The sequence below is a fragment of the Melanostigma gelatinosum genome (assembly GCF_949748355.1).
Source record: "Melanostigma gelatinosum genome assembly, chromosome: 4".
Lineage (NCBI taxonomy): Eukaryota > Metazoa > Chordata > Actinopteri > Perciformes > Zoarcidae > Melanostigma > Melanostigma gelatinosum.
In genome coordinates, this window is record NC_136637.1 from 26,812,451 (window position 1) to 26,956,629 (window position 144,179).

At 43.2% G+C, this 144,179-nt stretch overlaps 7 protein-coding genes across 10 annotated transcripts; 2 read left to right on the forward strand and 5 right to left on the reverse strand.

Annotated features, from left to right (window-relative positions):
* Nucleotides 1-10,815: 10,815 nt before the first annotated feature.
* LOC306776143 (granzyme B(G,H)) lies at nucleotides 10,816-12,371 on the reverse strand. The gene is made up of 5 exons (XM_079266745.1): nucleotides 12,301-12,371; nucleotides 11,778-11,937; nucleotides 11,528-11,660; nucleotides 11,108-11,329; nucleotides 10,816-11,000 (listed from the first exon to the last, which is right to left on the reverse strand). Exons 1-5 carry the CDS (start codon nucleotides 12,356-12,358, stop codon nucleotides 10,821-10,823), a joined length of 753 nt encoding a protein of 250 aa, XP_079122871.1. The 5' UTR covers nucleotides 12,359-12,371; the 3' UTR covers nucleotides 10,816-10,820.
* A 21,297-nt stretch (nucleotides 12,372-33,668) lies between these two features.
* LOC306776561 (Rieske domain-containing protein) lies at nucleotides 33,669-35,349 on the forward strand (the record flags this gene model as incomplete). Its single annotated transcript, XM_079267273.1, has 3 exons — nucleotides 33,669-33,895; nucleotides 34,654-34,769; nucleotides 35,251-35,349. The coding sequence occupies exons 1-3, from the start codon at nucleotides 33,706-33,708 to the stop codon at nucleotides 35,347-35,349; spliced, it is 405 nt and encodes a 134-aa protein (XP_079123399.1). The 5' UTR covers nucleotides 33,669-33,705.
* A 2,208-nt stretch (nucleotides 35,350-37,557) lies between these two features.
* Nucleotides 37,558-60,574, reverse strand: cilp2 (cartilage intermediate layer protein 2). Its single transcript, XM_079267219.1, has 10 exons — nucleotides 60,489-60,574; nucleotides 49,611-49,688; nucleotides 48,681-48,950; nucleotides 48,252-48,434; nucleotides 47,572-47,727; nucleotides 47,160-47,480; nucleotides 46,534-46,642; nucleotides 45,946-46,103; nucleotides 41,971-44,397; nucleotides 37,558-41,879 (listed from the first exon to the last, which is right to left on the reverse strand). The coding sequence occupies exons 1-9, from the start codon at nucleotides 60,550-60,552 to the stop codon at nucleotides 41,981-41,983; spliced, it is 3,756 nt and encodes a 1,251-aa protein (XP_079123345.1). The 5' UTR covers nucleotides 60,553-60,574; the 3' UTR covers nucleotides 37,558-41,879; nucleotides 41,971-41,980.
* Nucleotides 60,575-64,148: 3,574 nt separating this feature from the next.
* Nucleotides 64,149-100,790, reverse strand: yjefn3 (YjeF N-terminal domain containing 3). The gene is made up of 6 exons (XM_079267070.1): nucleotides 100,541-100,790; nucleotides 76,579-76,687; nucleotides 69,961-70,071; nucleotides 65,738-65,851; nucleotides 65,094-65,244; nucleotides 64,149-64,814 (listed from the first exon to the last, which is right to left on the reverse strand). The coding sequence occupies exons 1-6, from the start codon at nucleotides 100,606-100,608 to the stop codon at nucleotides 64,618-64,620; spliced, it is 750 nt and encodes a 249-aa protein (XP_079123196.1). The 5' UTR covers nucleotides 100,609-100,790; the 3' UTR covers nucleotides 64,149-64,617.
* A 2,232-nt stretch (nucleotides 100,791-103,022) lies between these two features.
* gatad2ab (GATA zinc finger domain containing 2Ab) lies at nucleotides 103,023-124,623 on the reverse strand. Of its 3 annotated transcripts, XM_079267960.1 has the most exons (11): nucleotides 124,490-124,623; nucleotides 112,141-112,449; nucleotides 108,848-108,971; nucleotides 108,635-108,766; nucleotides 108,356-108,424; nucleotides 108,030-108,146; nucleotides 107,720-107,920; nucleotides 106,747-106,996; nucleotides 106,238-106,626; nucleotides 105,902-106,127; nucleotides 103,023-105,653 (listed from the first exon to the last, which is right to left on the reverse strand). In XM_079267960.1, the coding sequence occupies exons 2-11, from the start codon at nucleotides 112,434-112,436 to the stop codon at nucleotides 105,520-105,522; spliced, it is 1,938 nt and encodes a 645-aa protein (XP_079124086.1). In that variant the 5' UTR covers nucleotides 112,437-112,449; nucleotides 124,490-124,623; the 3' UTR covers nucleotides 103,023-105,519. The 3 variants fall into 3 exon arrangements, with proteins under 3 accessions (XP_079124086.1, XP_079124087.1, XP_079124088.1); XM_079267961.1 differs by lacking the exon at nucleotides 108,356-108,424; XM_079267962.1 differs by lacking the exons at nucleotides 112,141-112,449; nucleotides 124,490-124,623 and adding an exon at nucleotides 110,252-110,371.
* A 2,262-nt stretch (nucleotides 124,624-126,885) lies between these two features.
* mau2 (MAU2 sister chromatid cohesion factor) lies at nucleotides 126,886-136,430 on the reverse strand (the record flags this gene model as incomplete). 2 transcript variants are annotated; one of them, XM_079267181.1, is made up of 18 exons in its annotated part: nucleotides 126,886-128,172; nucleotides 128,702-128,829; nucleotides 128,997-129,087; nucleotides 130,310-130,421; nucleotides 130,518-130,595; nucleotides 130,725-130,774; nucleotides 131,255-131,338; nucleotides 131,484-131,549; nucleotides 132,193-132,270; nucleotides 132,410-132,513; nucleotides 132,659-132,749; nucleotides 133,582-133,728; nucleotides 133,824-133,979; nucleotides 134,096-134,123; nucleotides 135,190-135,284; nucleotides 135,544-135,639; nucleotides 135,792-135,875; nucleotides 136,197-136,430. In XM_079267181.1, 18 exons carry the CDS (start codon nucleotides 136,428-136,430, stop codon nucleotides 128,098-128,100), a joined length of 1,797 nt encoding a protein of 598 aa, XP_079123307.1. In that variant the 3' UTR covers nucleotides 126,886-128,097. The 2 variants fall into 2 exon arrangements, with proteins under 2 accessions (XP_079123307.1, XP_079123306.1); XM_079267180.1 differs by having other exon boundaries at nucleotides 131,246-131,338.
* An 836-nt stretch (nucleotides 136,431-137,266) lies between these two features.
* On the forward strand, nucleotides 137,267-142,918 carry LOC306776979 (mitochondrial coenzyme A transporter SLC25A42-like). The gene is made up of 8 exons (XM_079267894.1): nucleotides 137,267-137,410; nucleotides 137,781-137,893; nucleotides 139,720-139,831; nucleotides 140,042-140,067; nucleotides 140,715-140,881; nucleotides 141,137-141,253; nucleotides 141,400-141,551; nucleotides 141,881-142,918. Exons 2-8 carry the CDS (start codon nucleotides 137,822-137,824, stop codon nucleotides 142,204-142,206), a joined length of 972 nt encoding a protein of 323 aa, XP_079124020.1. The 5' UTR covers nucleotides 137,267-137,410; nucleotides 137,781-137,821; the 3' UTR covers nucleotides 142,207-142,918.
* Nucleotides 142,919-144,179: the final 1,261 nt, after the last annotated feature.

Genomic DNA, 144,179 nt, shown 5'->3' on the forward strand with positions numbered 1-144,179 from the left:
TATAGATGATAGATGGATGGATAGATGGATGATAGATGGATATAGATGATAGATGGATGGATAGATGGATGATAGATGGATATAGATGATAGATGGATGGATAGATGGATGGATATAGATGGATGGATGGATAGATGGATATAGATGGATGATAGATGGATGGATATAGATGGATAGATGGATAGCTGGATGGATAAAAACAGAGACAGTCTGGTAGAGTTATTAGGAAGAGACAGGCTCGTGGGCTGGGGTGCATGGGCAGGCGGGGGTGGAAGAAGGCAGCAGAGTTGTCTGCCTGCTTGCTTGCTTTGTCTGGAACAGAATGTCCTCTTGTTATACACCCCTCCCGTGATGAATGACAAGTAAGCAACTTGCGAGCAGCCAATACCTTATGAATACGGTGAGATCTGTGTCCGTACCTTCCGATAAGAAGCGCGCGAGCCTCTCGGAGGCAAACGGAACAATGAGGAAACTCGTGTGCGCCTGAACATTTACCGTGGGTGGGTGTTCATGTGCGTTTCTGAATGCGTTTGTGCTTCAGAGCTGAATGATCTGCCACTTTGTCCACAAATGACTCTCGACTAAGAAACTGGTGAAGAAATGGAAATTTAAAAAAAGATGCCACACGCACGTGTGCCGTCTGATCGAATGATCTCGTTTCCGGATCAAAAGAAGGTTACAGGACGCAAATCAAACTTCTAGCTGCCCTCATCTAGCTCGATGCCGGGACTACATGAATCTGACGCCCACCTGAGGTGAAAAATACAGTCGGCATGCATCTGCAACACAAACAAATTAGCCATACGCACAGCCGTTTACACACACAAGTGTACACAGACACACACGATAGATGAAGTGTGCGCTAAACACACAACGCATGCTTAAAAACTAAATTTGTGCCGGGCCTCTTTCAGCAAAGAGAGTAAATATTGGCTGAATAAAAAATACAGATGGAACGCATCAAATAAGTTTTGCTGCACTTATTTAGTTTGATGCTGAGTTCCATGAGAAATGTTCAGCATCATTTCTTCCTTGATACAGAGTACCGATCTGATACCAGTGCTTCAAAAACTAAAACCATATATTATGATGTTGTTTGACAGCTGTATACTACTCACCCTGTACGTGATATGATGGTTGTTGTACGACCTGGCTGCTCAGGTCAAACCTTTTGTAAAACATGATACAAACAGAGAATAAATGCCATACAACTTTCTTATAATATGTAGTTTGGCAGATTTTCCAGTGTAAAAAAATGGACAAATTGCTGACATTTTGGTTAGCTTTGGCTAACACTACATTCTCCGCTAGCATCTGCCACTCTCACCGGAGATGAGAAAGAAGCTAGACGGCTCACTCGTCAGTTACTTCAACAGTGTTTTTTCTGTGGAGCTGATGATGGAAGAAATGAGTGAGCCCTCTCACTCTCTTCTGAGAGTTGCACGTTGTGCGGTACCGATCAGGCGGGATGTACGGATCGGGTAGCCGCTGAAACGTGGAGCGAAAATGATCTGATAAATAACATAACGTGGTATCGGATCACTGCATAGACCGATCCGGCATTTTGGGCTGTATCGGGGGCATTTCCTTACTGGTATCCGAACAACCCGGAGCCACATGATCTATGTGGGGAATGACTCACCTCCTCCCCCTTCATCTGTGTGAACCCTTCACTTCACTCACTCCAGCTCCACTATGGAAGCATTTCAATCATTCAAATTAGCTGTAATCGCAGCCAAAGGCATGGAGTGGGAATGGCGGCACGTCACTCTGCATTCTCAAGAACACTTAATACATTGATTTTTTTGTATAGAGCATGCTGCGTTTCAAAAAGAGAAAAAGAAAAAGGGGAAGCTGGGGAGGGAATAAATCAGCTATCCAGGGCGAGCCTCCTCTGCCACGCATGCTTCTCCAAGACAAAGGACGGGAGCCGCGATGAGAGGCCGGCTTTATAACGAGCAGCGCTAAGACTCCTTTCCGTCTTCAGACCTGACATGTGAGAAGCAGCGCATCAGTGGCACCAGCTGCAGTCTTCACATAATGACACGAATTATTGGCTCGTTAATGGGCAGCTTAGCCTCGAGTGTTCAGCCGGCAACACCATTCTGGAGAACGGGGAATCACAGGATCAATCTCTGCCTCCTTGGACGTGCAATAAAACGCGGGATGCATCCAAAGGACATCTAATCCACGTCGCAGTGTCTCTTTCTCTCTCTCTCCCCCCCCCCCTCTCTCTCTCCCCCCCCCCCCGCTCTAATCCATACCGGCCCCTGGAGACTCATATTATGAGACTCCTACACACGCCCCCACCCACACCTTCTCTCTCCTCCACACACCACCCTCACAACCACTATCTGTCCACCTCCACAGTCGGCCTGTGGACAAACCCAGAATAACAATGTGATCTTGCCTCTTAAAGGCACACGGGCAGTTTTTCGCATCATTATCTTTCAGTTCAGGACTGTGTTGCCACGTTTATGTGTGAGCCTCGTGATGCTGGATAGAAGGAATAAAAGCCAGCCACTCACACATTCATCCCATGTGGATATACATGTTATCGGTGGAATAGATCTGTTGGTATTTAAATGTGCATCGATTTGTGTTGTGCAGTGAAGAATAAATAATCGTAGTTAAATGATGATCTGAGATTTTTTTAAAGCCCCTGAAGCATCACAAGTCGAAGCCTCTGCAAAGCTGCGGCTCCAGAATAACAATCAACATCAAACAGAGAGTCAAGTGCAGGATACACAGCACTTGTAGGCTGCAGTCAATGAAGCTCTCAGAGGAAGCACTGGTCCAGACTCCAACTTACAGGAGGAATCCTGCAATAGGTTTGCTTACAGTGCCCCCTTCTGTCATATCAATGACATGAATGACACTGCAGAAATATGATGTATAAATTGATATATAGATATAGATATAGATATATAGATAGATAGATAGATAGATAGATAGATATATATATACACACACACACACACACACACACACGTACATATATATATATACACACACATGTACATATATACATACAAATATATACATACATGCTGTATCTATACGTACATACATATGTATACGTATACACATTGATTCATTTTTTCTGTCTTTAACTATCTCGACAGGCGTATTGTGCAAGTTCTCACCCGACTAAAGTTGTCAGTGAAGCTTCATTGGCTCCAGTCTACCACAATGGAAAAATGTGGTGGTGCACAGGAAGTCATGAGGTGCACTTGTGTGTAGGAGGTGCTGCTACGGCAGAACAAGGGCAGTTCAGAAGTTGGGGTGCTTACTACAGCAGTATCGACTTCTATTTTTAACCCCACTGTGGTCTTAACTTTCTCATCTCAATCGCCTGCACCAAGCACATTTAGTTTAGAGACCAAAGCGGCTTCGTGCAAGTACATTTGATTGTATTTCTGCTCAGTTATAACACAATATGTTATAACAGTTAACAATAGAAAATCTTCATCATGCTTTTATCTTTACTTTTCCGTTGCTCTGACCTCTTCAGTCTGCCTTTGAGACTTGATTAAAACGTGTTTGTCATTCTAACTCGTCCTATTCATTTACACATGTTCCTGCCCTGCCACATTCTACATTCTACGCTGAAAGGCATTGCTATTCACATATTTGCTGCACCTGGCCTATAGTATCACTAAACAGGTGAAGTGTCAGGTGTTCCTCAGCCATAAATGTAACCAAACTATGCAGCAAATTGAATAACAGCAAAGGGTCCTGCGAGAGTCAGTGCTGCCACCTAGTGTGCTGATGTAGAATAGCGTCAGTTTGTTGAAGCTTTAATGTACATTCACCCTATTCTCCAGCTGCAACCAAACCTTAAGTAGATATATTCAGTATATACTATTGTTCAAACTACTGGAGTGTAAATGTTAACTCTAAATGTTTTAGAGAAAAGTAGGTTTACCTCCATATAAAAAAGTACTTTATTAAAAGCCCTGCGTTTAAAATATGACTAAAAGTACACAACAATTAGCAGAAAGAATGACCACATTCAGAGACTTTATCATATACTGTATATTGAAATATTAACACGGATACCTTTAAACGTAAGCACCATTTTAACGATGTCACGGTGGAGGTCATTGCCACAACTCTCGAACAATAATTTAGGGAGTTTAAAAACAGCTTCTTTTATAAACCGATGTGTTTTACATGTAACTTCATCTGAAAAGTATATAACCAGCTGTGGAGTAAATGTAGTGGAGTAGAAAGTACAATATTTCCCTCTGAAACGTAGTACAAAGTAGCATAAAATGTAAAGCCTCGCTTCTTTTTGCAAAATATAAAATTTGGGCCTTTTGGGGTCTTGAACAATTGTTTAATTTACACCAAAGATGATGGAAAGTGCCGGTGTAATGCAATGTATTATATAAGCTTGTCATACGTTTTATTTAATGTAATTTAACGTAGGAAAGTAACAAATAGCCGCGGCTCTCAGATAAATGTTGCGGAGTAGAAGCATAAAGAAGCATAAAGATTGACAAAGAAAGATTTTCTGAGGACGCAGCACTGCTGGAAATGACAAACAAGAGCTCTGCGACAATAAATGTAGATGATGTCTTTATGCCGGCCTCCTTCGTGCCCTGCAGCCTCTGCCAGTGAAGCCAGGATCTAGTGGCCGTCAGAAGATTTACATCTCAAGAAGATTCTAAATTAGCTTCAGCATTGAGTCACAGAGGTTGCTTCCTCATAGGAATGCAAAAGGAGATATTCATAACTTTCCAGATGGGTTTTCAGCTCGAGTAATGGATGTACATGTATATAGGCACAGTGTGCACGTGCTGCCTTTATGTAGGTTTTAATAAAAGACCATTATGAGCATGTAAAAAAAAATGGAAACTGCCCGATGGTGGTGCTAAAGGCAAGCTGATGCAGTCACCACATTCAAAAAGCGTCTTCCACTTGTGAGCATCAAAGTGTCCGAGGCACAATGCGGCTTTAACTGTCACAGATGAACAAACGGCGGGTTGAATGCATTTGACGAGAATACCAATGTGCCTCACTGTTCCCTCTGGATCCAGATCATTAAACGTTAGGCCCGTTCCAGAAACCGATAGAAAACTGATAACTCACTCCTACAAATTCACACCACAAATAATGACGTCTGGCTATACGACCGAACCAGAGAGAGGATAAAAGAGAGAGAATATACGGTTATACACTCCTAAATGTGCAAAAGCTCACACACACACACACACACACACACACACAATGAGTGTCTGGTGACGGCGCACCAGAGAGAAACACAAAATAGAGAAATGTTGGTGTCAGCGCACCAGTGACTCATCAGACAGCAGACATACACAGATCCAAAAAAAAAAATATATATATATATATATATATATATATATATATATATATATATATATATATATATATATATATATATATATATATATATATATATATATATATATATAAATAGGCCTAGGGCTGTACCGCTTTTGAGGTTTTGTATTTAATGACATATTTTATGTTGTAAAACAAAACGTCAAAATCTCTTACGCTTGTGTTCACCACAGACCTGATTTCAGGCTCCTAAACCAAAAACCCCCTCAAAGAACCCGTTGACTTTGAGACTAGGGGACCGGAAGTGCAAAACATTTGGAAATGTATTCCCACATGGGAGAAAGACCTGAGGGACAACTTCTCCCAAATGAATTTGCATTTTGAGTGACACAAGCGATTCTTGTTGTTGTTGGAAACGTTGTAACAAATGTCTGTATGCTTTTCAACCACGAGTGACGTTTGAACTGCAATGATTATACCTGCGTCTTGGTGTCCACATATTTTATCGTATTTGTTTTTTTATATGGACTCATGTGTCTGGAAAATAAAAGTTGAACAACAATTCCTTCAGCACTCTTATGATTCAACGTTATAAATGAATTGTCTCTAAACAGTCAGTACAGCCCTATAACCTTTATTGTATTTTAAAAGAAGCCACTTACTTTATTTGTAGACGTCGTCCGTGCGCCTTCCCCTCTGGACTAAGATGTCAAAGACTTTGTTGTTGAAGTCCTCCATGTTGGGTGTAATTCCTCAATTCCTCAAGCCAAGGAGGAAAGTCTCTTGTGTTCCATCGATGCACTTTAATGCTGTGAACGTCCTCCACAGATGAGGTAGAAGGCACAGTTAAGGCCAGCTTAACTGGTCAAATCAGGCTTTAATCTAAATCAGATCAAATCATTGTGCATGTCTGGACAGGTTCTTCAGTTAGTTATCATCAACATGAGCTAAGCCAAGGAAATCCATCTCCTCCAGCTGGCTTTGTGCAGTCAGGTTGTCAAAAATCTGTTCCTTAGTTGTCACCTTTTTGTCTGCCAACACATGCAAGAGTTCAACATATTGTTCATGATTGACATGGCTGCTGCTCTCCTCATTCAGCTCTAACTTGGCGAAACAAACAGGTCACATTTTAAAAAGCTGGAGGAGGAGAGGACACGTGGAGAAGCATGCTAGCCACATAGCCAGTCCTTCATTTTCGGGTTTTTTTAGGCCCTTCTGCCAGGACGTTCGCCAGGAAGCGAGAGGAAGTGGAGATCACGTGACGGGAGGCGGGGTCAAAAAGTCCTTTCCGCTTCGGAAGATTCCCACAACTGAGTGAAATGACCCGGAAGTGTCTGAGTGGCCGCCATGATAAGAGCAGTTTCTCTAAACGCGAAGGACATTTTTCCTTCCTTTCTTTGCTCCTTTAGCAAAGGAAACACTGGAGCATCCTTTTCCAAAGGAAAAAAAAAAAAAGCCGCCCCACAATCCCTTGCGGTGGCAACATTTAAAGTGACGCAACATTCGGCCATCCATGTAAACAAACGATATGCGCATCTTACACAGGTAACAATTATACTCATACAGTCATAAAGTAATGGCATTCATGTTCATGACAGTGACAACCATTTCGTTACATTTTATATGTATTTATTTACTTCGAACAAGTAACAAATAAGTTAAAAAAATAAAACAATCATCAATAAAACAGACAGTAAATATAGCAAACTGCCAATAAATCAATTATCATTCTTAATAACAAGAAGCATCAGTAAAACAAAATAGAATTCATAAAAATGATGAAGTATGAATATGAAGAAGTTATTAACATATACAGCTATCATAATCTCAACATGTTTGTCTTTGGTGAGACAGAGCCGATGCACACTGCTGTACAACACACTCGTCATAGTGGACATATGTGCAGGAAGTAAAGAGTAAAGCAGCCTCATCAACAAAGTCAACACATATTTAATGAAGACATATTGTCCTTTATTAAAGGTCTAATTTGTTATTTTTTCAGATGTTTATTTATTTGTATAGTTTAAGATAAATGTGAAGTTGTAATCCAATAATGTGGCCTGATTTAATGCCTAAACGCATTTAATGCCCAAACAATGTCAACATTAGAAACACAATGTGCTTGTGTTGTTGAAAAGTGAGAATTGGCCTCTCTGACAGATATTGCTACAATAAAATGTGGTGACATGATCTGTTAAAACAGACAGAGACTTGATTAAGTTTCGAGTTCATGCACGAGAGAGTTTCAGCTGTGACTTCAGCAAGTGGAACTCTTCCCGCTGCATCAATACACTGTGTTCACCAGGAGGCAGTGTTGTCTTTGTGTTGATTCAATTCACGCTCAAAGAGAAGCTTATTGTTTCAAAAGATGGCACAAAACAAACTGTGTTCTCATTTGATCGAGTCAAAAAGAAGATGCACAAACATGGTGCGATCAGAGGCCAGCTGAGCTACTGTAAGCAGTGGCTCACATCACTGAATGTGCAAAGAGGCCACACAGCCCCAAAGGAAGCATTTTAATTGTGTCATGTCATTAAAACACATAAAAACAGGTCTGGTGTTGCTGCTGAGCCAATTATGTATATCAAGATATCATGATATCATGATATATCAATTATGTATATCATGTATATCGCAGGCTTATTGGAGCCAGTACAAAACTGTGACTCACACCAACACTCTGCATACCAGAAATAAATTCACATCGGAGAACTGGACTGCTGCTGCCGCAGCAAAGGCAGCAACGCCACTCACCTCGACAGCTTTTTGCAATTTTCTTTACTGCAGAACAGATTTGGATGTACGGACCTCAGCACTGCAATCAAATCATTCGATATCAGCGCTTTGAGGACGTTATATGATGGTAAAACGCAGAACAGTCACTGACTATAGTACAGAAATCTACTAAAGCAACACTGCTGCAGATTTAAAAGGATATGGCCTTTTACTAACAACATGGAAGAAAAGTGCTTTATGTCCGAGTCCCTAGTTAGAGTACTGAACACAAAGATTCCCCCCCCCCCCCCAAAGGTTATTTAATACATTTTTAGTAGTCATATATGAAATTTGATTTCTGCATTCATTCAATCATATAAGCATTTTAGGAGCGGTGTGCAGCTTGAGGGAGCAACTTCAGTGTCTCGCTCAAGGACACTTAGCGAACAAACCTCCAGCCTTTTTGTGAAAGGACGACCCGCTCCGACCCTGGAGCAGAAGCTGCCTCTTGATACAAGCCAGTCAAAACGGATCAAGCTCAGCAGGTGTTGTAGCTGCTTGGGGACCCAAACATGTGACTAAAAGTTCTGCAAGGGAAAGACCGCCAGTCAACTCGCTGAGTGCGGCATCGTGTCCCTGGTTCTAAGGTGAGAGAGAGCACAGGCCAGCAGTTTAAAAGATCCAAACACTGCTCGGCTTAAATGACAGCACTGTGTGTTGTGTTCAATGCTGCAGTTTGCAGTTGTTATTGATTCATCTATTTATTTATTGTACTTTATTTTTAATGCATGACTTTTCTTTGGCCTGAATAAGCTGTGAGTCCTCCATTATTGGTCATATTTAATCAAAGTCTCCATTTCTATTCGTTGTGAATACAATCTTTATTTTCAGTACAGCAGGGTCTGATTCCAGTTTACTCTGGCTCTGGTGTATCGGGGTGTCACTTGGTCACATCCGTTGGAAATGCTCTTGAACCGTTTATCTTGTTTGCAATCAACAGGAAGTTTCGATGAATGTCATCAACCATTTCCTCTGTTGTGAGTTGTGAACGAGCAGTACAGCTCCCCTTGGTTATCTCTCCCTTCATATTTATATTCAGAGACCCGAAGTGATGCCGGGGCCTTAAGACTACGCCATTTAACATGCAGATTCATTTATTGGAGTGGCAGGTTGGTGAATGAAGGGCCTGCTGTAACAGCGTGCACTGGCGATACGGAGAGACTGACGACAGCATCGTGCTGGTGTTATTCCTGACGAACATGTTGATGAAACAAAACAGAAGCTTGTCACGACTTTTCTTGACCCTGGTGGGAAAGAAACACTGTCTTTGGGAGGAAGCACAGTGTGTTAGTCTGGAGTTGACATCTTTTGTGATGGGTTCGAAAGGACTCGTATATAAATTCGGGTGTAAAAGCTGGATTCTTTGCTTTAGATAGAGTGGACAGTGTCGAGTTGATGAAGGAGATTGATCGGGTGAGGTGGTTTGATTTCGGTAAAGGCGAAAGCTGGTGCGAGTTCCCTAGAACAGTGATTCTCAACTGGTGGGTCACGACCCAAAAGTGGGCAGTTGGGCCTTCTGGGGATCATAGAATTCTCAGTTTTGCAGCCCAGCTTTGGTCACACGTGGTGTGTATTGTTTCCGATTCACATGAATCGTTTTATTTATGGTACAAGTTTAGGGGCCAGAATCGCTGCAACGCGCGCCCCTTAGTTTCGTATGGAAGTATTGAATTTGACAATCACTTGACCTTTGGCCCCCGAGATCTCGGACTGGAAAGACATGTTAAAAGAAGTATTCATTTGTACATTGTGGCTCTAAATGCTACTGGCTCACACTCAAAGGACAGCCAGGAAGACATGGGCCAATGCACAGGTAAGTTCAACCGACAAGGGCAAGTTATTATAATTGCCAGATCTGAAGTTAGATGTATGAACATGGAAGACAAGCGGTCAGTGAAGTGTGAGAAAAGCTTTTTATGCAATTAAAATGAGACCGTTTGAACAAACCAGTCGCTGTGACCTTTCAGCTGACACATTTAGAAAAATGAATAATATTCACGATGTATTTAGATGGTGCTGCATTTTACATATGAAGGTTTGTTTATGAGGTACGGTCTTGGATCCAATTGACCAGCCATTGTTTCTGTCGCCCTGAGGGACAAGGCCAGCAATACTGCAGCACAAGTGAAGTGAAATAACGAGAAATCATATTCTGACATTGCTGGTAATCAACGAGCCTGTTCTTGACTGTTAAATGACGTTTTAAATGAGCTAACGTGCAGCATTCACACACGTGTGCCATTTAAAGGGGAAGGTGCCCCCACTTCAAAATCAAAGGCCGAACTGCCGACCAAACAAACAACAGGTTCTAATCCCAACGCTTTGGCTCTTTGTGACTTCAGCAGGTGGAACTCTTCCTGCTGCATCGATGCACTCTGTTCACAAGGAGGCAGCGTTGTCTTTGTGTTGATTCACACTCAAACAGACAAGTGCACAGAGAACACGGCGAGAGAGCAACAGGTTATCGTTTCAAAAGATGGTACAAAACAAACCGTGTTTTCATTTAATCGAGTCAACAAGAAGATGCACAAAGCAGCAATTTATTTCATGCATAGAAGATTGTACTTAAGAGCAGGATACAGTATCTGACATCAACAGATATGAATCTGTGTAAAGCGAGGAAGTGCAGCCTTTGGACACTCTCATTGCAATAGCATACGTTGTGACATTAGCGTTTCAATTATCAGCTGCCCAATTTTATGCAAACAGGGAATTCAAATGCCGGCATTTGATCAATTAATCGTCACATCAGAGCTTTTTAACGCATTTGTCATGGTGGAATTGATCCAGCTTCTGTAGTAAGGAATCTGAATGAAAGTATAGAAGCTCCGAGCCGAGTCTGGTTTCATCATCGTGGACACCACACCGTACGCCTTCTCATCGTCACAGACCAGTGGGCCACCAGAGTCTCCCTGGAAGTACACACACACACACACACACACACACACGCAGTGATTGAATCGATTATCATTGTTGACCAACGTTTGTTTGTCCATGTTACGTTACAGAAAATACGTACATTGCCCGGTCCGATCCCTCCCAGAGAGCAGTAGCAGTTGTTCTCAGCACACTGCTTGTCGTCAATAAGTGTGACGTCGACCTCCATGAGGCGAGAACAGATGTTTTGCGTCTCTGTTCTTCCCCAGCCGGACACTAGACATGATTTTGGCAGAGAGACATCGTCTTTGTCTGCCAGAGTAATGGGTTTCACATTTTTGGTGAACTTTGCCTTGGAGCTCAACTTGAGAAACAGAGAGGGATGAAATGAAAAAAAAGAATACACATAAGAGACTGAAATATTACTTTCAATGCTGTCATTTACCTGTTGTCGAATACATTCCCCAATTACTTTTTGTTAAGTGGCATGCATACTGTATTTGATTAATGTGTTCAATAGAGCTTTTGCAAATAACAGTGATAAATTCAAGAATGTTCTTACCTTGAGAAGCATGATGTCATTGCTGAAATCAATTGCATTGAAGTCTTTGTGTGGAAATGTTTGTGCCACAGATATACGCTGGTTTCCATTACTATTGTGGACATCGTGAACTCCTAGTGAGACTTCGTAGGACCTGAATTAAATGGGAGAAAAAAAAAAGTTATCCAAGAATAAAATTATAATTTTTCACAAAATAGAACGATTAAGACATGAGCCCCAGGAGGTAAAAGGTAAAGTGTGTTGAACTCACTTGGCTTGGCAGTGGGCTGCAGTCATCACAAAATCCTCATTCAGGAGGAAGCCACCGCAGTGGGTAAGCTTGCCGTGCTCCTTGTACATGTACAAAAGCACCATGTATGGCCTGCTGTGCGGCACAGCCTCATGACCGTTAATGATTTCACCTGCATGAACTGTGGGATTTAATAAAAACACCCATTTATTATGTACACCTGTACAAACTAATGCAATTGTTCTTATCATTATAACATGCAGGTCTTTTGTGACACTGGCACCAACACTCTGCATACCAATTACGTGTTTCAGCATTGGGGTGATTTTAAGTAGTTGTGATGTCCTGGACTGAAATATATTGAGAAGGTTTTCTAACATTAGTAGAAAGTAGAATATTAGAAACACATCTCTTCATATTGTAGTCCAGTACAACACCACCTTTGACCTCGTGCATTGTTTGTCCCACAGTGTGGAATGTCGTTTTTCGTGACAACCTGACGATATAATCAAACGTACAGCTGTAAAAACATGACAAAACTCACCTGGACCATCAAGAGTCAGCACAAGTATCGCTATTAGCAGCTCACAGTGGATGAACATGGTGAGATCAGAGTCCGGCTGAGCGACTGGAAAGCAGAGGCTCACACCACTGACAGCTTCGGTCTTTCAGTACTTCCTTTATCAGGAAGAGAAAGACGCGTTTGTGTGCTTTGCATTATGCAAATGATGTGGTTTTGAACCACATTCATGAGCAGAGTGTCTCAGTCGAATCCAGAACAGTTCGATTTTCTTAGTACAAGTGGTGTCACACTCATTTTAGTTCATGGGCCACATGCAGCCCAATTTGATCTCAAGTGGGCCGGACCAGTAAAACAATATACATAACCTATTTCCCTTTATTTTAGTGTTAATAAGTACATTTTAAAAATATTCACAAAAAAATGAACATCCATTTAAAACGCATCTCTCGGCTATCACTGACACAGAATTCTGTTTCCTCAAAAATCATTCATATATCGTCTCTGTTCTCAGTTCTTGCAAGTTATTGTATATTTCTCGCCAAAATAAGTCTGATGGTGGTGTAGAATATTACATTACTTGAGCTCTGGAAGCTGCTGTGAAGCACACTGGCGTCCCATTTACCTCCCTGAAGAAATAAGAAATGGTCCACTTTTCTTAGAAAACTCAACACTCAGGGTTCGTTCCTATACCCAGACTACTTAGTAAACCAGAAAAAGATTTAGTGTGTCCTAATACTGAGCATGTCAAAAGCAGTCAAAATACCAGGTTTGTCCTTCTGCATGCGGTAGTATTTTGCAGTATGCAAGCCAGCATGCTTTTCTGTCTATTCTGGCCCACAATCCTCTGCACTGCCAACATAATAGCAAGAGGGTCAAAGTTCAAGGTGCCATGTTTTACTTTGTAAGGCTAGCTGCAGTGTGCACTAAAAGTACAAAAAGAAGAAGTATGTGATTTGGATCGCAGTGACTGCATCGTCCTGTGTGAACAGCAGCCTACACGAGACAGAGTTGTGTCATGTAGCCTGAACGTAAGCACGTGGGCTACTTGCGCAAGCCTCCATAGATTGCGCGCGAGCTGCGAGCTGCGAGCTGCGAGCGCACACCCACAAACGGCGTTTGTGCTCAACGCACGGTTCGTACATTTTGTTTGAGAGAATACTGCAACGGAGAAGAAGCACGAAAACAAGTGTAACCGGCAAAATGCCATAAACCAGCCTCCACAATGCCTCTGACCGTTATACGAGCCCTGTAATGAAAGAAGACAAATATTAAATGTATTATCATGAAATAAAAGTTGAATATCTTGGAAACAATTTGATGGCAAATATAAGACCTCTGGTTTCTAAAGCATTTAAAAACATATTGGCCGTCGATATGAAATCCTCTGACAGATGTGTAGTTCTTTTATCAGTCAACTATTTGACAGTCCTGTCGAGAGCTCTAATTGCGCGCAACTACAGTAGTTGCACAAATTCAGAAGTGCGCAACCAAGCGTTGCACCAATTTGTGGAGTCTTCACGAAAGACGGCCAATGTCGTGATGGCGTCGCCGGCTTCACTATGGCGAGTATGAACCAAGGTTTATCAGGACAAACGGATAAATCGTTTTCAAAGTCATCCAGCAGGCCGGTCTGTCTCAGGTCCTAGGGCCGTATGTTTGACACCCCTGCTTTAGACAATGTGTAGTCAGGTAGACAAAGGTGTATGCGTGTTACATACACAACACCTAATCTAATATTTGAGCTGGGAAGAAAAATATGAACGCGGTAAGAACCGTGACGCAAACGCTGAACTCATTTTTCAAGTCGAGACTGAGGTCACTATAAGTGACGCTTCCCACCGAAGACTCAAATATCTATCCAATATATCAAATCCCTTTTCCATCATTTAACATCAAGTGAAAAATAAACCACCTCTTAATAATTATATCTGTGACCGCAGGTGAACTTCTAATTGAGTCAAATGTTGCAGGCTTGAGCAGCTTTCAGACCGCCGTGGTGACCGGTGATATTATTGGTCGTAACTCATCCACTGATGCGTTTGCGGTAACGTTCAAAGCCGGGGCTTTCTCAGAGGAGCCTCTATGTCTGTCGCGCAGCCCCAACGGTAACATTATGCTGATGTTATCGCGTCATAAGACGGTGTGTAAAAATTGCATTTTGTATGAAAGTGTGGTTGGTGGAAAGTGAAACGTGACCCCCGAGCTACCAGAGGAATGAAGAAGTCATTAGGATTCTGTTGGAGGGAAAACCAGATCAGTCGGCAGATTCTGTAAAAACAGCAGAAGAGTAAAAGAATATTTCAGTCTGGCTTTTTCTTTCAAGCACGGAGCCACGATAATCATTTCTTTATGAGAAAAATGTCTTCCAAACATAAATCGAAACACAATTCCTTATGCGTGTTCATGGCTCGTGGGCTCTGCAGAGATATTCGTTTCAGCTTGGCAAAAATAAAGGAAAACACACTTTGAGAGGAGGGAACAGGTTTTTTGGGATGCGAGCTCCTGGAGTCCAGGGCAGTAATGGGAATCACAGGAGGGGATGCAGAGAGGAACGATGCCTGTACGGTCAGCCCGTCACTTGTATGGGGACCACGGGGCTGACAGGCCTGCTGGCTGGTTTCGCCATCGGCCACGGCAACAAGGGAAGAGGAAACGTAACAACAGCCATGAAAAGCCATCCATCACAGCACAAATTACATGTGAATTAAGAAAAGAAGGGAAAAGAGACAACAATAAAAGCCAACAGACAGAGACGCGGACATTCCCCGAGCAGAGACGACAGATCAAACTGCGGGTTTAACGAAATCACATCCGGTAACTGAGGTTTACAGCCTGAGAGCCACGCCGACACTGTTCCTGATATTAGCTGACTCGGGTCTTACAAAAAATCTTATTTTGCAAAAATATAGTCAAAGAGTCACTGGGTTGACATTGTACTCAATACAGACTACATGGCGGGAAATGACAAGAAAAGGAGTTCTTATTTCACGCTAAATGACTTCTATATTGTGGATTCATTCATATGCCACTTAGTGAAACTGGGCTGGTAGACCACCAGTTGTCTTTTATTTTTTTGTTCATAGTACAATATGAGCAACATCAAACGAAACAGATGACACAACACATGTGGTAGAACTAGACAGAAACAAACTGACGCAAGAGAAAGCAACAACAACAAAGGAAAAAGCAGAATGTTTGGCTGAGATACTCGTGTGTTTAGCGGTTTGCGTGGTCTTCATCGACTCTGTATGAAATCTAAACATACGAGAATATTTCACTTTTTTAAATAAAATCAAGCAATGTCACTTCCAAATTCAAACAACTTGCAAGAAAACAATGTTTGCAGCGTTCAGTTGCGTGCGAGTGTTTCCAGTAAGCGTGCACATCCCCGCATAGCGGCATCTAGAGCCAAGCACAATTAAAATGTAATTTAAAAAGATATTCTATCTGCCTTCAAATGGTAGAATAACAACGAGTAACAGCAACAACCACGGAGGTTTCCGGTCATGGATTAATCTAGAATGATATCAACGTCTCTGAAGTTTCTCTGAAACGCTGCTGCCAGCAGGTTGGGTTTCCTCTCAATCTGTTGCATCATCTTCCACAAAACCAGATTTTACTTTTTGACTTCTTTTTTCATACGTGTACTTTTATCGGTTTCATTATTACACCATAAGCCAAGTTGTTAACAACAGAACTGAGTGTAATTTCACAGCTGGATGTGTACAAAAACAAAGTTTAATCAAATGTAATCATTTATGAGTTTTAGGTACAATATTGAGGATTTACTAACAATGCAACACTTTTACTGGTTTCATAAGAACCACTGCGCTTACTTAAAAGGCTACATCTGGTCCATGCATTCAATCATTTTCTTTCCGTCTGCAATTTGAGGAATAAACCGTCATTTGTGCCGTCATTAAAATAACACATTCAGAGTGTTCAGAGGTGTGTGCACAGCATCAAACAATCTAAATGATTGAAAACTTGAATGAACATGATTCTTCCACTGAATAATTTCAGACTTAAATCAAGAACTAACACATAAAATAACTGAACTACTAGATCAGCACTAAAAAAAAAAAATCATCTCAGTTTGATTTGAACATTCATTTCAAATAATCATAAAGAAGAAATAATCTTTTATTTGACGACGTTAAAGCTACTAATTGTTAAGATATGAAAAAGTAATACTGAATGACTCATTACAATGACTTTATAACTCAATATTTAATGCCTAATCAAAGCCTCCCTAACAGTAACAGAGTACCTGGCAAACAGAGTCTTCCTGAAGGTTCGTCAGTGCGTTGGCCTCATGTTTGAAGTCTGCATCGATCATAAGCGATGCATTCATCATCAATATGTTCACAGATGGAAAGGGAATGCTGCAGCAGCTGCTGATGCCTGCAGAGATAAGAGGAGAGAGAGTAGAACGCATGCAGGGCTGCACCTGTGATTTCAATCACATCAATTTCCACTCGTTACATGAATCTTCTTCAAAATAAACTGTGTTCACAGGAAGTGGACAGTTTCTACTTGCGTGCACACCGCGTTTGTGTTTTTAGGTGTACTTGGTTAGGTTGAGGAAAAGATTGAAGTTTGGGTTTGAATAAGTACTTTTTTAACTTGCATGCGTGGCATTAGTCGGGTGCGTGACATTGCAAGTGTATTGATATTAGAATAAATATATAAATATTCATGTTTATCTGGAACAGTGCTATTATGAAACACAACTTTTTCTTATGAACTCTTATCTCCATGGCAAAGAAAACACTTTAATTAACATGTACATCCTTGTGTGTACTTGTGCTGCACATCACAAGAGAAAAGAAAGAAATGGAAGAAAGTTCCCTTTCCATCCCCGGACTCACATTTCTCTGTGAAGCCTTTTGAGAATAAACGCTTCAGGAGATTACATCTTGTGATTTCAACCTTCGTGTTATCTCATGTTGCTTCTGCCCGTTTGTCAGATCTCCAGCACATTAGCCGGCTCTTTGCTCCACCAGCACGAAGCTCTGTTCTCGTCTCATATGTCGCTTGTGTTTGCGTGAGGCGCACATCTTTAATTTCCTGTCTGCAGTTTTGTTCACAAACCACAGCATGGCATGTGTGGATGCGCAAGGACTCAGTCATAAATACCTGAAAACACATCGACCTAGATGATGAAAATGTGACGAAGCAGACAGTTAATAACATGCACTTAGCTAAGAAAACCAGGCGACTCCTCACCTCTGCTCAAGGAACATGGCCAGCAAAAAGGAGACAGAAAAGAGGCAAATCCTTTGACTGAGCCTCCAACGACACCAATTATGTCACGTCTACGGGTGTTTTTCTGTTCAGCTGGAACCATTTCAATCCAAAAAACATATGGCGTCTATGTGCTTCAGACATGGGATTCATATTTAGATGTATCAGAGTTACACCGGAATAATGAGAGGATGGGAATTTTCTTCTTTCGCCCTCTTTTCATTTTGTTGAGGAATGAAACAGTCAGACCTCATTTTTACAAGAAAAACGACACCAGAAGCTAAAAGCTTTCGTGTCTTAAGTCGAGCTATTCATCAGGCCTTTGAAGAGGACCTGTCAAAAATGAAGAAACGGTACAAGCTCACTTGTGATTGCCAAAGTAAACCGTGTTTCTGTGTGTTGTTTTAGTCAACAGCTCCTAAATATGAATGTAGAATTTAAGAAGTGAAGATCTCATTTCTCTTCCCCACAAGATTATTGGCATTTTGCTGGGCCCTGCTCCCTGATAGTGACGGATATTTTAATGGTCACATACATACATGACATGTGAACTCTATATTTAAACCACTCTAATCATTAGGAGCAGTGGACTGCTGTGAAGAGCCTGGGGAGCACCTCCAATGTCTCGCTCGAGGACACTTCAACACAGGAGGAGTGTTCATGTTTCCACCACGTAAAGCCCGACTGAGGCATTCATGGCCTCCAGGAATCTAGAGATATAACAGAGGGTGACAACAGATGTGCACACAGAACACCTTTGCAGTGTGAAGTGTCTCCTCATCAGTCTGTCTGAGCGCACAGAGCCAGTGTTCCGACCACGGAGAGCGCCTCTGAAAGAAAACCGGGTCGGTCAAACAGAGTGGAAACAAAAACAGACCTTTGAGAGGATGCTGTATCGGCTTTCACTGTGGCACAAACGAGGCCTGGAAGTAGCACCAGAAGACTAATGCATCAGCCCTTTTTCATGGAGAGCAAACTAGGGGTCGGATGTAATCGATAGGAATGGGAAACTGATATTTAGACATTCCCGTTAGCCCCGGTGCAGCTGAGAGAAATGATCGACGTGGAAGTTAGAACTAGTTTGGTCTGACTGTGTCATTTGGGTCATGGTATCCATCATAGAGTTGTTCAGCTCAGGATCTATTTCTGTTATTTATTTTGGTCACACTTTCTTTGAAGCCCTCGTCTTTAATGCATTATAAACATATTTATGTGCTTATAGCACTGCATTATTATAGTAATAACTACACATATATAGTTCACTCATATTGCTTTATAACAATAATCAAACTTCCATAGTTGTGCAATACAATATCATCTTTTTATAATGCATTATAAGGTACTCCAAGTGCTCATTGTTTGCTTTAAGTATAAATAATACAATTATTATTATTAGAGTGTGTTGCTCTTGCATAGACTTTAATAATTAATAAAAAATAAAAGCATTAACACATTGATGCTTTTCTTAAACAAACAATGATAACTTAAAGTGACTTAAAATCATTATAGTTGAATTACATGTTTTATTATAAACTAGTTACAATACAAAGAAAGTCAGTGTGTGACCAGCAATTATAAAGGATTATGATACTTGAAGTCATTATCACATGTTTTGACTGTTGTTATAAAGCACTATGAATATGAATCACCGTTTATAACTATCGTTATATGTTATACGCAGATCATAATGCATTTTAAGTATGTTTATGATGCATTGAAGACACCGGCTTCAAGGGAAGTGTTTTTTTGTTTCTAGCATGCAGTGAAGAATTGAAAAGTCATCATTACTGTAAGGAGGACAGGTCCCCGGGGAAAAGGATGAGAGGGAGAGCCTCTCTGATTCTCAGCTTCACTCTGAGCCACAACTCTTCCCGCCTTCTCTGCTCTGGAGGGTTTAAGTGAATTTCACAAGACGTCATTTTGCATGTTTTTACATGGTTTCTTCGAATTTGGTTCGTTTGTGTCTCTGTATAAATGTAACACACATAAAGTTAGTAGTTGTGTTAATCGTCACTCAGATTGGAAACGTTTCCACCACATTATGTTTCATTAATTTCTTTAGCAGAGATATAAATCAGACCACACTCTTAAACTTCTTCTCTGCGTGTTGCAATGTGGAGAATTTAGATAGTTATCATTTTTGCGGAAAGAAAATAAATGAAGAAATCTACCGTTATCCGTTTGTGCAAATGTCTGCAGAGCAGTTTGGATGCCTTCTATTGGGGCCAAGCTTCCAATTATTCACTTTTATACAGGAAACCTTGAGTAGATTGGTCCCACCAGATGGAGAAGGACACTGGTATTCAGAGTATTTGGCAGTCAGTGGGGGGGACAGAAGGCAGGTATTTGGACAGGTAGTGGACAGACGGGAAGGTGGATGAAGAGGATGCGAGTGAGAACAGTAGAGTGTGTATCTTTAGCGTGGACTGCCCTGGGGTGGAAGAAGAGTCAGACAGTCTGTGTTTGTCGTTAAAAGGAGATTTTTCAATGGAGAAAACAGACGAGCACTTGTTATCTATGACTCCCGCCAGTGATCAGACAGAGCGTTTGCTGTGTACTGTATGAGTCTGTGGCTACATGCATGGCGTGTCCTTTTTATGGACTGTTTTTCTAGTGAGAATACGACATGGCTCATTTTGTCACAAAGACCACCCGCGCTACTGCAAATGTGCAAACGTTTTCTCCCGTTTGACTGCAGGTCGAAGGTACACCAATAACACGCACACACACTATTATCATCTTACAACAACCAGAGCCATTTCACTGCTGCGCAGCAATTAAGTTTTCTGGCCACATTCCAGAGTTTGTTTTTGTTCGGGTTGGTTTTGCTGTTACACACCAAAGTGCCCTTTTTTTTTATGATTTAGTCGTTGACCTGAACAGTTTAGTCAATCTCTTAAAGGAATACTTCACCCATAAATTGAACATTTGTGAATCAATTACTCAGCCTGTCACCTTCAAGAAAACGTTGTTTTTCACAGTTGATGGAGAATCAAAAAAAACTGCGAAAAGTCCTGATGATTCTTCCCAAATGCATCTTCGCTGAAACTTCACTTCTAAAAATACTTCAGACTTATCAGGACGAATAGAAAGCCCGAGACTGTTTATGCAGAAATGTTTTCAAATTTTAAGGTTTTAGCAAAGATGCATGCATTTGGAAAGTAGTGCGCATACAACTGGATTAACGGGATTTAGATTATAGTTGCGTGAGAGATTGTAAACAGATGTTTTGATATCATTTTGATGTTGTAAAACGCGGCCCTCATATTCTTCAATTCACCACGACTTTACTCTGTTTCATGATTCTCCGTTCACAAGTTCTCTTTAAGAATTCAAGGTAACATCGGTTATGTAATTGATATACAAATAGTCATTTTGTGGATGAAGTATTCATTTAATAGCAGCTATTTATCACCGGCACACTTGCCGTTTACTGACCCAGCTCTGACTCCATTTGGCTGGGAAATCTGGGCCATTCAGCACAAGTGTTGCACAAAGAAAAAAGAACGAACTGGAGGAGATGGTGAAGTAGAAACTTGAGCTGATGGAGATACAGATGATAGGATGGAGATACTTGAGGTGTTGGGGATGACTGTTCCAGTAGGTATCTTATTCCCGTTATTACCCAGCTGAGGAGGCTTTATTTGGAGGTTTGCATTTAAACACACTCTGGTGATTGCATGATTGTAGTTCACCTCTTTCTGTCTCTTTGGAGCAAAATTGCAGCCTCTGTTCGTTAAATTTCTCCCGCTAAAAAAAAGATATCACATTCTGCTGTAGAAGATTACCGAGGATATGAAGATTAAAGCATTCACCATAGGTTCGGATATTTTGATTAACTGATGAGGCAAAAGAATTCCCTTCACTTAGATGTTTGGTCCCCATCAATCATCTTGCCTTTATTGGATAATTCATAGTGTACTGGCAGACAGGCAATGCGGAGAGAGAGAGAAAGGGGTAAGACATCCAACAAAGATTATCTCAGATGGTACGCAGAGTTCCGTTAACGGTTAGCGGTTAGCCAAACAAAATGTCCAAAACAATAAAAGTGAGAAAACTGTTTTACTCACTGTGTCTCACTCGCAACGTTTAAGATACTTAAATGTTTTATTAAGCAAGATAATCTTCACACATGAACAGCACTTTTATGATTTTTGAAGCGTAAACTCAATCTGAAAAGCTGACGTTGGTGCTATAGACGAACTACACCACCGTCACCACCACTGAGCTAAAGGCAGAGACGTGTTCATCGAGACGATGTTTTGTACTCTCATTTAGGCACTTGTTAGCAGCTGCCTTCTTTGAGACACAAAAGCGTCAAATATCCAGAAAAAAAACAGTGTCTTTGAGGCGAGGGAACTACTAGAACGAAAAAGCTAACTTATTTCCGAGTTTTAGGACTCATTCCTGTAGCACTCTATAAAAAGGTGTTTTGAGAAAGTGTGAGTCATTGCAACCATGAGAGGTCCTCGAGCATGCAGCCATAAATGAACAGCTCAAAGGCTTTGCAGTTTGGTGCAGCAGGATACAAGATTAGGCATGGACAGACAAAGAGACACACACACAATCCCATTGTCTCCTGGCTGAGATAATGATACTTATGTTATATTGTTTGTGTGGTTAGATGTAGTATTCATTCATTCCTGTAAAATATTTTTGTGCAAATGATTATTTTTGATGCAGAAACGCTTCAGTCACAGGATAACAGCACTGCGACAGCTGGACGGAAAAATTGTTTTGCTTTTCACTTCTTCAGTTTCACATGCTTAAAAGATGAACACACCTTTTGTCTGCCACAATGATTCATGTCTCAAGCGTCTGGCCTTCAGCACCAGTCCCAGAATGATATTCCTTTCAAGGTCTCTGAGCTTTTCAAATCGCAGGCCACATCGTGATCTGGGGAAAGAAATTGGGAAATAAAAGCAGGATATCGCTCGCGTCAAATGCAATAGCAGTGATGTAAGAATCATAAATGTATCATCCTGAACTCCTTTTAGTGCCGATCATTTGTCCCAATGATGTCCGAGCAGCTCTCTCACACACACACACACACACACAGTAGGATGTTCGTGACTCATGAAGGTTGCTGCACAGTTCTGGCATATTATGGAGAAAATATCAAGGTCAACAAATTGTCGTAACAAGTGAACTTCCTATTACTTCTGCAGAAGTGTTCGAGTTGCACAAGCAGTACGACGTGTGGAAAAGAAGAGTAAGCAGTCGGGATAGACGGATGGTATTTGGAACAAAAGAGACGGCTTGAGTTCACCAACTTAAAAAATTCATAACTGCAGTTTAAAACAAGTATGTGCCATAAGTATGGACTCAGCAAACCCATGCAATAATAATTTTTTAACGTGGAGAAAGTGGAAATTATCCCCATTTGTTGAAGTCATTTCAGTGTTTTGCTCATTTGCTGTTCTTTTCCAATCTTCAGCACTTGTCCCTCCCGAAAAAACCTTCAGACAAGTAAAAGTGAACGAGAAGGAGCGTGCATGAGGCCATGTAACGAAGTCATGTTAAGTGTCTGAGCAGCTGCTGCAGTCATGATTCGATCTGAAACAGAAATGAGTTTACAGATATCCGATATGGTTTGAAATGCTCTTGCATCTACTTTGTAGTTTGCAAGAAGTATAGATTAATGTCATAAACCACTTCCTCTGTCTGAGTCCTGACGCAGTAGAATATCACGGCATGGTTCTCGCTCATAGAGTGCTGCAGGAATGAGTCCTAAAAAAAACAACCGTATTTTCTGCAATAATCCAGAAGCCAACGGCAAAAATCCATCGGCTTCTTGTCCAGATAACCAGTGCGATGCCGACTTCCTGTTGCCCTACAACGACACATTTTAATTCCTGCAGCACTCTATTGCCTCGGTCCAGACCTTTGAATCCGCCCACTCAACAGAGTTGACTGCTTCATGACATGATTTCTCGGTTGATGAAAACAATCGATCCAATGAATGCCGTGGGGGCACGAAAGATTAGCCAACAGCGTCACAGGTGCGACTAGCAGCCATGTCAAGCTGTGCGTCATGTCCTCTAAACGGCACCCAACATCGTAGTCGGTTTTTACTTGGCTCCACTTTGTTGTTTTATTGGCATGGCTACGTATCAGTGTTGACTTAAAATGACTATTTAATGATTCAGCCAGATACATTGGTCTCTAGTGATGGGGAGAAAATGGTTAGAGTGGAGGCAATGTCAAGACTGAAGACGGAAACAGAGTGTAATGACTTGACAATTCTGTCTATCAGGCAAAATCTCTCACTCTTAGAGGGCTTACTTTCAATTATTTATGTGCAACAGCCAGAATCTCTGGCTCCCATTGCCTTCAGTTTCTTATGGAAGTATTAAACTGGACAATTGCTGGACCAATTGCCCTCCAGAGCTTTGACTGGAAAGACACTAAACACCTCTAAGTGTTCCACTGTGACTCTAATGATCCAAGCTCAGAGGAAAGTCAGGAAGACATGAAGGATCTCTGGGCAGCGCACAGGTTATTCCAACCAGTCAGCTACTGCCCTGACCTAGTTAACAAGTGCAACTTATTATATTTGCCAAATCTGAAGTGAAATGAAAGAACATGTGGAACACCAGAGGTGTCTGAGGTTGGGGCAGATTTTGCTCCAGATGTTACTGCTGATCCTCACCGTTTCACCAGATTTTCAGTGCAAAGAAAGTGGAAAAAAAAAACAAAAAAAAAAAACATTCAGAAGTGAGGTTGTCATTTGATGTCTAAAGAATCAGTTGTATTTATTGTGTATTGAGCCGGTGGTGCATTCGGGATCAGAATCAGGTTTGCTGTGAGATATGGTTGTGTGTCTGGCTGACTGCTCATCAGTTTAAGTGGAATTATAGACTGTATGTAAGAGATGAACGTAGTCACTGTGACCGTCGCCCATTGGTTTGTGAACTACAGCTTTAAAGCCTCGAGCTCTGCATTTTGACCGTCTCGAGCTGTCGCCATCTTGGTTTATATGGCCATAGCCATCTTGTTTTTTGCAATCAGAAGTGACACGAGTGGGTGGAACCAAGTACAATCAAATGCTGCACAAGACATTTTAGGCAACCAAAATACTAAAATGAACTTTCATAACCTAAAAAACAACACTGAACGCATTATTATACTCAATTCAGCGTTAAGTTTTACTTTCACAACATGGTAGATGCAGTTTGGCCAGTCTGAAGCATTAGAATTGCAGTGATAAACCACTGTTTTAATGCTCATAAAGTTGGCAGATAATGTTCAAAATGGGTGCAAATGGGACTTTTTACAGCCCTGAAACATGTCACGCTTCCACCCTCAACCCCTAAACTCCAGTGGAAACTACCCCCCTTGCATGACATTGAATCCAGGCTGTCGTAAAAACTTGTGCGGTTGGAGTCACTTTTACACGAAAATATTGTTTTCAAATGTATCCCCACTTGTGCAAACATTGCGCGAGTCTCCCTGAAGACGGTACAAAGACAGCGAACATGCCGAGTTTCACTCCATGAGACCTTTGTTTCTGAATGTTCACTTTCCCAGATGGACAGGTCCCCCCCTTACAAATCGATCGCTCCTCCATGAGTGCTGCGTGTTCTCATCCTCTGGCTGAAGAGGCCGTTTGATGCGGTTAGAAGCTGTTGGCCAATGACGATTTCATCTTTCCTTTCATGGTCTATCAAATGGCCTTTTAAAATAACTACGGAGAGGCAGATGTCTCACAAGCTTATAACCTGAGAGATATGTCTTATGAAATGGACCGTTTTATAATAAGTCTCCAATAAAACCAGGAACATGCACACGTGAATTAATTAGTTGTTTACTTTGTGAGAAAGCCGTTGGTCTCCGTTATCCTGCCTCTGATCCGTCTTGTTCCAGACCAATATTCTTTCATGAAATGTGTTCTTTGTTTTCGAGGGCCAGGGAGTACAGCTTGTCCATTTAAGAGCGCCGTTATGGGACACATGCAGATCAGTGAGGCTTGAAGCCTCCATGAGAAGAAAGACTTTAGTTTGAGCCGGGGATGGAATCTGCAGCAACAACAATCTGTCATCAGACGGGAACAGGCTTTACATGTCTCCATGGGCCACTTTCAAATGCAATGTTCCAACAACTGTTTTTCTCTCCATATTTTTTAATTAACACACCTGAATCCATGCATGTCATGTCACCTCCTTTATTGTCTGCCATCTCAGGGAAGATTGAAGTAGAGTTGCGTTGACCGTGTCAGATGTGTTCTGTGCAGACAAAAAGACATATGTTGTAGTCATTTCTTTTTAATTCCAAATTGGCAATCTGCCTCGTAAAGTGGTTCTCAAGGCGAAACACACTGTGGTTTGTTGGCCTGGTGGAGCCAAAGTGAATGTTTAAGTATCTGCCTCAGGGCTGAATATGAATAATTATGTTGATGTGGAGGAGCTTGATGCATTTCAGAAGGTCTGGTGTGTAGAGACGTCTGCAGACTGAGCGAGGGTCAAGTGATTATAAGCCTGTGTAGTGGATAACTGCTTATTATGGTGTGTGTATTCTTTTTTTTTAATTGTAAATATTTTACGCAGGTTTGTGAGCTTGTCAATCTGCATGTCTTAATTGTGAGTGCTATATAATATAATATAATATATAAAAAGCAAGATATCCTTTCTTACAAAAGTCCAGCGTCACGTGTCTATGTACGCTTGTATCCATACAGTTTTTTTTCAAAATAAAACTTCTATCTTTAGGCAACAAAACTGCCTCTTTAGGTTCAGGAAAAGATTGTGGCTCGGGTTATAATAACTACGGTAGTGATGTTAAATGACAAATAAATCAATACTGACTGCTCGTTTCAAACAGGGAATGAACACCAGTCTCCCGGGTGAAAGACCGGTTTTTATTTATGACCATCATGTTGTATTGAAAAAGACTTGAAACCAGAGATTGAGACCATAAACTCATGTTAACAATGTTTACTGAGGGAATAAATCAAGTGAGAAGGAGTCATTTTCTCATAGATTCCCAAACAATCTGACTTCTTTTTTCAACCAGAGGAGTCGCCCCCTGATGGCCATTAGAAAGAACGCAAGTTTAAAACACTTCTACATCGGCTTCACTTTTCAGACCTGTAGGTTGCCGTCTGGCTTCAAGTTATGCGTTTGTGTACGAACTAATCACCGTCCTTTGAGGAGTTAATGGAAGCTTCTGCCGTGGTTTAGGTGACGCTACAACACAGAGAAGAGACTGTTTGTTCTGAACAACAATGGCGGCTCCTGAAGAGGTTGGCGTAGATGCTGCAACAGCATCAGTTATACCATGAAGTGGAGAGTAACTGGAGACACTGAAGGCTTTCCATGGTGGAAAAGATGTTTTCACTTTTCTCCACATTCGCATCAGCAAGAGTTTGATTGACAGATGGTTCAACCAATCACCTGCCAAGTATTTTTCCAAACAGTTTCCATTGACTGCTTCTCAGATGGTTGTGTAACAAACCATCTGACGCATCAGGTTAATGTCTGACAGCGTGAGCTACATAAAGTCAGTCAGTATGACAAAAAAAATAAACGAGACTTAAAAAAGTAGACTGAGTAAAAATAAAAACGCCGTCTCTCTCATTGAGAACAAACGGGTCATTACTCATTCATCCAGACTTAAATATGTAAACAACTCTTCACAAGCCGTGACATTTTACACAGGAAATGATCCGCTAAAGCTGAATCCTAACGACTTTGGTGATCCCCTGACTTTTGCTCTTGCGCTACAATGAGCATGACATTTCTGCTTTTGAGTGACATGTCTTTATTATTTACTGGATTTTACACTAAACTTAGTACAGCTATCCATGGTGCACAGAGAATGAATGCTAATAACTGTGATGACTTCTCATCCAACGTGACCAACTGGTCAAAGCTCGACTTTGTCCATTTCTTTATGAGCAAAACTGTATATATTTCTGCCTCTTACATTGTACAGTTCAACAATGTATACCAGTCATTTAAAACTGTCGACTCTATATGACCTGCATAAGTAAGATCAGCAAGAATATTGGCTATTTCTACATTCTTAATGTTTGTCATCAGTGCCAGCAGGTCAGATTCCAATAAAATCAGATGAATCGTGAAAACTGTCATTCCCAAAATCAAAGTTCCTCATAGCTTTAAAATCATAAAGTAGCATTTAGTTGTGTATCATGCCCATTTATAGACGCAAAATCTGGGTTTCCAATGCATCACAAACAGCTTATACCTGATCATACGTCCTCCAATCAACACCATATAGAACATCATTAAACGCAACATAGAAGTCATGACAACTGCACGTCTGCAGTTTCAGCTTGAACTCCCTCCTCCTCACTGTTCAGACTCTACCTCCCCTAACAGTCTGCTAAGCTGAGAACAAGACGTATTGTGTCTGGATATAATCAGGACTGAGGACATGACGGAAGGAATGCAGCGTAGTCTGATCTCTCCTGCAGACATGTGTGCAGTAGAGGTTGAGAAGCTAGGTGGGGGGGGGGGCAGACTTTACAGAGAGTGACTCAGCGGCTCGATAGAATGCCCTCGCTGTCTCACGGGCGACATTAAATGTCGAATTGGTCGGAGAAAAACAGTCTGAGGTTTAAAGACGCTTGCAGGTCAAATGAGGTGCACTTTACTGGCCGATGCCATTTGGAAAATGAGTCTGAATCCTGCTCTCTGTGCCCTACAGTTTCAGAATGTTACACAAAAGGAAATGTTGCTGTGTAACATCACATTTATCCTGTCGGATTACATTTCCAGGAAAACAGCAAAACGTCAACACTAACATTTATTCACGAAGAGTAGCATTGTTAAAGAACATTAAGGACGTCAACGGTTTGTCGAGAGATGCATGTTGACGCGTTGAGAAAGTAGACTGGGAAAATGTGGACAGCGTAGACTAGAGAGTAGGAAGTGTCTGTTCTACATTTCAGCGCCATCGATCACACAAAGGCCAATCCCAAGAGAAGCAAACAAAGCCATTCATCATCATTTCAAAGTCAATGCTCGTCATTTTATATTCGATTTTTTAATCTCGAATGATAAGAGGCGGGAAAAAGAACCACAGCGCATGAAAAAAAATGACCGCCCTTGAAGATGCAGAATCGCAATGAACCGGGAAACACAGATGTCACATATTAAGTGGATTGCCAGGAAGCAGCAAGAGGTCAGCTCGTCCTGTTTTCTGCAAGTTTCTGGAATTGAGACCAAAACTTGGTCTGATGAGTCATCTCGCCCTTTTTCCTTCGCTCAGGCAGCGCTAGGTTTGGAAAAAGCCGAAGGATGCCTACAGTCTGCGTCGACCGCTGCCAACAGTTTAATGCTGCGGTTCTGTAATGGTGCGAGCAGCCATCCCGTGTCATTAGATCTGATTATTGCTCAGCATGGTTATATAACAGAATGAGACCATTTTACAGGTCGAGGTGGTGCAAACGCTGTTCCCCGAACCACGATGCAGGTTTTCCAAGATCCTGATGAGCCCATAAACACTGCTAAACAAATCAAAGAGTGGTCTCATGAACACTTATTAAAAACAGGATCCTTCCACGGCCGCCACAGTGACCAGATTCACACACCTTTATGAGATCCGGAGCTTACGAGTGTGTCGTCTCTGTTTTTCCTTCCTCACAGAGCTTTAGGATTTCCTTCTTGACAAATGATCCAATACGCACTTATTTTAGGATTTGTGCAGCCTCCCTCAAGGAGATAAAAGAAGTCATTTTGAGGCGCTTCCATGGTCACAGTGCAGTGAGTACTTGAACACGGATTGGACTCAAATGCAGAGAGCTGAGAAAGCAGCAGGACTACTTTAGTGAATTATTGTAGATGTACCTTACATGTGGCCAGAGTCCAAACAGGCAGACGGTCCCGCAGGCAAACAGGAAACAGAATTCCAAACAACAACGACGACAAACTCACGAAGAACAGAGGAACCAGGAAGGTACAAATAACGACTAATGGGGAAGTCAGAACAGGTGAGCAAGCTAACGAGGGACAGGTGAAACCAATCAGACAATCAAAACTGGCAGGAAAACACTTAAAGGCACGAAGCAAAGTGAAATGAGAGAAGTGAGTAACAAAATAAAAAAGGAAACTTGAATGGTATGAAATAAGGTAAAACCGAGGAGCAACACAGATTATGTATGATAGCAGCGCTTCACATACAAAAAAAAACCATCACAAAAGCAACATGAAAACCTCTAAACATAAGAGACATTTGACAACATTTTGACAACAAAAGAGACAAGAAGAATGGAAAAGTTCTGAGATGCTGTATTTATTGCACTATACGCTCTATTGCAGATTTAGCGTCAGAGTTGACATAACGACATTATAGTTATTGAAACAAGGACATCAGGTACTGAGCAAAAAACTGACTTTATCCTTATATGAGCTCCTTGTGGGAGCTTTAAATCACGCCGCCCTCACATCGGTACATGAAACGAGAAGCGCTTGAATGACAAGATCTATTGGAACAAGGAGCAAAGCAAGCAGGTAGCGGCGTTTTGAGCTTGGCTGAAACATTTGCTGGGCTAATAAAAAAAGCACGTTGGCCGGGGAGTTTGTCTTCCATCCGTCCTTGGCGGATGAGTTAGGAGACATTTGAGGGTGGTTTGCTGGGTTGTGGACAAGATGAGGCTAATGATGGATGAGTTTGGGCTCCGCTCACGGTCTAATATCTCATCTGAGCCAGACTTTCTCTCTACCAAATTTTGCCTGACACAAATAGCTGCACAGTGCAGTAGTCGAAGCAGAAGTCAAAGAAATTTATGGACAGCACTATCCTCATTTTGGCCCGCCTCTCGCTGTCTGCACCTTTGTTTACTCATCCAGCCCACTGATTCAAATTTTCCACAGTACATCATTTTGATGTCTGTAATTACTTTTTTTCCCCCCTTCTCTCCCTAAAAAAAGACTCAAATCATTTGGAGCTCATTTAATTTGATTCACAACGTGTGCCTTGCCGTTTTCGCACCTTTCAGCGTGCCAAAGCGGAGCTGTTGGTAATGACTGTCGGTTTGTCAGTGGCACCTCAAACCTGCAGACATGCCATGCACTTCACCGCACGGCTGTTTGGCCCAAATACTCTGAAGTCCGTTTCCTAACCTCAGGACCCCACCCTCTCGTCAGTAATACTTGGCCGCATTGTCGTAAATCAACACCTTTGGTGATTTTCCAATCAAACCCTGCTGTGTGAGTGGAGGCGGCATGATTCAAGCCTACTTGCGCTAATCAGCACACCAAAATATCCCCAGCTGTGTTTCACTGCTGCTTGTAATTTGGGTTTTATTCTGGGTATTTACATAGAAACGCTATGATGATATGTTGATAAACACTCATTGTAGGTAACTTAATTATTTGAGTTTGTTACATTTTTGTTGAGTATTGTTTCATTTTCGTTGTAATTTTAAGCCAAAACATAATGTTTTTTACAAAACCTAACAAAGTACTAAACTTAATGAGGTAGTTTTGTTGCCTAAACCTAACAAAGTACATTTGTTGCCGAAACTTAATGAGGTTGTTTTGTTGCCTAAACCTAACAAAGTACATTTGTTGCCAAAACTTAATGAGGTTGTTTTGTTGCCTAAACCTAACAAAGTGCATTTGTTGCCAAAACTTAATGAGGTAGTTTTGTTGCCTCAACCTAACAAAGTACATTTGTTGTGTTTTTGTTTAGTTTTGTTTCAATTTCTTGGCCATTGTAAGCTAAATTATAATGTTTTCTACTGAACCTAACAAAGAACATTTGTTGCCTAAGCATATAAGCAAGTACTTTTATTGCGTTTTTGTACAGTTTATTTCCTTGTCGTAGTTATTTTAAGTCAAACCATGATTTTTATGATATTTTTGTCGTGTTTTCCATTCAATTTCAATTTACAACATAAACCACGTGTTTCAAACTGTGACCGTGATGCGCGAGAAAATAAGTTTCCCTCAAAATGCAACTTAGTTATATGGGAACTTGATTTTATCGGAGACAGAGTTACACATTCATGTCTTAGCACACAATAACCAATTTAACTCCATTATACAAAGTGATGCTGAGCAATGGTCAAGGCAGAACCAAAGACTCAAAGCAGCCAAACAAAGATGAGCACCATGCTATTACATGTTAGTCCATAATATTTAGTACCTAATCCAAACTGTTGGCATGTAGAAGTTTTTAGTCAGCATTCACACTTGATAGAACACATCAGGACGTGTGTAGCATGAGTTATAATGAACCAGTCGGTCTGCGGAGGCTGTTAGAGGCCTCGAACACAACATATTTGAGAATTTGTTCTCTCAGCTCAGGTTTCTTTACACTGGCTCTCCTCATCCTTCTGAGATTTTACTTCACATTTACTCTCGCTGAGATCCAACTTCTGACGAGACGCAGTGCACATTCTCTCTTCCTGCCCGTGACACGCTTTCTCGTCCTTCCTCCTGCTGTAAGGGCGCCTTACATGAGTCCGTTTCTCAAAGTCAGGAATCAGAACAAGCGGCCTCTGTTATGCATCACTCCGGTCTAGACAGTAACTCGCATTACTTCTAGGCTAAACCGCCAGCGGCATTATTACTGGCACAATGAAGCGATGGAGGCAAAGCGAATAAAAGTTGAAGAAATACAGATCAGCTATGTTTTCTTTTTTTTTTGCAATTTGCCAATTGGACACATTTATATGTGGCAAGAAATCTCAACTTCAATGCTACTGGAAAGGTCAGTTTTATACTCTGACGAGAATTATGAGTAATAAATCTACTTTGTCATAGACGTGTGGCACAAATATCTGTCTCTGAGGTTACGTTTTATCTGTTCCATCGACTTTTATTTGATGAAGTTCTGCTGACTGGAATGGATTTTTGTTGTTGTTGCAGCAAGTGAAAACATTACACCGTTGACATGCAAGCTCAACAACTAATAACCTGGCTCACCAACAACTTGTAATCATGTTAAGAACCTGCACTGTGGAAACATGACGAAATCAGCCAAATACCTGTCTGGAGCACCTATGGAGTCTGCCATGTAAGAACAATAGCAGGCTTTATAGCTGATAATTAAGAAATGGTTTTGTACTTGCACATAAAAGTAATGATCCTCATTCACCGCACTCTTTGGGAAGAAGTCCAACGCTCTGTTTATTAAAGGGCTCCCAGTGAACTCAATAGGGCCACCAAGAACGCCCGGAGGATTGGTGTGTTTGCAGGGTTTTATTGTTTGAACATAAAACAGAAATGAAACATCTAGCCTGTTTATTATGATGGACAGAAGTCCCCAAATTAAGGGGAAACACTGTAACTATACAGATATCACCGTGAAAATTCCCCAGGTGATTACTTATATCAAGACAATTATTTATTGCATCACAAGTTTTCTTACAAGTTTGTATTTAAATATGTGCTAATTTGCTCCCTCTGTAAAAAAACTTTAGAATATAGAGAGCAATGCAACTGGAAAGGTTGCTGTATTTAAGTGCTGCTGAAGTGGAGATTTCTGGATCAGTGTGAATACAAAAGCGGCCTTCAAAGATATGTTTTGTAAAATGACATACATTATGAAGACACTGCAGGGGAATAGGGTGAATAAATGAACTATTAGATGAAACTGCAGTTGATTACTTACATAAGACACAAACTTTTTTTATTACAATTTTTTCTAAAAAAGGAATGTTGAATTATCAAAGGCATTGTCTAATGTTAACATTAGGTGAATTTAGGGGGAATAAAATGACAAAGTAGTAAAATAAACAAAATTTTGGAAGCAAAATATCACAACATCTCTAAATGAATGAGTGTATTTAAGACTGTGTATTTATTGTTTACTATAAAAGCTATAAAAGTGTCTCTAAAGCTCTTTGATTTAACACGAAAGGCCAATTTCTGCAAGCTGGATCTAGCCGCTGCCTCAGCGTTGTGATTATTTCAGGAGCTGTACATTAAAGTGATACAACTAAGCGAATAGAATAAGGCTGTGCTGCTCGTTAGCTGTTAGCAGCCGTGCTCGTGCCTCTCGGTGTGACAGCGTCACGGCTCGCCGGCAGCAGGCTGCAGTCAGCCCGGATGGATGCAGCTCAGTCCCGCACCGCTGACCGTCGCACCGCTCGGCCCGGTGGATAAAAACGGAATATATTCTCCCCCGAGATAAACTGCCAAATTGCATTTTGCCGCCGAGTAGTAGCGCAAATTAGAAAGACAACCCCGGCTCATTTCGCTGTTCTTTATGGCGTCTGGCTCCGGAGATGAAGAGGGAACCACGGAGGGCGTCTCATGGAGACTCATAGGCCCGGTAGCGGGGCTCTCCACGAAGCGCTGCCGCCTCATGTACTCCTCGCTCGGCCGCGACTCTGACGTCTGCCTCTTCTACGTGAAGGGGGAGTTCTTCGCCATGGACGCTCGCTGTTCACATTCCGGTAAAAAAAAACAAAAAAGCATCCACCTTATCAACCTCTAAAAAGACAGGGTAGTGCACAAGAGGCTACAACACATTTAAAAAAAATGTATAAATAATAAGCGAATTCACAGTAATGCGCCGACAGTACATCCCTGCGTCACTTCCGCTCACAGAGTATGAGGTTCTGGTTAATTTATCTCTCAGCTGGTGCTGAAAGGTCTATAAAAAAGTCTAACAATGTGTTATATTGGGTACACTCAGATATATATACCTGTGTTTGAGAAATAACTAACTGTTAATTTTACTGTTATTTGCTATATACACAAAAAAAAAAGAAGAAGAAAAAATATCTAATTGGTTTAATTACATTTTTTGGTTATAAAAAAAAAAAGACGTCAGTGGCAATCTAAAATGGAATTACATGCTTATTCTACATAAACTACAATAATGATTGCTCGGTAATATGTTGATGTTGTCCAAAGTCAAATCTCTATTTCATCATGTGACGATACTTGCCATATATATCGTATCACAGCTGAGGACATCTGCAAGCCGAGCTGGCAGTCGTGCATTTTAAATATGAAAGCTGCAGTGAGTAAAGATGAGAGAGACGGTAACAAAGCCCCTTAAATTAGATTGCAGCGTCATAACGACCCTACGCCACTGCTTGTTATTCAAACCTCACAACACAATCACATTATCTCTAGAAGGACGACAGCAAAAGTCATTTGTTTTGAGAAGACGGTGATTAACAATTTCCTGTCTTGCGTGTCCCAGGCGGTCCTCTGTGTGAGGGGGACATCGAGGAGGCCGACGGAGTCCTGCAGGTCTTCTGTCCCTGGCACGAATACGACTTTGACCTCAGGACGGGGAAGTCGGGGACGTCCTTACAGGTCAGTGAAAACATCAGTTGGCCCCAAAAAGATGCCCAAAATATCAGCATTAAGTACATCATCATCGTCCACTTCTATCAGAAGTAGGAAGGTCCATTTATTGACACGGCATGAAAAAAAAGAAATCACAGCTCATGAGTCAGAGTCAAGATTATATTTCCCCTTTTTGTTCCGTCGAACATCTTTTCTGTTCCCACCGTTGTCTTGTTTGGTTGCAGTGAACGGTTCCAAACAACAGCTGTACTTTCCGTAAACATCTTGTTCTCTTTTCCATGAATCATTTTCATAAACTGCTGTTTCTCTCGTACATAACAAGCAGCAGAAGAAACATAAAAACAAACGGTTTTCACAGCAGGGTTCGCTACATTGTTTAACATTAAACGCACTGTCAGCTCACTTCTGTTGACGCATTATGGCGTGAGTTCTTACGAGTGTTGTTATCGGCTCCTTTGTCTTCCTTTTATTTTTATTTTTTTTACAGCAACAAGTGTATGAAGTCAAGCTGGAGGATGGCAACGTGTACGTGAAGCACGCCAGTCGTCTCTCCCTGGAGCCTTTCCCTGCGGAGCCGAAGAGTTGAATGACCTCGGCGTCTATTTTTAAGACTTGTTCCACAAACCCAAGCAATCTGAAACATTCCTCGGCCTTATCCGTCTTTTTCACAGGCCGCTTCTACTTTGATTTCTGTAAGCTCAGGATGACGTCGAAGAGGACGTGACATCATGACATTTAGTTTTTCCTGCTGCCGTTCCATCACAGACGCTGAGCACCAGACGGTAGCAGATATGCAACATGAAAACACTAAATGTTACTTTTCTCACTCGATGTTGAGAGAACTCACCAGCATATCGTATTTTATTATTGGAAGGATAAAACAATTTGCCACTTGATCATTCTAGATTTTTAAGGATTCGTAAAGATATTATTTCTGATGAAAATATAACCGAGTCTATTCATTGCCCGTGTTGTTGCTCTTGTATTGCAGATTTCTGTTTTTGGCGTACAGAAAATGCTCCCAAATCTTTAATTTAAAGCTACTGCAAGGAACTTTTATTTTGTCTTGATTTTGGCGGTCCTTGTGGACAAAAGCGGTAGTGTTCCCGGGAGCCCGATTTTACCGCAATAGGGTCTGACAGTTGGCTTCCGACTGCAGGTCGAAGGCGCCAGCGAAGCCGGATCTGTCGGCGGTGGGCCGGTCGCTGCTGGAGGCACCGCTTGAGTCTGAGCTGAAGGAGCTTTTGGGTGAACCTATCGGACCAGATAACGGGTATTATATCTATAAAGAAATAGCCGATCTTCTCGCTGAAGGTCTCGTTTACTTACGTAGGTCATATCGTGGCATCAGTATTAAATTAAGACAGTTGGAAATTTCTCACGGTAACTTTTAATACAAAATCAAACCATAATTGCAATGAGGGGATGAATTCACAATGCAGTCACACATGAAGCCTTTGTGTCATTAGAGGTGATATTAGAAGTCATTGCAATACATGCAAAAAAGCAGAGATAATCTAGTGATTTGTAACTGCAGTTCAATTGGACAACATGCCAAAAAATCAATCGTACAGATGAGTGAAAAACAATCTTTTTACAAAACAAGTAGATTTGAATAATCAGTTATGTTTTAATGTTGAGCTCCTAACAGACTGCCAGTGTATTTCAGCAAATATTACATTCATGAGCATGAAGCTTCCACTCATTTCAGTGGAAGAATCGGTACAATCATGTAACAGCGGAGACGTAATGACTTCAGCAGCTAATGTCCAACTACACTGAACAGTCTCATTACCATCAATAACCCTCTTCCATGTGGCCTTTGGATACATTTGGACACTTGTTCCAGTGATGTCGCGCAACAGAAACAGAATTTGTATTTCTGAACAGGTTTAAAAAAAGAATAAATAAAACAAATAAAGTTCCAGCAAGTAGAACACACATGAAGGGCACTGCAATTAGGATCGGTGGCGGTCCCGGAGTCAAGACGTCTCCATCAGCGTTTCCCTCCGTTCGTGGTCTGTGCACTGACAGGTTTGTCTGTTACTGACGCAATGGGACTCAAAAGAAATGGTTCGTAAGGCGCCGGAGGAAGGTTCACGACCTGAAAAGTGTGTTTTTCGAGCTTTGTGTGTGTGTGTCTCTTTATTTCTCAGCGGTGAGGGCACTCGCTCACTATATTTTCTGGCAGAGGCACAGCGCCCAGTCACGAAGGTGTCGGTGACGGTGTGACATAACGCTCTCATTTTCCTCCCTGCTGTGCAACTTTATTACAATAATAATTCCACTGGCTAAAAATATCTGTTGTGTGCAACATAACTCATCACCTGCAGGGTCATGGGCGTACACAACGGGCATGCAGATATTTTGTGAAAGTAAACATGGTTCAGGATGCTGCACAGGTCGGGAAGCTGCTTCTTACATTCTTACCTCTCGAGTCTCGCTGAGAAACAGACAGCGTTCAGTTTAGCCTTTCGCTACATTTCCTTAAAAGTTTAAATGCATTTTGCTTCTTGTTTATGTGAATTATGTATCTGGTCTTTATGTTAACTTCAACAACCTGATCACTTGTACTGTAAACTGCTGTTTGCTGTTAACTATATTTATTGTTGTGACTCATGCAAAGCTGAATATGTATCTGTATTGTTTAATTCACAAAATCTTGTATTTCAAAGAAAAAAAATATTTTCATCAGAAATGTGAAATTGTTGAATTTTTTTGTGTCCTTAATATATAAAACTCAACTCAGAAAATATGAATCAGAAGTTTACACAAAATCATTTATTTACAGTTTCTTGTTCAATAATAGAAGATTTAATACAATACACAATTTACACGTAAAAACTCGGAGCGAAACAAGATCGCCAACACCATGCAATAGTTGTATTATCAGGAGAACATGTATGTAATTCTTTAACTGGAGGTTAGGAAGTCTTCCTAGAGAACAGTGGAAAACATCAAACTCCTCACAAACTCCAGAAAGTGGTGGGAAAGGTTCAGAGACCACCTCCTGAATAAATTAGAGAGAAAATGGATGAATCTGATCATGCTTAAGTTACGGATAAATTGTTGGTGGATTGAGGGTTATTTCTGCCTAAATTAAGTTTAGCATTACATGCACCCACTGGAATTCTGTGACAAAGAAGCAAAATCTGGTTTTGCTCGTAAATCTACGGGATTGAAAATACAAATCAAGACTTCAGTCCGGCTGTAACAATCGGTGTTGCAGCACGTTACTCAGGAAGTGTAATCTACTTTTCACTCCTTTAAAAAGTAATATTTCTTTCATTAGTTACGTTAATCATTAAATTACTTTGGCTCACTTGATTTTTGCCAGGAGTTAGGTGGGTAGTTCGACACCACTTTCATGTCTGTACGGTAAATATGAAGCGACAGCAAGCAGCCGGTTAGCTTAGCTTAGCATTGACGCAGCTAAAAAGAGCCTGGCTTTGTCCAAATGTCACAAAATGTACCTGCCAGCACCTTTAAAGCTCACTCATGAACATGTTATCTTGTTTGTTTTCATCTGCAATCTCAGAACCCATCGACTCTGAGGGCGAGGGGCTTTATATCTGGGGATCCGGTGAAGTCGGAGGATATCCAGGCCAAGACTCTTCATTGTTTACACGATGATTAGCAACTTGAGATGAGACTGGAGTTGGAGTAGACGGATTACGACTAATAACGAACAACAAGCTTGTTTAAAACCATTAAAAAGCTAAAGATTGCATTTTGGCTCGTTCTACCTCCTTTGCTCTCCACACGGATTATTTACCCGCATTCAACCACAGCCTGCTCGAACGTGATTGGTCAATACTACCCGGACTACAAACGAAAACCAGAATGCTTCAGATGCCGAAACCTTGTCCCATCACCAACAGATTCTGCATGTATGGAGATTATTTTATCTGTACAACCAGTTGTGCTTTTACAGTGACTTCCCAGAGTCCTGTCGTCACCATGAAGTTGCCAGGCTGGCTGTTTCCAGTCTCTATGCTAAGCTAAGCGGCTGCTGGCTATGACCTCATACCTAACAGACAGAAAAGAGAGTGCTACCGATATAACTCTCTGCAAGAAAGTGCATGAGCTTATTTCCCAAAATATCAAACTATTCCTTTAAAAGGTATAAAACTAATGTACACGAAGCGCCATGAAGCCGTATTCATAATATTGACACTGAATAATTCCTCAGTGAGATGAAGCAGTTGCTACTTCTACTGCCAGTTCAACAAGATAAACATTTTCCTTCCATTCAACGTGTTTTATCTTTTGGACTCAGGCTTAAACTCCCGTTTCTTTGATTCTAGAGACTTTGGAGACTTGTCCTTAAGTCATTAAAGCAAACTTTGCGGAGGTTGTTTAATCTCCTTTTGAACTTCCCCAGAAGACGGAGTAAGTGTCTGGAGAGCCCCGCTTACTTTCCCATGCAAAGCCTTACATAATGGTTTACTCAGCCTATCATTGTTACCTTGTCCTTCAAACTCCCCCGATAACTTCTCCTCATGAATAAGCCAATTCTCCTGTCAAAGCATTCTCCTCACAAAAACCCTGCATTCTTCCATGTGCAACCACTTTTGAAGCCCGAGATTCGGTAAGTGATGGACTGCGAGGCCAAAGACCACAAATATTTTCCCTTCCCTTTTTCTACTTTACCAAACAGTTCCCCTAAAAATGATTTTGATAATCTCGCTCTTATTGCGCTTGATGTCTTTGCTCTAACATTTCCTCCAGTTGCTCTCCAACTGCTGGGCCTCCTCAGCTGACCTCACACAACCACAGCATTTGTATGGGACTTATCTCTTCCAACACCTGGATTCAATCATCTTCCTTTTGTTTACAGGGTGGATGCTATGCGTGTGCTGCAGGGAGAGCTTTGTTTTCATCTGTTGAGTGGCGGGCAGCACTCAGGCCTGTGATTAGAGAGGTCAGTGATAATAGCGACGGTATCACATGTTGTCACCCGATATTAATCCGGTTTAATGAGTGTTTTTCTGGAGTGTGCTGCTCCTACTACATAATGGAAAAAAAGATTGTTTTTTTCCCGATGTGGAGTCCAGTGCAACTGCTGGGTTACAGTTCTCTCTTGGTGGCCCACCATGGGACCTTACTTCAGGAACAAATAGGTACGGTAGTCAACGACGAGAGACAATAATTCTATGATCCTGTTTGAATTGTGCCATGAATTACACATAGGACCAGTCACAGGATTGTCGTGGAGTCATTTAGTTTTGTGTGATGTTCGGGCATCTTTGTTGTAAAACTGTATAAATATATGACTGACGATATGTAATGAGAAGACTTTCTCAAAAGTCGCGTACCGGGATGTACTCACACCAACGGGTCTTGCTTCTTCTTTTGCTTCCCAGCTGGAAATTATATTTTGACAAACGTGGAATTCATCGAAAAAATATATTTGTCTCCCGTTAACTACCGGATTTATTTAATTCTAAAATTAGAGCCCATGGGGGTCACCAGAAGAGGAAGAACTTTGCCTCTCCATATATGGTTTTCATTTTATACATACAACTTTACATTGTTAACTTTTAGGCACACATTTAAATCATGAATCTGTGGCACATTGTACAATAATAAATGTAATCAAGCTTAAATGGAGTTGCCTGTACAGTGGGCTGGGTGCCATTTTAATTGTAAATATGTTTGACCACAATCCTCCTGGGCTCAGTATGTTGTTGATGACATGAGTTCATTTTGCAGGATGAAGTTGTTTGTCTGTTTGTGAATGTCAGGGTCAAACTGTTTTAATAGTTCTCAAGAGGATATGTAATTTATTTTCTAATTAACAGCAGGCTTATATTTACCTGTAAGCCTCTCCTGGTTTCTCCATGGACCACGGCCCCCTTACAGTACATGATTTTGCAGTCAATCATACAGTGGGTTTTGTTAATGAAGAGAAGGCTCCGCTGAGAGTTTGAACTCCCTCTAAGAAGAATGCTCTCTGAAGTAAAAAAGATTACTGGGATGTACACGTTGTAAAAAAATCAACTGAGTCATGCAGCAAAGTATGAAAAGGTTAATAAACTCTTGACAGTTCAGAGACTTGAAGAGTGATTACGTCGTTAAATTATTTGCTTAAAATGAGTCCTGTGCCAGGCCTCATAGGAAACACCTTAACCACACTATCTGGCACACGTACTGAAGGAGTTGTTGCTTCATTGTACTGTAATAGTTGGTTACATGCTGATCTTTAAGAATTCTTAAGTTAAATTATATAGTTATTGCACTTCAAGATACAAAACGCAGCTCACAAAGCACATTACCCAACAACAAAAAACAAAGTTAGACCCTAAATGACTGTCCGGAAGGTTTTCTGAGAAAGTGACATATTTGGGGTAATTTACTTTTCAGAAATGTTTCTCTGGTGATGCTAATTTGGAATGTCCAGAGGACAGAAGGAAACTATGTTGTACCTCTCAATCAGCTATCCTCATTTTGGACTGCCTGCCTCGAGTGAGATCCATGCTTTTCTTGGCGGAGGCCTCGGTCTTGCACCTTCTAAGTGTGAAAGGACGTTTGGCTGATTCACAGATGGCAATGTGGCATGCTAATGAAAAACATTCGGAAGCATGACAGAAAACATCCTCTGTTCCCTTGGGTGGCATGCCTCATCCCGCTGCATGTGTCTCTTTTGGTGGAGAGGGATGGATTCAAGTTGTTTCTGATCATTAAGAAACGTTCTGTGGAAGGAAATGGCTAATTGTGAAGTGTTTGGGGCCTGGCGTAGTATTTACAGTTTCTAAATGTTTCAACTCGTGGGGGAAAGTGGAATGCCACGAATTATAACTTTAAAAGTTACATTCTCAAATGTCAATTTAGTCTATTCATACATAAACTTAGACCAAAGCTATTAAGTAAATGCCAGTCACCGCGCTACACACAGTCAACGATGCGTGTATTTTCAGAGGGAAGGAAGAAATGAATATACCAAACCCTTCAAGTAAATCGAATGAATATCTTCAGCCACTCATCGATGTCGCTGAATTGCCGTCTGCCTCTGTTTTGTGGTTTCGATAGTCAAGAGGGAGTTCATACTCATCAACAGACGGGCAACTTTCACTTCCTTGATTCGACGTTATCATATCAGTCTTGATGGAAGAGCTAGAAATGAAAAAGAAAAGGACATTTAAATCATTCCGCTATTACTGTCAATGTAAAGACACTTCAAATGATGTATATTAAACCTGCCTACCTTGGAACATCTATTGCCGTTGCTGTGTGCGCATGGACACTCTTCTTCTGGTTGTAGAGGTGACTCTGCGACCCTGGGTCCTGCCCTGCTGCTCTGAAGGATAGGCCACAATCCGGGTGGGTAACCTCTGCACCTGCATACCATCCGACTCCCTCATGCTCCTCCCCATCTGTGACAGAGTCTGAGCCGGGTTGGTCTGCAGGCGTTGGAAAAGGCTTTCTCTGTTAATTTCCCTCTCTGGACAGCTGAAGGTCAGCGCCACACCAGCGTCCGTCTTCATCTCCCTGGAGAAACCATCCGAGGTGCCGTCAAAGCAGCGGCCGATAGCGATCTCCTTGGCCACCCTGGGGTTCTGGTCTGTGACTGTGTAGATGCCATAGTTGTGTCCCAAAGGATCAACGGGGGCCAGCATGGTGAATCCATGGGACTCGTTGTTTGGAGCGACTGGTGGATGTTTGAGGAGATACTCTTGGAGGAGGCTGTTGGTGCTGGTCCTGCGACAGTTCCCCTGTGGAAGCACCGAAATGACGGATCTGTCCACCTCGGCTTGATCGAACAACATGCCGCTGCATTTGAACTCTAAACAGGCCGCAGAGGTGTTGGCCTCTCGCATGTCCCGGGTGCTGCGGATGTCTCTTATGCCATAAAGTTTGCCCTTCGTTTCTCGGTGTGTTCCTCCGTGATTCTTCGACCTGACCATCACTTCCTTCTGTCCATGGATCTTGATCTTAATGAAGCATGCTCTGAACTCCTGGGGGTTGGGCCACCAGGAGAGGTAGTCTCCCATCCAGGTCGTCAAATCGCTCTCCTCAAAGGGAACAACATTGTACTCATACTTGTCCTTTTCCACTCTGAAGAATCTGAAATGATTCGCATCAATAGGGGCATTTTCACAACCCATTAAATTCTGATACGGATATATTGGCCCATTCGTCTCATCAAAATTATTTTGGTTAGGCTTTGCTAAGTTGATTTTGAAGGCCGTTTTCTTCAGAGCCGGATCCTCGTGGTCAGAGCGCTGGTAGTCTAGTTTATCCAGATAGGGCTGGGACACGCCAATGATGTTTGGATTCATCTTGGGGGAGGACGGAGCTGCCTCAAGTTCTTCCCCACCCATCATTGCTGTGACATAAGCTGTGTAAGCATCGGGCCTTTGGGCATCGCAGAAAGCTGGTAAACAGGCCCCGTTGTGTCCAGTTATGACGCTGTCGAAGCGGCCCCACGCCCTGGGATTAGAGGAATATCCAGGTTTAGGTTCCAAATTGATCAAGCTGATCACAACGCCCTGCAGCTGTTCACTAGATAGGAACTTTTCGCTCATGTAGGCACGTACTTTGACGTAGCAGCGTCTGTTTTCAGGCACGTCTAGATTGAAGAGCCTACGTTCTCTGATCTCCATGTTGCCTATGAGGAATGTGCGCTCCTCTCGTTTGCTTCGCCCATGACCACCAGCAGTTGTCGCGGTGTAGGAGAAGTCACTCTCCTCCTCCCAGACTCCCGTGTCTGGGTTTAGAGACCACAGTTTCATTTTGGGGATGTGCTCTGGCATTTTGACGTGCTGCGTGTCGAGAAGGACCTGAACAGCTCCAGCTCCAAGCACCTCCTTGTTGGTCTCGTCTCTGAAGTCCACAGAGAACATGCCATAGGTCCTCAGAGGGAGCATGTCACCCTCACTGTCCACATAGTTGAGATCGCCAGGCGCTGCGGCCGCCGTGGTGATATTTCTTGGGTCAATGAATGTGACGCTGGCTTTCACGGTTCCCTCATAGATTTCTCCATTGTCCTTGTGGAAGGAGTTGGGAGGAATAACCAACTGACCAATGGGGTCTTCGCCTTCAATTTCCCCGAGGTTAATAGAGTTGGTCTCTCCTGCATTGATGTCAATTGGTGTCTGCTTTCTCATAACCTTCACATTGTGGTAGATGGACCCACCTTTCTTATCGAGGATGAACACTTTAGGAGTGTCAAGAAACTTCTGAGTGGGGTCAACAAAATTGACCACTAATCTCTGTGTGTCAGGAGGAATTTGCAGCGTGAACCCTCCTTGGTATCCAGTGGTGCCCATCCGCTCTTTACCAATGTAGATGTGCCCAAAACGCAGAGGCTCATCATTGTCAGCTGTGACCACTCTGCCACGGACCAGCACAGTGGGCTGCAAACACTTCTGACAGCCGCAGTGAGTCACAGCCCGGATTGGGAGGCTGTAGCTCCCACAGTCGATGATTCGACTTTCCGTATTTTGGACCCCGCAGCAGAACCCGGCTTCGTCTCTGCAGCGCATATCAAAGTCTAGGGAGCCAGAGCATTTGTTGTGAGGGCAGCGGCCGGTGTTGTAGTGCATGGAGTCAGTCCCATGTTGAACACAGTCCATCGGCAGTCTGATGAAGTGCGTCTCAGGGGTGGAATTGCACGCTGGCTTTCCTTTCGCTGTGAATAAGACGATAAATTACATTAGGCTGGTGTTGATACGACACATATGAAAGATAAAATCAGTTATCTGATGTACATAAAAGATGAAAGGCTTTTCTCAATGCAACGGTAATTAGACATGAAGTTGAAGAGAACATTTATTTACCAACAATCCAGTGGGAGTTGGAAAGAAAGAATTAGTGTTCACTCAGACATTGGCAGAATAATGAATGTACATGATATCATGGTGGACTTTATAGTCAAGTAGCCTTGTTAAGCTCCCAATCTCCCAAGTAAGTCCATAATTGCAGACACATGGAGCAGAGCGTTCCTATGAACCATTACTGTACTGCTGATGACTTTACCAAAAAGGCTCAGAGTTTCCTTTGATGACAAATTAGGTAACTCTTAGTCATCTGTATGAACTGCGATTAAAACATTTTATGAGAAATCAACTTAAACTTCTGCATAATGTAAAATAAGAGAAGAAATTCTGTGTTAGAAGGAGTGAAAGGTTTTCATCCTGCTCTGAGGCACAGGTGACATTTGGAGTGCAGGGATTTGTCTGTGGCCTGGGATAGATTACTTTAGCACTCTTCCATGAAAGCCCTGTTTGTTAACCGTGTCTTAGCTAACAAACACCTGAAGGATATAAGCAATGTGTAGCTCGCCCACGCGGGTGTGGACACGCATACTCTACGCGTCATCATAGACTCCGAAAGAGAAAAGAAACAGGATTTATTGACAAGCTTGGATTTCGCCTTAACTTAAGAAATTCAGTTTGAGGTGTCCAGAGTCATCTCACACAATAAAGCATCCCAGCTTAGGAAGTCGTGGCTTCAACCAACGTCAACATCATAAAAACGTACTCCAAGACGCCACAGTGTGCCAGCCCTGATGTTTTTATTATCCTTTTTTTTGTCTGGAATAAAACGTTTTTTCCCCTCAATGACCGACATTCTATGAATTGACTTTTCTCTCTCCTTCAAGTTGTAGCACACTGTGGTTTTGTCTGAATCCTCTTCATGCATGGACATGGCTCATGGATAATTTGGCGCTGACGTTCCTCTTGCAAGCTCAGAGGCAGCTGCTTTTTATCCAGTAAAGTGAATTGTGGTTGTTTGCTTTTTGTCAGCGGTTTTACTTGAATCTTGTGTCGAACTTTGACTGAACACGTCATTGTCAAATGCACTGGGATAGCAGCCATCCTGAGCGATGATCCCCATGTGCCGCTATCATCACACTAAATGGTTTTCTGTCCAGGCTGATGATGATGATGAATTACAGTTGATATTACATCAATGTGCCACTGACTGGAAAGGAGCTTTTGTGTCGTTTTGACTGTGAGACCAAATTAGACCAAATATAAAGGATACCCCCCCCCCTTTTCTCCGCAACTTTTGTGCGTTTACTTGCACTGCTATGTGTCATGAAAGCGGCCCTCAAACCAGCAGATTAAAGAGGTAAATACTGGCCTATGTGAAGGGGTTTATGTTTAAGTGGAAACATCCTAACTGCGGTGAAGTCGAGACACAATTGCTTTAAGTGAGAGATCCAAGACTTTACCGATTACAGTGAGGAGGGCTGGAGAGGACTTGATGCTGCCTGCAGAGCTGCTGGTCTTGCAGTAGTACTGCCCTGACTGCTCCGGCTTCAGGCTCCACAGTACAAGCTCCTCTTCATACTTGTACAACTTCCTGTCCAGAAGAGTCCCATTGTGGTACCTTGAAAAATAGTTAGAGAAATTAAAACTTTTTTTTAAAAACTCTTTATTTTGGATTTATACCATTAATATATCAAAACGATATGTATAAAATGTTGATGATGGTACCACTCAAATCTAAAAATATGCAGATTGTTTTAAAAATTGATGATTTCAGCCAAAAAAGGCTTTGATAAACCTTCTATATGCTACCTGCCCAGCACCAAATAGCAGATTGGATAAAGGCTCTAACTGGTGCACATAACGGAGTATTTAGCAGCTACAGAGACATTATTCTCAGGACCGGTTAAAGACCAAACTAACTGATTCATGCCACTTTAATAAAAAGGAACCTCCAAATATAAATTCCACAAAATGTCAAAGTAATCACTCCGCTCTGTTGCTAGCTATTTCTGTGATTAATAATGCACCAGCACAATAATTCCTCTCACCAGTAGTATTTGTCAGGTGTTGGTGATCCCGTTGCCTTGCAGCACAACATCACCCGTCCTCCCTCAAAACGCACTTTGTCCTCCGGGTGCTTCACAATATACGGCTTTTCTGTGGAAAGAGGAATAAGGGCAAACCCTCAAGACCTTCCTCTGACTGTTGCGAATGTTACTGCAGAGATTTGAGACCTCATAAAACTCAGTCAGACATTGCTTTGTTCTCACATTGGTCCCTGTGCTTATGAAAAATGATTGTTGGGGGGGAATTACTTTTTCAGAAGCAGCACTGGGTTATTTTGATTTGGTTTCCATGCAACCAAACAAGTAAATGCTCCAGACAATGTGAAGTCATACAATAGGCCAGACTGTTTATGTTGCAGCTTTGACAATTTCCTGTTTACTACAGTCTGCGAATATGACTGGAGGATTTACTGGCTCTGCAGAATGATAACAAAGGAAATCAAGAAACTCTTTCTTGAAAGTGAAAATAGTTATTTTAAGAAATAGCCAACAATATCTTCAATTAATGCTAAATTATACTTGATATGTGTTTGGTTTGATTGAAAGCAACAGACATCAACAGAAAAATATTCTCTTTTTCATTAATAATCGTTTTTATGAGCACTCACCGGCTGATTTGAGGACCACTCGTACCCAGGACAACCCTGTGGCGTTACTGGAGCTGGAGACGGTGATCGGGGCAAACCTATCCTTCCTGATGGAGATCAAGGTGGAGCTGGAGGAGCAGATTCCTGTGAGCCTGAACTGACCTTTGGCATCTGTAAGGGCACGGATCACCTTGGTCCGTGCCCTTACAGATGCCACCCAGGCTTCTGCCACGGGGACACCGGTCACACCGCGGACTTCTCCGTGCAGCACGTGGTCCTCACACGTACACTGGCTGCAGTCCTCATTGGGGCGGCCCTCGGAGCACACAAGCTGACATTTGGCTGTTGGGAGGACAGACAGAGACATGAGCGCAAACACACACATATAGCGGAAGATTTCACAATTGAACAGCCTTGCCTTTGCATACAGTACCTTGGCATGGACTCTTCCCACACTTCTGTATTTCAACAGGCCGCCCGGTACACTGAACTGTCTCTGAGGTCCTCACACAGGTCCGTCTCTTAAGCCTGCGACCACCACCACAGGTCGCCGAACACGTCCCCCACCGACCCCACGGACCCCACTTGGCTGATCACACACGGAGAGAGACAGGAATGACGTGAGTTTGGAATTCAACAAGTAATGCATTCATATTTTCTGTTATTTCGTGATTAATCTTTTCATTAGCTCCATCATTCAAACTTTAAACAAAGTGGTGTAATGAGAGACAAAGTGGTGTAATGAGAGTCGTTAACTCTCTTGTGTATAGTGCATATATGATCAGTTCATAAATAGTGCAATTATACAGTATTGCCGGCATAAAAAGAACAAGAAAGCAGATTAAGTAGCTGCAATTGAAAGATCGCTGATTACAAGAAGCTCAATCTAGAACTCTTGAACTAATAGTTACAATGTTCTGCTCCAGAGGGTGCTGAATGAAACCATGCAACAGAAAATGGTATTTAGGCATTTTCAACGTCAGACTGAATACCAAAACTTAACTTTCTACAATAATCTCTGCTCTAACAATTATACATAAAGGAAGAATGTATTCCCAATTCAATGTTGGGATTCAATGCAAGTTCGGTTCTGGCAAATCCTGTTATTCTCACCGGTACACGGCGGGTTGGAGCACTCCCTCCTCTCTGAGTGGTGCCCGAGGCACGCCGGCACCAGCAGGAGAGGCATGGGCTGAGTGTTCACACATTTCCTCTGGCGGACCTTGATGCCCACGTCGTTACAGACTGCTGTTGAACACGGACCCCACTCACTCCAATCAGTCCAGTAGCTCTGCACTAAACACACACATTGAAGAAGGACGTGAGACATCCTGAGCTAAAGCTGCTATTATGTGCTGCTGTTTGCAAGCAGAATCAGGAAATAAATACATTATTTAACATTATTCAAGAGCATTTATTGAGGCTGAATCCTCCAGTGCTTTCATGCATGTGGGAATGTGTATTCATGCATGTGTTTGGTTGTATGCTCAGGTCTATGAAGTGACAGCTTGAACAGCCCTTAGCTGCTGTTGTCAGAGCTACCTGGAGGACACTGGAAGCGGACATGGTAGTTGGAACAGATGCGGCCCTGAGGCTGTTCCCTGTTGATGCACCAGAAGCCCTTCTCCAGACTGGAGTGGACCACTTCCCCGGTGTCTGCCGCTGCCACCCAGTCGGTAGTGCGAGCCTCCATGGCGGCGGGCCGAACGCAAACCTTCTCCCTGTAATAGAAACGGATCGCCTCCAGGCGCTCATAGTCTCCATTCCCTCCAGGATGGTCGATGTTGAACCAAGACGTCCACTCTGTCACGCCTGGAGGCACATGGAAGGGAGACATGAAGGAAAACCAAAAGAATGTCGGGTTAGAAAATGCATAGAAAATTCTCAGGATACAGAAATAGGGGAGGAAACCAAGGTTAGAAAAACCAAGAGGGAGGAAAGGAGAAAGGATGGATTACAAACTTTAAGAGGAGGTCTGCTACCGCGATTTGAAACTGACTTCATACACCCAAGGGAGCTTTGCATGGTCCAGCTTATTTCCCAAGCCCCGTGCCTTGACTGATGAGGAATATTGTCTAGTCTGCTGCATGCACTGAAACCTGAGCTCTTCCTCAGGAGAACTATGAGTGATTCAGAACAAAAGAATGTATTAGCAACAAACTGATTATTTATTTTGTTTCCAAAGTAATGCATAACTCTGATGAAGCTATTTGGTGATGGGACAACAATCTGGCCAGACCAACACTGCTGCTCTTTTGTTCCAATAACAAATGTTACGTCATCGCAAACCTCCGCGCCAACATATGACCGTATTGATAAGCGGGACAAACTACAACAACCAAATTCCTGTTTTAAACACAGATGTACAGCTGTCCCTTTCATCTCACACACTCGACCCCCCTTCGACTCCCACAGCTTGAGAACCACTGCCATGCACACAGGTCTGAATGTCACTGCTGATGGATTCGGTACCTGTTGTCTGCGTGTCAGTGAACGCGTTGAAGGCCCCTCTCCTGCTCCTGTCTGACGGGCTCCTGGTCCTCACAGTTCCTGCAAATCGGGAGAAAAAAAATCTGGATATAAAGCAACACGCACATAAGCTATTCAGTGGAACAGCTTATAGGATGTCTTTGAATGCATGCATGAAGCAACACGCATACATTGGAAGTTGGTTCAACTTCAAAAACAAAAGCTCATCTGCCGCCTTAAAAACTAAACTCAATTTGAAGATACGTTTTGTTTTAACTTAGAAAGTTAAGTTATACAAGTTTAACTAATGATCATTTGTTGTTTGCACTTGATAATCTGAGTTAAAACAACCATGTTACATTATCCATTTAAAAGAAACCTTTATTATCTTGTCAAACATATAATTTCCCACAATATCAACTCACAATTTCAAGTTAAGATCATTTCAACGACAATCGTACAAATTGCCATTTCCAGCGAAGTGGACTCATGTTTTGAAATCGTTTCATTTTTATTCCATATTTTGACGAATAATGGTAAGTTTGCTAGGTTCATTAAACTTCACACCGAGTCAACGTACAATTCATCTTTTCAAAGATGTACAGAACAATATATTTGAACAAGATCAATGACTTTAACACTGTCAAATGTCAAGAATTCCTAATACACAATAAAAAATAAAACCATTTCCATCCTTTTTTGTCTATTTTTTCATAACTGCTCATCGATTACTCCAAAGCTTCACGTGTCCTTTTTCTATGAACAGGCTCACGTACCTTTCTGACCACTGAATGGTTTGAAAAATGAATTTAGTGGCGTTACGAATATTCTGAACACTACCCAAGTAGTAAACACTTTTCTACATGCAACAAGAACAAACATGAGTAACGTTTCTGCCTCCAGTCAATGCCCAACAGTGCAAAAATGAGAATGGCTTCCTCAATGCTTGAGGTGTTAATATAAAATCTTGGCCAACATTCAGCCTTGAGAGGTCGGGAGGAACAAACGTCTCCACGACCACCGCCACGTTGAAGATGTTCAGATGAAAAGCATCACGCAGGACGCCTTGATGTCCAATCACCAGTCCAAGGTTTCACCATCGACCTAAAACATATGGACAGATTTAATCATGACCTACAGAGCTTGTGCAGAGCTTATCATTCATAATTTGGAGTCACTACTTCATTGTAAATATTCTTTCAAAAACAACAACTAAGCTTTTCGTGAAAAGAAAGGTTCAGTGATTATTCCAACAAAAATGGACGTGGAAAACATTTGCTTCAGTTACTTTCAAAATGAAGACCAGTGAACCCAGTATGATCATTGTCGTCTCGGCGTGTCAATATATTGCCTTACATCAGCGGTTCCCAAACTTTTTAGGCCGCGCACCCCCTTCTACATCCCGACCGGGTTCGCGCACCCCCCCCCCCCCCCCCCCCATTAATTAAAAAAAAAAAAAAAAGACGCAACAGAGCCTTTTAAGCCTTCATAGCCGCATAAGAATCGGACCAATGAGAGAACAGTTTGCTCGCGCGTGGCATTTGTTTACAAGATTTAGTCCGCTGTTAAATGTTGCAGTGTGAACACAAACCGAACAAAGGAGCAACTGCAACAAAGCAAACAAACTGAAGGTGTGAAAACGCCCTGAAACACTGCAACAAAGTTTCAATAACTTTCAGTGACACAAGGCGTCACTTTTAAAGAGCAATAAGGATGTGAGGACACACGCACAGGCTCAGAGGCAGATTATCACATTTAATTTACAATTAATGAGCGACTAATGCAGCCAGGATGTCTTCGGACAAAGCATCGATGCGGAGACACAGTGTTGTTGGACACCGGGATCATGTCCAACTTTTTTGCTTCTTTCTCTCCAATCATACATTCCACCATCTCTCTGGCAGCTGGCAAGCTCACGTCTTCGGCGATTGTGTGCGGTAGCCCCTTTCTCGCTATTCTGTAACCAGATATGAAGCCCGTAGTGCGTCATTTATAGACCAACACATGAATGAGAATTGTTGGCTGTTTTGTAACTCCTCCAATTTCGATATAAACAATGTAAGGGGCTTTTGACTTGCACTGGCATGCTTGGTGTTCAGGTGGCGACGTAAATAAGAGCTTCAGACTGTTAGCCAGAACCTCACTGCACACCACGCACTGTGGCTTTGGGGAATCTGCGTTGCCAATACAAGTGAAGCCCAGACACACATACTTTTCATCATATTTCCTCTTTTTTTCCCAGTCTGATGCTCACTCTCGTTTCCTCTTTTTCACCTTGACTCCGCGATGGGCCGATGTGCTCCCGATTTGTCTGTGCTATCCCTTCCTCCTTCCTCCGTCTCATCTTCCTCTGACTCGATTTCTTCTCCCGGTCTCTCCCCACGCACCTCTCCGTTCCCCTCGCCTCCGATTCCTCTCTCTCTCTCTGTCCCTCTCCTCTTTTATGACTGATAGCTTCAGATGTCCCACCTGACAGTTTTTAAATTAAAATTACATTTTTTTTTAATATTTAATATTATTACACCATCAGACCGCCATTACACTTTTCCTCTCGCGCACCCCCTAGAGGCAGCTCGCGCACCCCCAGGGGTGCGCGCACCCCACTTTGGGAATCCCTGCCTTACATCATACATCCGGATTATCTCAGAAGTATCCTCGCAGAAGACCAAATACAGCAGCTGTTCTTCTGTCCTCGTTTGTGTCCTGTACAATTTAAGAGACAAGAGTGAGTGAATGCAATATTATACTGTGGTAGAAATAATGGCGGCCTCCTCTTAGTCGACTAATCGGTCCTTTTGGTCTCAGTCGACTAAGATTTATTCCGTCGATTAGCTGTTTTTAATGTTGAATGAGATATTTCCGAGACACTTGTGAGCACATCTCTGGCATATTAAAGATTTAGTGTGGTGCTTTTATTTTTTATTTTTACAGATTTTTGACAAACTAATGGCTTCGTCGACAAAATCATGAGTTGGTTTAGTAAGAATTTCTTTGTTCGAGGACAGTCCCCATAAAAATCCTTATTCTAGTGAACATTGATCCGTTTATTATTGAAGTCACTGCAGAACATTGCTAAAGGTCAACCTCCTCCTTGATGAAACGGCTGCTTTGTACAGTTCTCAAGAGACACGGCACCATCTACGCCATTTAGCTGCAGATGCATGATGTGGTGGCCATCGCTGTATGACATTATATAAATCCATATAACGACCAAGGAAAAAGTGAAATGGAATGAATTCATCTGTAATGTTGAAAACATTTTTGAACACATGCAGCACAAGTCCTCCGAGGAAATAAAATAAGTGCAGGCCAAGCCTCCATTGAGACAAAAGCAAAACTATTTACGTCTTCGCTTTTTCCATGATTCGTGTCCACTCCTTTGTTTGATTGGTGCCAGATAGAGAAAGGGGCATGCCATGAAACAAACACAAATACAAATCCTCAGCAAAACTCTGGGCAGCATCACCATGTGTGTTCACTGAAGAGTAAATCAATTCTCGAATATTAAACATACCAGTAAGGGGAGACGGTTAAAAAGCAGCTATGGTGATGAATCAGATGTTTGCGCGTCATGTCCAGCAACGCTACTCGCAATCAACCCACCAACGAAAATATCTGGACTAGAGTGGTGCGTTTCGTTATTAGCGTTATTAACTGTTTCATCATTTGAGGCCTTGAGCAATGAATTAGCACGGATATAATGCAGTGGTAATGCAGTCACATTGGTAGAGCACGGAGAGCTTCAATGTTAATTGAACAACACATTTTTATTAAAAAAAATAAAGCGCACTCACCTCCTCTTCGTCGTTGGGTAAACCTTTGAAAACTTCATGTTACTCCAGTTGGCATTTGCGCTTAATCCGCCTCAACTTGCAACTGTCCTCCGTAGTCTGACAAATATTGCTGATATTTTAGCTTGTTGTTGGAAAACTATCACTGTATCCTTTTTTATTACAGTTGAACTTTCTAACTCACTTGACTTTCTGTCAAACCCCACAATGGTGGCCACATCTCCATTCCTGTTTCCATTTTCAACGAATCATTTCAGGTTCAAGGATCATTTGTTGTCAATATGCAACACAGGGATGGACGTCAAGAAAACGTATAAACTTTAATTAATTATCAAAACCTTCATCCCGATGATTGTTGCTGTATTTCTTCTCTTGCAAGCTTCCATCGTTCTCATGTCTCCACTTCCATCTCCTCTTCCTTCTCGTCCTCTATCTGCTCCTTTTCCATGTCTTTGTGTAGATTTCTCCTCCTGCATCGGGCGACACCTTCCACTCTTCATCCAAACTGTGGAACATCCTCTCCATCCATCACCTCCCCCATGCTATTTGTCATACGTCTTTCCATCCGTCAGTCCTCCCTTCTCCTCTTGATCCACCAACAAGCAGCTGCTGTTGAGGATGCTAATCAAGCTCCAGCTGTGATAAATCAGGGCACGCAGTCATCTGTTCACCAGCGGCCGAACCAGAGAGCTTCACTTGAACTCGCTCCACCACCTCTCTCACACACACACACACACACACACACACACACACACACACACACACACACACACACACACACACACACACACACACACACACACACACACATACACACACTTAATGCAGCAATTTGTTGATTTCTTTTTTTGATCTTAATGATGTATACACATATGCCATGCATACACATACAGCATGCCTGTATCCCTGACTCATTCTTACATCATCTTCCCTTTTCATGCACACAGCAGCACAGTGAGGATCTTGAAGAAGGCAAATGTTGCCGTATTAGCACAAGAAAGATATTCCACCTGACTCGTCAATGTAAATGTGTCTCTTTGAATTATTAAACGTGCAGTATGATGTGTTTTCCCTCCTGCTTTGAAGCTGAATGACTCATTTTCCTACAGTTTTTTGTTGTTGCTGCTGTTTTCAAAAAACGTCAGTTGTTTGCTTGACATTTCATCTCTGAGTTTAACTTGGGCCGTATGGGGAAAAAAATTAAAGTCATGGTGCGGGACAGAAACAAAAAGTAGCTTGTGTAGCCTCTGTGTGTGTGTGTGTGTGTGTGTGTGTGTGTGTGTGTGTGTGTGTGTGTGTGTGTGTGTAATAGGTGCAAGCAGTTCGCACTTTCGGAGAGACACTGCTGAGTTTACGAGCAGAGACTCCCAGCACAGAGGCCAGTATTGATCCCAGTCCCCACTGGTTTTACGGCTCACTTGGAGTCTTTATTGTCCTGCCAGCACATTTCTTCTCAACCCTTTTGATAGATTTAGCAAAAGAAGGCTGGCAGCTCAACATAACAAAGATCCACTGTCCAAAAATATGTATTATAAGTTGTAGGGGCAACATCGAAGCAGATGTGTCTCTGCTTGCAGGTTCACTTCAGTAAATCAAATCAAATAGTTTTTCCACCCTTCTCCTTTTGTCTCCTGAATTCTGTCTTCATTACATTTTGACAGTTTTTCTGCCAGTTTTTCTCTCTGAGAATTAAAAAAAAACTTTTCTCAGGGCGAGTATGTGGTGAGGCAACACAAACAACCCTTTTGTTTCACTTAATTAACACTGACTTCCAAACGTGTGGCTAATTAATTACCCTCCACACTCTTAAAGGGCATCCATTTATTTCCAAGCCATGATAAACCCGTTTTCCTGCCCTTGTCAAACAACATTTCGTCTTCGCTCACACCAAAAACAAAGCGCAACCATTCGGCTCCTGATTATCATTTCAAGATGTTTGACAAGGAAAACAAAATAGCAAACGATTCTTAGAGTTTTAGGAGGCGACTAACGGCTTTAGAAAACCCAAATGTTGGAAACCCAAATGTTGGGGTAGTGACCTCAGTCGTGGTCGCTGTGAACTGGTCCGGTTCCCGTGACGGACTCACTGAGCTTATTGTGCTTCTGAGTGGCATGTTAACACTTTATGAATTTTAAAAGCTGGGAGATTTTATTGGGGCACTGCTTCATACAGCTGGTATGTGAGGAAATTCACCTCATCAAGAAGCAAGTTTTTCAAGCCAAAGGGAGCGAGGTTAGAATTTATGATTTCCTCAATAATCCACCCGAAAGTGCTCCACTGGTACACTTTATCTTGTTTGTCCTTGTTCATGCGTTCATCTTAATAACCTTGTGTTCATGACTTCGTCAAGCTCCCCTGACCTTAACGAAGTATTTATTCAAACACAAAACATGATCTTTCCCTAAACCTAACCCTCAGATCAGAAAAAAGCTTTCATGAGTTGTTCTAGAAGGCAGAGACAACATCTTTCAATTTGAAGGACTTGTTAGACAATGAGTCAGGTTGGGGGACGCTGGAGGCACCGTGTAAGAGACACACCTGGCTTTCGTGTAACAACACAATAAAATAGTACCGTTTAAACCCCATCCGCATCATTATCAGACGTAGGACGTCCCACGTTGGGGGTTTCAGCCAAAGCGGTACAATGTGACGAATAGGGATGAGATCCCGTTCAATAAAGAGGTGGTTGAGGTTATGATAACGATCTTGGCCAAAACAATGTTGTCTGTCAGTTAGAAACGTCAAGCGAACATTCGTCATACATTACAGTGGCACTGATATATTAGAGGAGACCTGCATCTGTGGACTGGTTAGCATCTCGGTTCCACATATAGCCCCATGGCAAGCACCTAAATGACTATGACAGCAACATGGCTGAAACATAAAGCCACTGGATTACTTTGTTTCCTACACTGCAGTCATTGTCATCTCCACCCTCTCTGTTGTGACAACTGCAATTCTTATTTTAGGGGACTATATTTGGATTCAACAATTTACGTCACAGTGGCTCCTTCTGAAATACAGCCGGTGTCCAGCCAGGCATACTTTACACACAAAGAGAAATCCTCTACCAATAATTATCAATGCCTTTGCAAAGGACTGCCTCTCTCTGGTTCACTTTACAAACCAGTCGCCATAAAAAAAAATGTTGGCATTGTACGTTTCTGCAAACTATGGATACGTTGAATGTCGACGTTTCTGAACAAAAACATGTACCATAAATATGTTTAATTTCAGCTTCTTATCACGCATGCAGGAACTCACAACATGGTTAGTGTGAAACGTAGGTTTAGGCAACAAAATTACTTGGTTAAAGTTAGAAAAAAGATCAGCGTTTGTGTTAAAATAATAACGTAACAACACAATAACATAACAACACAACAACGTAACAACACAACAACACAACTTAACGTAACAACTTAATTTAACGTAACGTAGCAACGTAACAATACAACTTAACGTAACAACTTAACATAACAACGTCACGTAACAACGTCACGTAACAACGTAACGTAACAACGTAACGTAACAACGTAACGTAACAACGTAACGTAACAACATAACGTAACAACGTAACGTAACAGCGTAACGTAACAACTTAACATGACGTCACAACACAACTTAACGTAACAACTTAACATGACGTAACGTAACAACTTAAAATAACTACTTAACGTAATAACGTCACGTAACAACGTCACGTAACAACGTCACGTAACAACGTCACGTAACAACGTCACGTAACAACGTCACGTAACAACGTAACGTAACAACGTAACGTAACAACGTAACGTAACAACGTAACTTAACAACGTAACAACGTAACAACACAACTTAATGTAACAACTTAACATAGCGTAACATAACAACTTAACATAACGTAACGTAACAACTTAACATAGCGTAACGTAACAACTTCACATAACAACTTAACGTAATGTAGCGACGTAACGTAACGACGTGACGTAATTACGTGACGTAATTACGTGACGTAACGACGTGACGTAACGACGTGACGTAACGCCGTGACGTAACGACGTGACGTAACGACGTGACGTAACGACGTGACGTAACGACGTGACGTAACGACGTGACGTAACGACGTGACGTAACGACGTGACGTAACGACGTGACGTAACGACGTGACGTAACGACGTAACGACATAACTAACGTAAATAACTAGCGAATTTCCTGTGTAAAGATGAAGTTAAACCTAACAAGTGTAACAATGTTACCTGACCTGCGTAAAGTAAACATTTACCTTTGGTTCTTTGCTTCACATTGCACATGAACAGCGACCTCCTGGGTGACAGTCTTCGGGAGTTTTCGCCAGAATCTCATAAAAAAAGCTGCTGAGGAGAGGAAGAGGGGGAAAAATAAAGGACTTCTTGAAGTTGCACCCAGAAGGGTTTCAGTCAGATTAGAGCGGCACGGTTGTGCCAGATGTATGTTGGCAGAGAGACAGGGCTTAAATAGAAAGTCTGGGTCCTGTTTATGATATCCCAGATCCTTACAAGAAGGGAGAAGATTTGAAAACAAATTTGAGAACGAGGTTGTACAGTATTCGGCGTTTAAGTCAGCGGTATTTAATTCGGTAATGTGAGTGTATGTATTTGTGTGTGTGTGTGTGTGTGTGTGTGTGTGTGTGTGTGTGTGTGTGTGTGTGTGTGTGTGTGTGGGCGGGCTTGTGTATGTGATGATCTGTTTGCCATGTCATATGGAAGCTGTTTATGTGTTTAGCCTGATCCTTCGCTGAGGTGTGTGTGGTTGCAGAGGAGTCTGCTTTTTCTCTCTGCATCTATCTCTCTCTTTACTCCGGCTTTCCCAAAAATCCAAGACTGAATCCTAAAACATCTGGAGCTCATTAAAATCGGCAATTTTGTCCTTGACATCGACTAATGATGCAAATCAACCACATGATTTAAGGATTTACAAACGGTATAACAAAGGCGTCGTGCGCTCTAGCATTTTCTCCCCGATGATATTAAAAACACAACTGGGCCGCTGTGAATTATTTCTGCATTAGAAACGTCTGGAAGTCCTCGCATGAACCTCTGCACCTGTGGACAGGTACAGAGCCAGGAGCTGGAAATAGCTCAAATGAAAGAAGCTGATTAGTCCTGCAATAAATATCTTGGCTCACTCGCATATACACATTAATAGAGGAAAAAAGAGAGATGTGAAATGGCTTGCAGGTTGTTATTAATGGGAATTTGCGGATTTTCCCTTTGATCCATTGTAATCCCTGTCTCAGTCATTAAAGTCCGCTGGCCAGACAGCTCTGTGTTTGGAGCAGACAGTGGTCAGCATCTGGAGAACTAGCCCCTGCCTTTGACTCACCACGGCCCTCCAGCTGCTGCTCGCATACACCACCTATAGCTTTGCCTGTATGCAACAAGAGAAGAAGATTGGAAGTCCTCTGGCTAAAGGCTTGGAGCTGGAAGCTTGCACTGAGAGGTGGTAATGCCACGGTGGGCATCCAGCAACAGCTGCCGCCTTCAAATAGGAAAGCAGCTCATAAATCTGTAAGCTCTTAGGTTAGAGTGACAGAGAGCAAGGCGAGAGCATTTGACGGAGGAGGGCAGAGAGAGAAATAGACGGGGAGAGGCGATGGAGAGGGGTGTGAAAGGTGGGGAAAGTATTTGTGAAGAAATTCCTGAGGGAGGCAGATTAGAAATAAAAGAGGAACAGATGGAGACAGATGGACAGACATTGCTTAAGTGGTGGACTGAATGTAGCTACGTGGTGAGACCATCAAGAAAGGATAAAAAATGGAAAGAGCGACATGCTGGCCAAGTAGACGGGGGGAAAGAGGACGGTAAAGTCATTTTACCTGCACCCTTTGTCCCCCCCCCCCCTCCCTTTTATATTCCATTTTCTCATTTAGCACAAACCCAGCAGGTGGGAGAGTGGCTCGCTTGGTTTGCAATTATTGCCTCTTGTTTCCAAGGTGACAGGGTTTATATCTTTAGGGGGGGCTGGCAGCGCGTTGCAGGGTGAGGCGAGGACAAAACACTCCGCCTTATTGCACGATGTGGTTGTACAGATTGTAAAATTTTGCAATCCGTTTTAAAGGCCGGCATTCGTTCTTCACCTGCTCAGAGTCACCATTTGTGCATTTACCTTCTTCCTTCCCTCAAACTGTCTGCGATATACTCATCGGTAAATGGCACGAAAGCCTTTCCGAGACAGTTACGACTCCGAGTCCAACGAGATATGGAGATCTCCCCTTCTTTAAAAAAATAAAAATAAATGTAAAGTTAATGGGGAGCAGCTGTGATGTGGACAGAAAGTGACAGCTCTGGAAAAACCTGTCGTGTCATTCAGGAAGAGTGGTGAGCTTTCAAAGGGTTGTAATTAGCTGGAAGACCAGAGCATCATGGGAGCTGACAGTATTCCACAGTAAAAAACTGTGAAATCAATTGAGAGAGAAAGTCAGTTTTAATTGGCTCTCTGTGAGGTCATAAAAGTCAGTGGATCTGCATTGAGATACTCACGCCTTCTCGTTGCCGATAGCGGCGGCAACTGTGCTGCAGTTTTTCCATAAGTAAAAGTGCGTGTGCCATCCGAACCTTGAGTCACCGGCAGCACTTTCACCGTCATCAACAGAGCTTTTTCTACTCTAAACCCACAGGGACCTCCTCCTCTTAACCTCGTCCTCCATCGCCACGTGCGGTTGATTAGCTTGGTGCTGAAATGTGCTGCTTATTTTAACAAGAGAGATTATGAACTACAGAGGCAGTCTGTAAAATAACACACACGCACACACACAATGCCAAACGCACACCCTTCTTATCACATGAGCTCACCACCAGAGTCCTGCTGCTCTGACATCATCGGGGAAATGCCGTCAACCCAGAAAACCCTACAGTTGTGTCAGTGGTGCACATGTGAGCGGTCATACGCTGGCCCTCTGTTCCTACAGTGTGTCATTTACTAAGAATGACAACAGAGATAAAACTCTGAACCAAATTCATGTTAAAATTGACGGGAATCTCTACATTTACAGTTATTTTCCTGTTTTTCCGGCATTCATTTAAAAAAATCAGCAATAATATAAATAGGTTGAATGTTCAGTCTTCACTTACCTTGGCCCAGAGCCACTGAAGCCAGGACAGACAGCAGAAGCACCACCTTATTTAATTCCAACATGGTAGCACACCTTCAGTCACAGAGGGCTGGCTGCTTTTCTCTGATCCTCCACAGAGTTGACATACAAGAAAAAAAAGAAATTAAAAAAAAAAGTGTTGATTCTTCAGACAGAGCTGAGCGTAGCCGTCAGGTGCGAGTGATGCTGCTGGCCGAGCTGCTCGTTCCTCCTTTGAGTTTAGTTGCTGAGTCGGAGGACAGGAGCTTTTTAAAAGAAGGGGCATCGGGAGTGCACACCAATCCAGCCCCTCTCCGCTCGCCATTGGCCAGTGAAATGTAACATCTGGGTCCCCCATATCATCTTCCAAAAATAGGTGAGGGTTTGGTGGGGGTGGACACAGAGAGGGAGGCAGAGACTAGCAGAGAGAGAGAGGGAGGGATTGTGAGTGTGTGTGTGTGTGTGTGTGTGTGTGTGTGTGTGTGTGTTTCGTTCCTGATCGTCAAAGCTAGAGCTTAGTAGTTTTGACTTGTTTTGCAACAATATTTTCATAATTTTTTGATGTGTAATCCTCTTTGGCTCCAGTGTCGTGGTCTTTATCCAGCAGGTGTGTGCGTGCTTCTATGCAAACACAGAGCAGCTTTGTTATTTTATTGCGGTTTATTCATTCAAAATGAAGGAAATTGGTTTGAAAAGTAACGTATGATATTCCAATCATCCATGATACCAGTTTGAGGCTTTGTTAACTATTCATTCTGTGTTGAGTAGGGGAAGCAGTCTCTCCCCCCCCCCCCCCCCCCCCCTCCTCTATCTCACTCTTTTTTTTATCTCCACCAGACACAGGACAGTCCCAGATGCTGCTCTGCCTCTGGTTCGACTTCTGGTTCAGTTTTGTAACTTTTTAACAGTCACTGATTGCGGGGCGATGCACTGCCAAAGAGTGGAAGTGGCGTCATATGGCATGCCATTCAGGAAAAACTCCTCAGAACGCAGACACGAGAGGCGCTTATGAGGTGCAAAGTACTCGGAATCCTTTGAAATATGCCAATTGTTGCAATTTAGCGCCTACGATTGTAAACTAAAAAAATCCATGGCAAATAAAAACATTGCCTATCTTCGTTTCTTTTACAAATTCCTTCGGTTCAAAATTTGAAAAGATGTTAATAACAACATTTGAAAGATTTTTATTTTTTATTTTTCAAAATAAAAGGAACCTCTTGAGGAAGTTGTTGTTCACATATTTATATTTACATGAGTCAGAGACTCAATGTCTTGATAAACGTTGGGGGGGGGGTGCACAACAATGGAATAAAGTTCAGGATATTAAAGTTCAAACTCTGACAGAGTTTTCACACTTCAGTGGTGGACCAGTTAATGTACCCAATTACATTAACTGAGTACTGTATAATTTTGAGGTACATTACTCGAGCATTTACTTTATATTTTAACTCCACTACAATTTGGAAGGAAATCTTTTTATTTTTCCTCCTCTACGTTTACGTGACCAATGTATTTACTGGTTCCGATGCATCTTGACTAAAATGCCTCCACAAATATATCAGTCACAGGAGACGTTTTACGACAGAGTAAATACTTTGAACGTTGAGACTTTTCATACATTTTTACTTCGTGCAGGATTTGTACTTCTAATGAAGTACTTTTATCCTCTTCAACCACTGTTATTGCGAAGTATCATTGAATTAAAACTCGTGTTAAATCCATTTTCAGACCACACAACGCGTGATCACCCGTTCATATTGTTTTTCTCTATATTTGATTGTATTAATGTCTGTTTTGTAATGTGCATGTTTTCCTGTAGAATTAAGTGTTCTTGTCCAGCAGCAGGCCCACCGGCAGGCTATGAAGACATTATCTCGATCGAAATAAAACATTAAGTAGTAAAATCGTAAAAATAAATAAAATGCTAACAATACGAGCAAAAGTGAAATTGTAAACATGGAATTTTTGGTTTTTACATGGAATTATGTGTTTGTCTTTAATATTTACCACCAAGACAGAGAGCTGGAACCCATTTAGAAAAGGCCTTTGTAAACAGTTCAGATTTGCGCTTTTGTGTGTTGTACAAATAAAGCACTTTGATAAACTTTCTGCCTCACTCCACTCAGTCTTTCGATCGCATTTCTTCTCCATAAGACTCTCCATCGCTCCAGCGGCTGTCAGATATGATTGTTCAATCCTACGGGCCGCCGCCAACTCTACAGCTTTTCACTCAGCGTCTCTGGTGAAAAGCCCAGGCGACAACGCGGTGACAAGTGCTCGTTTCCTGACAGGCATTGGACAGGCACGAAAGACAGGACCACTGAGCGCTCGCACATATTTCTACATTCCTCGTGAGTTTGCTCCTGACAGATTTAATACCGCCGGATCGACATTCCTTTTCACTGACTGTCCTTCACCCACTCACGCATGTGCGTTCGTGCATCAGTATTCAGAAGAAGCACCTAAACTTCGTACAAATACACATGACCTCATTCATAAACAGCACAGCAGTCTCTCTTAGTCATTCTCATTGAAGCCCGAAGCCCAGAGCTCAGTAACGAGCCGCCGTCCCCCACAGCCGATTCTGGCCTGATCACACCTGTTTATTGCTTTCATTACCAAATCAAATCCAGTTGAGAACCAGTAAACAGAAGTAATGGCGTGCGCTCACCAAGAACACTCAAAACTAACTGCATGAGCAACGTGACCTCATCCCTGCTCGTCATATCTTTCTGCTTGAGCAACCTTTTGTATTGCATCTTGAATTTAACAATAACGTAACGCGTGGTTAACGTTGTCGAGGTTCAGGAACCAAAACTACTTGGTTAGGTTGAGAAAAAAAGATCACGGTTTGTGTTACAATCACTACTTAAGCTACGGATAAAATCTCATGTGACGTAGTGACACATGGTACAAAGATAGAACAAAACTTTTGGTTTCACGCGGGCCACAAACGGCATGTAATTTACGGTAGTTTGACTGTTTTTTGTCCCCACCCGCATGCTGGGAAGACCCGCCCTACTCTGCCTCCGATTGGCTCGTACATGTTGTCTTCTTTGCAGAATTTCTAAAGTTTATTGCTGATGAACAAGATTATTGTACGTTCGGTCAGTAAATAAATAAATAATTACAGATAAGTCCTGATTATGGGAGAGAAATGCATTTTTTAGATTACAGATCTGTTGGATTGAACATTTTTGTGTCCTGATCACTCTGCTTTTCGCTCCGTTTTAGTCTCCACCAGAAGAATACCGTTATTGCTGAGCAGGTAGAGTTCAGTGGTTTTATTGGACCTTTCTCGCAGAAAACCGCTGCCTGTGGGGTCCGGACACGTGGTTGATGAGAGCGGAGCTGCGGGCAAGAAAACCGAAACAATGATGCAAAAAAAAGTTGAAAAGCTCCATGGAAACGGCAGTTGGTCCGTGATTCTCTTGGTTATCATGAATAATCATTTTATAGTCATATAAGTAAATACAAAATATACTGATCACTGCAACTCTACGTGAAGGAAAGCAAACCACAAACTGAATCCTGAGGTTTTTTTTTGTTTTTCTTTTATTGGACAACTAAAACTGTCTGGGCCTTTTGTAACAGCTAATGAAGGAACCGAAACAAAAGTAAAGCAGAAGTGCAGGCCGACCAAACAAACAGAAAACACTCGAACAGAAACGTTATGAATGGCCAACGTCTCACCTCAGCAGCACGTTTCAGTAGAAAGTTAAACACAAAAGCTTCCGAACATGAACATTAAAAAAAGTTTTGAAGGAAAAAAAAAAAAAAAACTACAACATTCCAGTGGCGTCATAGAAAATTCATCTCTCTGAAGGAATTTCTGTCTCTTGCAAAGTAATCAGTAAACAGTGTAATGCTACAGCTTTTACAAGTTAGACTGACACAAAAACTCATGCCATTCCCTAAAAAGACTCGACTGAAACCACAGCTTCTAAATATCATCCTTCTACTGCAGCTCAACAGCACATTGGGCTAAAGGTGTAGCCTGATCTACACAACTGAGCTGTTAAACATTGAATCACATTCACAATCTATAAAATACAAAACAAGAAACGGGATCAACCGTACGTGTTTGAAAGTGAGGAGTGCTCACTCTGGCTCTTATCTTTCTCCATGCGTTACAATTCTATGAGACAGTCTGTGCCGGGGTAGTCCGGGAGGTTCAGCTCGTATTTTTTCTGGATGTCATAGGGCAGGAAGCGTCCGGCCAAGAAATGCTTCCCCGAGAAACGTATGGCGCACTTCTTTGGTGCCGTGAGTGAGATGAGAACTTCTGGGTTAATGCCATCCTGATTTGGTTCTTCTACGTCCCAACCTGAGGAAGACAGAAAAGGAGGAGGAGAGGAATTCAGGGCGAGGAGGATTGTGATCATTTTCTGCCTGTTGTGCTCACACGCAGCAGGTGGTGTATTTGGGGTATGATGAGCTCACACTGAGTCGGCTGTAGTGTGAGATTTATCCTCCACGTGTGCCTCCAGACGTGGAAAACTCGTGCCTCGGAGCCAAGGCTCCTATGGAGCTGCCTGGAGGCACATTTATCAAGTTGTGTTTCTGAGCCTGCGGCCTGATATCCAGAGTGTGTGCGAACACGTACCTGAGGGCACATCCACACTGGCAATGGGGATCTTGACCTGCTTCAGGGTGACCAGAATACCAGGGTAGGGCTCTTTAATGTTGGCACAGTCTGCGTCTGGGCCCAGCATGGCATCAATCACGAGGTTGTAGGCATCGTTTATGAGCTGCACCTGAACAGATTGGATCCCAGCATGAATAAATGGGGGGTTGCACGATGAATAACAGCAAAAGGAAAGCAAATCAAGTAAACTGAGAAGTAGACGTTTCATTGTCATTCTAAAGGGTCACAAACTGAACCGGTTTTCGGACCTTTTTGAATGATCCAATACAATGCTTTTAATAAGCAGGAGGATTGGGTTACCTTTGGACAGAGCCGGGCTAACAGTTTCCCCCCGTTTCCAGTCTTTGTGTTAAGCTAAGGTACCCAGTATGTTACATAGTTACCAGAAGAACATATCCCCCTACAACAGATCGATATCTGACATTCATTTTTGGTGGGATCGTGCAGCAACACGAGCGATCTGTGGGCCTGCATGAATCCCTGCTGTGCAGAATCTGTTTGAGCAACAACTACTCCGTTAACAAAAGCAACCTTCACAGTTACAAATGAGTCAGTGCTGCAACATCGCTGACAATGTGTTGCTCGGCAGAAACGCTGCGGACCTCTGTGGGGAGATAGGAGAGGGAAGGGATGTCCATCTTCTCACACTGAACCGTGAAGTCCTGGTGTAGACTTTGAGAGGAGCGTTGAGGGTGGTAGATGGTTGGCTCATATTCCTGTGCGAGATGAGGCAACAGAGAAAAACAACGGAGAAGACGTGGGGGTGGCACAAAGGAGGAGAGAAACACAAACATAGAGAAAAGGTTACTCAATATTGACACGATAGCCTGTGATTTCGGCCAACAGCGACAATGTGTTTGATGCATTTCTCCTGCAGTGCAAGTGAAAATACTGATGACCACTGGTCAGACGTTGTGGTCTGCGACGGTCTGGCTCCTGAATGAATACTTCCCTCATAAACTGGGAGCTGAGAGGAGTAGAAATCCAGACACTCGCAGTCTGAAAGGTCTGTGATGCTCAGCAGGAAGCACCTGTGACCCTCGACCTTTACATGGTCTCAAAGATAAATCCTAGAACCCAGGAACCACAGTCGGTAGTGTGTTTGATCATGAGACGGGTTACCCAATGTTTTTGTCAAGCAAAGTTTAAGACAACTTTTGGATAAATAGCAAAAAAGAAATGTGAATTACCGGTAGGTGCGTTTCAATCCAATGGGTTGAGGCTATGAGGCTATGCAAGGCTGCAATCCGCGAGTAAACAGAGTAGAAGAAGAAGTAGAGGTTGCGAACCGATAACCAAACAAGTCGCCATGGCCATCTAACTATTTACGATAGAAAAATGGACAGAGGTCTTCAGGAATTTCTTTAAATTGGGCAAGTTTAATTGTTTCTTTCATGTCAGCTCGTATTGGCCATTATTCATGCTGACCAGAGACGAAGACAAGTGTATCAAAGTTTATGAAAGTAATCGGGTGTAATAGGTTCTGCTTTATGTGCCCAGGCTTTGAGATATCCACCCATCCCAATACAGTGGAGGTGAAGGTGCTCAGCGTTACATTTAATCTGTTGCAGTCAGAAAGTGAGGAACATCGGATTACAATAAAACAGTAACAGTACTCTGTATAGGCTGTACCCACATGTAAGGTATCGGAGCATAGTGTGTGTGTGTGTGTGTGTGTGTGTGTGTGTGTGTGTGTGTGTGTGAGCGGCCCCTCCATGCCCTTGACCTCATCAACACCATCTAACCGTGTGAAACTGACGAAGGGCTTCGAAATGACTTTCCGTGTCACCGAGCATGAGCAGAAATGAGGCGGGAGACAGAAACAAGGAAAGGGTAACAAACAAGGCTGCTGTTTTTTTTCCCAGTTCTTGATCACATCTGACGCTTCTCCTCCCGGAGGGATGACGGTGTCTCGTCTGCACGTACAGCCCATTAGCAGGAGGTATATGCAGCAGCACAATAAAGTCTTAACTCGTGAAACAAGCAACATTTTGACACGCGACAAGACTTTAAAGACGAGTGTCAAAATTAGACTTCCCCGTGTGTCGTCCATTCTGTTTGAGTTATTAGATGAGACTTAAATTACAGTGGAACCCTCCTGGAGTGATCATGTCCATCGGGGTCAAATTGAACACTATAAACGGCTGATGATTGAAACCGAATTGTTTTTCTCTCTCATTATTTCTCATCTCGACTTAATATTTGTGCAATAAACAGATGGATGGTAATGAAATGGATGGCTGAACAATTTACTGAATTGTGTTGACCGTTTCAAAGCTCTGTAAAATGACTGCACTGTGTACACTTTAAATACACTATAATACAGTACAGTACTGTATATAAAGTAGAGTTTGCTGTGGTTCATATTATAATGAGGCTGTAGCCTGAAACAGTACGTTTACAAACACAGTAACATCAGTAGTGCCAATAGGATACTCATCATTTTGAAGGCAATCAATACCAAACCGGGAGCAGAACTTGAAAACAGACAATGATAAAACAGTATCATGGCAATAAAGTAAAAAATAAACGTGTAGGGGAAACTCCAAATGAACGTTGTAAGCCGACTACATGGTTACCATCAGCGATGACGTAAATATTATTTGTATATGATTCCGTCTGAAGCGGTTAATCGCTGTAACGGTGATCGCTACCAGCGGTTTTTTGCTTTACAGTTGTGTATACAAAGAATTATATTGTGAGTAGCATCAAGCAGTGATGAGCACAACGTAGTGAGCCAAACATAACATTTTGTCCGCTTGTTTAATAGGAACAATACACCAGAACTAATGAGGAGAAGACTTGTTTTGTTGTTTTATAATCATCGAACATTAGCTTTGATCGGGGAATATCTGTGCCTTCCGGTATGCAACGTTGGTTTGTTTTTTTGTCCCATACCAAGCAGTGGAAATAATCAAACAGTCTCAGACACAACCAGCCTTTGTGAACACGGATGTCCTGGAGTGACGTGAGAAGCAACTTGGCCCATTTGTCCTATACTCTGTCTAATCACTTTCACAGCTCTGCATCAGGGGCTCAAGGCTGTGTGTGTGTGTGTGTGTGTGTGTGTGTGTGTGTGTGACGTGGATGCTTGCATGTCTTCCAGGGATCACGTCGCACCATGAAAAACACACACACACTCTTTCACAGTCCAAAGTAAGTACTCGAGTTTCTGACGTTGGAGCAGAGAGTCAGACATGTGTGGTCCCAGTCGGCCTACTGCAGAGCGCAGTCACTTTGAAAATAACAACAATAAAAACGCACAATTCTAAGATCCAGTCAAATGTTTCGCAATGGGCGACAAAAGCGCAGAAAAAGACAGGAGCAGATGGTGAAAACATTAGAAACAAAGACATGAAATAGAGCAGAAAAAAAGACGGAATCGATGCCGAATTGTTTTTGCTTTTTTAACGTTATGGATAAGCTTCATCTCTGGAATGTCAGGGTAAAATATATATCTCCCTTGGAGCTGACCTCTAATCTCTTGTCCTTGGCCTCAAGAAGGAAAAAGACAGAGAAGAGAGCGAGGAGCTCCACAGAGAGCCATCAGAGTCCACCTAACGTGGTTTTAATCTATCAATGCACAGTAAATCAAGCGCGTCAGACGCATATGGTAAAGTGTATAGATGCATTCCGCTCTAAACCAAAGATCCCAAAAACACATATCCAATATTTCCCTTCCAATAAAGCCATAGACATGGGCGGGACTACAGCACCGAGTACTGACATGAACTGTGAGACGGAGACTCTTTTTTTTCCAGGTCATGTGATCTGTAATGCGTTTCAAGGGGATGACTCCCACGTCCTAAAACAATTAGTCTTCAAATGTCAAAATGTCAGTCAGCATGTGGCCTGAAGGGCAGACATCTTGGTCATGACATCATATTGTGGCTGCCGAGCGTAAGAGGCAGACGGCTTTAACGAGAGTAACAACAGCGTGACATCATGACTGTCTGAGTGGCCTTGTGGAGAGCGTAATAGGATAACTGCTCCGAGCCGTTTACAGGAGCCGAACTCAAACTGTAAAGCACAGAGGGCCCGTACAGGGGGTCCCGTTAGTCTGATGCAAGCTTGCTTTTTCTGGTGTGATATCATCGAAACGACTCAGACTGTGTTTTCCAATGGATTATTAGTGGTGTGGTTGAATACAATAGCTGGTTTTGTGCACTGAAATACTTATTGTTGGCGTTGATGGATTACAGAACAGGCCTACTGGGCACAGGCCAAAGTGTCAGGGCCTCCGCTGGACTTCACCGACAATAGATCGCTCAAAGAGACACGTACCAAACCAGGAAGAGGCCAAAAATGGCCACAAGACACAAAAAACGGCTGCAAAGAGATAAACACAGCTGTGAAAAGGGTCAAAACAACCACAAAAACCCAAAGAAGAAACTACAAATTGACACCAAATGAACACAAAGAGACAACAAATAACCAAAAACAACCAGAACAATAAAATAAAACAGCTGCAAAGATACCACAAAGACACACGAACAACTGTGAAAAGGGCCAAAACAACCACAAAGACACACAAAGCAACTACAAAGACACACAACGCAACTACAAAGACACACAAAGCAACCACAAAGACACACAAAGCAACTACAAAGACACACAAAGACACACAAAGCAACCACAAAGACACACAAAGCAACTACAAACAGACTTTAAATGACCACAAAGAGACACAAAACAACAACAAAAAGAGGCTAAACAACTACAACGTGTTCCTACTGTTTGTAGAGGTAGTGCAGCCTTTTTGGGGCCCATTGTCTCACAATCCACTGATGATTGTTGGCTACACTTCGTGCGGTAGTTTACTTACATACATGCGCAGGTGTCGGGCACACACCAGGCCGATGGAGCCGTTTTGATCTGGACCACAGATCACCAGCACTGTTGGCTGCTTCTTCGCTAGAGAGCTGAGAGGGAAGGCCTGGTGGAGAGACGGAAGAAGAGGCAGGCTGTTAGAAACGGGAGCGGATTACTGAGGGAGAGGAGAAGCACAGGGATACAACACACAGGGTTACAAATAGAGATCAACGGTGAGACAAAAGCAAGGGGGGACAAAGACGGTCGGAAGTGTCCAGCAGAGGTGGGACCAAGTCATCATTTTGCAATTCTCAAGTCCAGTACCAGGTCCTGAACTGAGTTTAGCTTCCTAAACAAGTCATAATGCGCTCTTCACCAAATGTAAGGCCATTTTAACAAGAGCAGCAATATATTAACAAAACCGACGAAGGCTTTTTAAAATGTCGATTTATTTGATGCGACCGTCCTCCACCACATTCACCTCAAGTTTCCATCATACGCAGTCCTGCTACTCATCCCCTCACTGGATCTCCAGCACGTGCCTTCATCATCATCATCACCACCAGTGTCTAGACTCCAGGGGGAATATTCTCCATCCAACCACAGCATCAATACCCCGTTTTAATGTACTACGTCACGATAAACACTCATCATTTCTCTATGCATGTGTAGTAAATTATTGTTCAACTCTAATTAAGTCTCTCCTGATTGAAATAGTTTGTGTCACACTTTTAAAGACTTGTAATGCTTTTGGGTATCAGGTATTTTAAAGTCAAGAGGCTCAAGTCCAAGTAATGTCACAAGTCGTCAGTGTTTAAGTCCAAGTCGAGTATAAAGTCGTGACTCCACTGACTCGAGTCAAAGTCATGTGACCGGAGTCCACCTCTCTGGTGTTCAGTGTTCATCCCGGAGAGTCAGGCCTCTTATTCGGCGCAGGTCATCCGATCTCTGCCTCTCCGTCGCACTCGCAGTGACTGACTGCAGCATTCCAGTCATGCCAGACGACGGTGGAAACGGCACCAGCTACATCGTCTCTTCAGTCTGCCAGAAAAAGGTCCAAACTCATTCAAATAACCCTGGTAGCATGTGGAAAAAAATACAAGTGTCCTAGCCACGGGACGCTTCCTCGTACGTAATACACTTTCCGTCTCGGCCCGGCTGCAGCGAGCTGCTGGCAACTGCCTCGCTCGCTGGCCGCATAATCCCTTGTAAATCACCCAGCACCTTCTTAAACGAGCCCGGGATTCGCCTGAGGAACTGTCAACCTGAGTGGCTAATTTTCCATCTGCAACACCGACCGATGTGCTGACTGTGTGTGTGTGTGTGTGTGTGTGTACACACACACACTCACTAATGATCATTACTGAAAGCCCCAAAGGTGTCTGCCTTCACTTTCCACAGATTCTTCAAAGAAACGAAGTCGTTCACCGAGAGTTTCTGCGCCGTTATGTTGTACAGGAACGATTGCTCATCGTCGCGAAAGCCACAGCAGCATCTCACAGAAGAAGAACTTGAACTCAGGGTGACGGTTCACGCTGCCTTCTGGAAATCCTGTCCAATTAAATATGTCGGAACACAACTCGTAAAATCAAGTCGCTCAGTTTTGTCACTGCCATAAATAGTCCACGACTGCAGCTCACTTCAGACATGCTTTGGATCACAGCCTTCAAATGCAGAGCAAACCATGAGCTCCTCGTCATAAGGAAACATATAGCTGGCCTTCTTTGTGGTTTCTCATAACTACATCACTGCACCATGTCATTATTTTAAAGATATCCTGTAATTCACCATAATTTACAAGTTGTTACTCCTTTATTATAAGATGTTAAGTCATCCATAAATGTTTTATTGTACCCCTTAATTATTTTTAAACGATTATAGTGCATCAGTATACGAGTGAATTGCAAAATAATTACACTGTAATCTTCAGGTTGTCATACGAAGCTCGTGTCACGTTATTGAAATTAAGACTCTCGTCATTGTTGATCCTTGAACTCCAGAGTTTGTAGATGAGCTTAAAATAGGCCGAAATTCTTCCATAAAACCCATTTACCTCCACTAATGTATTCAGTGCACGAGAAAGTTCACGTGGAGAAATGGAGCCCATTACCCACATTGTATAATTGGATGTAACGAGACTCAGAGTGCATTAACTAGAGCGATGAATCCAGAAGGGGAGACGGCAGCCGTGACCTCCATCATAACAGCCCAGCTGACTAATCATCACGCAGACTCAATGAGATGGGGGGGGGGGGGGGGGGGGGGCACAGGGCTGATGGCGATATTAGGAAACAGTGTCTTTCATTTTCATATCTAATGAGACAGAAGCTCTTAGTGAGTTTCACACCATGTAATCTGATGTTAATCCCATTGAGTTCATTATGAGTGGCACCCTCTGAATATGTGCATGTGTGTGTGTGTGTGTGTGTGTGTGTGTGTGTGTGTGTGTGTGTGTGGCATAATGCCAAGCACTCTGTTCTGAGCTGCTCCCGAGTGGGAGATGCCAACAGTAATTACTGCAACCAGCTATTAAAGGCTAGCCACCTCCGATGGTGCCGTCCCCCGACTGTGACCTCGCCCATATACAATAAAACATCCACAGATTAAAAAGGAACAGGGGAGTAATCATGATCCGGTAATAATAGGATCAAATAACTATGTGGATTTTCAAAGTGGTCACCTCTCGCGCTGAAACGGTGGAGAATTATCGACCGACTGGTTACTTCCGAACAGATTTACCAATGCGATCTATTCGCTTTTTAAGCTTTTCATGTGCCGCTCAACACCACGCCGGTCACGTGAAACGCTTGCAGTGATGTTTACTCAACAAAACTACTTGTTGGGCTTCAAATAAGTACGTAAACTACGTACTCATTTAGCTTTCTCTGTATTTGTTTGGCCAATATAAACCCCCCTCTTCCCCTGTTGGGTTAAAAGAAGTACGTTTGTCGAGTAAAATAAGTATGCTCGTTATGAAACTGACGTTTATGTACAAAACGGAAGTTTGGGAGTCGGCGCGGGTTGACGCTAATGTTGCTAACCCTTTAGCCAATACATCTTTATAAAAGGTGATAAAAATAAACATATTGCTTTAAAATGAGCTTGGTTCCTCTTTCTCCGTTTCTTTCGGCCCTTCATGCAACATACACAAACTCACATCAGTTGGTGCAATGGCCTTTCCTCTCACTGAGGCCGTCTGGAGGATCAGTGATATCAATGCTGCTGGTGGACGCATCAGAGCCACACGCTGTTGGAAGGTAAGCTGCTGGATCAATGCAGGCAGCGCTCCGATGTCTTCCGAAGCACTCGTCTAATCTGGTTTGGAACTGGAGCCCGGTTCACTCCAACACGCATCGATCCTAACGCATTTACTCTGATATTAAGCCTCCGGGTGGATGAAGGAACCGGAGAAAGCAAAAGAGGAGATCGATTTCTGAGGTTTCAGTCTCAGGTGCTGGTGGTAAAAGTGTTCTTCGGCTCGTACGTTTGTATTTTAGATGAAAAAAGAGAGGAAATTTGTTGATATTGAGAAGATATGACGTATATATGTAAAATGGATTTTGTAAATTAAGGAGGTTCAAATCAAGTTCAAAACTGTTATTAAGCCAAAAGCGAAAGAGAGGCCACGACTCAGCGATGTCGGGGTAATTCTCCCATAGCCGCCGTTGTGGGAGGATTTGTGTTGAGGATTCAGAATGTGATGTCGAGAGGTGACAGTCGGAGCACAACGTCACAGTTACTGACACAAATGAAGGAGAGTAGCGAGGAGGGAGCACGATTCACCAACAACACGGGAAAAGAAGCGACGCCAGAGAGAAGAGCTCGTCAGTGAAATTAGTCCCGCCCCTGGCATTGATTGGCTAATCGTCGGCGCCCCTGCTGCGCTTATCGGTGGATTACTTTTTAAATGATATCCGCTGTTTGGACGTCTGATGAATCAAAACACTCAAACTCGGTGGAGCGGGCGTATTCAAATGTCTGGACCAGGAAAAAACACATCATGGCCAAAAAACGCCCGAAAGTTTCAGTCAGTCGTGAAGACAGCCCCACTTCTTTCCAATATTAGCAACGTCAATATTTTGATCCACTTTATTCCAGAATGACGTCGCAGTTTGATATTCATATTCTCAAACTGCCTTGGCAACAAATGGCATGCTTCCACTGTACAGTTCTAGACAAACAAGGTTTTATGATTCCGTTTTCGGTTAATAAAGTCGTTGAAGTGTTTTCCAGTCTTTGAGATATTTATGATGTTTTTGATCGGGAGGAGATTTCTACAAGTGCAGACAGATGGTTTGTCGCATCTGTTCAGCAGGTGTGTGGTCTGCGTGCTCCTTTTTTTAAATCTTCTCTTCTGTTTGACGTTTTCTTAAGTTTGCTGAGGACATGACATTTCAGGCCTACGGAGAAGTTTTCCATCGTTCTAAAAGTAAAAATGAATTTTTTATTGTTACAATAACTTGTATTAAAAACAAATCCTTTGAGTGTGAGATTAAGGAAGGTTAGGATAGTCCAGGGTCTCCCTCAGTCACACTCTACAAAGTACGGCTGTCTTGATCGTAATAAGGTCTCCTTGGGAATACTCTTTGAAATAAATGTTATATGCACATGTTCTTTCACCTCCAATCAGCCTGAAACACACACTGGGCCTGAGAAAACACGGCCGGGGTCCTAGAAACACAAAGAAACTCACATATGCAGAGAAACAGTGCATTTAATATTTGTATTAGAGGACCGAACTACAGTCCAGGGGTAAGGTACAGACTCATTTATTGGTGTGTGTGGTAACAAAAACGTCTCCCGTCTCCACTCAGGTGTTGAAAAGCCTCAGACGGACACAGAAACACACACACAGACAGTCTGGACCTGGTGGCTGCGGGCTGCTGCTGGAACAGTAAAGGATTTACTTACAAGAGACCTATAATCTATCTGGCAACCAGAGGCAGCTGTGAGAGTGTGTGAGAGACGGAGCACATGCTGTTTGTGTGGTATACTCTGAAGCCAACAGCAGTAGGCCAGCAGTGAAACCAGCAGAATCAGACTGTCTGCATCTCCTTCTACTGTCATTTTCCTGAAATAGCAGTGATGTCACGCAAGCAGCAGCGTGCTGCGGGCAGCAGCGATCCGCAGCGTCCGGCCTTGTTTGTCTAGTAAGGCTATGCTGCTGGTGGAGGGCCAGGCAAGGGGCCAGCGGGGGCTGATGATAATACAGGGGAAGTGGATGTGGTGGCTTTAATCACACTCTCCAAGGGGAGTCGGTGATGCTGCCACTCTGCCCGTCTCAGCTATTAGTTCTCCTCTTTTCCATTTCACTTTCTTTAAATTGTTTGGTGGGCGTTTCTCACCTCCCAAGAATGCAACAGCTTGATTTGGTTTGACAGCATATGCAGTTGTAGTGCTTAATAAGAATTCCTATGAAATCAAACACGATAGATGCATAAATTGCTGAGGGGCACATCTGGCTTATTAGCTCGTTAAATGCTCCATGAGATAGTTGCAAACTTCGTCCGCCGCTTTTTTTGTAACACTGCCTGTTATTGCAAGTATCTGCATGTCTGTTCCTGTTTCTCTGCTTTTGCTGAGGAGAGACATTAAAGCTATCCGGTTAAACTGTTGCCATCACATTTGTCATTGTGTTTCCTGTAAATCCCTCATTCGTTGAACCTCTCTCCTTCTTTTCCTCCTCAGCCTTCCCTCGTGACAGCAGCGCAGGGTTTCATGTGTCTTGCAGCTCAGACTCTTCAGCGCTGCCACAGAGTGAGCTCAGGTGTTCTGCCCCGAGGGGAGCCGCTTCTAATGTTTGGAGGCTAATGTCACAGAAAGTTAGAACAGCTCCTCCACATGATAATCTGACATTTCAGTGTGGAAGTTAATGCAAATTAGTAAAGTGTAAGTAGCAGCAGCTGTGACTTGTTGCCCTCTTCCACTATCAAAAAGCTTTGTGGGTCATTTTCAAACAGTTATTAATGTTTATAGTGTTTCCTGTTTTGTTTCAATACAAAGACAGAGCAGCGCTGGAGAGAAGGTAAATCTCTTCAATGAATGGAAAACTTATCACAAAATATATGCTAAATATAATTGCTGGTTTGTAAGACTACACACACACACACACACACACACACACACACACACACACACACACACACACACACACACACACACACACACACACACACACACACACACACACACTTCAAATGGCAACTGCTGTTCAGTGTGACTGGTTTAATGGTCCAAAGATAAAAGCACTGTGCGCATTACATCACATTAAAGCAAAGGTTTATTTCAGAATAAATACTAAATCTGCAATAAAACAACAACGTTGTAATGATGTTATTTTCCTCTGCTTTTATTTTTACAGCAACCCTGCAGGCAGAACATTTTCCGTCAGTGTCACGCTTGCTGAAGCGCACAATGTCACACAGTTAACGGTGTGAAATGTTTGACAAGGTTTAGGCAACAAAACTACTTGGATAAGGTCCGAAAAAAGACACGTCAACATACGTCACTCGCTCTGACCAAATGCAAAAATGTCGACACTCAACGTATTCATGACTTAAAGCAAGAAGGACAACAAAACAACAGACATGATAACAATAAAGAAGTTCTGGAAAACAGAAGTGGTGCAGACCTTAGTGATGGCGAGGGCGCACGCTTGTCCCCAAATCTCTATCAGCTGCTGTTGTCCAAACCTGTAGTCCCTCAGTAGCTCCGTCTCGATAGCTGCTGCCTCCCCTTTACTGCCAGACACAGAACAAGTCAAGACATGGTGTTATTCAAGGTTCATCATTATCACCATCAGTAAAAGCATCAACAACAGGTGTTCAGGGAGAGAACCGCGTGGTTGTAAAAGTCCCTCGGGCAAGTTTGCCGAAATTTCACATCGTTGATTTTTCTCTTTTCTTCAACGCAGACCTCGTCGTGTGATACGACAGCTTTTGGGTTGAACATTCGGTGGGAGAGGGCACATGTCAGAGACCGTGCCACGTCTGTACCTCACTCAAAAGACTTTAGTTGACTTTAGCTCGGAATACATTATTTTCCTTTTGGAGTGGAAATTCTGGTTTTTAAAAATCGGCCCAAATCTGCTGCTGTGGTTGAAGCTCGGGTCGGGCTCGGACAGAATCTATGCGGGTTCCTTTCAGCTCTATTTGTCACTGGTGCGCTCTGAGAGTCATTAAAAGGCTTCACACACAAGCTATGAGCCAACCAGCAGAAATGCAGTGAACTCAAAGTGTCTGGAGTGTGGATAAAGTGGCCTTCATGCCTGAATGCAATGTACAAACGCAGCGCTGACAGCAGGCCAACACTACAACATACAGCCGGCGTTTACAAGGTAACACGAGGCTTTTACAGGACACCAAGATTACACATAATGGAGTGGTTGAATGCACAACACCGTGACCTATGATACACTCAGAAGGTATTTACAGCACAGACGAATTGCTTACACGCTTAAGAGGTCGTCACGTGTCTGCTTAAGCAGCACGAGTGGCTGTACGGGAGTTTAAGACTTTCTATGGGTCAACGTGCACTCGTAACACACATTAACAGCTTCTGGGAAGCACGGTCATGAAACTCAGAACAGAACATGTGGGTGAACTGAAATGTGGCCTTTACAGTAGCTACGTACACACAACAGGTTGTGCCGGCACAGCAAGAGCTTGTAAGATCTAATCAGTCGCTGTCGCAGCCATATCAGCAACGTGCATCATGTAATTCTGAATCATAGCGATTTTAATTAAAGAGATTTACAATTCATTTCTCTCACACGTCAAGATGTTTATTTATGAAGTCCATCATTTCTTACTCGTGGACATTTTCACTGTCGATATCTGTAACCCAATTACAACTCGTCAACTTTTACCATTGACTTCTACTCAAACTTAATGGCCGATATCTACATTACAACGTTGATGTGTTATAATTCCAAGTATCCACGATGCTATTTGACTCAATTCTCACCCCTTTGACGTTGGTGTTGGTTCTTAAAGTTGACCGGTTTTGGTTGACACCGACCACAACCCGTTGCTGTTCGTACGCAACACGAGCAGCTCGGATAACGAGGTGGAGCCTGTTTTTGCAGGGACGCCGACTCATTTGCCCGATTTGAATCTACTGCAGGGCCTGAGCTAAACGCAGCTTCCTCATTAATGTACAGTTTTGGTGTTTTAAATCCCAGCTTAGATACACGTATGTGTTACTTCCTAAATGGCGAATGTATCATTTCGGATACTGGGAGGCAAGAATCAAACAAAGGAGCCGCACACTGCAGTAAAAGCTCCCGGGCAATTTCAGTTGTGCAACATTTCTATCCGACAGAGATCTTCGTCAGGCATCATCAATTTACCGTCACAGAGCAGAACAAGCAGTATATTGACACAAACACACTTATCACTCAGGTGATGGCGATCTGCATGTTTGAATCTCTCTCAAGTTGGTCCAATCAGAGCAGAGTTAACGGCGCTGTGCGGGAGAGAGCAGGTCTCCACGACAGGAACTACAAACATCAAGGTCAATGTCAACCAGGCATATATTAAACAGAACTAAATAGTCAAATATGTGTAAGAATCACATAAATCATCTGGCAAAATATATATGACTATATAGAAAAATACACATGAAAAAAATGTAATATTAAATAATAAATACAAGCATGTTTAAATCAGCAATAGGACAAATTTTGTATTAATACCTGCATATCAAATACAACTACATAAAGGATGAGTCAAAAAAGTAGAATATTACTCGCCCAAAGTAATATTACTCGTCCAGTCACTCAATCATACAAAATCTTCTCGGTTTGATCTTACGTTACACAATCAAAAGGAGCTTTTAAATACAGGTTGCAGTTGTTTTATACCAGCAGTTTTCATAAGTCGCTCCTCGTCAGGCTTATTAAATGTTGAAATGGCTCGTTGTGTCTGTGTAAACACAACCTGATGTGATTTCAGCATTAGTTATAATATTTGTAATCTAATCTTCCACATGTTGGTTCAGAACTGATTGTCCCTTTGCTTCCTCTGGCTGCTCTCAGCATGGCGACAGTGTGTGTGTGTGTGTGTGTGTGTGTGTGTGTGTGTGTGTGTGTGTGTGTGTGTGTGTGTGTGTGTGTGTGTGTGTGTGTGTGTGTGTGTGTGTGTGTGTGTGTGTGATGCCATTTTTAAACAGCACAGCAGTGAGCAGCAGAACGGGTCGGTTGAAAGTCTTCATTGAGTGTCTGATTCTGTTCCTTTGAGTACATCCCTTTTACTCTACAGACACCTGGTGGTCGTCCTTGGTACTGCAGCTCAATAAGAGAAACTGCTCTATTTTAAAACCTCTTAGAGAGATGTGAGCCAACTCTACAGCAGGAGGAACAATACAGCAGCTGAAATAGGATTTGGGAGTGATTGTATATTTGTGCCTCCCCTATTAAAGATAATTTATAAGACTATCGCAGTCCAACGGGAGCAGATGAGAAGGATCGATGCACAACATCAATGTGTTGCTTCTAATTTGCACTTAAGGTCTACTCCGCTAAAATCTTTACCTCTTTCAAGAAATCAGGAGCTCTTTGCATGAGTGCACGTATGTGTGTGTGTGTGTGTGTGTGTGTGCGCGAGAATCTGTAAAAAAACAAACATCTTCTGTCTCTATTCTCTGTGGCGACAGTGTGACTAGCCTGCTTGTGTTCCTTTTCGGTTATTTTAAGACGTAGCAGTGTGTGTGTGTGTGTGTGTGCGCGCGCGTGTTAACAAGCCAGTGTATATCCAAGGGGGGTTTCTGGCATTTACCTGAGTCAGTGGAGCAGCAGCTGCTGTCCCCCACGGTTCACATCAGGGATGTTTCCTGAGTCACTGTGACAAGGTGATCTTTGGAAAGTTCAGCTGGGTCCACAGGGTTCTCTCTGTGCACCGGGCAGCACTGGAGCTCCTCTCGGTTTTAATTTAGTCAGATTGATTTTACATGGGGACAGGGTGGGTTTTTTTCTATATGTTTCCTTTAAAACAGAGATCTAATTTGTGTAAAAATCCCAAATGCACTGTGCTGTTGTGGGCTGGTGGAGAACTCTACTATGCAGTAACAACGCTGGTGCTGAACAGCCACTTACCATTGATCCTGAACACTTCTGACAGAGCAAAGTGGTTGTGGGTGTACAGCTCAGCTGCTAGTTTTAGGTTCAGGACCTAAAGACAGACGGCTGTTTCAGGCCACATATAGTGTGTGTTTTTCAATCACCAGCTCCCATCATAATTCTTAATCGAACATGTATTCACCTAAAACGACTGAAGCACGCTGTAAAAACCATGTGGAACCACCACCAGTCATTTCTTGCATTTAACTGTGCAAGGACCTACAGCTGCAGCTCCAACACCAAATTGCTTCTAAAGGAAAGCAGGTGTGCAGATACAACTCTGCCCTGGATTTCTTTTTTTTTTTGAAAGTGTGTTTGTGTGTGTGCAAGCATGTACCGGGCAGCTGAAGGAAAAAAACAAGGTCTTATGAGCATTAGCTTGTGTTGCACCTGCGGCCGCAGCTGTGCAGCAGCAGCAGCCCCAGAGGGGGGTTGATTTCCCCATGCTACATGTGACGTGCTCCTGCAGAGTGTTACCTTCATTGCAGCGCTGCGCAACTGTGATCATAACTTGCTTAATGAGTCCGTTTACCTTCCATGAGATAAGATACAATAGGCCTTTTTTTTTTTTTTTTTTTTAATGGAATGGTCCCTGATGGGAAATGAGGACCCTGCAGTAGCAAAGAGGTGAAGGCTATACGGAAAAAAGATTAAAATAATAATTTAAATATGAGATAAGGGTCATAAAAATATTACAACGCAAATGTAAACACATGAATACATCTTCTGAAAATAAGTACAAAATATTCATGCTACCTCATCAGCTCATGCAGAAAACAACGCAACGTACTAAATGAATACAACTTATGAACCCGTTAGATATAATGCAATCCAATGCCACAGATCCAGTGACAGACAAACGTGCTACATTGACCCTGTGATGTCAATGAAAGACTCATGAACAAGGTGCTACTGTATATAGCCTGCAGCTGCAAAGCATCCTCGTTCTCCACTCGTTTTTTACTGAAGATTTTCCGCCCCCTCCCTCTCAATTTGTGAAATGAAAACATTCGGTCCGCTTTTCTCCATCCCACTCTCTGCCCGTCCTCTCTGCCATCATCTGTCCAACCCGCCGCTCCATCTACTCAGCCGACTGTACTTCAGGCCGTTTAAGCACAAATGAAGTGCTGCATCACAGAACACTTGGATATGTTGACATGTTTTATGTCTGTTTCGGTCCTCTCCACAGTACTAATCTGTGGCATTTACACAATCATTAACATCTATTTTGTTGCCGTCCAGAACACAGATGATGAGTCAGCCTGAATGCAGTGCAGTGAAAGCTTTTCTCTTTTCTACGTGTGCTGCTCTAGTAGATCAGTAGTCTGTATTGAGTGCGGTACGCCTCTCTCTGGAATAAATCCCTCAGCACACAGAGGCCGACGTAGTCTCCATTTTTGATGAAGAGACAAAGAGTTTCTGTAGAAAAACGTCATCATTAAATCTAAGGAAACAAAAAAAGGGTTCTCTTCTGGTATCGTGCCTTACTTCAATGGATAACAACATATCAGGTATGGAAATTAATCTGCAGATGCTGCGTTTCAAAATGAGACCAACCTTTTCTACGGATGTCAGTTTTTGAACCATGACAAAGGTCAACATGTGACCTGCAACAAGCTTGTTTTCGTCCTAGAAATGTCTCTTTCGCCACTGAAGCGTGTTGTTGATCGCTGCTGGCTGGTTACAAGGAGCGACAAGTCGGCAGTCAATGGTCTCTCACAAGAGGTCCTTGAACATATTGTCACAAATGAGCAAAGAAAATACAAGACTAGCTGAGGACACACACACACACACACACACACACACGATCCCCTGAGGATTGCGCTTGAGATAATTATTCATGGAACTATTTATCAACTCACAGCTGTCAGTTAAAGATGATTTCAAGTCCAATATGTTCCCTTTATAACCACAAATGTAATGGCGTGGGCGTCCTCTTTTCACAATGTTTTAATTTTTACAGATGTTGATTGTGTCTTTTCATGCTCTTAAGAACAAAGCAACAGCTGTTATTGACTGCTGATTTAGGATCGTCTCGTGCGTAAAGTGTGAGCTAGACTGAGTGTTGCTGAATGGACAACTGTCTAAGTTTCTATGAATTGCAAAGCAACAAGAGGAGCGGTGGGCTGCATGCATTATACGTCTTTTTATTTGTTTTTCTGTATTCGTAGAAAAGTAGTTCACAAATAAAAAGGTGTAATAAAAAGAGGATCTTTCATATAACCATAACTCAGCCGAGCTATTTGACCCGCTTCACATTCTGTGGTACAAGAATGCAGCAAGAGACCTGAAATACTTCCTCCGTCTCCTTTCATTCACTCACTCATGCTTTCTCTGCACCTTTCTGCCCTTTGATCTCAGACTTCCTCCGACCTCGCCTCAGTTTATCCTTTTCCATTTCCTCTCCCCCACCTTACTCTGCCGCTCTCGCCCTCCGTCTCGTGATGAAGGTGCGCACTTCACCGAAGCAGAGTGATTGCAGATCGACAGCACGAGACGCGCAGAGAAAGAAAGCGCAGATTGAGGGAGCGAATGGGAGATGACTCTCCCTGGTTTGTATTTATCTGTTGTGTGCGTTTGGAAGAACGGTGCAGAAGGTGAACGGAGCTTTATGCCACTGTACGAGCAGAGCGGTGAGGCTGTGGGCCGAATATTAAGCCTCCCTTTCATCAGCACCCTGCAGGTAATCTCATTATGGACGCTCAGCCCTGCTCCAGCTAAATGGTTTTCCTCGTAATTTTGGCATCATGCTGACAGACGGCCGTGCTCATGTCCTACCGAGCCCTGCAGCTCGTACTACGGTGCCGACTGACGGCTCCCCTGCCGTTAACACAGGATCATCAGCGGGCTTTCCCACGTGCACGAGTGCAGCTGATTTCATACGCGTCATCTCAGGACACCTTTCCTCATCAGACACGACTCCCGGAGTGCGACCGCGACTCCAGCTAAGAGACTATGTAAAGGGGAAAGGTCGAGGGGGGGGGGGGGGGGGACAGAGAAATGCAGGATGGTTCAGATCTAAATGAAGTTTAGAGAACAGAAACCTATATGTGTTGGTACAAACGAGAACAACATTTAAAACGACTACGAGCAGAGAGCGACACGTCAAGAGGAAAAGAAATGCATGCGATGACACGAGTGCTCACTACTTTATTAAACAATGCAAGAACTCTTTCTCAAATGAAAAGCCTGTATCACTGGAGATGTTGGAGGGTTACAGCAGGTGTGGGGGTGTCCGCTCAGGTGCTCTTTGGGTGCGCCCGGCCTAAAGGAACCTTTGGGGTACGCTGGAATGGATGGCTGCAGTTTTACAATTGGACATTTTCAAATAGAAAACATTTCTTTCGTCTTTCCAATAACTGCAGATTGGAATTGTCACCCATGTCGTCAGCTGCTATGACAATCAATCATCTCCGTGTTCTGTGATCGTGCACCAGCTCGTGCACACAAGCCCAATCATACGACACGCTCTGCAGCCGTGACGTCTCCTCTGTTAACCTCTGTGCGAGGGAGCAGGACTCATCACGAGCCGGTCACGGTGTTCCACTGCATTCAAACTCACATGTGTAGATTTCTGGAAGCTTTAGGATACGTATTACGTTTCTCTCTGCATAATTCGATGACGGGCAGGAGGAACAGGTGCCGCAGCGGTGGGAGCTTCTCATAAACAGCCTCAGCTGGCAGATAGGAGCTGGCCTTGAGCCGCCATATGTTCCCGTTCTAACTGCCCAGTGTGAGCCCCTTCATGCTGCTCAATTCTTATCAAATCAGCACGGCATGATTCACTTTGTTTCAAGTCTCCTTTGGCAATCATTTTGAAGTTGTGCGTGTGTGTGTGAGCGAGAGAGACAGTCACATCCATAAGACTGTCCACAGAAGCATCATTCATTTAAATCAGGCTTAATCAGTTTACCGTCTGCTCCCGTGCCTCACATCCGGTACGACGAGACAGACTTTCTCTCCAGATAATCCCAATCAGTGGCTCCTGCGTTTTGCTCTTGGAACTCATTTCCATCCCAGCCACCATGCACCAGTGAAACAGGACCATGGATCACATAAAGCCACAGGTGTCGGCGGTGTGCCCATCTCTGCGTTATATTTCCCGTGAGTGTGTGTTCTTGTGAGCTAAAAACGTCCATCCATGAGTCAGGTCTACTCATCTCTGGTGCATAACTATCACCCCCCCGCAGACGCACAAGACATATATCCCCCCCTGGTCTTGATCCTTTTACCCAGTTATCCACAATATCCATTTATAACCTCTGTTTTAAACCCAGATCCTTCAGTTTGAGGCCGGAGGCTTTCAGCATCACTAAATAAGAGGCGTTGTCACATCCGATCCGTTTCCACTGAGCCAGGCTCTCAGAGTACTGGAGGCAGAGCAGAATGACTAATGCAAGATATAAAGGCCGCTGGTCAGCACATGTCAGACTGACCTGTGTTACTAAGGGACCTGAAGTTTAATAACAACAATGCATCAGTTGCTCTGTGCTTCAGGACGTACGGCTCGTCTACGGAGAGAGATTTGGGCCAGTTGTGGATTCATTTGAATCAGTCTTCCTACCTACTGTGTATCCAGATAGATCCACATTAAGCATGAGGCGGCTTTTCAAATCAATTTTTTAAATCCTATATTGTTTTTTGCAGCCAGCAGAAGACGGTTCGACTGAGAGGTGACCTCATTTTCTTCCCTCGTGCGCCCAGTATGGACAGCCCCGGTGCCATAGCAACAATGCCTCAGAGTCTCATGGAGAGCAAAAAAAACAAGAACTCAGTACGTTGACAGGGAAGTGTGTGTGTGTGTGTGTGTGTGTGTGTGTGTGTGTGTGATGGAACTATACCCGAGTGACTCATCTTCTGGGGTGTCTTCTTGGCAACACATAAGCATAAAAAACAAACTGCTCCTTAATGTTATGTAGTATTGTTACTTACATTTTGCAAAAGAGATTTTTAATCTCAACGGGACTACCTGGTTAAATAAAGGTTTAAAAAAAAAAGAAGATTTTTTTGTTTTTTACAAACTTATTTCGGTTCGGTGTAATAATACACTTATTCGTATTATTACAACAGCTTAAATTGTGGGAAATATAATGTTTTCGGTGGACTGCGCTCACGTAACAGACAACGGGATGTGTGACCTTTTGAACCCGGAACAACAACAACAAAAAACGAATTAACCCCGCGATGACGGGATCATTGACGGACAAGTCAGAATCAATGTAATTGTCAAAGAACCAGTCACATAAAGTGTCACGCATGACAAATCAGTCCAGCAACACTGCAGCGCGAGACATTCATGTTGTTCATAAAAACGACACGACAGACAAATTAACAGTTACTGCCGATGTAAAAAAAAACAGAGCGAGAGAGAGCGAGAGAGAGAGAATAATATGGTAAACACACAGAGCCATGTTAGTTTTAATAATAATGAAAATAAGTGAAGGCTAGATGAGGAAGGTGGCAGCAGACAAGAGCAACAGAGGAGGACAAAGAGAAAAGGCATAATTAGAACCGCTGCCACCGCCGTCCTGAGACACAAAGCAAGAAGTCAGACTGATAAAACCCTGCCATGCAGACGACAATCTTCCCACCGCCCTCTCTGCTGTATGTGATTAAATGTAAACTCAGACCGCCATGCTTTACTGCGGCAGCATGAGGCCGTGTTGCATTAGCGTCAGTGAGCTATCGTTATGTGGCTAATGTTGACGGGGAGCAGCACAATGTCTTGCTGTGTTTCAGGTCGTCCTATCATCTCACGAGGCCCCCGTCTGCAGCTTTTACACCCACTTGGCTCCAGATGTCACGGTTGGTTAGTTACGGTACACAGTGCAACAGGGCGGGGGAAATATCAGAAACGTGACGGAGGAAAGAATGCGACCACAAAAAAGGACACAGAATACATATACAGTTCAGAACCACATGCATTTACATACATATTGCTACAGCTGGAGACACGAAGATAACTCTAGGATGACTTTGTCAATGACTGCTTGTGCACAAAGATAATCGTGACCAAACTGCTAATCACACAAATATATAATGTTGTCGAGGGCAAAGTGTTGGGACGGGTTGGCTCCGAACCGTCAGGGAGAAATAATCAACAATATTCGATGTTAGAAAGGATGTCTTCTGGTAATTCTTTGCCAGTAACGTGACTTTGAGTCGTACAGGTTACGACGTTATGCTATCACGGGACGTATGCACCGAACTGCACTCAGGCCTCTGGTCAGACCGACAACCCACTAACGTTACAATTGATTTTAGAATGTTTGCACGGCAAAAAAAAATAAAATAAATACATGAAATGCGAATGAAAAGGCAACGAGAGACTACTTGCAAGGCGAAAAACACACACACACACAGGTTTGTCTCTGTATGTGTGTAGCGTAATGACGTATCCGTATGAAACAGAGCCCTGCACCTTAAAAACATCGGTAATATTCAAATAAGTACATTTTTTCTTTTATTATGAGACCACTGTTTCATCACAAACCTATTCATATTGTTAAGGGATCACATGACTGTCGTTATACGAGTTGCTTGTGGAGATGAACCCATCAGTATTCCTCAGCTCTTTTAGCATCTTTCGGCTGTTTTGGCAGCATGCAGGTGCGTTTAGCAAAGAAAGCTCCACTAAACACGCCGCATGCTGCCTTCCCAGCACCAGCGGCTGTCTAATGGGAAGTACGTGACTAGCTGGGGAACACAGCGGAGCATTTAGCAGCTGAAGAGACAGATATTTCCCTCAGGAGTTGGGGCTAGAAAAGTGAATATTGGACCAACATTCAGCCAGGTGGCCAGAAACTAGACCCCAAATGAATGCTAATTATGCGCCGTGCTGAATGTGCTAGCACCAAGTAGCAGAAAAACAGTCATGGCAGCTTTAAGAACAGACAAAGACGCATCGAAAGAAACTAGCAGCTGTCGCAGAAACGCAAGTTCTCTCGACACAAACGGGTTCAAAAGAATTCTCCGAGGTGGCAAATCAGATTTCACTTCTTTTCTTTGAGAAAGTCTGAACTAAACCACTTGAGAGGCATGCAGGGAAGAAAAACAATATCGTGATCAAACATAGACGCAGGACTCGGCTCAATTTAAACCACAACAGCAGCAGGGAAGAAATAATTAGTAGCGTGAAAACCAGATTTGATGTTCAGGGCTGCAGGTTCCAATTCAGGTGTTTGCATCGACTGCATCTACTGTAGTGAGGCGGAAATAGAGAGCTATGGGTGAGATGTTATGAACCTACACGGCATGTCTGTTGCATCTCTTCCTCTCTGCTCTCAGAGGGGCAGGTTCAGCTGTCAAACGAAGGATGCAGAAAGGGCCCAGCGAGGGCTCTTATGTCATTCTCTCAGTGTTTGCTGATTAATGATTCTATTCTCTTCTGTTCTCAGATCAAGCTAATGGCCCCCATGATGTGCACGTGCTGGAATAAGAGCCTACTGCTGCAATGCGCAGGGAACATCTGGAGCAATTCTCCTTCAACATCTCAAAGATTTGCTTCTGGGAAGGATGAACAGTTTTGAGTTCAGCACGGTTGGTGCTGAAGAGAACAATTTGTGGGCAAGCTAATTTCATCCATTACTGCAAGTGTCCCCACTCCAGCAGGAGAGCACGGGGCCTCGTCTCAGCTCTGCTCCTGCGGATACAAAAGACTAATCTGTATTTTGAAGCATTGCCAATAAAAAGGAACGACAAGGAGACTCCTCAGGCAAATAACAAGGGAGGACAAAGAAACCGATGCTTCTGCTGAAAACTCTCCAAAGCGTTCCTTGAACTCCCTTTGGATAAATTAAATTGCTCACCTTCTACTTCATCATCCTGCGAGTTTGTAAGCAAGTAAGTGTGTGTGTGTGTGTGTGTGTGTGTGTGTGTGTCTGATCCTGACTCTCCTCGCTCATTTCTCTTCCAGTCTGCAAACTATGGAGACTGTTTCATAAGGAACAAGGCAGGTGGGTCAACTGAAAGGCAATTAGATACAGAACACAAGCAGCACACAAACAACAAAGAGCATTTCAATGAGAACGCACAGCCTCAAACCCTCACCGCAGCATCTCCCACCCTCATGTTCTGCCAGAAGCCAATACACAGAGCAAGGTTTTGTTTCTGACACAACATCCTCGCACCTGCACACACACACACACACACACACACTGTGTATTATTGATGAGCACAGCAGTAGGGGGAACCATGAGAGGGGTCAGAGAGCCATCGAATCGAAACTGGCATTCGGCCGACCTTTCGCAGCTGTTGGCATGCGTGTATGCACGCACGCATATACGCGAGTGTGTGTGTGTGTGTGTCCGTACGGTCAATCTTCTTCACCGCCTTCTAAAATGATTAGGAAGTGAAAGAGCAACAGCAGCAGGAGGAGAAGGAGGTGCTGATGTGTGAGAGGCCCATCACAGAGGTGTGATGTGGCGAATGGGCCGTCACGCAGAGCATGCATCCGTCACACGTTCATCGAATCCGTACAGCCAACTGACACACGTGCAGCCAGTCGTTTTCATTCACAGATTGTCATTCATGTCACTACAACATAATAAAACTAAAGGCTGATATTTTGCATGAAGATCCACCACAGTGAACATCATGGCCGCCTTTAATGCTGACGTTATGTTACCGTTAATAAAACTCACAATGTAGTAACCTTTTCATACCTCAATTATATTACAGGATTTAAATATGCTAAATAGAGAACAGCCCCACAAGAAACACCTTCATCTCCTGCCCACGGTCACAACTGGGCAATGCAATTATGCACAGAACTACCGACCCTCTCAGTAATATTAAGAACCGCAGTATTTGTAATATAGTCTCATGCATGACTGAGTCGTTGATCGTTATTAAATCTCAACGCTGGCTAATCTCATTCGCTCAACCGTCAATGTGCCGTGGAGGGAAACTAAACTGACAGGAACTTCATTTAACCGTGAAGGCTTTTTTCCCTCTCATATCCATGTTGATAGATATTTATTCATATTCACCTGTTAGCGAATCCGTTGCGTAATTATTTGTTACTCTTGATAAATACATGAAATGAAGTTCAAAGAGCAAAACAAAAGTAAAGAGCTGAAGAATGATAAGTGAGCCCAACGGACCACATCTAGAAAGCGCAACGATTGCTGATTTGGATGCAAACACAGCTGGAAGTCTGCAGGCGTGCAGATCAGTGTTGGAGTGCGTGGATATTCATGCATACGTGTTCATGTACAGTGTGTGGCCTGTTTGAGTGTGCTATGTGCGATTACAGTCGGATGAAGACATCACTATAACAGGAGACGCACTCGATGGCTGGAGTTTGGCCTTTTGGGCCTTATCGCTCTGACCATCCACTCTAACAACAGAGCAGAATGTGTGAGGTTTACATTTTGGGGGACTTTGCCTCCAGGGTCCAAGGCAAGATTGTACTGAACGGTACTGCAATCAGCAGACGTACTCGGCCTGTATGTCCCTGTTGTGTGATCAGTGGCTTGGAATCACATACTGATGGTTTGCTTTTCAGATTTTCTTTGGTGCATCATGTTTGTCTCGCGTACTCCTCCATCACAACTGCGTGTTTGCGGGAATCGAAGCGGCGTGTGCTTGTGGCACTGAGGGTGGTCTGTTCGACTCGGGTCAGCGTGACCGTTTGACCCGACACAACTAATGTGGAAGTGTGCTAGAGTGCTGCTTTCGACCCAGAGTCACAGCCTCTTGCCATGTTGGTGTCACAGCAGGGATGCATTATTGGCTTTGCTCTCTTCAAGCCAATAGTCGGTTAGAAGAAAGTCACATTTTGTAACCCCAGTTCTCTGAGTAAAAGGCCAAGACTTCACGTTGTATCCATGACAATCTGGAGAGCTCGTCTTGAATAGCATTAAGTACGTACACATTTCACTGTGCAAACACCGTAACATTTAGAGAGATCGTGTTGGGCATTAATTCCGTTTTGATTTGATTCAAATTGGCATTAAATGTGGGTGAAAACTTGACTTGAGTGATCTGTTTTTCCTTTCCTGTCACATTCTCGCCTCTCTTATCCCTCCCTCCTTACACGCTTTTGTAAAGCCCAACAATTATGGTTTCTTGGCTGTCGAACATAAAAAGCCACTTGAAAAATGATCTCCAGCGTTGACAATTTGGGCGCCACCCACTCTGCCTATGGTACTCAATAAGCCAGATATTTGGGCTTTATATTAATAATCACAGTGAAACCACAGAAATGAAAAAATACGGTAAAAACTCATGTGCATCCCTCTCGGTCTGCCTGGTCAGCAATTATCAGATGATGCTAACAAAGAAAGTGGACGTTTGTCTCTTAACTTATCGTATCTTAACTTTCAAAAGCAAACGTTAATTGCTACGTGGTAAACAACAACAGAGAGCAATATAAAAGACCAGACATTTACATAATCAAGATTCAGCGTCCTCCGATCGGAAAACAAACCAGAACTGCAATCAGGACTCGGCAGAGCGAGGAAACAAACCTAATTAGTGAACATTGGGAAAGCCTTCCTGGCTGCAAACCTGTGTCGCGCACACACACTCAAAATGCCGACAACAAACACACACGGATAAACAGTTGGCGACACACTACCAAAGGACAGACGCACAATGTTCCTTGATTCAATTCACAAGGACAAATACATCATTTTAGACTTCATACAACAACTCCGCTTCATGCTCTCACAGTCAGTCTCTCCCTCTCTGTCAGCCATTTCAATTTATTTTACAATCACACACACTGCTGGAAGTGCGGAACAGAAAGAATATGGCGATTATATCTTTATCACAAACACAGACACAGAAACAATGCATTGTTTAAAAATCTGTTCAATAAAACCTACAGATTAACTTGAGTCCTGCAAAAGTCTCTAACTAACTGTTACGTCCCTTTCTAGTCGGGTTAAGGGAGGAACATAACGTGCAATCAGGCGTAAAATGACCGCTTATTAAAGGCCGCAGAAAATAAACAATACAATAGCTGGCAGAACCCCAAAAGAGCACAAAATAAACAAATACTTGCCTGTCACTTTAAGAAAGAACAACAGGCAGACCCCAAAAAAAGAAAACGCACTAAAAAAGGACAATGCAACCCGCTAAACAAGTAAACCCTGAAGTACCAAAAGGGAAGGAAACGGAGGTTCTACACAAAACAGAGTTCATAACAGCATCACCCTGCGTGTCTGAGCCACCCGGCAACGTGCTCCTGCTGGGGTGGAGCTGGGGTTGGTTTCGATGGCAACAGGCACAAAGCTGATGCGAGTGACACGTGGTAATGGCCGACAGAAAGGCGAGACAACAACCCCCCTCTGGATCTTATGACCCGTCTTCTTTCCTCGCCAACTCGCTTGTCGTTCTTCCTCCTCTCCTCCAGCTCTATTTGTGGTCGTTCTGCACCTTTTCTCCGTCTCCCCGCATTGATTTTGTTTCAGTGGAGAGGACATAAGGCGAGTTGCTAGAGTGGGCATCGCTCCCATTCCGTCACCATGAGAACACTTTGCATTCTGCTCACATTCCTCAGAATAGCTCGGACCACTGTCAGCGAGTCGCCCACGAGGGGTTCAGAGGAGAGAGAGGAGGCGCCTCGCCCCCCCTCTGGCCAACAGCATGGCGCCGCGACCCAAACAGACTGCACGATTATTCATAAGACTGCTGCAAGCCGTTAGTTTGTTTCTCTCCAAGTCACAGTTATAACATTTGACAATGTTTTCATTGCTTGAATCAAAGTTTGCCTAAACTAAGTAGAGCATTATTTTCATTTGCTGCAAAGGGCCGTGTCTGACGACGTCACTTTGGCAAGCATGAATCACACTTCAGTGGGTAAAGACAAATAAAATTGCATCTCTTTGCTGTAATGCAGCCTTTAAAACCTGGAGAAAACAACACTTATGCCACAGTCGTCTCATATCACCATCTTGATCTATTGCCCTAGTTCCAGTGTCTACTTTCTTCTCCAGGAAGAACAGACACGCTAACAAGGCTTCTAAAAGAACAAACAAACATGGCTACAGAAAGGTAGCTTACCGACTGGCTAATGACGTGACACTGACCGATTGGTGGCAAACATGAAACATGAGCAGATGGAGGCGAAAGTTCTCTTTAACAAATAACATAAAGTCAACTCATTGTTCATTTCAAGGACTCAAGGAAGGCCATTGTTGCTGTGCAGATATCAGATGATTGAAACTGCGGGAATCGGAATCTTTGTGATTGGCTGTTCCATCAGCGCTCTCCTGACAAGTGATGGATTAGTCCTGCACGCTGAAGCCGCTCAAAAACAAATGCCTGGGCACATGTGCACACAGCTCAGCCAGGGCTGGAGGAGAAAAGGTCTAACAGACAATTACAATAATACATTTCTCACATTTTCCCTCCCTTGAAATCAATAAGCAAAGCAAGGCTGGAGCTCATGCTGGATACAGGGCACTCACTCATGGCTTTTTCAGAGAAAAGTAGTTTTTCTCTGAAGGTGCACAATAAAGCATCTGTTTGAGACAATGTTTCTTTAGCTGAAGCCTGTATTAGAGACCGTGATGCGGTCGGGAGAGTTCATGTTGAAATCAGACCCTTTAGCGTTGTAAAGGGAACAGAAGAGCGAGGGCGACAGTTGCAGCATTCACAAACTATTCTCACATGCCTAGAGTCCTCCTGTTCTACGTCGCCTTGCAGGTCACAGACTCATTCCTCTCGTGCCCGTCAGCCTTCTAAATATCCAACCAACGCTCACACACATTGGCTATGCATCCGGCTACACACATTAAAGCCTGTATAAATATCATCATTTCATATAAACAAACCTACAGATCAATCGATCGATCGATCTGCGAGAAAATGACTCTACTTCTCTCTTGATTTATTACCTCAGTAAACATTGTAATCATGAGTTTATGGTCTCACTCTGTAGTTTCAAGTCTTCTTCAGTACATCATGATGTTCATTTAGTAACTTATGGTCCATTTAGAGTCAAACGGACCATAAAGCAGGGTGTGCTTTAAGGCGGGGCTACTGTAACAGGAACAAATGTTTTTATTCTGCTCTCTGCTTAGTTCTCCTTAGACTGACAGCGCCTGCTGTATCATAAACCTCTACCTTAAGATAAACATCCACATAGATCAAAGAGCACAGGAGAAGATTTGCAGGCCATATATAACCTCGACATAGAACCAGGCCTACTTTTATTGTTGCAGGGAATACACCAGACGTTGCCTGTTTCAGCACAAATGTCTGTCTCTCATCATTCTTCCCTTGCCTGTTTCAGCTGGTTTCTCTCGTCTGTGGGTATAAAGGTAGCATGCATGAAGATGATTTTAGATGATTCATTTGACATTGATTTGAAAACAGTTTACACTTTTCTCCCGAATAGTTTAAGAAATATTCCACAACACTACCTTGCTTTTGACAGGTTATTGTCACGGCGTGGTCTGGTTTGGGTGTCCGTCTTTTTGTCTTAGAACTTTAACCCTTTCACCGTCTGCTTTCAGTTCATGAAAGTTAGCTCCTAACATTTAGGTCGCCCAAAAATGCATTGCAGAAAATACACAAAATCCTCCAAAAATGAAAAAAAAAAAAAAAAGAAGTTTACTGCACAAACTTGCTTCTTCACTTATATTGTCTGCCCTCACTCTACACACACACACACACACACACACACATTTATCACAAGTGCTCAACTGGAGGTTTTATGCGTTGACCTATCTGACCTATGAGTGACTGAGCAACATCACCACGGCAACCTTTGATTGTTGCTAGGCATTTAGGGCAGTTGGACACACACAGACACACACTTAGGACTTGGACATTTTCCGACAAAAGCTCTTTTCCCATCATAGCCCCTTCTCTCCCCCACCCCTTCAAAATAAAAGTACAATAGCGTAACCATATTTTATCAGGAAGCACAGGGATGAGGCTTCTTTTTCAAAATAACAGACCCCAACTCCCACTATATGTTAACGGAAGAGTATTTATTTAACCTTTAACGTTTCAAGTTATATTTACCCAATACACCTGAAAACTTCCATAACAATCCTCTAAGTACAATAGAAGAAAATGGATGCACAAAGTACTTCTAAAATTTGTAACTAACACTTTGTAACCAACACATTTTAGTAAAGTTTGCAGTTTGTTGAATGTGATGCAGCCTGTTTCATGAATAAATGACAGAAGAGGAAGCGTATCACCTCTAATGTCAGAAAAATGACTCAAATATAATTTAAGCAGTATAACAGTTTAATTAACGTTTGTTAATTGAGGCATGCTGTGAACCTGTACAATTAAATAATGGTCTGTCTCCAATAATAGCCTGGTGCTCAGTCAAATGGAAGCCTCCGTCATCACCGTGAGTTTTGAGTACTTCTAAACCTTGGCAAAGGAAAATGGATCTGAAAATAGAAACTAAAACCACCCAAACCACACTTTAGACTTTTACACTGCAAAAATAGGTTTTCCGGCCGCCCAGAGAGACATTGGTGACCTTTTCTTCCAGCACTCTTTGTACGTCGGTGTGTATGTGTGCGAATTTGATGAAAATTTAGCAGCGACGGGACCTGAGGCATTTATACGAGAACTTCTCGGCAGATGCTATGCTTGAACTGCCACTAAAGAGGCACACCACTGCTCACTTCAGTCCTGTCAAATCAATCTCACAAGCACCCTCACACACATTCAAACATGGAACTTTGTGTTTTTTGTGACTCAAGTGTGTCGATCTTTCTGTCTTAATTACAGTTTGTGCTTACCAATGTCAGTAAATGTGGAATAATAAATGGGCTCTGTCTCTATTAGATGGATGCCACTGAGCAGAGTGGAGATGAGGAGAGTGGCGAGGCAGTGGGAGTAAGAACGTGAGGATGGGGATGTTTTTCAAGGACAAGATGTATTGAGCAGCCTCTTAAGTGTGAGAAAGGAACCATTAAAAATCATATATACGCAGCCTCTTTCTTTAGTTCAGTCATCATTATCCCGTTGGATGTAAAGCTTGTTAAAGCGGTGAAGGAGGTAAGAAACTGATTAGAGTCCAGCTTACACATCAGGGTGTGCTGCTGTATGTTCATTCTCCATTACAACACACACAGAAGCACACACTTAAAGAAACACAACACTGGATGAAGGTTGTGTACAGGTGACATAACTAGGGTTAAATACTTGACATATTCTGACCCTATCGTGCCAATTTAAAAGCACAAATGAATAGCAATTACCTCTCCGAAGATCTCTCTCTCGATATATATCACACACACACACACAGAGAGAGCGAGAGAGCGAGAGCGAGAGAGCGAGAGATATATATATAGTTTTCTTCCCCTTAAAAACAATTAAAAATGCTTAAAATGATGGCTCTTGGCTCGGCCTTCCTCGTATGGCTCTCTTGCGTTATTCATTAACAAAGGCTGCTGCCTGGAGACTAATTTAAACCTGAACGAACAGGCCTTTCTGCTTTCGGGTGGTCAAGCAGGTGGTTAAAGCACGAGCTGTCAAACCCCAAGTGAAAGAGAGCTCAAAACCTCAACACAGATTAAATTGATTAGACAGATACAAGTATAACCAATACAGTAAATTATAAATAAATACAGAGTGTTTGAAAAGGACTAGGCAGAAGTAAACTTTTTATGACTTAAATTACTTAACCAATGAACTTAATGTTAATCACGTATATGATCATCTTAATATATTAAACAAAAACAAAATAATTGATGAATTCATCAATTATACACCAAGGCCCTGCTTTTGTCTTATTATGCATTTCCCATCAGCTGCTGTAAATACATTAACTCCTGTGCGGAATAATTTATATAAATACAGATTTATTTTACACACTGCATGCAGATGTTAGCATTTAGCTCAAATCACCGCAAGTACGGCCTCACGGAGCCACTAGCACGGCCACTTGTGGCCACTTGCGTGACTCTGGCAATGTCGGTGGGTTGGTCGAGCACTTTGCTCCAGACGGAAATATGTTAACAACAAAATATCTGCAAAACAAATGGCATTAACATCAGCCTAAGCTGTAGTTTGTGTTCAGTGTTACAAACATTAGCATGCTAACACGCTAAGATAAGAGGTTGAATTTGGTACACTTTATATTTGCCAAACATCAGCACGTTGTCGTTGGGAGCTTGTTGACGTTAGCATGTAGCCTCACAGAGCTGCTAGCATGGCTAGACTCGTTACTACCAGAGAACTGCGGTTTCTCTGAACCATGCAAGTGCCATAATCTAACTCCAACCTCAATCTAGGTACTCGCAGTAACTAAAGCCTTTTGTATGAATGCATGTGGAGCAATCTGGCCGCTTCATTAATTATGTTAGCTCACACGTAGCAGCCATACAAGACTTCTTATGCTACTTCTGAAGCAACGATCAGAAACGGCGGGCTTACTGTCGATTCATCTGAAACCAACCATCAGACCTCATCCTGCTCATTCTTCATGGTAAACATGGTAAATGGAGAGCTCTTACAGCTAATCGGACAACAGAACAACTAGAGATGTCGAAAAGGAGCATGCACAAATAAATCACACACGCCCAACAGTTGCCTTGTACGTGTTACCAAGTGAAGAAATTAGATACCGTTCCAGAAGCAAGGTGCAGTCACCAGCCGCTCATGTCATTTACAGGTTATCCACCACCTCGGTTTTTTCTGGCAGTCACAACCGCCATGACACTAAAGCAGCAGGTTTGTCACGTTTTAGGGTTTTCGTGCATTAACTTAATAGGTTTCTGCAGCTTGCCACGATATAAACATATCGGATCATTGAGCAGCTTTATCACACTGTCTCCGGGCTAATGTCATCATCTCCTGTGGATGCTTTTTTTCCATAGAGCGTACAGTTCTATAGTAATTATCTTATCTAATTTCCTTTGTTCACAAAATCTTTTGCTTTAACAGGTTGCCATAACAGCTGCATGTCTGGTTGCTGTGGATTGGCTACAACGATAAATATCCACATATCATTTTTGAATAAATTACCACATGCTTAATTTCAAAAGTGAATAATTTAAAAGCATGAGTGACATGCAAGTTCACACATGTTTGCAAAAAAAACTAGATATGACCCTGATGATGATAGCCGCATAATCAGGTACCCCTGTGGTGGTGTATGGGGCTTTAATTGACTGCCAGCCAGCACCAATCAAGCGGCAGAGATCTGAGAGGTGTGAGGACCTGGACCAAGCCTCTCGGGTGCTGGTTAATCCGCCAGCCTCAGCTCCTCAGATGTCGACACACACACAGAGAAGGGTAGAAATGCAGCTAGCGCAGAGAGCGTAATTACACAAGTTATCGAGAAGCATAAAATAAACTAGCTCCCAGAATAGATGTAATATGTGGGTGCATGCACTGATTGACAGGGCAATAACATGGACGCTATAGAAACACGAGTACAGTATACTGCATAAAAAAGGTCTTCAGGCACCATGTTCATATTGTAAAATCAATCACAGGCTCGCAGGGCGATTTGTGGAAATAAATGCTCAACAGAAAAGGAATGAACCATCTGAAGCGCATCATCCTATTTGACGTGCTCTAAAGGAACAAAGGCAGCAGCGATGTTTCCTCCTGAGTGACAAAGCACCTCATTTATAGTAAATTACCCAGAGACACAAAAAAGAACAGGAGGGCCACAAATCATCAAGGCATTCACGCTGTAATCTCAACAGAACACAAAGAAAACCATTTTTCTTCAAAAGGGTTTGTTACAACCGTCTGTGTGCAGGCCCAAGACAACAGGGGACCCTGCAAGATATTCCTTGGGGGGGCCCCCTTTACTGTGTGTGTGTGTGTGTGTGAGAAAGAGACACACAAAAACATTAAAATTGATGAACCAATTCTGCATAAATCCACGATACAGTTACGAGAAGCATGTCTTCAAATATGATTGCAAATAAATGTTGAAAAAAAGCAGACATTCATTTATTTTTCTTCATTAATTATTGACAGCATGAACTGTACCAGAACTGCATTTTTGAATATATATAAACGGTTAAACATTATATTTAAATACGATTTGTCAGTGCTATCATCTTGCTGTTTTAAAAGCCTTGTCACCCAAACAACGTCCTCCTCAGAGCCCTCAACTGCACAGGGACTGACCGTTACAATGAGACAGGGAAGAGGACCGTTCAGTGAAGATTGATGAAGAAGATCGGCGATAAGACAAGATCCAACTCCAGATTTCTCATTTACATAACTGTTATGATGTGGGGTGGACGCACATAACAGCAAGAGCCTGGTGCCCAAAATGAAATCCCAACTATATTAGAATATATTCTGTGTATCAGTGGACATTTTCTGGCATTTGGTTGTGCAAACTGTTCCTTGAAGGAATAAAGTCATCTCAGTTTATTCAGTCCATTAGCTACAAATTGCATATTTCATTTTACATCACTCACCCAAGTATTTTCAGACCAATTTCCTAAATTTCAGGTGATCAGTTTCGGATGATTTCAACACAACAGTACGGGTCATTTTCGACCACATCAACACATTCTAAATCTGCGATGAAACCACTCACTGGTGGAGCTTGCTCTGCCTTAAATTGGCAACATGCCCACATAAAACTTATTCGCTGAAATAAAATACTGTCTCCATGTTGCTAATTGAGCTGCATATTTTTGGCGTCACAAGTTTGATCATGATGCCCAAAGGCTGTGCACTTAGTGTGCATGCCAGAGGGGCCACGTACTGTTGAATTCTAAGTGGATCCAAACACATTAACCAATATCTGCACGTGCAGTTTTGTACACACACATGCACACACACACACGCCAGGTTGGAGAAAACTGCTCATCTGCATTTCACCATTCAAAAGGTCAGGAACCACCAAAGCCATTGAGAGCAGCTCTCTGTGTCCCCGTCACTCTGAGAGTGAGAGTGGTTCTACACACAGAGTGAGAGTGGTTCTACACACAGAGTGAGAGTGGTGCTACGCGCAGAGTGAGGCTACACACAGAGTGAGAGTGGTGCTACACACAGAGTGGTGCTACGCGCAGAGTGGTGCTACGCGCAGAGTGAGAGGTTCTACACACAGAGTGGTGCTACGCGCAGAGTGAGAGGTTCTACGCGCAGAGTGAGAGGTTCTACGCGCAGAGTGAGAGGTTCTACGCGCAGAGTGAGAGGTTCTACACACAGAGAGAGAGGTTCTACACACAGAGAGAGAGGTTCTACACACAGAGTGAGAGGTTCTACACACAGAGAGGTTCTACACACAGAGTGAGAGTGGTGCTACACACAGAGTGAGAGTGGTGCTACACAGAGTGAGAGTGGTGCTACACAGAGTGAGAGTGGTGCTACACACAGAGTGAGAGTGGTGCTACACACAGAGTGAGAGTGGTGCTACACACAGAGTGGTGCTACACACAGAGTGGTGCTACACACAGAGTGAGAGTGGTGCTACACACAGAGTGAGAGTGGTTCTACACACAGAGTGAGAGTGGTGCTACACACAGAGTGAGAGTGGTTCTACACACAGAGTGAGAGTGGTGCTACACACAGAGTGAGAGTGGTTCTACACACAGAGTGAGAGTGGTTCGACACACAGAGTGAGAGTGGTGCTACACACAGAGTGGTGCTACACACAGAGTGAGAGTGGTGCTACACACAGAGTGGTGCTACACACAGAGTGAGAGTGGTGCTACACAGAGTGAGAGTGGTGCTACACACAGAGTGAGAGTGGTGCTACACACAGAGTGAGAGTGGTGCTACACACAGAGTGAGAGTGGTGCTACACACAGAGTGAGAGTGGTGCTACACAGAGTGAGAGTGGTGCTACACAGAGTGAGAGTGGTGCTACACACAGAGTGAGAGTGGTGCTACACACAGAGTGAGAGTGGTGCTACACACAGAGTGAGAGTGGTGCTACACAGAGTGAGAGTGGTGCTACACAGAGTGAGAGTGGTGCTACACACAGAGTGAGAGTGGTGCTACACACAGAGAGCCGGGCGGAGCACCACACAAACCTCGGGTTGCATAACAAACCGATTACACGTCTCATCTCCACAAAGCTACTGAGCCATCAGATGACTGGCTTGGTCCGTAATATGTGGCCTGATAATGCCAAATTAAACACAGCTCTCATAATTCAATGAGAGCTCATATCGGTAATTCGATTTGAGGCTTCAGTGGAGAGGAAAAGAGCAACGAAGGAAATCCAAGCAGAGTTGGAGTTTCTTTGCGGGGCAGCACTGTCATTATCATCATACAAGTCAACTTAAATAATTGATATCTCGTATTACTCCCTGTGCTCCGTTTCCCTTTCTAAAAAGCGTGCTCTGGTTCAAACGGGACGCCAGATGAAAGCACTCTAATGGTCTCATGTGAAGACTTCTTCTCTCTCGGGATGAATCTGGAAAACGCTCCTGTCTAATTCTGCCCGCCGTTATATCGGGCTCCCTCTCTCTCGCGCGCGCCTGCACTGGGCATCGATTTGAGCGCGCTCCGCTAAATCGGTGAACCAAAAGGGATCGGAGGAGAGAGACATCAGAGAGGTGCCTACCTGAGGTAACGCAGGGGTTCTATGGTCTCAGCCTCTGCTTCCGCCGAGCTGTGGTTCATCTTGTCCATCTGGTTGTTGTTTTTTGATTTGTTTTTCTCCCACGCGGCAAAATGTGAGGAACGGATGAGCTGCGCCGCTCCAAAAGAAAGAGACACTTTGGGTTCCTTCTCCCTGAGTCGGATTCGATAAGCGCGCACTGTCTACCTCTTTGCCTGCGAATAGACTGAAGAATGTAAATAGACTTCCTCCCTCTGTGGCTCTTGATTGGTTCCGACGCTGGAAGGTAATTGCTGGCTGCTACTTACACACTCTGATTAATGCGTCTATATGATTGTCTCTCTCTCCCACTGTGGCCGCGGATCATTCTCTAATAAAACCAGCTGGCTCTGTGTATCAGCTGTGCTCACCGGGGGGAAAGCCAGCCAATTAAGACTCAGGAGGCATGGAGCTCGCCGGCTGATTGGCTCAGGCTGCCTCGATCATAGCCCCCCTCCCCCCACCTCAAATTGTCACACACACACGCACACACTCCTTGGTGGCAAAACGCTCCCTTGATGTAGAATCTATACTCTAGAAGAGCAAGCATCAGCGCGAGGAGACACTTTTCATTTGGTTGCGGGAGGTAAATGAAGCCCAGTAAAACTGAGACAGTACCATTATGGGACCTGAGTGGGTTCACAGCAGCACTTTGTTGCTCCAGCACACAGAAGATGGCTGAGCTGAAACAGAACACTGTGAGCTCACAGAGGGCTTTGGTGCATGCAGGCTGATGGTATGGATTTTGAGGGGGGCAGCAGAGGAAAACATGAAAATAGTTTTAAAAAAAACACTCCAAACAGTGTCTATCTTATTCAAATGTGCATTCCTGTATATCTTTGACACAGCGGTGGCATATGTACAGTAGTATCACGGGGAGGGGCCGCAGGCTGCCAAGGAATGGAGCTCATAAGTGGGTCGTGGTGACAAACAATAGCTCACTTTCTTCTATAAAAGTCTCGCTCTCCTTTTTCTCTCCCTCCCCCCAGACGCCATTAAATCTCTTTACTGCAGCCCGACTACCAGAGCAAAGTCCGAGGACTTATATTACATAGATGAGGGTCTAAGTCTTTTGTTTTTCTACCACATCACACAAATAAACCTTTCATTCCTGTGAGGGCTACTGAAGACGAACAGGTTGAATGAAAAGTTGGCGTACCCAGCCACCTAGGGCTTATACATTGCTGCAGCAATTAAAGCTGGAGAGTCAGTACTGTGGTCTGTAAACTAATCATGACTGCATTTTGAAGTCTGTGTAAAATAAATACTCACACGCCCTGTTTATACATTGAAGGCATCACTGCTCATTGTTCCTCCATACCCCACACATGCTGGGCCTCAACACTTCCTGTTTAAGGATCTTTCAGATTAGCTTTTCAATGCATTCTAAAGGTCAGCTGATTACTGGCGTGGTGTGCATATGGGTTAGTGAGTAGTACTTTATGATACACATGAATATGTGTACAAATCATTCAACCGTGATGTTCTGCACAGAAGAGAGGCTGCGAGGTCTGAATATGGATGAATGATTCAGTTCCTTTTTGCTAATCCAGTGCATGGGGGGGGGGGGGGGGGGGGGGGTGAAATGTAAGATGTTGAAGTGTTTTGACAGCTTGTGATTTTACAGTGAGATAATTTAACAGTAAATCAGTGTCGGTGCTAGAAACAGTTCTTTTCTCTGCAGGCTTTTCTTTCTTATTCTTTGACTTCACAGGCTGGTGATGATGCAACTGCGAGAAAGGATCCTTTGTGTGCACTCACGTATTCTATGCAGATGCTTGTGAGCAGGAGGTAGACACAATGAAAAGGGGGAAAAACAAAAACGCTAGTTATGAAATCCAGTACAGAGGACATGCAATAGCAAACGTCTCTATATTGAACACTAAAAGCTTTACAGACTAGCTCGAAAATCAGGATTAAATGTTTTTTTTCAATGTCATATGCCCCATTATATAAGCGAACGCTTTTTTGCTTATATGACTAAATTTCTGCTGTCCTGCAGCATCACCTGTCCCTTGAGAGGCGATACTGAGTCACCGTAGCAAAGAAAGATGAGAAAATGACTCGTATTCGAGGAGAGTGAGCTGTGACTTCTAGCTGGGGTTCTGCTGGCTGAGTAACTGATAATTAAAGGTTAAACGATCAAAACACACACAGGCCGAACAGCATCTGGTTACTGGCACCAAAAACACAATAAAGGCCGCCGTCACACATGAAGATCTTAAGATAGCAGCGTTACTTTGACCAGGTCTCAGTGCCGGCGTGTTCTTGCCCTGCTGTTAAGTTACCAGATGGCTTTTTATTTTTTATAACTAATGACTTTAGGAGACATATTGTACGGACCGAGTAGTGGCGGTGCAATGCTGCCCCCTACTGGTTCGGAGCATGTGCACACATTACACATTGCTTTAAACATTATGAATGAACAGGCAACCCAACCATGACAGAGGGGTTAAAATTAGTTTTATTGTTATTTGATAGAGCAGAAAAAAAATCCTAAATAAACAAACAAACACTTTTCATACATTGTTATTTTTTTTTCCATTCGGGCCGCACTGCATTGTGTTTTAGCAGAGCCCCGACCCCAAACAAAACGGAATGGTGATAATGTTGACAAAACAGCAGCAGGCAGTAGTCAGGACAGCACAGGGTTACACTTAGCAGGGCACAAAACGAAGGGCTCGTGGGGGGGGCGCTACCTTCTGCCTGTCGGGGAATGTACAGACAACCTGGAAGATTCCCGATGGCTACTTCGAGACTGAAATACAAAAGAAATCTTGAGCAATCTTAAATTAAACTTCGTCTGCTCGTATTTCTAATAAGCAAATGCACGTACTGCACTGTTGCACCGTCCTAAATGAAACCCCGAAACGTACAGCGATGACACCCCGGTACGTCAGCTGGTGCCCAGTTACCTAACGCAGTGCACCATCGTTCAGTGTGGATCCGGATGACGATGGGTGAGCTAAAGAGTGCATGCTGGATTACAGGACGCAGATCCGTCAGATTATCACATCACGGGTGAGTTGTGAAGTCAAAAGTGAGGCAAACAGGGCAGCAAGACTCCAGGTTTGTAATTACAAAGCGACGAGATCATCACCACGATTGTTTCAATGTGAAAATGAGGAACAGATACAGGATAGTGAGGGGCAATAACTGCTGGGATGGTCAGAATCTTCTGTCAAATGGTTTGTTTTTTTTTACACATCGCTTGCGTCCAGAACATTTCACCCTCTGTTTACTGCTTAAACTCAACACGTGGATGTTTCTGTCTTCTTCTAATGTAGTGACACTTTGCATCAGACATGTCTGAGTGGTAGGGTTTAAGAAACGTGGACCACCCCAGTGACAGAAACTAAACACCGCACGTTGTTAATAAAATAACTCCATGAGCAGTTCGGATTCCTCTGTTTAATGTAGCTTATCCTGTGCTGCTGCAACCTGATAAAAATGCTCATGTGAAAGGCATAGAGAGCTCAATCCAAGGACCTGACATAGACCGTACACACCTTAATGTTAAAGACTAAGAAGTTCCATGTCATTTGTTGCTATAGGGGTTTTTGCATAACTACATTCTGAAAGCTGTCCAGCTTCTCTAAGACCAATCGTAAGGTGAGTGGGAGCCACTGGACGCACGAGGGAGTTTAAGTGGTGATCCATTCAAACTTAGGGCATAAGCGTATATCTTTACTAACATGACCCTATAAATAAACCCAGAGACAGTTCGTCTATCGAAGAAAAATAATGCACCACAATCTATGACTAAAAGCAAAAACAATGTCAATAATATGACATTCCTTACACCCCCGCACCAGATATTTATATCCAGAGAGGGTTCAAATAAACTAGACACCTTCTAGCAGAAGGGATTCCATTTGGGCTCCACCAGTTCTTTGGAAGTTTTTTTTTTTTTCGTTTTTTTTTTTTTTTACAATATTCAATACGAATAGTCCTCCAAACATCCTCTCCGTGTCTTTACATGAGTTAGTGACACCTTCATCTTTATTCTTCCTCTTTATCTTAGAAAAAACAAAGTATTTAAAAGTAGGCCACAACATGGAACCCAGCAGATGTAAAACCACCTCAACAGTAACATTAGCCTGTAAATTCAGACCTCAACAAGAGGCCACTTCCAAAGTATCAGGGAGCACAATATTCCAAACACAGTATATGACTTACAGATGAAAAGACAAAAAATCCTAACATTCAGCCATAGAAAACCATCCGACACATCTTCTTCTCTGCTGGACGCGCTGTGGGTCAGAGAGAAGAGGAAGTCTGTGTGCAGATAGATCATTTTTTGTCCTTTTTTCCCCCTCCATTTTCTTCATTTTTGCAAAGCTGAAGCGGTTATTGTTTTTCGGATGGTCCTCGAAGCTCAACAACAATCCCCGTGGCGAGGTCTTCAGTTAAGTTCGGTTCGGCCGCCACACAGGCCTGAGTCAGAGCGGCTCAGACTGGAGAGGGGTAGGACGTAAGGCGAAGATATTAATGTGTGTAGTTGGTGATTATGATGCTGTGGTTTTTCTTCCCCAGCCTAATCCAGAGGCAGGGTTGGGGTTTATTTGTCTTGGTGCAACACGGAGGTTCAACCAATTTAGAGGGAGGGTGGGGCCACATCGCCGGAGAAGTTTGTAAAATTGTACAAGCCCATGTAAACCCCAACCCTCACAAAAAGGTACCCAAGTTCATAATCCTTGATCTGGATGTCAGGAGCCTGAGCTGTCGCAGCACAACTCCACTTGAAGGACTCTGGTAAAGATGGTGGTAGCAGAAATATCTGAGGAAGAGCTGAAGGGACAAAAAAAACCAGGCTGATTCTCCTCAGCATTATTTTGGGCCAGAGGCAAAGTCCATAGACGGGATTAGAGTGATCATGAGAATGGCGGTTATTGATATTAGGAGGGGTAATAGTTATGATGTCAGTAGGGAGTGAGATTGCATTATTTCCATGTGTTGGCTGCTTGGGAGATAGAACGGGAGGGAATCATGTCCAGCAGGTACTCCCGCTGGCGCTCCACAGCAGAGGTGGTCTTGTGGGCAGACAGGCTTGGGTTGACGTAGGCCATAGTCACACCTGTGAAGAGACACATCGGGGGTCAATGTAGTGGAGGTCCAGCTGTTTTACATCTCTTCTATGATCAAGTGTAATATGATCAAGTGTAATATGACTCGTGCAGTAAGACGGCGAAGAGAAAAGGAAGAAGTTGGCATTGAGCAAGGAATATTTAGCTGGTTTTAATTACCTGATGAAATTGTATTTTAAGGACACAAAAAGAGAAAATGTCAACGATACATTCCCTCTAAAAACAGGAGTTTATCTACCTGTGTTGCCGCCGCCCTGCTTCCTCCAGGCAGCCATGTTGCCCTGGTTGCTGCTGCCGGCGCTGACCTTGGCGCCCTGATGCAGCGGGCGCCCTGCAGCATGCTTACCCACCCTGCTGCCCAGCGCCGCCGCCGCCGCCATCGCACTCTGCAGCTGAGAGGAGGAGGTGAACGAGTGGGTCACACCACGAGAGCTCATCGACTGGATGTTGTGCGACAGGTGACTCTGTGCGGAGAGAGACGTGCTGGGTGTTAATTAACATGCGAATGCTTCTTAAAACCTTTTAAAACCAGCGTCGGCCTATCGTTAACACACTTTAAAGAGGCCATGCTGACCTGCTTGTGGGAGTGGTGGGCAGACACAGATCTGTGCTGCTGCATAGCAGCCCTGACATGCTTGTACTGCTGGGACACCAGCACCTCACTCTTGGACAGTGAAGGAGAGGAGGTTTTGGAGACACTGGAGGAAGAGGCCGCCGCCTGCTGGAGGATACGCTGCTCGATCTCCTGCTCCTGTTGGAGTGCCTTAACGAAGGCCGCCTTCAGCCGGTTGGTGTGCTCGGCCTTCAGGGCCTTCTTCTGATTGGACGACATGCATTGGTCACAGAGGATGGTCCCGGCCTTCTCCTTTCTCCAGCGGGAGGTAAAGTCTGTCTTACACTGGGCGCAGGTGTATGGCTCTTTGGGAATGGAGCTGGCAATGGCAGCAGCTGGGCTCAGATTACCTATTCAGAAAACAGAAAGCTGCTTTAGGCCAGACGTAAACATGTATAATATACATAGAACATACCACGTTGTACTACCACATCTCCAAACTAGAGAACGAAGTGGAAAGATCTACCCACCCCTGCCGTGCATCTCCAGAAGTTTTTGCACCACCTCCTCCAGCCCCAACAAGTAGATGAATTCATTATTGGCTGCTGAAGGCAGGAAGTTGAACTCGGGGGCGGGAGGTTTAGGCGGAGGGATCTCCAGCAGCGTCTTCTCCAGCTGCTTGCGCAGGGCTAGCTTAGCAGCCGCCTGCCGGCTGGCCGGGGAGTCGTTGATGTTCGAGTTGGGCGACACTGAAGAGCCTTTCAGGCTGGTTGGAGAGGCCTGGACACAAAACACGCCGACGCATGAGGCTTCGCATGAGGCTCTAGGCTCGGGCGATGTGAAAAGATAAACATTCGACACGATATTGGTTGACCACGATAATGATCCTCACATGTCCACAATAACAGATCAATATTAAAGTATGCAACGGCTTTTATGCATTTTGCGGAACATTCAGTCTCTTTATCTCTTTGCTTCACCGCATTGTTGTGTCCTGTCAAAAAAAAGGACAACATGCCAGCAAACATCTCATTTTGTGTTATTGTGGTTTAATAATGTAATTTGCAGCGTTGTTAAGATTGCTGCTAGACCGCCCCGTTAACACAAGTGCGTGTGGGAGAGTAAACAGTTTTTTGACTAAAGTTAAATGAGCTGAAAAGGCTTTTCAATACATTTTGACTTTTAGACTGAGGTAATTACAGAGTCGAGGACAAAGCCCTGCGTTCCTCGCTGAGTGTGTGTTTGAGAGACGGAGAGATGAAGAGAAGGTGGAAGCCGGTGGTTATTAATAACACAAACTTCAATGTCGACGTTTGAATAGTTTGGATGAAGCCACAAACTATTCGGTGGAGCCCGAGGTAGCCCTAACTCCAGTCAGAATGCTGTCCACTCTGACCATAGCCGCCTGAAATAGAGTAGCTGGAGTAGATATGAAAAGAACATTTTCCATTGCGTCCTAAGAAAATCTCTCTCCAGATGAGTGCGTTATGCTCGTATGTGCACCTGAGGGATGTTGACCATGATGTTACTGTTGGCCACATTAGCCACCCGGATGAGTCCCTGCTGAATGATCCTCTGGCCCTGGATCTGGACATTGGGCACAGAAGCCCTGGGAGCCAGCAAGAGTGGCGGGGGCCCTGAACCGCTGTGGTGATGCTGCTGCTGGCGTAGACTGGCTATCTGCTGGGGAGTCACTGCAATGGGCTGACGGGAGAAGACAAAGGTAAGAGGTTAACAAAGAGCTCTTCAAATCGTAACTTCTTCGGATGAGTACACTGTGCATGTGGCTGGCTTCAGAGGCCCTCGCACTCACCTGGGCCCCTCTGACCAGGGGTGGCATGACAATCTGAGAGTTGTGTTTGGACGGCATGTGTTGCCCACCCCGCACCAAAGGAGGAGGGATCACCGTGCCCAAGCTTCGACCGGTCACCTGTAAACACAACATACGCAGCTTTTAAACATCGAGCTACAAACGCACTTGATTGAGCTTGATGGGAAACCTCAGAAAGAACAACTCCGCACTTGTGTTGCTCGGCGTTCGACTTTGTACGAGCTACAACGTAGAATTGCATCATATGATCACTCCAGGCTCTAGAATACGAGTTGTGGCAGGAGGATCTATCAAAATGGAGCAACTACCTGGAGGGGTCCCCTGCTTGATGTGATGCTACCTCGCACCAGAGGAGGAGGAGCTACAGGGCCAGTTGACTAGACAAAGGATACAGCATTAGTCCAAAAGGTTGCAAGGACTTGCAAGAAATGAATGTTTAAAAGTCTTCATCAGTGATGTACATTGGAAAACAATAAGACGGTCTTGTTTTATTGATAGCAGACGCAACAATTCCCCACTGATGAATCCATCAGCTCCAACAAAAGAAAAACATTCAACCCTCTCCTCTCCTCTTCTGGGGTGTTTACCTTCTGCACCGTGCTCTCCTTCTGGATCTGGCTCTGTCGTAGTTTCTTCAGCAGCACCAGCTTGGCCTCTTGGAGTCTCAGTTCCTCCTGCAATGTTTTGATGATGCGCTCCCTCTCCTCAGGAGAACTCTTCTACAGACACCATAGGAGATTTAGCAGATATCTACAATGACAGTGTGTTGTGTATGCAAAGTCTAAACGGCGTTCTCTTACCATAAGTTTATCCGTGTCAGTCTTCGAGAAGCAGTGGCCGTTCATGAGAGGACTGGACGACTCATTGTCTGACAACACGATCACATCGTCCGGCGACGGAGGCTGACGCTCACTCTTTACGTCACTGAGGGGAGAAAACGACTACATTGAGAATGTGTTTCACGTTCAAGATGCAACACTGCAACCGACTAGTAGTTCTGTCTTACATCCAGTAGATGGCAGTATCTAATAACGACTTCATCGTCCTTGTTGGAGTGCAAATGTGTACTGGGACACAAGAAGACAAGAACCAAGAGATCAATAATAGAGTAATGGCGGCAGGGGAAGATCGCAACCACCCATTATCTACCCAGGTAGCGTCAACGACATCCTGCTCTCTTCCTTCCAACAGACACAGCAGAGTCAGTCACCAACCACATGCACACAAAAGGGCAAATGAACTGCATTTCTGTTTTTTTACAGGAGGAACAGACTTAAAGCCTTTGATAAAATGTTAAATGGCTTTTCCTGAGGACTCAGGAGAACAAAGGGCGACTAGTGGCGAGCTACGTATGCATCAATCTGGGGAGGGGTGGCGATTAGAAGTAACGGGTGGCTGTCATTTTACAGCGCGTGGACCATGGCGGAGGAATAAATCTGCCTCCGTCACAGCGGGGATCCTGTCGGGTTGTAAGAAAATAGAAATCGGAGTTGTGAGGCGAACTGGTGGAAGACGAGGTAAGGTAGGAAGTGTGACATATGACGGTACACAAGAAGTCATACTGTAAAGTTATGCATGCAAACAAGTTATGTAATTGTTCAGACGCTGTCGAGCGTGAGGCTTCAGGGCCTCCAGCTTAGGCCCAGTTCACCACCCAGACAGGGCCTCACCCCTCCCCTGCCTCCGCGGTGAGGCCTAGGGCCTAGCCGGATCGGCACAGCCTGGGCCTCGACTTGGCCCTCCCTCCCAGCTGCCGACACCAGAGTCACAAGCGGAGCAGAGCGGAGGTCCGCTGGAGACACTGGAGAGGGTGACAGTGAAGGGGGGGGAGGGGAATACATGGCCAGGAGCCAACCTATTGTGTACACACTCTCTCTCTCTCTCTCTCACTCAGTCACTCACTCCTTCACACACCCCTCCCCCATCCTGGCTTACTTGTTCATCTTTCATACTCCAACTCACTGACTTCACTTCTTCACACTTTAGCACGCTCCAGTCTTCAGACACATTTCTCCGCTATCCTCGACTTCCTCACAACAGCTGTCCAACAGCTCCCCTCAACAGAGACCGCACGCTCGGTTCAACCAGGTCAACGATATGCAAATAAGCATGTTATTTATACTTGGATTGTGAGACTGCGCAATAACAACACAAACATGTACTGTCGTATACTTTGCCCATCTGCAATGAAACCTCGTTCATACCTTACACTGCTACTTCCTGGAAAGTACATCCTCGATACATTTCATTGAGATCCGTTTCGACACAGCCCAAAACGCTGCACAGTGGATCAGCGAGTATGTGGTTCTTTGCACAAACCTGCTATCACTTTGTCATATCATTTATCAGATGATTTACACGACACAGGAACAACACACGTCACTCGCTACCTGATCCGTACTGCACATGTGCAAACTAGACCTTCACACCTGCGGTTCAACAGTCTTGTGCATCCTGTTTCTTCCCAGATAATGCTACATCCTGAACATCAAATACGCGTTGTAAACGGCATGAGGAGAGCCAGTTAACGTTCACGTCACATTCAAAATATATATTCAGATACCACAAAAACTAAAAATATATATAAATACATCGAAAAAGAAAATCTAAACTAAAGATGTTCCGATACCATGAAAATGTTTCTTGGTATCGGAACATCTCCAGCGTGATTTAGATTCAGATAGAGCTGAAGCAGCAATTTGTTTTCCTCCCCAGTCCTCCTGTTTACATTCCTCACATACGACATGACGAACTACCGGTAAGTCAGACACGAATGAGGAGCTTCATCATCTTTCACGAACAAGAACTTAGTGGCGACCCAGATCCGTGACTGGTTTGGCCTCCGTGACAAGATGTCAGGGACTAGCTTGTGACGGCTGCCACTATACTCTATATAGAAGCGCTTAAGCAAGCATCACAACAACACACAGCAGCGTGGTTATGTAAGGTCCAGGGTTTCTGCATGCCTCGCCCTCCCCAGTCATAGCTTCCCACTGACGGGCCTTCACGAACCGAGTGTGCTGCAAACTGACAACAATAAGGCTTTCTCACCTTTACAGTGAGTGAGCACACGCTGTGGGTGAAACAGGGGTCAAAGGTGACACCCTAAACACTGAGCTGAATGCATCGCTCTGTTCTACTTTAACTGCCATCACAGAGTGTGCATCTATCGGGCCTACCAAACGCATCACATGACACACAGGCATTGCTCTGCGTGGTCATGTGACCCCCCCCCCCCTTCCTCCAACTGCTCCTTCCAATGTGGAAACCATGGCAACGGCCAGTTGGAACCAGTTTGTGACACGTAGCCTTCATTTTGTGTGAAGCGTGAGGCAGAGTTCAGGTGCTGCTGTGGTGGAGAAAATGGAGCCCGGGCCTCAGGAACCTCAAAACTTCTCAAAATGGGGGCAGGCTGCTGCCGCCGACGACCACACAGCGACTTCCTGCACGGCTCCTGTCAGACCACTTCTCTGGTGCAAAAGTTGAGAGAAACCCGAAACTCCCAATCGACACGTCTCTGCGCACAACCTGTGCATGCAAGCGTGAAATCCAGGGCCTGCAGTACATAAATAATCCTTAAGAAGTTTTCAAGCAAACTCAAAAACGCAGAGAAGTATTTTCGCCTCAGTTGTCAGCTTGTGTGAAGTCCTGCTCGACCATTCACATCCCCTCCCTTTGACCCATACGATGACCAAACATCAGTGAAGCATGTCCAAACAGACGTACAGCAGCATAACCATTCTTTGCATCTTATAGCCTCACAGATATAAACTATTTAGGAAGGAAATTATCGTGCATTTTGGCCAGCTGGAAATACTTACAAAGGGTTTATTGTGTTTATTGTGTGCCTCAGACTCGGTGTACAGGAATAGATGGAACTGTTTAAGGTAAGGTGTTTACAGCATTCCTTTCAGTGTTGTTCACAGACTAGTTGCTTTGACAGTATAATGTAACCGCAACAACAATTATGTTCCTTATGAGCAACGAGCTCTCAGCCCCGATGCTGTGAAGTCCTGCTCTTATTATGAGAGTTCAACACACAAAAACAGCTCGGTGATTCAATCAAACCCTGCGATCTCTCTCCCCGTCTCACCTTTTGGATGTGCTCATGTCGACGGGCTGGTCTCCAGTCTGCACCTCCACCTTGATGGTGGCCTTCACCTCCCCGCTTTTTAGGATGCTGGCTGCTACCTTCGCAGCGTGCTCGCTCTTCAGCTTGACGCCCTCGGCTCCAGACTCCACCACGTCCAGGGGCGCTTCTGCCGAGTCGCCTTTCTCCAGCTTAACCCGTTTACTGTCCATGTCGTCCAGGGGCTCCGAGGGAGCTCCGTGGTCCTTCTCCAGAGCCCGCTTCTGGCTGCGCGTTAGACGCACTGCCTCCTCTGACATGGCTGCTCTCACCCTGGAGAGAGACAGGATGGTTGGATACAGTTACACACTGTGTAAACACGTTAGAAACAGGCAGGAAACAAAGTTTGACAACAAGTAAATTAGTCTATCTTGGGGCTATGCATGGGTCAAATTAGACAGCAGGGTACCGGTTTGGACGATACACACAGCATCATTTAAGTAGAAGTTTCACTTTTTTCTGCTTTACACTTCCGTTTGGGTTTCTACAGGTTTTGAGAGTTCCCAAGTAGAACCGCCTCTGGCCTTTAGCAAATAAAGTGTGTTTTCATAACAACCCTATAGTAATATGTAAATGTGGTGCTATTGCAAAGTTCTGGAAGGCATTAAATGAGATACAGTTCTAACATCGAGTGCCCCATCTAGTTATACTTTGCGGGAAAAAAAAAAAACTTTCTCCCACGGTCACGACATCTAAATAGCATCAAAGTAGGCAATGCTAATTTGGAATCTGGACACATGCAGCCACTTTCCCCAATACATAATGTCTTCACCGCATCACTTAGTTTAGCTGCAAGGTTGTAGCTTAGCGTGACGCTAACGAGAGTTCGGTCCGGAGAGAGGGCGTGTGACGAGGAGTCAGAAGTCGCTATAGAAGTACCGTAGTCCATTTGTAGGTAAATAAATGCTACAAGTCCCCAAGACCCACACAGAGTTCCCCTGTTTTGAATACCAGCCACCTGCTGATTAAAGTGTAAGTTAACCACAAGTCGCGCTCAGTTGGATTTAAGGTGGGCTGGCAGTTAAGGTGGACGAGCTATTCTCCTTTAAAATAACAAGGTGCTCCTTGTCATTTAAAGTCCAGCTTTCCTTTTCAAATTTGTAATGTTTCTTTTCACAGTTTAACTGATAGCATTAATAAGTACCAGTCCAGTGAGAAATAAGTAGTCGTATACAACTTGTGAAGTGAACTGTTACTCTTGCTGAGGTACGATTAGGACCTACAGTAAACAACGTGGAGCATCTATTGCAGGAGTACAGAATCTTATCACAACCTGAATATAATGTGAGTGAGAGGCTGCATTTGTGTTGGAAGCTATAGAGGAAGGAAGCTAAAAGATATTTACAATATCACACAGGTGAATATATCATTTAATAGGTTTAAAATGACAGAAACTCAAAACAAAACCCTCCCGATCAGTCCCTCCTACGTTATGTGAATATACGCGTCTTCCCATTTCAAGTACTCTTAAATCACATTGTATTCCATCCATTGCCATAACATTAAAACAAGGGACTATGGGTGCGCAACCAAACCTTAAAATATGACATAGAAGCAGTGCCACCATAAAAAAATTAAAATGAAGACGTCCGAAATATGTTTGTTTCACTGGATTCACAAAACAAACCTGGCGAGTCCATTTACTGCAAGTAACCTCTGAAATAATCCTCGTAAAAAAAGTATTTAGTTTGAGACATATACATGAACATGTCACCACCAAGCGCACAAGATGCTGACCCAAATCTCACTCGGTACAGTAACAGCAGAGGCCAGCGAGACCACTTCGATTTCTGGGAAAACATATTGCACAGCACAAAAGCAACCCGATGTAGGACATGCAGACTCTCTTGAATAAGCATTTTTATAATAAGCGTTTATAAAAATGTTAAACATTTTCGCATGAGGATGAGCGCATGTCTATCACAGAAACATCGGCGACGACAGCCCAACATGGCTGAAACAAATGTACACCATACTGTGCATCTGATTCAGAGCGCTGACTCAAGGTCTTCATCGTCCCACGTGACATCATCACGTCACGTGACCTTATCCCAAGATTCCATGAGAGGCATAAAGCGCTTCCCTGAAAACCGGTTCAGACCGGTCTCCGTTTGAGAGAAGGCGCAGGTTTAACCCCTGGAGAGACAGAGTGGCAGAAGGGAGGGGAGACGGGGGAGGCCGCAGGCACGTCCCACAATAGGGGGGGGGGGGGGGGGGGGGGTGACGTCATCTTCGGACATTCCAAAACGTGTCTACTCACCGACGTGACTAACTTCTGTTGCAATCAACAGTCAACGGCTGCTGACGGGCATAAACAGCTCGTCATAATCTACTTTAAAAACATCTCTCAACTTTTCTCTGCCTTCTTTTAAGGCTTAAAGATTTTTTAAAAAGCAAGTGTCATAATATAATGTACACAAAAACTCCCACCACTGTCGACCGTCAGGCAAAGCATCGAGAGAACCGCACAGTAAGGTGGGGAAAATGAAACTGCTTTTCAGCAATTTCAACAACTCACTGTCTGCAGTGAGGTTGCAGTTACACTCCACATCTGTGAATTCAGCCAAGTTCTTATTTTCCACTGGAGATAAGACACAGGCATCCTTGACACTGTGCAAGATGTTGAGCTAAAGATATGCTAACCCCAACCAAAACAAATACAAAATAATAATGAAACCACACAGCTAAACATTCAGGTTTGTGTTTGCGTATGGAGCCTAAAATGCTCTCTCTCTCTCTCTCCTCTGGTACACAACAAGGACCGATGCGCCCTGCTGTACCATCCCTGGACACAAAGGCCATCTATCCGCCAGAGATGACAGTGGGCTGCATATACGACACACACACTGCATCAGAAACCGCACTTCACTCTGTAAGATTGCAAAAAAAGAAGAAGCTGCTGCACGTTGCTGGGGCTGTAGCGGTGAACCGTGTCAGGTACAAAATGACTCAAACCCTCAGGGACGACACAGGGCGATCAGATCTGCACGTTACCAGGACGGCTGCGGTTGCTAGTTTCAGGAGGTCCGGAGACACGTGGCTTCCTTTTGTCCCAGAAGAGACGGGCGGCATCATGAACCCAATGATTCATGTGCTGGATGCACTGCTGCTAAGCAACACGGGTGGAAAAAAACTAAATGAAATTGTTGTCCATGATGCATATGTGATGATTATGAGCGGTGTGTGTGTGTGCGCACTGCAGACTGACCCGGGGATGTGCGTGTGTGCTCGTTCTCATTGTTGCAACTTGCATCACACTTCGTTTCACTGGGCCTTTTTAGTGAAGGACGTCTCACTGGAGCCCGTTTTCTATTCAGAGCCTCTCGGGTCCGTAAAACTGTGAATTCATCAAATTCAGTGCCCAACGCCATATTGATATTTTCTAAGCTACTGTAGCCGTCACATTCGTCATGCGGAAGTGGCTGTGGTTTCGACTTAGGCTCATACCTGGGGGTGAAGTCACACTTCAAGCTTACACAAACCAATTTCGATTGAAATTTGACATCGGGAATTTGTATTCTATGGTCAGGCAATCAGCCGAGAAAATATCCTTAAATCAGTGCTAGTAGCATTCCTGCCTGTTCCAATGCTCCATCCATCCATCCAGCGTGTCAAACCAAATGAAACTGACACTACAATCTCACAAACAGGCCCGACTTGTCCATCAGGAAGTCCACCGGGAGCTACTGCTGCCCAAAACCTTGCTGCCTGGGACTCAACAAACTATTAACGTCCACAATAGTTGATCAGAGGTCTATTTCACAGCGTTCAAGCCTGCCGGCCTCGTCACGTTACAGTTCTCTGATTTACACGATACACATGCTCCATGTACTCGAGGCCAGGCTCAGATTACGGGAATTAAAAAAAAGCTGACTAATTTTGACATGAGGCTGATAAATGATCTGTTCCCGAAAGAAGAACACGTGATCATTTCACTGTTGATTTTGTATGTGCATCACATCTTATCTGAATGGCGTGCTTCCAGTTTTTTTGGGAGCAAATTCAAGCACCTCGAGTTCAAAGAAGCTGAACTAAACATCACCAAAAGCATCTGCATAGTGCTGGTGACACTGATCAAACAGTCTCTCCACAGGACTCAAGAACATTTAAAAGTAGTTGCCAAGCAGGAAACCAGGCATCAGTTTGTGGTTGCCATTTTTAAATCATCTTATATTCTGAGTAGATGCTATGCAGTTATACATCATCTTAATAATGAAATTGTGATGTCATGTGTATGTTGTGCATGCTTTCCCATCCAGCTCAAAGATGGCGGGATACTTTGTTTGGCTTCATCTGGTTAAATTTGCACATTTGTGATGTTTCTGGGTTAGGGTTATAGGACGTGCAGCATCGTCTGGTTCCGGTTTTTAAATATCACTAATGCAACAAATGTTTTAAAAGGATTTATTCGGGGTGCATGCTTTGCGGTCCCTATTTTTGGTTGCCACATCACGAAGATATATCACTTTGACATGCAAATGCATCGCCACATTACAAGAGCAACGGAAATGGCGAGAGCAGGAGAAAGAGAGTCGGAGAAGGCAGCCAGTGATTAGTGATCTGTGTCTGCTCCTCTCAGGAGACCATGGAGGAGGAGTACATGCATGTCCCTCTCGTTTTCTTCACAATAATAAGGCCTAAGGGCAGAGCAGATCTTACATCAAAACAAAAGATGGAGGAGTTTCTACTGCCCATTCAAATTAACCTAAAAGAAAAGGTTTGTACCAAGCAGTTTCATCTCCTACACAGTAACTGCCTGAAAGCAGGCCAGCTCAAAATCAATGCACTTAATAAATTTCTCTTTAAGACCTGTATGTGCAAACATTAGGCTTCTTAAAATAAGGTGTATGCGGAAAACCTCCCGACCCGGTGTGTGTTGCAGCAGAAGATGCACTTGCCTTAAAGCAAATGGAAATCTTGTGACCTCGTCTGACACTACAGGTTTTATTCTATTGTGTCCCGTAGTTCATCAATGGCAGAGCAGATCAATGGTGAAAGGCTCATCATCCCCCTCGAGGTAGCATGCAGTGCTCTGATCTCCAACACTGTAATGATCTCCCCACTGGGACTGGACCCAGCCAGCAAACACATTAACAGCCATTTAAAAAAATACTGAGGCTTTTCAACCGTGTCCTTAGGGTTCACCGAGAGGGGAAACAACAATTATATTGTCCAATAAAAGCAATACAAGTATGGATTATTATTGCCCAATGAAAGACAGCAGTGCGACAACTCTTTTTTTTCTTCTTGTTTGGCTCAAGGAACCTGGCCCTTGTAACATTGAATTAGCTCAAAACTGCCAATTTTCTCACCAATACATGACGACGCGATGATTATCTTAATTTCTGATTATTTACTGCTCATCGCCATAAAGCTTACTTCTACTGCCTTAATTACATCTTAACCTACTTGTAAAATGTGTTTTTCAATTACAAAAATAATGTCTGGCTATCAAAGAGCAAAGCTATTTTTCCTTTGGGACATCACCTAATTAGAAGAAAAATAAAAATCTGACTACCTATGCTAATCTGTGCTCACCACACTAGGAGTGGGGGCAGGGACCCAGCTGAGGTGGTGCCATAGTTGGGGGAGGGAGAAGGGTGCAGAGCGCATGTGGTTAGCCGAGCCATAATCAAACTGTACCCAAGTGAAAAATACTCTTCCTTGTCTTCTCTCTCTCGCTCCCTCACTCCTTCGTCCTTCCCTCTACCCCTCCCTGCCTCACACACTCCCCCCCTCCTCCCCCTCAGTTGTTCTGTTGCAGGCTCGGCCAGCCCAGAGTGTGTGTGTGTGTGTGCTCCTACTGGTTGTGTCCCGAACGCCAAGGGTTAAGCCCCTGCCATTTTAACGCCACTGACAGATCAGACCATTAGGGTGTTACCTAACAAAATGGAAGCCTTTAACCCTGAATCTGCCAGGCTGCCTCTGTGTGCATGTGCGTGTGTGAGCGAGCGTGTGTGTGAGCGAGAGAGAGCGAGAGAGCCCGGGCCACACAAAGTGTATGTATGTGTGCGCATGTCTCCACCTGGATTTTTCCTTTAGCAACGTGACAACGACAACAGCAATAAGTGCAAACCAGGCTTTTGTACACAAGCACTCAAAGAATGTGTGACCATACAGCCACATTAAAAACGTATATATGGCTCTGGATGTTTTTAAGAACACGTCGATGTACTTGTTAACGAAGCCTTACAACATAGAGAACCAACTAGAAGCAGAGCGGCACACAAAACTCACGGGGTTCGGTACGTCACTTGATTTGGGGTCACGGTTCGGTTATAGGTGGGGTGGGGAAAGCCAAATTTCAACGAAAACCTTTTTTATTTTAAACATTCAACAATGGCTCATTGGCCAGAATTCTTACTGTATCAGTAACAGCCAGGCACTCGAATTCTGGCATGCTGTCAGTAAGAAAACATTATTGAAAAATATAATCACAAATGTCAAATTTAAAGGCTGATGATAATTAAAACGAACTGCGCTATCTGACTAGCATGCTACAGTGCTACGACAGCTTATAGTCAACAACTGGTGCGCTGGCAAAACATTTCCGGTGAACTCGAGCTGTAGAATTGTACTGTTCCATGCATGAGAGTAGCAGACAGCTGTTTGGGTCACACGGCATACCGAAAGGAACCGTTCCACCCTTAGAACCAACGCACAAATAAAAAAAAGGACACGTCATTCCCACATATCTTCGGGATTTTGGCAAGCACTCATGGACAAACATGTGCAATGCATAAAAGCCTCCGGTGGCATTTCCAGTAATTGAACGGAACATAATTTACTGACCATCAAAAAACATGAAGAATAGATTACGACATTGTTAAGCACATTAAAATCGCAAGTCAACAGTCTCTAGTAGTGTTCGGCCTAAAATCAATGGATACGTTTTCAACCACAGATGTTTACTTGCTATAATAAAAAGGAAGAGTGAAACGGTTTCAAAAACCCGAGACAGGGATAATCCCCAATTTCAGCCAATTTGCTTCCAAATGGTTACTCCATAATCCTATAAAACCAGAAGGCCATACCCACATGCAGACCGGAGGGCCAGGACACAAGCACACTGCTATCAGATTACATTTCTCAGAAATGGATGGTAGCAGGAAGTGACCAGAGTAGGAAGAGAAAGAAAAAAGAAAAGAAAAAAAAAGAGATTAAAGGGTGCAAAGTAATACTGTGAACGCCACAGGACAACGAGGAGCTGAGCACATCAGCAGTGAAGGAGAACACGACTGGCTAATGTGCGTCGCTTGCCACATATTTTTGAGTTCAGTTGGCAATCACAACTTCCGGAGATCCTCTTCAGTAATGGTTAGTACGCAGAGAATAAAGCATTCTGTGTAGCGGAGATATCCATTAGACTTCAGATATGGGAAAAGTCATCAAGCAAACAGATTTTAGATGCACAGACTCGTAGCAATTGCAAATGAACTAGCTGCAAATTATAGCTGGGGTAGGCAGGTATATTTTTGGCGTTATTGGGCAATAATTCCACAAAAACCTTTCAGCATATTGAAATTCAAATGCTATGCCAGGGAAGGCTTTTTTTCTGGAAGAAAAAAAAAGTCAACATTTAAAAATACAGCTCACCCCTCTCTGTCATAAGCCCCTCCCACAAGACGAGCATTAGCACGTACACACGTTTCATCATCCTTCATGCTAGTCATTCATTTCAGATCATCTTGATCATGACTGTGATCCCATTGCCCTTATATAGAGGCAATTATATGAAAGTGACGGCCCAGTTTTCTTTGCTTGTAGGCCCGTAAATCCCTTTGAGATGACAGACTGCGATTTGAGGCTCAAGTGAGCTACGATATCAGGCGAAGCAGCGTGAGCTCACACAGAAGGCTTAGCTATTAGAGAGATGGAGAGAAAATGTTGCTTCTGCTAACCACAGCCGTCTAGATATACAGAAAGTGAGGAGTGTGTTTTCAGTCGGTAGACAAGTATTCTTTTTCATGATAATCAATGCCAAACCGGTGATCACTTTACACATTAGCATGCCTGTTTTTACCAGCATCACGACTGGCGTGAACATTTACGCATCAGGTTGCACCTCTGAGCCCTGTCCTACACCTATTGGAGGATACCCACATAAAAGAAGGATTCAAATCTAATCTTCAGCACAAGTTGAGCCATTTTTTATGGCCAAACCCAAAACCACCGTTGGGTGTGGCCGCCAAGTATCTGTTGGACTTGTTACCAAACCTAACAGTGATGTCATGACTGTGTATTAACAGCATTCCACCACATTAAAAATTTAAAATCGGCGAAACTACAAACTCTTTACAGTGACCTTCCAGATCTCACGTATCACTTTAAAGCCCCAAACGTTCACCTGTTGGATCTACTTTACAAACAGCAAGAAACAATAATCGAACGTCACCAGTATAAAACAATGACACGTGACATCACACCCAGGAACTCTTGAGGAGACTCCTGCTGATTTAAAATATGAAGATCCAAAAATCAAACACAATTTGCAACCAACATAATTTTCCTCCAAAAGGCCATGTGACATTAGCCTGATGACGGGCTCCTCCAACAGATTTGGGGCAGTGGGAATGACAGCGTGCTTCAAGAATGATAATCAGGTCATTTATTTCCTATTTAGAGCGACGTAGCGTTAGACAATCAATGCAGTGTGTCCAACACTTCACAGCCCCCTGGCACAAAGACCATTTCAGGACTATTTTTACCATTGTTCATTTCGTGTTTCACTATAAACTTCACCTGATTCTTCGTCCTGGCCCTGTCTAAACCCACAACAATAGACCATTTTACAAACGACGTCATCAAAAACATGTGCCTGCGTGTTGGCAATAAAAAACGATGTTTTGCCCGAGCCTGGCACAAGACTTGGCAAGCTTTCAGTGTTGAATTCAAACTTTTACCAGCATCAAAATTTTATGTTCAACGGGGTACCGTGTTTGACTTTCAGCCAAATGCGCCAGTATGTATTTAAAAGTGATCGACTACTTTGACGAGGACACGTAAAATGCGTGTCCAGTCTGAACCAGGGGACAGGATTTCATTGGGCATTGGCCACACAAACGGGCTACTGTTGAGCTGAAAAGTATCGGGTGGAGGCTATAAGCTGGTTTTAACTCAAAGTACGTTGTTTGTAGTGAACCTAAAATTTGATGTGGTTGGCATACCTCTCATTGTCTCAGACAGGTTGGTCACACTGTAAACACACACGTTTGAGTCATTATGAAGTCCAACAGGATTAACGGATTAAGAAAGCGTTCATTCAGCCAAACCTTGGAGAAGTGCTCTCCTCCAGCTCCATGAATCGTCCAAGGCCTTTGGGTGGGACCCCGTGGCCGACAGAACTACTCCTGTCCAACAAACGGAGAAACTGACACAACAGGCAGTTCTCAAACATCCAGATGTCTAAATAACTATACAGATCTGCAGAGTTGGAACACATCAGACTTTAAGGTACTTCTGATGAGATAGAAAGTTGTCAACGGGCACGCCCCTTCGTACTGGTCTGATCTCCTTAACCCTCTTATTCCATCCTGTGATCTCTGCTATCAGACTATACAGGGCTACCTTCTGTCCCGAAGTCCAAAAGAAGTCAGCAGTCGACAAGAACACTGTAAACCTTCTGAAAGCCACTGCAACTCTCTAACCCTCTGTTTGTTGTTGTCCCTCAAGCGTTCAAGCTGTATGCCTGTCTCTCTCTCCTGCACCTTGTCCTCTCTTTTCACCCAGGCTTCTCTGTGCTGGACCATGGGCAATCCTAGGACTTCTCGCTCTCCCTCCCCTGGCTGTCTATGCCTCATTCCAGATGTTTTGGATCTGGATCTTTATCCTCCAGAGGATTCAGCATCCTCTCTAGTCTCTCTCGCTCTCTCTCTTGTGTGCATGATGTCCATGTCTCTCTAACGCTTGAGTCCTTTCTCATATTTGTTTAACTTGTGTGCTCGAGCTTTGCATGCCTGTCACTGTCCTACCTTTAGGAAAAGTGAGTAATTCAAAATGGTGTGATGAACTTAGCTCAGTGTAGCATTCGGTATGTAACACAACTGAATGAAAAAATGAAAGCAAAACTACACTACCCCCTACAAGACCAGGGGTCATTTATCACTTGCAGCAGCATCTTTTACTTTTGAATATTTTTTGATTTACAACAAGTGAATAATCCTACAGTCATTATTTTCCTGAGGACATCACTACAGCTTAATCCGGATCATAAAAACTAAAGTACAACAATGGCCCCTCGGCTGTCATCCACGATAGCTGGTCGATTTTAGAGAGACTTCATGGTTGCCCCAGCATTTCCTGTTAACATTTTCACAGTGGCTGAGCTCACACGCGACCAGACCCTAACTGCTGTGTTTAAAATGAGTCCTACAGTGAGCTACACAGATACTATTATGATAACACCACAGACAGACTTGGATGGAAACAATAAGAGCTATGCCATACTACCCTGCAGAGAGGTAGCAGCAGTATTAGGTGTAGTTACTGCGGTTTATTATTAGAATAAGACAGAATAATATGGTGTGTGTGCATCTTTTTCCCAGGGTAAATTTGCCTGGGAAAAAGATACACCACCTACAAAGTACCTACAAACACTACATATAATATAACCATAATAAATGTAAAAGTGGCAACAATGAGCAAGGTGCCTTTGAGTCTGTGGGACACACGCAAAAAAACAAAACCCAGTGGGAGATGGAAAATACAGATGTGTTATCAAAACATTTCAGTCTTTATACAGCAGAATAAAGAGAATCTCGAGATATGCCCGTCCGGTTGCATCACTCGCAGTAGGGTTTTTCATAAGAGGCACCCCTCCTCGGGCTAATCCAAGGCCCATCATAAAATGCAATGAGACATGTGTCCCCCATCACTAGCCAAGGGTGCAAACTGTCTACTTGCCCTAAAAAAAGAGGGCACTTGTTTAGCAGACGTAGGGATATACACACTGCTGTATGTCATCCTAAACACATCTCAAAGACAGGTGAATGTAAAACTGACTTGAACCGACCACTCAACAACAACATGACCCAAGATTCATAGCTGGCTCGCTGTAGATGCTGTGCCTGCCTTAAAAAACAAATGCTGAGCCTCAACAGTCATCATTACAAGACATAATAATTCAGATATATCTCACAATTAACATGACATTATTATGTCACATGAGTGCCTTTAAATGCTGGACTTCAACCGGAAATGAACGGTAAAGTGGGCATAGAGCTTGCCCTTAGACGTGAGAACAAAACACCTCATTTACATTCATAAAGTGGTGAAATTTGATCTCAGTTACACAAACATTGGTATTCTGGTGCAAAGTAGGCGTTTGGTTGTCTGTAGTCTGGCGTGGACAGACAGACAGACACACACCCAGACGGAGGCACCACCGTCCACCATTACGCCTCCATAAAAAGGCTTTTCACGGTTGAGCTAATCTGACAAAGTTCTGAGATCAATGGCTCATGAAGCCATAATCACAGCCATCCACGGCTAAGACCAGTCGGCTTAGCAATAACCGGTGATGATACTAGTTTGTAATGTTCACAAACTTTCGTGCGCCCCAACTTTGCAACCCAAAATAATATCACTCTTAATTTTCAACTAACCCATCATCAACAACAACAACAAGCTATCTCATGCTAACGTTAACTTGGCTTGCCCAACAACAACCTGTCCATCTGTCCGGCTACAAAACGTTGGCTAACTCACGCAAAGCTAAGAGCCTATTGTGGTTGTAAGAGATTAAAGTAAAGTCACTGAAACACTGGAGTACATATTGTCCATTTACATGCGAGCCTGGGTATTGTGATATTTAGCTTAGATGACCAAATAGCGATACAGGACAGACAATGAAACCGACCCCATCTCTCAGTAAGCTGCTAGTGCTAGCAAGGCTAGCTAGCGAGCTAAGTTAGCATGCTAACGCTAACTCCCTCTGGACACTCGATAAATTTATTCACAAATAATCAAGCGTTGATTACACACAGAAAATGACCGTTTTGTCACAGAGCTTTGTAGCTTAATTACGGGTAAAACATAAATAATAACTTACATTTATATCGTACTAGTTGTGCATCCCAATACAAGTTTTGCCGGGGAAGTTTGTTTCAATATTTCTCGACTTTTGTAGGTGTGTGCGTGGAGCCGAGCGACACACACGAACTGTTACCTTAGCACGTTCAGCTAAAGCTAAGCTAAGCTAGCTCAACTTAGCCGTGGCTAACGCCGATAGAGAAACTTCACTTCCGTCGTAATAATTTAATTGAAATTTTTAATTTTGGATTAGTTGATGCGAAAATGTGATGCGTTAACTTACGAAGTCTAGGAGGAGCTTGACCGAGTTCCCCCCCCTGCGATTTTCAGATGTTTTGATGTTAGTGTTGCGCTGGCTTCGGTGTAAAAACTCCCGGGGATCCCCTCTTTTCTGTCCTGCTGCCACTCCGGTTGATCATGTAATGAGCCACCACAGGCGGCGTCATGCTGCGTTCATACACACCTCGGAAATGTTATGTTTCCAGCTGCTGAGAAAAGGAGGTAAAATGCTGCGTATCACTATAAACATAGGAAAAAAAACACAAGGAGAAGACAACTAGTGACTTATAATCTGTATTTATTGTTATTATTATGATAAAGCAGCCAGATCCGTTACTCTGTTGTCTGTTTGTTGTTGGTTATCTTTGCACTACTGTTTAGTTATAGTTAATTTAATATTATTCAGTTTCATTGTATGTATTGTGCATTTTTACACTCAATGTTTTTTATTTTTACTCCGTTACTTTAGGATTACTCCGTTACTTTATCTATCTATCTATCTATCTATCTATCTGTCTATCTGTCTATCTGTCTGTCTGTCTGTCTGTCTGTCTATCTATCTATCTATCTATCTATCTATCTATCTATCTATCTATCTATCTATCTATCTATCTATCTATCTATCTATCTAACTAACTAACTGCAAACATAGTAAAAACAGGGAGAGGACAACTAGTGAAATGGGAACCTAAACTCCTGCGTGGCTCACATTTAAAGAGTAGCCTAAACAGGTAAATAAACACCACAGTTTAATTGTATGATTATAAGCTATTATTGTAGGCTGTTCATGAACTTTGGTTGGCTCGTATTACAGGCTTGTGTAACGATGACATGCTTGCTTGTGACAGAAACTTCACAGTTCCTCTGTGTGCTGCTCGGCCTACTCCAAGAACATGAAATAACAAAGAATTCAAATAATAAACCATTTTCTGCTGAAGAATTGTAGCTAGGCTTGGTTAGCTTATCCAAACTTACACTTCTTTCAGTCTTTACGACGACACCGCAACTCATGATATGGAAACATAGGCAAACATTCAAATTTGACCCTTATATTCTTGTCGAAGTTTTACTTTCTATGACTTATCACATAGTCAGTCACACCTATGTGAGTTCCTTTATCTAGGTGCTTTAAAACCCAATAATCCTCTGTTAACTTACATTTTGCATTGTTCATATAGTCTATTACCATGATAGTATGTTATATGGCATATGTGTACTTTTCATATGCAATACTTTATGTATCTTGAGGTTCTGCATTGTACATGGGATGGCAGTTGAGGCAGAACAGAACTATTGGTTGCAAAGTGGACATTTCCGTGGATATTTCTGCGACCCCAGGGGACCCTGTAGCAGCTTCAGGATCAATGGATACAATAAATACTACTTTTGCTGTTAAGAGTCCAGTGCTAAACTAGACTGAGAGACACTGTCCGTCTCTGAGGTACATTGTTGTCCTCTGGGGCTACCTGGTCAGTTTGCCCCTGAAGTACACTCAGACACACAGGCGCATCATGTGACATCTCCAGACCACATAATTAGCTCACCATGCAGGGACACTTCTGGCTTGGGATCTGGTGCTGGTGTGGGAATTCCTGTGGTTATCCTCGCTAGCCGAGAGTCCCCCTCCCCCCAATGGTTCCTGGCTAATTGCAGATCTGCTCAGACTGCCTCTGAATTGCAGTGTACCACCTGGGTTGTGGAGGTCGGGGTTTGAGCCAGGGAAGTGATGGTGCAGAAGATCAGTGAGTCTGTAGCTCTAACACTATGGGCACATAGTTGTCAGCTGGGATAACTCAACACTGGTTCCTAGTTAGCACAAAGCATAAAAGAGTGTAGCCTTATCTTAATGTTCCACACTCGTCTCGAACAGCGCGTTAAATCTACTCCAGAGTGAGCACATATCAAATCATTTCCTTTGCATTTCCACTTATTTATATTAGTTTGTTGAATATTTTTTGAGTGAATCAAGCATCACAAACACAATGAAGACAGTTCCATGACTTCACTGTGAGCTAGCTTTTAAAAAAATACAAATAAAGGACAACTCTTGTTGAAAGCAAGCATCAACTTATGACTTTGGCTCGACTGATAATCATACAGTATGTGATCGTTGTGGTGGTACCTTCTAGGCACGTAGTGTTTACATAGCATGTAAATGTTTCTCCTAGGAATACCAGGTTGTGTTCGTAGTTAAAATACAGAAAGTGAAATACACACACTTCAGCATTTTGCCCTGAAATTAAGATTTGTGTGTACTTTGCCTCGAAGAAAGGATGTTAACAGTACAATTGCATCCATGTTAACGCATTTAAAAACTCTAGCACCACCTACAGGTAAATGAAACGTCAACAACCTCGATATTTAAATCAGTAAACTACAATTCTTTCAATCATATTTTTATTGGAAAATTATTGAAAACAATGTAAGCATTAAAAACATAGGCATTGGATAGAATATGGCTAGTACTCAAGCTTAAACTGTGTCCTTACAGAGTGCCTTAAATACCAAGCATTGAGATTTCTACACAGGATAGCTAAAAATACATTTCACACTTTACTTAATCGCCTTTATAAAATGTCACTGTACAATAGAGGTTCAACGAGTGGCAAATCTATACAAACATACTGTAAAGAAACCTTTTAGTAGAACTATCGAGACAAATGAAAATATAACAAAATAAAATAAATTTGCTTTTTTTGAATATCTGAAGATTACCGTAAGCTCCAAAAGTCTAAAACTGATTTGTAAAAATGAATACATCGGCAGGGAATTCATATATTATGGAAAAATACATCAGTTGTGTTGCTTCTAAAAGGGTACGTGGCAAACCTGGCAGCCACCAAATGATATAAAACACCGCTCTCCAACAGACCCAACAGAGAAGTATTTCGGTCCACAGGAGAACTCACCCAACACAATGTTCGCTGCCAATTTGTATCGTGACATTTTTCAACTGATTGTGTGAAAATATATTACAAGATGACTCTATTCTTTCGAAGATGGATTTTGTGCAAAAAAATGATCGACCAAGAACTTATTGTTACCAACCCAAACGAGTGTACAGGGAGTCCTCATCAGTAACTTCCATGCACGAAAAAAAACAAAAAAGAAAACAGGATCCATACAAAAAAGGCAAGATGTAAAATATTTACCAACAGATACAAAAATATCGACATGAATAAATTAATTTCTTCTACATTTCTTTACTGCCCTCCCCTTTATCTAGCCCCTCCTTTTTTTCTCCAACAAATGGAAGAGAAGCCTGGCGACCGTAGAGAAGGGTTCGCTATACCCGAGGCGAAGAAGCCCGTTTATGTGTCGCTATGTGTCCTCCTCTACTCTCATCCAGAGTAAAGACCCTGCCCTGCATCCATGCCATCAGAAAGTGTGAAATACATGCACGACAGTAGTTGTAATTGCTTTACAACAATTAAAGAAGTGATAGACAATCAGGAAGCAATCTTGAGAAACTAATAAAGTGAAGGCCTGAACTCTGTGACCTGTTAAAATCCTCTCAAATCTCAGCTACAGCGGTCCGGGAGCAGTTTGTTAGGCGTCTGTCGCTCGTGATAATGTACCAGCTTCCGCCGCGGGCGAGACCGACGGGTTCTCTCATAGCAGGCTTGCAAGGCTGGTGGTCGGGCCGTTCTGGGCTTGGATCTGGACAGGAGGGGGGCCATCGGTCCACTGGAAAAAAGAAACGGAAAGAAAAAGAAATCTCAGCACCGCAAAACATAGATGCAGGAAATAGAAACAAGTGAAGAGAAGACCTGCCTTCCACTACAAGCGAAATCAGAAACATTTCAACGTGTGCACTTCATGTGGAGTGAGCACCGCGCCAGACTCCTTTAAAAAGAAAGTAGCCTTTTAAAGTGCTACAATGCTCCTCAGCAAGCAGCTTTCAAAGAGACGCGTTTTCGTAAGAGCCGTGGATCTAATTATGCCGATGTGGAGAGAGGTTAATGAGGCTGTCAAAAAGTGACTGACACATATTTGTAAAAGTAAACTTTAAATATGTACATTTTACATATAGGAGAGAAATGAGCTGAACGTAGTTGTTCTAGTAATTCGGCTGTGAGGTTTTCATTCACACAAAGTATCAGAAAAAGTACCGCGGTGGTATCGGAATTGCATTTTTTGATATCGGTATTAAAAAGTGCTGATGAAGAGTAATGACAAGTGAACGTTCAGGACCACGTTAATCCGTTTCACGTACACTGATGAGGTTGTGCTCGGGGAGGCTGCAGGCGGCGATGTGGTCCTGCAGCAGCTGCTGGGAGAAGTTCTGGTGCATCTGGGCCGCTTCATGGGCATCCATGGTGTTCCCGAGGGCCTTGTTCAAGTCTGCAAGCACAGCATTCAGTCATTCGACCACAGCTTTGTACAGATTTTGTGCTTCAAATGTGACGGATGAGTCAGGTATTAAAAGCTCTGTGAAGCCCGTGTAATACGTAGAAAAATCTAACAACATAACCTATGCCCTTAATAAAAGGGAAACTGTAGTTATGTACCTTTCAACAGTGCCGAAGACCAGAGCTGAACAGACATGTCGGGGATCTTGCTGGCCAGCTGCATGGCAGGTACCACCATGTTGTTGCTTTCCTAAAAGACAAAAGAGGAACTTTTTTTTTTAGAAATCAAGATGGATGGAAGCCACGAGACGAGGATCCTCATTTATAAATAGGCCCCCTGTGACGGCGGCCATTTTGACCTGTCGTTGAAGGGTCAACACAGGTGTAAATAACAACATACCAGGGCCTGGTATTGTGCATGCTGGCTCACTGGAATGTCTGTCAAACACTCAATAGAATAAGACCATAATTAATTGGATTAATTACACCTGTGTTTACAATGCAATGACATGCCAAAATGGCTGCTATGCAAATTTCCCGTGGGCATTAAAAGGCTTGGATGTGACTTGTATGTGAATGCCATCGCATCCGACAGAGCAAGGGGCATTTTGGATCACTCATGAGCATAAAACCTTCGCTTGTCCTCCCCAATTAATAATTTATGAACAGAAAATAATAAATCATTTTAAATTGTGGCTTCAAATTAGCTACTGTAGAAACAATCATTAGTTTTGTTGAGTATGTTTCAGTATGAAAGTGGTGTTCCTTGTTTTAAATTAAATTCTTTATATTAAATTAGTACATCTATAACTACAGTATCAGTGTTTCTCTGCCAGTCGATTTTGGATCTCTATCTAGTGGCTTCATAGAAATGATTTTTGCTTTGTCATCTTACATGAGCACAAAAATGGAAGGGCTCAATTACCTGCAGTGCACCACAACAGGCCCCAGCACCTCAACCGTGACCGTCTGAAAACGTCTCAATGTCTCGACGCGTCAGCTCACCTGAGCTGGCTTCATTTACTGCGGCTCTCTTTTATTATAGAATCAAGCCACAACAAAAACACAAGTCTGTGGCTGAAGAACGAGCTGATGTATGTGCATATCTGTAGTCACCATCAGACGCCACATTAAAGTTAATCTAAGGATCTAATAAAGCAGGACATGAGGCACGGAATCAGAAAAATATCTTCAAGTTCATTGTGATTTATTGTAGAAATTGTTAGCGCAGAGTTTTATAAACCAAATCATTTATTTTCAAAACGTATAAACTATTTGACAAATGAAGCCCGAGCTGCTCGTGGAACATTATTGGGCTGAACAAGGACAGGAACATTAGAACAGGGTTTCTTATCTTGATTCAGGTAAAGAAAAGAAAAGACAGAAGGTTCTGGTCTGGTGACCTAGTTGTTCCAACACCAGTGAGTTTGTGTGAGCATGCGGCTAGTCTGTCATGCACTCGTTGGTCTTACTCTGTGGTTGCCCAGCACGTAGAAGATGTGTCCCAGCAGAACCAGGGAGCAGGCAGTCAGCCTGTTCAGATCCTCAGCATTAGACATCTTCAGGGTTTCCCTCAGGAAGCGTCTGCAGGACAACCAGATGTACATTTATATACATATGTATAGACGCAGGGCGAATGCGTCGGCGTGGTTGCATTTCGCCATTTAAGATCCGACATACTTGGCCTCGTTGTAGCGTCCTTGAAAGAAGGACAGGAGTCCTCTGATGTAGAAGGCTGCAGCACGGAGGCAGTGAGAGCTGGATCCCAAAACAAAGACCCCGGTTGTATGTTTAATCATCTGAACCAGTTTAAACAATTGATTCAATGTATTGTGCTGCGTTCTATACAAGTACACACACAAACTGTAAAAACCTTATTCCTCTTACCCTACTGGGAAGTTATGGTCTGGGTTTATTCTCTCTAGGAGGCTGTACAACTGAAGAAGAGAAACAGGAAATACATTTAAGGGTGTTCACACAAACCAAGAGGAGTAAACACGATTGATCGGACAGTTCTGACGATTGTCATCCTGCACCATCAGCACCGACGTGGCAAATTCAAATTTGATAGCTGTACTAAGCAAGCAATGAACCAGAGTTGGTTGGGTGTGGAAGCACCCTAAAAGTGCATCTATTCGCCATTATTAAAAGAAACTCATGTTTCCTTTATTTCAAAATAAGACTAAAACTATAATCCACTGACTAAAGAAGACATGGATCACTTCATAGTATTGTGCTGAGTTGCACATTTTAGAGGTGAAATATGTACTCATCAGCGATCTCTGGTGGACAAACTATGCAATGAGAAAACTGTTTCTACATCACAAACATGAGGTAATGAATACGAACCACTTCTTTGTAGAAGTTGCAGTACATTGTTGTAGTTTAAAGAAGTGACCCGTTATTACTTCACTGACCTCCTGGTGTCGGTTCCCCTCCCTTATGTAGACACTGGCCAAGTTGGTTACGATGTATGTCCACAGTTCCTGGTGTGTGGTGAGCTGAAACACAACGACATCTTTGAGATAAGAGGAGAGAGCGGCTACCGCAGGGTAGAGGAAGAGAGAAGGAGTAAGGCGAGTGAACGGGAGGGAAGAACAAACTACTGACATCATCCGAGGAGAGATTCATTCGTCACGTACTCACCCGCAAGGCCGTGGTAAACTGGGCCTCCGCGTTATCCATACAGTTCACCGAGATACAGTACAGACCCTGAGATATGACAGGAGGAACAGATCGACCATTTATAACAACACCAGGATGCAGCAGCATTGAAGAAACAATCATTCCTTCTGAAGGAACAAAACAGCTGTTGGAATGTAGAAGTGCTGATTACTTCTCATGGAAGTCCACAAAGTTTGTATACACACACATGCCTACAGTTACATGTTTGAAAAAAATCTAAATCTATCCATCCAATAACAAAAATCTAATAAAAACAATATTCCAACATCCCGTACATACTTTCATTATTTGCACATTTACTGTAAAATCGACAGGACTCTTTCAAAATTAGATTTTTTTAAGGAGACTATTTTAAATGAGAACTATGAGACTATTGAACTATGAGACTATTTTAACTAGAAATCCTGAAATATAAATAGAGGGATGACTCAAAAATTACAAAACTTTTTATTGTAATAGAAAATTGAAGACACTTGACCACTGACGATGTCTTGATTTGTGTTCAGTGGACATTATGAACTTATTTTACAAGAATTCGATCTGAAACTTTTTTTTTTTTCTGGCCTTGCACTAGTAAACACCCTCATCACCCACCCACACGCACGCACACACGCACGCACACACGCACGCACGCACGCACGCACGCACACACGTTGTGGTGGATACTCACTAATAGCGTGTGGAGCTGAGCAGCGTGGTTGGTGAATAACCTGGGCGACTGTTGGCACAGCTGACACACCTGTGAGATCTGGACGGACAGAACACAACGTTCACTCTCACATCCTGGTTCGAGCGTTTGCTCTTCTCGCGACATGCTACAAAATAAAGCTGCTGGACTGCACATCTTCTCACACCGCCACGTATCGAACACGACAGAAACCATGTACCTCTTGCAATGCGGTGGCCTTGTGGCCCGTGACGAGCCTACACATGATGATGTGCTCCAGTAGAATGACTTGAAAGGTAGAGAGGATGGGGCTGCAGTCCAACACTGACACATGGAGATAAACATTTAAAATCATACACAAACAAGTGGTGGAAAAATGACTTATTTTTACAGTTTTAAAAAGCACAGTTCCCTTTAATACGGTTTAAATCTGTTTTAGAGAAGCACAGCAACTCGTTGGGTGACTCACTTTTTAGTTTCTCTAGCTGCATAAGAGCCTTATCTGTGTACTTCTGAGCTTTCTCCAGGTAGCCCGCTTGCATGGAGTGCATGACCGTCACCTGAAGAACGACAAGGAGGAGATATTAAGCAACGTGAACCAATTCCTAGAAATGACGAGCATGTTGTGACACTGCGGTTGTGTCAAGCTATCCAGAAGGATAAAAACAACGGTGTCATTGTTGTTTTAGTGTTATTGGTTGTCTTTTAATTACAACGTTATCAGATGCATCTGAGAAGCAACCTAAATGAATAACGAGAACACGTCATCGTGTTGTCTTTTTATCCTCTGTATTCAAAATGCACTCATTCTTATTGTAGTAAGTGAGATTTATTTCCAAAGGCCTCGGAGGACATCCGACCTCTGCCGGCCACGACAGTGTGCATCCTTCAAGAGGATCAAAGCACGAATATAATAGAAGAGTGTTAAAGATAATCCAGTTACATGCCCAGGAAGTGTTTTCTGTTGTTGTTGTTGTAGGGCGGGTACTTGACTGCATGACCTAAAATCACTCAAACGAAAATTTAGAGATGACCAGATTGCAATTTCTTGGTTGATTCCATTTATTAAAATCCGACCAGCCGATTCAGATTCTCTATTTCTAAGAACTATAACAGACAGAAAAAACACTTTTGTAACTTTTCTATAATAGAAAACTGATAATCATGTTTATAATAAAAGGTTGTCTATTAAATAACTTACAAGCTACCAGACCTTCTTGTTATCAAACCCGAGCTTTTAAAGGACGTTTCTTCGCAGCTTATTTTGGACTTGCAGGTGTTAGAAATCGCAAGCTTTATGTCTGCTTCACTCCCACTGAAGAACTTCCTAACAGGCGACACGTTGTGTATGTGTGGCAGTTGGAGGATTCAAAGAAAGAGAAGCGGCATTACCAAATAGACGAGGACACACATGTGCTCCTTGGGCAGCCAGTGGAAGAGGTCCGCTGGGTTGCTGGGCAGAATCTCATCGTCGTGGAGTGTAGAAATGGTCTGGATGCACTGCTGCAGCTGCTTCAGACACGGCTTCACACTCTTCACCTGGAGAGACACGAACACAACGATGATGTTAATAAACAGTCATTTAAACCCTCAGAAACAAGTCCGTCACACGTTGTAGGTACTGGTTTTCCTACCTGTCCAGCATCCAGGTAGTGTGTGACCTGTAGGACCAGGAAGAAGACCCTCAGGGACTCCTTCTGGATCGGGTTTCCCTGCCAGTTTTCTACAATAGTTCCGCACAGTGTGAGCAGAGGATGCACCTCCCCGAGCTTCCTCTCCATTAGCAGCAACTGTGGGTAAAAAGAAGAAAAACAAAATCACCACAATTAAAACCTATCCTTGTTTATACTGTCATGGTGCGACGGTACAAATATCATAAACAAATGAAGCAGAGCCGATGACTCACCATTCCTTTACTGAGGAGAAACAGTGCCCTAGAAAGCAAAAACACAAAGTCAGCTTTTTCACCCGTCAGTTCTCACAATCAATCAATCGATCTTTCATATATCATGAATCAGAACTTTGTGCCACAGTTGTTTTGGGAGCAAAGACTGCTCCAGCGTCAAGGCGTGTTAAAATGTACTCAGAACTGGTTGAACCGTGTCGAGCACCAGTGAAGGGTGCCATTATCACGACACTTTTAAAAGAACATTTTATCTTCAATGAAGAGGAGTAACAGAGAAGTTATGTTCTTTGGAATGGTGTTACGGGATTTGACAGGTGAAAAATGTGGCAAACCCCGGAGGGCAGTGAATCAGTCAGGGTGCAGTAATTGAGACGGACAAACTACTCATACGTGTCCTTCATCTACAAACATGTTGTTTTTGTGTGAGTTAACCAGACAAACGTTCCAACCCTTCCAATTAATACTCTTAAAAGGTGTCTCTATTCAGTCTAAACTATAAACACCACATTGATCATCTCGAAAAGAAAGTCAAATTCACACTGGGTTTTGTGTGTGTCCCTGTTTTTCATGCCATCGAGAAAACTCTTGATTTTGTTGGTACTATTTATTCACAGGTTTGTCACACCCGCCACCTTGTCTTAACTTGACCCACTGGATCACTCGTCCCTGTAATGCGTCACTAATTCTAACTTCAGGACCCATCATTGATCTTTATACCTCATAGTAGGATGGTTATCCTTCACTTTGCATATGTTACAACGCTGTAACATTTTAATCTCAAAGATCATTTTTTTCAAAGTTCATATTCTTAATCTCAGGTCGCACAAATGGCTTCAGTTTGGTCTCTTGGTCTTGCAACAATCTGCAGGCCAAGCTTCAACTCAAGACCGTTATCTCTTTAAATCATTTAAAATGATTTAAAGCTGCTATTTGATGTCCTGTTACGTGTTGGATTGTGAAATTTGACACTCGGCTAGGACTCACTTATAATAGGGGTTTGAATCTCAATATGACTTCCTAGTTAAATAAATGTCAGCTGCTAACCACTGAAAGCCTTAAATATGCAGTCAACCAGAGGATTGTGGGACATGTACCTGGTATATTCTGACCCAACCACTCGGGCGTACTCGGCTCCGACCCCCAGCAGGTCACATGCTGACACCAAGTCTTTCTCCAGTGTATGAAGTTGCTGAAAGAAGCAATAAGAACATTCCTGTCTTTTTGCTATTTGGTCACAAAGGCTGTACTCTTGCAACAAAACAAAAAAAATCGAATTAAAAACATACAAAGCACAAGAGTGCGCAAACAGCACAGGGACTAAGCACCCGAATTGGCTGCTGCACATGTGTTCTCATGTTCAACTCAAACAATGTTGGACCTTTGCCCGAAAATGACTTTGTGAGTGCAACAACGTGACCCCTGTTCACTGCGGTCGCTCCGACACATACCGCCAACTGGAACAACAACCTGCAGTGCCAGTACGGGGTTTGTTGTGAGATCTGGATGGCCTTGCGCAGGAGGGGTTTTGCAGAGTCCACCAAATTCTAGAAAATTGATTCAAAATGATCAATAGTCAATAATCAATCATTTAAAAACAAACTATGCATACCCTATCCTGCACGTAGCATCATTATACAATGTCAATGTCACGTCGTGGTAAGAAGTGATGAATGTATGTTACTTCAATGGAATTTACCTGTTGGCAGAAGAGTTCTGACAAAATGCTGGCGGCTTCAAATTTGACATCTTCAAACTGAGGGACTTGTTGAGATATGAACCACTGCAAAATAAGAGACAGCAAACGTTAGCGGCGTTATATTGTCGGTGTTTGTTTGCGATCTTTAGGAACCAATAATAATCCCATACAGTGGCTTATTTTGGATAACATCAGTGAAAGGACGGAAGCGGCCGGCCCGGGACGAATATTTCACAAAAAACACTTAAGAAATCTAAAATTGTAACTTCTTCACACATTTAACCTTCCCGAATTGACAGCTATGTAAATATTTCCGCCATTCTCTGTGTTTTGCTGCCCGCGGCCTACACTCCGTCCCCCTTCTCCGCTGCATCCCCGCTCTTTCCTGAATCGAACGTCCCTCACCGCTTTCTCCAGGTGGCTGCGGGCCAGCTCGCTGTTCTTGGTGTGGTGGTAGAGGACAGAGCCCAGCTGAAGATGCGTCCGGGCCTCGATCCTCTGCGGCGGCTTGAACTGAAACACCGCCTGTAGACAGTGCACACAGAGCCGGATTTTGGGCGGACTGGAGGTTCGGAAATGCTCCGCAAAGCCGAGAAGGGCGAGGTACCAGCGCTCCGGGGCCTCAACGTTTGACGCCATTTTCCCCGACAACAACAAGTTTTTCAGCGCTATGGCCAGACTCCCGGGTTGCCAAGTTCGGTCACATAGAACCCATAACCAGTGTTTAAACCCCCCAATCCATCACGTTTTAGTTAACATTTAATTTAATACTTTCTATTTCTATATTTACAAAACATAAAAATAAAAACACAAAGTACAAGTGATCCAAATTATTCAAGGGCTGCAAAACATTTGGTCATAATACACTGGTGTTTTGAATAATTTCCATTTTGTGGGATATGCTACTCTTACTTCATTCTGTTTAATTGATCCATATAGGATTTCTCATTTTTTTAGTGCAAAACCTACAATACAGGAATGCTGAACATCAATTAACTATATGGAAGATGTTAACATTAAAAGTACTTTTTAAATGTTCATGTCCAGTCAGTAAATCAAACCTCTGAAATTGATCATTCTTGAAACTAATCATAGGGTTAACTGATTAGTCATAACCATGTAATGTTAACTTAGTTGTTTGTTTGAGTTGAAATGCTCCTAAACTCAAAATGTTCTGGCAACAGCATCGACTGGACACAGTTTAACTTAGATATGAACAGAACTGGCAACCCAATGTTTTAGATAAACTCGCGAGATTTCATCCGACCAACGGGATTCGCTCATGGGTTTTGTAGTCCAAAACACAGCCCCAGTTTTATTTTTTTTAAACCTTTGGAAAGCTCACATAATCTTGTGCGCAGAACCAGGCAGCGGCAGGAATTCCTCGCAGCTCTTCAACTATAAATACACAAGAGCATCTGCCGCAGCTCGACACCTGTCTTTAACAACGTGACGACAACGTGGAGGGGAAAAAAGAGACAAGACGTGCAGGCGGCGGAACGCGCAAGTTAGTAAATGCGACGAGTCTGAACAGCACAGCTCCAGCGAGCAAACAAGAAATGTGTGCAAGAAGGGGCGTCAGACTTGTAAACACGGGGTCCTTTTAAACACAAACGAAGGTAACTAAATGCGGCATGAAGTCCTCGATGAATATCTAGATTTAACTGCAATAACTATTCATTGTGCATTGTTCGTTCATTTTTTGATGAACTCTGATTCGCAGTTTTATTTACTTCAGGTGTTATCACTGACATTGCGTTGTGCTTTCATCAGCGCCCCTTAGTTTAGGATAATATGCAACATTGGTGATTGATACATTTAGACGGTTTGTTTGCTTTACGTGCTGGAAAGTAATCGCATTGAACAGCAGAGATTGTGTTTACAAGCCAGGCTGTGTTTAACTGAGGCAGTTTGTGTCATGGCGGCCTGTTGTTCCGTCTTTTCATTTTCATTTAAGTGCTCCTCCATATTCTTTTAATTCCTCCTCAGTGGGTTTTTACTGAGTGTCCGACCGCCTTGGTGATCCGTGAATGGCACACATGGCCCCCCGTGTGAGCGACCGTCAGAGCCCCCTGCCAGTGCCCGAGGCCAGCCAAGCAGAAGTGAGTGAGCGTTGCATCTCTTCACACTCATGACATGATACATTAGAGCAGCTGGTGATGCATGGACGTTATGAACTACAGTATCCTTGACCTTGTTTACAAAAGCTGCATGGGAATTTATAAATCGTAGGTGTTTTACTTTTAGGCGGTTTGTACATTGTAACACAAACAAGGCTGCAACTAAAGAATCTGTGTTTCTCAAAATCCAAGATGGACACATGAAATGTCTCATTTGTCTCAGAGGAGGAAAAAAAAAAAGTATCATTAAATATTCACATTTAAGAAGTTGGAATCAGAGAATTTTAATAATTTTTTCTTTAACAAATTACACAAACCGATAAAGTTATGATCAAAATAGTTGGCAATTTATTTAATAGTTGAAAACTAAGATTTCTCCCCCACAACCAAACCAACCTGTGTAACTGTCGGGCTCTTGTCATTGTAATGGAGCCGGTGTAGAGATGTCCCGGTTCTCTGTCACAACACACAACTCAACCGGTGCATCGCTGGAATTAGCCGGGCGGTGACAGCTGATCCAAGTCTGGCCTCAGTTTACAAAGAGACACTGTCGGCAGTATTGAATAAGCACAATCATGACAGATGTTTACATTAGTGTCAGTATACTTGATAATATATATATATATATATATATATATATATACACCAAATAACACAACTTTTTCATTTTTAAATGTCCAATAAAGTTGGCAACAATTGACCCCAGACAGCCTTTGTAGCTACAAATTGATTATATCAGACTTACGGTAAATACATGTGCACATACTACATAATCAGTGGCGGCTGGTGGAAAAGTTTCAAGGTAGGGCCATCCTATCAATTTCAGCAAACATCCCAGTATGATTTAATGCAAAAAAAATGAAAGTATCAAACACGCATTGCTACTTTGCAGTTAAATATTTAACATTTATTCCAACAATTAATTCCAGCAATTGGCTAAACTGCTTCATAGACCCGTCTCTTTTGGGCCAAAACGATCAGGCCCCCCAAGCTGCGCGTTCTCAGAGTGTCGTGCACACAGACAGAGAGGACGAGCAGGAAAAGCATGTCTTTTCTGCAGATGTCATATTTTACACACATTACTGGGTACATTCCACAGTTCAAAAACACACATATTGACAATTTGTATAATTTATGGTTATTATAATTTTTTTGTTTTTGTGTTTTTGTGTGGCTCAAGGTGGGGCCAGGCCCCATGGCCCTCTATTGACCAGCCGCCACTGTACATAATACTTTAACGCCATTATTTTGCATCTCTTTTGATATATATGATGAGGTATCGCATTTAAAACCTTCTTAAACGTGTAGCTGAGTGAAATCTTAAAACGGTGTCATCCCTCCTGTGGTTTAAGTTGTGAAATGTGTTTGTTTATTCGTGCCACATGCTCCTCTTATCAGTCGCTCTGATTTGTTTATTGGGTTCAACTGTCCCTTCCAGCAGAAGACGTTCACACAAACTGCTCCGCTTCAGCGGCGCACCGGTTGGTGTTATCGCTCGTGATTCTGTCACAACAGTTGAGTCACTCCGGCTCGAATCCACGTGCAGATTTTCCTGTGCCAGTAACTTTACTGAGTGAAACACACAGGAGTGTTTGGGCTGATAAGCGCATGACGTCCCTGTTAAATGTTTGTGAGGATAAAAGAGCCACAGAATGATAAGATAAATGATTAAACTGCCTGTCTTTGTCCACACCAACCAGCGTCAGGTCGTGCCGATATCAGTGTTTTGCTATTACCGTAGTTGTTATTGGTGTTATAATGTGACAACAATGTCTTCTGAAGCAATGACATGCTGTGTCTCCCAACAGGACTTGAGGCCCAGATGGACGGTGCTGGACTCCCTGCTGTGTGGGGCGTTCGCTGGAGCGATAGCCAAAACAGTCATAGCACCTCTGGATCGGACCAAGATCATTTTCCAAGGCAAGAACAACACTCCATACGCACAAAGATCTCGTTCCAAATATAGAATCTCGTGCAGAGCACAGGCTGCTGTGCACAGATAATGCAACCTCTGTTTTCACTGACTGTTGTAAGTGTTCTTACCTCATTGCTCATCCTCTGAGTCGATGTTTAGCCCGTGTGTTCTGTCCTTTAACCCTGAGCTTCACTGTGTTTCTTGTTGCTCCACAGTGTCCACCAACAGATTCTCAGCTAAGGTGAGTTCAGCAAATCAGTCAGTGATGTATTCTAATATGTAGCTACCGGTACACTGGCGGGACAGAGTTGAAAGGCGTAATGTATTAATGCTGGACATGAATCTGTGACGGTTTAGATAATTGATTTGTTGCCTGTTATTTATCAAGTATAAATTTAAAAAAAACACTCATTTGGTGGTTACAGATTCTAATGTGAATAATATAGTAAAAAGTGTCATTCTCTCTAATATTGCAAGTCATGTTGAAATTTCAAAATTGTTCAGCCGTACTCTAAATCAGGTAGTTGTGTATTTTTGTGACAGAGAAAACAAGCAAAACAGACAAAATAAGTCACATTTGGCACCTAATAAGATGGAGAATGTTTGACTTTTTGACATTTTATACATTTATACATACAACAATTTATTAAATCAATCAAAAAAAGTGTCATAAACAAGCCTAGTGGGAGCTCTGGGATGTATCTGGTAGATCTTTGCTCTCGTATTACTTTATAAGCCTTTATGTCACCGTCACACGCATTAACTCCTAAAGACTGCAGCGCATTGTGCACTTTGAACACATCAAGATTATCGCGTTCAATTATTAGATGTGGAAGACATGAAGGGCGTCTGTCCGTGCTCCTAACCCAACGTATCCACCACCACCAGGAGGCCTTCAGGCTCATCTACTGCTCTTACATGAAGGACGGGCTGCTCAGCCTGTGGAGGGGGAACTCTGCCACCATGATGAGGGTCATGCCCTACGCTGCCATCCAGTTCTGCTCTCATGACCAGTACAAAAAACTACTGGGCGGCTACTACGGCTACCAGGGGAAGTGAGTAGAGCATTTGTCTTTACGTAGCAGGGGTTTTATTCATGCATTTTAAGATAAAACATGTTGGATAAGTTGTTATCAACATGTCATTGTTGTCGGTTTTAGCATGTTAGCGTGCAGATGTTCGCATTAGCCTCACAGAGACGCCAGCATGGCTGTAGCCTCTTAGTCTTGTTTTGTAATCATCAAAAAAACAGACTGTTTTAAAATGTTTTTATTATTTTTCACCACAGATTATTGTGTTGTTTGTTTCAGAGCTCTGCCTCCTTTCCAACGCTTCCTGGCTGGCTCTCTGGCCGGCACCACCGCTGCAATGCTCACCTATCCTCTGGACATGGTGCGAGCCAGGATGGCAGTCACAGCCAGAGAGATGTAAGCACCCATCCCCTGTTTGTGAGAGTCCCATCACACCCACTAACCCTGTACCGAGGGGTGCCTCTCTTGTGTGTATTGGTGCCTTACCGCGACAATAAAATGGTCTAAAATGTCACTCAACTGGTGCTTTTTTCTTGGGACAGGTACAGCAACATCATGCACGTCTTTGTGCGGATCTCCCAAGAGGAGGGCGTCAGGACCCTTTACAGAGGCTTCACTCCCACTATCATGGGTGTCATTCCATATGCAGGGATCACATTCTTCACATACGAGACCCTCAAGAAGCTGCACACAGGTACCGATCGTTTTACTGCTCTTTTAAAGGGACCGTGTGGGGGATTTAGTGCCAATCTAGCGCTGCGGTTGCAGATTGCAATCAGCTGAATACCCCTCCACGAAGCCCTTTCTCATGTGAGCTTCCGAGTGCAAAACGGTGGCAAAGCCGCGGTATCTATCAGCACTCTGTTGCCTTAGCGGCGACAGAAATCAGGCGGTGTTTGGCGATACAATTACTGCAGTTTCACAAGCTTCAAGTGCCATTTTCGATTTGAAGAATGAAAAATGTGTCATTCAGATGTTGAACTCTTTCTTCCTTTGTGTGTTTTCTCCCCCCTCCCGCTCTAGAAAAGACGAAGCGACCCCAGCCGTACCCCCTTGAGCGCCTGGCTTTCGGGGCCTGCGCTGGCCTCATTGGACAGTCCGCCTCGTACCCTCTGGACGTGGTGCGTCGCCGCATGCAAACGGCCGGCGTCACCGGCTGGTCGTACGGCACAATTCTGGGGACCATGCGTGAGATCGTAGCGCAGGAGGGAGTCGTACGTGGACTATACAAAGGCCTGAGCATGAACTGGATTAAAGGGCCCATCGCCGTGGGAATCAGCCTCAGCACGTTTGACATCACGCACAGCCTTCTGCTCAAACTGCATCAGATGGGCTACTTCGCCCACTGAGGCCCATTTGGGGCAAGAAAAGCGAGAAAAAAGAGCTCAGACTGACTGTGAGGGAGGTGGTTAACCCTGTCACATGGCAGCAATGAGGGGCCGTCCCGCTGCTCCTGTTCTTCAGACCGGAGATCTGTTGTGCACAAAGAAACACCGTTCATCACACTTACGTAAACGCACAGTCGGGATTCGCTGACGGAGGAGGAGCGCGAGAGGAGGCCGGGAAAAGTCTTTAAATCGTTGTTCACGACTTTGTTTTGAAATCACGTTGCCGTCGGGGTGGCGAAAGTGATGAACGGAGGAACAGTGGATCGAGAAAAGATGAGTTCTCGATGGACTGTATGGAGCACTTTGTGTCGCGTTAATAAGATGATGCTTGCACTTTACTAGACCTACAAGAGAGAACTTGAGTTTTATTGCTTTTAATTTGGTGAGAGATTTTATTTTAATTTGAATCAAGTTGCTTTGTTTTCCTTTTGATCATTTGAAATGAGCCTGATTATGCCAGGGAGTGATTTATCATGAAAGGGCGATTATGCAATGTGTTTTGTTTTCATCTCTAGTTGTACGACGGCATATTAACTGAGCGATTGATTGCAGGAGGGTGATCATGTCAGCAGGACTGCACACTTTCACTGTCCATCCTGCAGTGAGGAGGCGTTGTACTGTATTCATATGTCTAATAAGTGGGCTCAAATCAAATGTATGACAAATAAATCGATATACACACAACAGAGTTTGTTTTATGTGAATATTATTAAGATGTCATTGTTGTGCAGCAGACTCCATTGTTGCTTTAAGGAGTTCTTTGCCTGAACTTTTAAAAAAATGGCCAAAGCACTTAAATCAATTCTACGTTTCCTGTGAAGGATTTGACTTTCACTGCTGATGTACATTTGAAATCTACAGTATTTCTTCTCTCACAGCTGTGAGCAATGAGTCCTTTTGTCCACTTGAGGGCGTCATGTGATAAGCAAAGCTATCGCCATCAGCGACATTAGAAACTGCTCTTCATTTGGGGTAGGAATGGTTACAATGATATTGTACTGAAAGCACAAAGATCTTCAATTTCTAATGTTATGATCACTGACTTTTATTTGCATTGTCACGTGGTCTTAATTACAAAACCATTCCATCAATGACAGGTTGTTTTTTACACTTATTTCCCTCAGACGGTAATATTTAAGATAACTGTCAATGAGTGATTACATCCAATATCTAATACATAATGTAAAATGACAGCATAACTACAGTATCATTTGATGAATCACTGTGTGTGTGTGTGTGTGTGTGAGACCACATATCCCTTTACGTCCAGTAGATGGCAGCATTGAGCAGCTCCTCGTCTCTGCGTCCTGGTCCATCATGGAGGTCAGTTCGCTCTGATCACCTCGTGGCCTGAACTTGACCCGCCCTCCGCTCCCTGAGACGCTCTCACTCTTATTTTTACGGTGTTGTTTTATTTCACTCAAACATTCCGTCTCTTACTGGAGGTTTTCATGTGTCAATGCTACAAAGCAAAATATTGTAAAACATACATTTGTGAATTCATACCACTAAACACTGCAGAGGTAAATCACACAGGGAAACATTGCATACATGATTTATGTCATGTGTTTTTTTACATGCATGTTTTATAAGTCAAAATAATGATCACAGTGAAACTGAAAGAATTATAATTTGTTTGTAAAGAAATGAAGAACTCATGCACGCAATCCATCTTTGAATATTTTAACTTTTTGTGTTGTTGATATGGAGTCTATTACAAAGCAATTTATTTATAAAACCGACCAAACAAATACCCCAAAATTAGTAGCATTTTTTGGTAAACATGAGAAAACTAAAATGATTTTAATCACACACATTTAGGACGTAAATAGCATTGTTTTTTTTACTCTTCCATCAGATAGATTAAAGGCTGATGCACACATCTACCCAAATCTTAATGTCAGAATTACTTAATAACAATACTGCACTTACGC

Coding starts and splice junctions, on each gene's coding strand:
- LOC306776143 (XM_079266745.1), bottom strand. CDS start 12,358: ATGTTCATCCACTGTGAGCTGCTAATAGCGATACTTGTGCTGACTCTT. Junction 11,330..11,527: donor ATGACATCATGCTTCTCAAG/GTAAGAACATTC, acceptor CTGTTTCTCAAG/TTGAGCTCCAAGGCAAAGTT. Junction 11,001..11,107: donor GAGGGATCGGACCGGGCAAT/GTACGTATTTTC, acceptor GTGTACTTCCAG/GGAGACTCTGGTGGCCCACT.
- cilp2 (XM_079267219.1), bottom strand. CDS start 60,552: ATGTTGGAATTAAATAAGGTGGTGCTTCTGCTGTCTGTCCTGGCTTCA. Junction 48,435..48,680: donor CCGCTTCCAGTGTCCTCCAG/GTAGCTCTGACA, acceptor GTGTGTGTTTAG/TGCAGAGCTACTGGACTGAT. Junction 44,398..45,945: donor AGCCCTCCTCACTGTAATCG/GTAAAGTCTTGG, acceptor TCTTATTCACAG/CGAAAGGAAAGCCAGCGTGC.
- yjefn3 (XM_079267070.1), bottom strand. CDS start 100,608: ATGGACAAGATGAACCACAGCTCGGCGGAAGCAGAGGCTGAGACCATA. Junction 76,688..100,540: donor GAACCCCTGCGTTACCTCAG/GTAGGCACCTCT, acceptor TGTGTCTGGCAG/TAAAGGGGAGGCAGCAGCTA. Junction 65,245..65,737: donor TCTCCTATCTCCCCACAGAG/GTCCGCAGCGTT, acceptor CAATCTGTTCAG/GTGCAGCTCATAAACGATGC.
- LOC306776979 (XM_079267894.1), top strand. CDS start 137,822: ATGGCACACATGGCCCCCCGTGTGAGCGACCGTCAGAGCCCCCTGCCA. Junction 139,832..140,041: donor GACCAAGATCATTTTCCAAG/GCAAGAACAACA, acceptor GTTGCTCCACAG/TGTCCACCAACAGATTCTCA. Junction 140,882..141,136: donor TACTACGGCTACCAGGGGAA/GTGAGTAGAGCA, acceptor TGTTTGTTTCAG/AGCTCTGCCTCCTTTCCAAC.
- gatad2ab (XM_079267960.1), bottom strand. CDS start 112,436: ATGTCAGAGGAGGCAGTGCGTCTAACGCGCAGCCAGAAGCGGGCTCTG. Junction 108,972..112,140: donor GACATGAGCACATCCAAAAG/GTGAGACGGGGA, acceptor TTCTCCCCTCAG/TGACGTAAAGAGTGAGCGTC. Junction 106,128..106,237: donor CCCACCACTCCCACAAGCAG/GTCAGCATGGCC, acceptor CTCTCCGCACAG/AGTCACCTGTCGCACAACAT.